Here is a 144,179-nt window from a genome sequence, read left to right on the forward strand (position 1 = left end):
AGTAACCTTGTAAAATATTTTAGTAACACCAAGAGGTGATAAACTAGTAAATATTCAATCACTACATTTTGTACTACGCGCAATCAACAAAAAAGGAAGCACCAACAACGAAAAGACAGCACCACCAACGAAAAGGCAGCACATTTGTAAGCACCGACTACGAAAAGGCAGCACATTTGGAAGCACCGACAACGAAAAGGCAGCACATTTGGAAGCACCGACAACGAAAAGGCAGCACCGACAACGAAAAGGCAGCACCGACAACGAAAAGGCAGCACCGACAACGAAAAGGCAGCACCGACAACGAAAAGGCAGCACCGACAACGAAAAGGCAGCACATTTGGAAGCACCGACTACGAAAAGGCAGCACATTTGGAAGCACCGACAACGAAAAGGCAGCACCGACAACGAAAAGGCAGCACCGGTAACGAAAAAGGCAGCACATTTGGAAGCACCGACAACGAAAAGGCAGCAGCGACAACGAAAAGGCAGCACATTTGGAAGCACCGACAACGAAAAGGCAGCACCGACAACGAAAAGGCAGCACATTTGGAAGCACCGACTACGAAAAGGCAGCACATTTGGAAGCACCGACAACGAAAAGGCAGCACATTTGGAAGCACCGACAACGAAAAGGCAGCACCGACAACGAAAAGGCAGCACCGACAACGAAAAGGCAGCACCGACAACGAAAAGGCAGCACCGACAACGAAAAGGCAGCACATTTGGAAGCACCGACAACGAAAAGTAGCACCGACAACGAAAAGGCAGCACATTTGGAAGCACCGACAACGAAAAGGCAGCAGCGACAACGAAAAGGCAGCACATTTGGAAGCACCGACAACGAAAAGGCAGCACCGACAACGAAAAGGCAGCACATTTGGAAGCACCGACAACGAAAAGGCAGCACCGACAACGAAAAGGCAGCACATTTGGAAGCACCGACAAAGAAAAGGCAGCACCGCCAACGAAAAGGAAGCACATTTGGAAGCACCAACAAAGAAAAGGCAGCACCGCCAACGAAAAGGAAGCACATTTGGAAGCACCGACAACGAAAAGGCAGCACCGCCAAAGAAAAGGAAGCACATTTGGAAGCACCGGCAAAGAAAAGGCAGCACCGCCCACGAAAAGGAAGCACATTTGGAAGCACCGATAAAGAAAAGGCAGCACCGCCAACGAAAAGGAAGCACATTTGAAAGCACCGACAACGAAAAGGCAGCACCATCGACGAAAAGGAAGCACATTAATTTGTCATTGACTGCAATATTCATTGGTTCCAATATTCATTGGCTCCAATATTCATTGGCTCCAATATTCAATGGCTCCAATATTCATTGACTCCAATATTCATTGGCTCCATCAGTCATTGACACCTACAGTCTTTTGGTTTCAAAAGTCTTTTGGCCCCAAATATATTAGGCTAGAATTCTTCGAGTCTAAGAGACTATGAGACCACATGGCTACGAGTCTAAAATGATCTAGCTGGTTACGAGTTATACATGGCTTGCGAGGCTACAGAGCTACGAAGTTTCTAGTACACAGGTTTACATGACTGCGAGGATACAGGACTACAAGTCTGCAAGAGTACTTGACTACGAAGGTACTCGTCTACATGACTCCAGTTACCGCATCTGTCTTCGACAGAATTTTCTCTTTTGCTCCAACTGCTCCATCAGCATTATGTTATAAGATTACAAGGCCTCTTGCTTACGTAGCTTCAAGTCTACGAGCCTCCAATGCATCATGACTACGAGACTACGAGCCATGAGGTTACGAGTCTATGCTATTGCGAGTCTTCTAGGTTACGTGATCGCGAGGCTATAGGACTACGAAGCTTCCAGAACGCATGGTTACGAGACTGCGAGGCTACAATTCTACGAGGTCCCAAGACATCCTGGCTACGCGACTACGAGCCATGAGGTTACGAGACTACGTGACTACGAATCTTCAAGTTTACGAGACTGCGAGGCTACAGAGCTACGAAGCCTCTAGTACACAGGTTTACGTGACTGTGAGGATACAGGACTACCAGTCTGCATGAGTACTTGACTACGAAGCTACTCGTCTACAAGGCTACAATTACAGCATCTGTTTTCGTCAGAATTTTCTCTTTTGCTCCAACTGCACCACCAGCATTATGTTATAAGATTACAAGGCCGCTTGCTTATGTAGCTTCAAGTCTACGAGGATACTTGGATACGTAGCTTCAATTCTACGAGGTCCTAAGACTTCATGACTACGCGACTTCGAGCCATGAGGTTACGAGATTACGTGACTACGAATCTTCATGTTTACGAGACTGTGAGGCTACAGAGCTACGAAGCCTCTAGAAAACGAGTTTACGTGACTGCGTGGATACAGGAATACAAGTTTGCATGAGTTCTTGACTACGAAGCTACTCGTCTACAAGGCTCCAATTGACACATCTGTCTTCGATGGAATTTTCTCTTTTGCTACATCTACGCCATCAGCATTATGTTATAAGATTACAAAGCTACTTGCTTACGTAGCTTCAAGTCTACGAGGCTCCAATACATCATGACTAAGAGACTACGAGCCATGAGGTTACGAGACTATGCGATTGCAAGTCTTCAAGGTTACGTCATCGCGAGGCTATAGGACTACGAAGCTTCCAGAACGCATGGTTACGAGAATGCATGACTAATTGGCCGCATGGCTACGAAACTTTATGTCTCTAACTGACTACAATAGCACTATTCAGTGGTGAGAGTTAATTTATTTCATGCAAAGGTACTTGCTGCAAGCAGTTCCGCTTTTCAACATCAGATGACGTCACGTTTTGCTTGCAGGTAAAATAATATTTATTTATTTTATGCGGGATGCGGGTTGTTCACTATCGATCGCATAAGAAGAATGGCATCGATAGTCTTCAAGGAGAAGGAAGTTCGTCCTTCCTGCTAGTGCTTCTCAGATTTCTCACGGTCCGCCATATTGGATTGCGACGTCACGGCTGCCATCTTGGATGGGTGTGACTTTGACCTTTGACCGAAACCGCAGGAATGATCGCAAGCACTCGGATTAATCATCAAAATATTGATAAGAATAATCAGGAGCACACGGAGAAAACCATCATAATATTGGCAAGAATAATCAGGAGCACACAGAGAAAAACGACACACGTTTTCTTTGATATCATAAAATTACAGAAAAAAATATTTAAAAATAAAAATAAATTAATAAAAAATTTAAAATAAAAACAAAAAATACATAAACAGATTCTGCTAGCTTGTAAACTTATCATTGTTGAGCAAAGATAGAGTTCTAGTACAAGCCAGAATTTTATGTATTTTTTGTTTTTATTTTAAATTTTTTATTAATTTATTTTTATTTTTAAATATTTTTTTCTGTAATTTTATGATATCAAAGAAAACGTGTGTCGTTTTTCTCTGTGTGCTCCTGATTATTCTTGCCAATATTATGATGGTTTTCTCCGTGTGCTCCTGATTATTCTTATCAATATTTTGATGATTAATCCGAGTGCTTGCGATCATTCCTGCGGTTTCGGTCAAAGGTCAAAGTCACACCCATCCAAGATGGCAGCCGTGACGTCGCAATCCAATATGGCGGACCGTGAGAAATCTGAGAAGCACTAGCAGGAAGGACGAACTTCCTTCTCCTTGAAGACTATCGATGCCATTCTTCTTATGCGATCGATAGTGAACAACCCGCATCCCGCATAAAATAAATAAATATTATTTTACCTGCAAGCAAAACGTGACGTCATCTGATGTTGAAAAGCGGAACTGCTTGCAGCAAGTACCTTTGCATGAAATAAATTAACTCTCACCACTGAATAGTGCTATTGTAGTCAGTTAGAGACATAAAGTTTCGTAGCCATGCGGCCAATTAGTCATGCATTCTCGTAACCATGCGTTCTGGAAGCTTCGTAGTCCTATAGCCTCGCGATGACGTAACCTTGAAGACTTGCAATCGCATAGTCTCGTAACCTCATGGCTCGTAGTCTCTTAGTCATGATGTATTGGAGCCTCGTAGACTTGAAGCTACGTAAGCAAGTAGCTTTGTAATCTTATAACATAATGCTGATGGCGTAGATGTAGCAAAAGAGAAAATTCCATCGAAGATAGATGTGTCAATTGGAGCCTTGTAGACGAGTAGCTTCGTAGTCAAGAACTCATGCAAACTTGTATTCCTGTATCCACGCAGTCACGTAAACTCGTTTTCTAGAGGCTTCGTAGCTCTGTAGCCTCACAGTCTCGTAAACATGAAGATTCGTAGTCACGTAATCTCGTAACCTCATGGCTCGAAGTCGCGTAGTCATGAAGTCTTAGGACCTCGTAGAATTGAAGCTACGTATCCAAGTATCCTCGTAGACTTGAAGCTACATAAGCAAGCGGCCTTGTAATCTTATAACATAATGCTGGTGGTGCAGTTGGAGCAAAAGAGAAAATTCTGACGAAAACAGATGCTGTAATTGTAGCCTTGTAGACGAGTAGCTTCGTAGTCAAGTACTCATGCAGACTGGTAGTCCTGTATCCTCACAGTCACGTAAACCTGTGTACTAGAGGCTTCGTAGCTCTGTAGCCTCGCAGTCTCGTAAACTTGAAGATTCGTAGTCACGTAGTCTCGTAACCTCATGGCTCGTAGTCGCGTAGCCAGGATGTCTTGGGACCTCGTAGAATTGTAGCCTCGCAGTCTCGTAACCATGCGTTCTGGAAGCTTCGTAGTCCTATAGCCTCGCGATCACGTAACCTAGAAGACTCGCAATAGCATAGACTCGTAACCTCATGGCTCGTAGTCTCGTAGTCATGATGCATTGGAGGCTCGTAGACTTGAAGCTACGTAAGCAAGAGGCCTTGTAATCTTATAACATAATGCTGATGGAGCAGTTGGAGCAAAAGAGAAAATTCTGTCGAAGACAGATGCGGTAACTGGAGTCATGTAGACGAGTACCTTCGTAGTCAAGTACTCTTGCAGACTTGTAGTCCTGTATCCTCGCAGTCATGTAAACCTGTGTACTAGAAACTTCGTAGCTCTGTAGCCTCGCAAGCCATGTATAACTCGTAACCAGCTAGATCATTTTAGACTCGTAGCCATGTGGTCTCATAGTCTCTTAGACTCGAAGAATTCTAGCCTAATATATTTGGGGCCAAAAGACTTTTGAAACCAAAAGACTGTAGGTGTCAATGACTGATGGAGCCAATGAATATTGGAGTCAATGAATATTGGAGCCATTGAATATTGGAGCCAATGAATATTGGAGCCAATGAATATTGGAACCAATGAATATTGCAGTCAATGACAAATTAATGTGCTTCCTTTTCGTCGATGGTGCTGCCTTTTCGTTGTCGGTGCTTTCAAATGTGCTTCCTTTTCGTTGGCGGTGCTGCCTTTTCTTTATCGGTGCTTCCAAATGTGCTTCCTTTTCGTGGGCGGTGCTGCCTTTTCTTTGCCGGTGCTTCCAAATGTGCTTCCTTTTCTTTGGCGGTGCTGCCTTTTCGTTGTCGGTGCTTCCAAATGTGCTTCCTTTTCGTTGGCGGTGCTGCCTTTTCTTTGTTGGTGCTTCCAAATGTGCTTCCTTTTCGTTGGCGGTGCTGCCTTTTCTTTGCCGGTGCTTCCAAATGTGCTGCCTTTTCGTTGTCGGTGCTGCCTTTTCGTTGTCGGTGCTTCCAAATGTGCTGCCTTTTCGTTGTCGGTGCTGCCTTTTCGTTGTCGGTGCTTCCAAATGTGCTGCCTTTTCGTTGTCGCTGCTGCCTTTTCGTTGTCGGTGCTTCCAAATGTGCTGCCTTTTCGTTGTCGGTGCTACTTTTCGTTGTCGGTGCTTCCAAATGTGCTGCCTTTTCGTTGTCGGTGCTGCCTTTTCGTTGTCGGTGCTGCCTTTTCGTTGTCGGTGCTTCCAAATGTGCTGCCTTTTCATTGTCGGTGCTTCCAAATGTGCTGCCTTTTCGTAGTCGGTGCTTCCAAATGTGCTGCCTTTTCGCTGTCGGTGCTTCCAAATGTGCTGCCTTTTCGTTGTCGGTGCTTCCAAATTTGCTGCCTTTTCGTTGTCGGTGCTGCCAAATGTGCTGCCTTTTCGTTGTCGGTGCTTCCAAATGTGCTGCTTTTTCGTTGTCGGTGCTTCCAAATGTGCTGCCTTTTCGTTGTCGGTGCTGCCAAATGTGCTGCCTTTTCGTTGTCAGTGCTGCCAAATGTGCTGCCTTTTCGTAGTCGGTGCTTCCAAATGTGCTGCCTTTTCGTTGTCGGTGCTTCCAAATGTGCTGCCTTTTCGTTGTCGGTGCTTCCAAATGTGCTGCCTTTTCGTAGTCGGTGCTTCCTATTGTTTTTCCTTTTTTGAAGGTGCTTCCAAATGTGCTTCCTTTTTTTTATGGTGCTTCTATTTTTTTAATGTTGTTTTGACTCTATTATTTTAGTAAATTGTTCTTGATTTGACTATCGTATTATTCAAACCGGTTAATGTATATAAACGAGTCCTAGACAGCAGGACGCTCAGTTTGTTACTGTCGTCGACGGTGTACGGATCACCTAGTTTGTTTCTTCTGGTGCATAAGTCGCGTAATTGCCTGTTCTTGAGACTTCGATGGCATCTTTACCGACTTTTACGTCGTACTCGATGGAGGATGTACCATCGACTACGGGAATCATGACCTCGGCGCCGACGATGTTGGAGCAGATCCCGTTGGCAACGCCTCTGACATCACTGGAGGAGACTTCGATATGTGCTGTTCCACCATCAGCTGAAGTTTCATCAGCATTGAATACTTCAATTAATGAAGAGCGTACTTTGCATCAGTGCAAATACTGTGGTGCATCATTTACTATCACCTCAAATGCTCGCAGACATGAAAGAAGCGGTTGTTCTAATAATGTTCAAAGAATACAATTTCAGTGCAATAAGTGCAATAAACTTATTTCGCGTCTCGATAGTTTACATCGTCATTATAAAAAATGCTCCGAGACGTATAATGAATATGGTTATTGATTTGACTCATGTGTTGTACCGGCTAATAGGACTATATGTAAGTGCTATGAACTTCAGTCCGTCTCTGGCTGTGGTGATGAACGGATCGGATAGACATTTAAAGTCATGTAAAAGGCTTAGTCCGTACAATAAGAAGACTGTTTGAATCGAGGAATCCAAAAGGCTTTGGTAATTTGTCTGTGTATTTTTTTGTTCTTGTAGTAGTGTATTGAATTTATGTAATACATTTTTTTTAAAAGAACTTGTGGTGTTTTTATTTTCTCAAACTTAACACTTTTTTAGTATTTATTTTAAAATAAAGTTGTTTTGTATCGGCCAGGGATCGAACCAAGGACCTTAGTCGATCCAATCAATCATTATATGGATTACTAATTTATTTAATGAATTTTGGATTTTTTCCCGCTTTTCTAGCTACATTATTACATGATTTCAAGATGGCGGCCGAATTTTAAGATGGCGGGGGGAACCTCCATAATAAATGATTACTGCACTGTAGCGGGTTAGAATAAAATTATCCAGATGGAAATTTACTCTATAATACAAGTACACACACAATATGGCATACTCCAGCATGTGGTAGCTCCTGGTAGCATGTACTGAACATAAAATGTCGGATCCATGATGGTCGACAAGGACAAAGTCAAATTTCAAGGTCAAGGTCAAATTTCAAGGTCAAGGTTAAATTTCAAGGTCAAGGTCAAATTTCAAGGTCAAGGTCAAGTTTCAAGGTCAAGGCCAAATTTCAAGGTCAGGGTCAAATTTCAAGGTCAAGGTCAAATTTCAAAGTCAAATTTCAAGGTCAAGGTCAATGTTCAATGTCAACAGTTGTGGACAAAAGTATGGTGACCAGATATTTATACTACATGGTATCGGCAAACTCTAGCAGATGAAAAACAAGATGGTGGTCTCCAGCGGATGAAGACCAGATGGCGGACATGTCGTCATACCAGCTGACGATATATATGCTTATAAAAAAAGTGGTAGGAGTCAGTCTGCCTGCATCCACCATTGAGAAAGGAGCCTGTCGTCATTTTTAGTTTTTTTGGACTCACCGGGTTCACACCGAGGACGGTGATCGATTTAATCAATCAGAATTCGAATGAGTTAATTTTTTGATGAATTTTAGAATTTTTTTCATTAAATTCGGATAATAAATAAAGATTTTCAAGATGGCGTCCAAATGCCAAGATGGTGGACGTGACGTCATACTAGGTGACGATATATATGCTTTGAAAAAAGTGGTGGGAGTTAGTCTGCCTGCAACCACCATTGAGGAAGGAGCCTGTCACCATTTTTAATTTTTTTTGCACTCGTCGGTTTCGAACCGAGGACTCCGAGCTCCGTGTCGTAAAAGTACAATTTTTATAAATAATTTATTAAAATTTTATTATTTGAATTTTTTATAATTTTTAAAAAAAATTCATTAAAATCGGATAATAAATAAAAAAGTTAAAGATGGCGGCCGTAACGATGATTGCAACGGTGACGTCATCATCCAATATGGTGGAAACCACATCGCCAGAATTTTCTAGAACACAATGACGTCATCCAAAATGGCGGATCCAAAATGGCGGATCCAAAATGACCGTCTGGGTCAAGGTCAAGGTCAAAGGTCAAGGTCACAACCATCCAAGATGGCCGCCGTGACGTCACAATCCAAGATGGCCGTCGTGCCCACAGGCTCCACAGCCTGAAGCCTGTCCTCGGACATACATTCCTATACTACTTGATGTCAAAGGAAAATGTTAGATTTATATTCCAGGTAAAATTAATTATTTGTTTGTAATTGATAAGTTTTGACGGCCGGAGCCCCGATGAATTTCGATCTGTGTATTCTGGTAATTCTTGAAAACTATCAAAATAAACTAAGGAAAATTATAATTAACAAATAAAAAGGGTAACATGTAACAAACTTCTTATTTTTTATTTATTACTTCAAATACGATTCATTTTTACTTCCTATTGTGGGAAGAAAGTTTCCTTTCTTAATGTTTCTCCCTTGTGTACCTCTGAGTATACTGTAGTGTTTTTCGCCCACTTAAAGTAGCTCCCAGCGCTTTTACAAATAAGGGCAGTAACAGCGTCCTTCTGTTCTTCTTATCTGGTTACCTGGAGTTTCATTCAGCAACTTCTTCAATTCCCTAGGAATATCTACTTAATTGGTGGTGTTTCTGGCATAATTGCATTGTAGGGCTCCAGTAAAGCTCTCTTTGTCCTGACGCTTGTGTCTCTTGAGGCACTGCCTGCTGCCTCCAAGGCCTCCCAGCTCTTCTTGTGGCGGGCCAAACGAAGAGTTTGCTGAACCTCCACATCTCTGAGCCCGTCTATAAAAGCACTAGTAGCTAGCTGACGGAACTTAATTGGTGCTTCTGGGTAGGTGAGGTGCACAAATCGCTAAATGTCAGCTTCGAATTCTTGGAGGGTTTCCGAAGATCTCTGTTGACGTGACTTCAGGGCTGTTCTGTACACCTCGCCCATGTGTCGGTCACCATACCTCAGCTTAGGGGCCTCTACTAATACCCCATATTCTTCCTGCTCTGTAACTGGTATGGTCTGCAGCAGCTCTAGTGGAGATCCTCGCAGGGCCAAGACGAGTGCCGTAGCCTTTTTTTCCTCATCACAACCATTCACTTCAGCCGCTGCCTCAAACTGTTGCCTTTAGACATACATACGACGACTGGCCAACGAAAGTGGGTGGCTTGAATTTCGGGAGACCAGTTGCGCCTTACACCCTCATGTCTCCAGCATAACTACTCCGTGTCGTAGCAGATGTAGCTTCCTTGATCACCCGCCGGTACTCGGTTACTGCTTCTACATGCCGTGTAGCGTCCTGTTCAAGCTGAATTATCTGTGTTCTTCTTGAGCGAGATGCTGCTCCAAACACTTGACTTTACCTTCGAACCGAACTCCGGTTTGTTCGATTCTCTTCTTCGTTTCTTCTTGGTTCTTCTTCATGTCTTCAATCTCAGTCTTCAGAGCATTCTTTATTTCCTCTTGGCAGTTCTTCATTTTATTCTTCGTATATTCTTGGTAGTTTTTAATTTCATTATTCAGCTCTTCTTGCTCATTATAAATTTTATTACTCATCTATTCTTGGCTGTTCTTCATCTCTTCTTGGCCAATTCTTCATTTCATTCTTCATTTCTTCCTGGCCCCTTTTCATTTTCTCCTGGCCCCTCTTCAATTCACTCGTACCATTTTTCAACTTGGCTAGGAGTGCCATTATTTACATCTTAAGCTCTAAGCCAGCAATCTTTCTTGTCCACATACTTTTACAGTCTGTCACTATCACTACTGTCCTACGACCTACAGTATAATGACCTACGAGCTAACCTAAACTTCTACTGAAAACTAACACTAAGTTTACTACAACTACACTCAAACTAACTACAGTTCCTAACACTAAATTTAAAACCAAAATTAAAAATATGAATCCTTTTTTCCAATTCTCTATGAACTATTCTTAAATTATTTAATTAGGACTATCCCACTTCTGACTTCAAAATGTAACGACCTATGTCGGGAAAACTGGGTTCGTATGTGATAGCCCAATTAAGTTTCCAATAAAGTTATGTTACAGTTTTATTAATTACTAATATTTACATTATTAATAAATAACTGTACTTAAAAATGTCCGATCACAAATCACTGGAACTTAAAAATGTTTATTCGCAAGTGACCCAATGTCTGTCCAGTTCTACAGTTCGCACTCCTCACTGGAGCTAGGCTCGACAGTGGTTCGCCCCTCACCTCGCACCTGTCCACACACACAGTATCTCACCCTCTTCGCCGATGTAGCACTTCCCTTCAGTCTTGGAACTCGACCGGAACTCTCTCTGCACTCGATACCCCTTATACTCCCCCCTTTTATACTAGTGGATCGTCTTTCCAGAACCAACGAGAGCGGCAGTGACGAGTCGCGTCATCCCGGGCCGACCCGATGCCCGAAAAGTCCAGAAAGACGGCGCTCATTCGTGCCACTCCGCGTGGTGGCCCGCGGAATTCCCAAGGCCACTCAGCGATAGATAATAGAGAAAGGACAATGCGAGGGGAGTGAATGGGGGAGAGTGGTAGCGACGACCCTTGTAATCCGGCCAGGCGCTCGTGGCATGCCTTACATCAGTGTACGGCGCCTGATGCCTGTGGACGGTGCGGGGCCGCCAGCCAGCAACGAACCTGGCGCGTGTCGCGGTCCTGTCTGCGTTCGTAACAATACGATGAAAAATATGCTACATACAAATAACAAATTTATATGTGTGTTTATAAATTATATACTTTAGAGATTTATATTGAATACTGGTCCACAGATTTTTTTTAACTCCATAGAAAGATAAGAACAAATATAAAAGTAACAAGTATGACTTTAATTCGCTTCATTTTATATCCACACTTCCATATCTCTTTAGTGCAACTTTATTTCTTCCTGATATGCATGTCCTTTAATGTATACATATATTTATGGTATATTTGTTTACTGATATTTAATAATTTTTTATTAATTTTTCAAAAATTGTTTTCAAAATAAAACGTAGCCTATACCACTCACGGATAATGTAGCTTCCAATTAGTGGAAGAATTGTCCGAATCGTATCAGTAGTTACAGAGATTACCCCTTACATACGAACAAAAACTTCCTCTTCATAATAGTAGTGTAGATGAAACCAAAAATTGTTTAACGCTGCCATGTAAAGGTAAAGGTTCATATATATTTCTTTATTTAAGTTAGTTAATTACATTAAATTGCATATTAATTTAAATATGACTTTATCGTCAAGTTTGTTCACAGTAAATCATCATTATGCATATTGTGTATTTTTTCACAGATCCAAATTATTTTAGAAGTGGGTTTATACTTTCCCGAGTTGTGAGTCTGCTCACCCGACATAGGAAGAAAATATTTAAAAAAAAATTGCAAAATTTTCTGAATATTTAAAGGATTATTTAATATCTGCTGTTTGTTTAAGGGTCAAAAAAACTTAAAAAAAAAAAAAAAAAAAAAACTTTTCCTACTCAACAAATAAGACTTAATTTTTTTTAAAAAAAAGGAAACACTTTCAATTTCGGGAAGTAAAATTCTTTATTTACTTGTTTATTTTTTGCAAATTAATAAGGTCCTTGAAAAGAATTTGCGTGAATAAGTGTGATCAGTTTCTTAAAGCAAAACAACTATTGGTAAACGGTAAACGAGTCTCTGCATGAAGGTTTGATCAGGGCTATCGTGGGATCAAGGCTGTGGCTACGCCAGCAGCGCCAGCAAGAAGACGAGGTGAAGAGCGGCGAAGACGGCCAGCAGAAGCAAGTCCACCAGACGGACGACCTGCCCCCAGCTGACGGCTAACGGACGGGCGGGCGTCTCCACCAGCTCGCAGCTGTCCTGATCGTCGATGTCCTGAGACAAGAGCACATCAGAGCTGTGTGCCAGGCACCATCACTACCAGTCATCTTCAAATAACATTCAAACATAATGTTCGCATGCTTTCACGGCCGTTGTCTGAAGTAGCTTAGCTTCCGGGTTGTAGCCGCGTCCTCGGCGATGAATTCACCGACGTTTCGGTCGACATTACAGTCACCATCATCAGGGAGCAGTTACCTACTGAGGTTCTTACTAGTTGTCCTGCCTTTATATACTCTCGCCTGAGGGGAAGGTGCTTCCTGATTGGCTGCTGCTGTGGGCCAATCAGAGCCTTCCTTTCTTCTGGTTGGCTGTGGAGCTATGTTGTGGGGGTTTCTAAAGAGTGTGTTCCATATTTTGCTTAATTTGTAGCCAATTTGTAAGAAAAATATGGAACCCACTCTTTAGAAATTCTCAAAACATAGCTCCACATCCAACATTGAACAGATCGCCCCTGATTGGCAAAACAGCCCAGCCAACCAGAAGAAAGGAAGGCTCTGATTGGCCCACAGCAGCAGCCAATCAGGAAGCACCTTCCCCTCAGGCGAGAGTATATAAAGGCAGCACAAATGGTAAGAACCTCAGTAGGTAACTGCTGCCCGATGATGGCGACTGCAATGTCGACCGAAACATCAAGTTGTTTCGGGCCGAAGCCCGGCCAGGCCTCTCCACCTCCACCTCCTGGGGCTGAACCCGTTAGGGTATACCAGGAGCACTAACTTTTCTTCTTTTCATCCAGATGACAGCCGGTGTTTCGCTGGGCATCTGGATGTTGGCCTCAGATGTTCTATGTACCAAATTTAGAATGGTGTTCACCATTCTTTTACCTCGACCAAAAACAACTTATCCATTCTGTTCACCGCCGTGCCAGCAGCCAGAATAAAGCTTTGTCAGTATGTATAAATTTCCTTTTCCTCTTGCATCCACGCATAAGATTGTTGCACGACGGTGGTTGTTTAAAACACTGCATGTCAAGCCACGTGGGATCTCACGTATGCTCCTGCATTGGGACGGTTGCCTGTACCCAATGCAGTCACATAACGCGGGCACTGATCCCACCGCCAGTCTTGGGTTTTCGATCTTTGCCTTCTTGACTTGTCCATAATAATAAAACTCTTTCCTTCTGCCTTCCTGCTGCATCCGCAGCCTCTTTCCTTCTCCTGCTTTCTGTTTCCTTTCCTGTCGTTCTTGTTCCTTCTTCTGTTGTAAAATTCTTTATGTCATGTCTATAAAATTCCTATACAAGGTTGTTATACCTTGAATAGATCTTCTGTGGTTAAAATAGCCATAGGTTGTCATCTGACTAAAATTGTTGACTCCGGTTCGTGTTGAATTATGGCTTGTCCTGCTGAAAGACTCTCTACAACCTTTTAACAAGTTTGTAACCATTAAAAGGCCGTGTATGATCAAACACGTATCGACCATAAGTTCTTTCAGCTTGCCTTTTGAGATCTAGGAAGTCGATGTTAATTCCTAGTCTTGCGAAGTTCTCCCGCAACAGCTCCTTCAACTGATCGATCTCCAGAGGGATGTTGTTTCTTGCCAGCATATGCCTGTCTACAGCATCCATGTTGGGGAAGTTGATCTTATCCCCTCCATCCATACTGCGTAGAATGACAGCGATGGCAGCCTTTTGTATCTTGGGCTCATCGAGTCTTGACATTCGTAGGTCGTATTCAAACTTGGTATAAATCGCTGCTGGATTTAGGCTAGGTCCTTCCACCTGATGTATCTCTGGGAGTTCGTCCAGTTTAAGCACTGGTGCAACTTCAACATCATAATCCAGTAGTTCCCTTTGTCGCTTTTGATGTAGTATAACTTCTCTTTGCCTTGGATCTTTCTCATCCAGTTCAGATAAGCGTTTAGCATATTCATGGTCAGTTCTTCGTAGTTGGTCTCGGATAATCTTTTGAACAGGTTCAGCGGTTCTGCCTTCCCTGACAAAGCAAACAGGTTTCCAAGAGAAAGGCCTTATGTTGTTCATACATGTTTTACTCCCCATCTTGTTCTATGACTTGTCCTTCTGTTGCCATCCACACATCGAATTGTTCCAATCTTTTGCTGATTTCTCGCACATACTCTCGCCAGATGTTGAAGCTGTTTCTTTGCTGTAACATACTGTCTAAATTAGCCAGTCTTAGCCCTGTCAGCTCAGGGTGTCCCGCATATCTTTCCCTGATATCCCGTGTTTTGGAGCAGTCATACAGTACATGAGCCACTGTATCTGGGACTTCGCATGTTACACATTGTTGATCCTGTACCAGATTCATCGAATACAATTTATGCTTGAAGTTCCCATGTCCTGTAAGATATTGAGTGACATAATGATCTGGCTCGATCCATTTTTGTTTGAGACTTTTCCGGATATCAGGGAAGAGAATATACGTGTGTCTACCCTTACTTGACTGATCCCAGCGCTTTTGCCATGCATCTAGGGTTAACTGTCTTGCAATCCATCTGTCTTCCTGGGTGACCACCTCCCGTGCAGCAAGCAGTGCTAGTTCACCTCTCTCTTTTATCTTCAAGTCGATCGGAATTTCCCCTGCAATTACTTGAAGAGCTTCTGTAGATGTTGTCCTGTATGCCTTGGTTATAGTCAACAGTGCTGCTCTTTGTGAGCTCACTGCAACTCTTTTGCTGTGAACATTTTCTATTTCTGCATACCAGACTGCTGCCGCGTAGCAGATAATCCCCAGGAAAACTCCTGTGTACATTGTTTTTAATGTTTCGTACACTAGACCCCAATTCGCGGGTGCTACAGCTCTCAGTGCGTGAAACAGCTCCATTGCTTTGTTGCTTGCATTAGCTATGTGGCTCCTGAACCGGGCACGTGCATAAATAGTGACTCCAAGGTACTTCAGTGCTGTAACTGCCTTCACAGATCTCCCTTGGTATCGTACCACTGGTGGTCTTGCTGTACTTAGCTTTCCTTTCAACATTATTGCTTCCATCTTGTGTGGAGCTATTCGCAGTTTGCATTTGTCTGCCCATGTATTGACTGTTGCGAGGGCTTCTTCGGCTTTTTCCTCAAGCATTCTTCTAGATGTTCCAGGAATTACAAGCAATCCATCATCAGCATAACCATATATTGTGCAGCCCTCTGGAAGTTTTTGCTGCAGTAATTCATCGAATAGAACGTTCCATAGGAGTGGACCAAGGACGGATCCCTGGGGACACCCCTTGGTCAGTTGCTTCTGATGTTTTACTTGTCCTATTGTGCACATACATACTCGATCTTTGAAGAATGCACGGATACTCTTAAAAATGTTCTGTGGACACTTGAGTTCTTTCAGTCTCCAGAGTATCTGCGGCCACCAAGCGTTATCGAAGGCCCCCGCAATGTCAATAGTAACAGCCAGTACATATTGCATTCCACAGTTGTTGATATCCTTGACCACATCCAATATAGCTAGTTCAGTACTGCGTCCTTTCCGAAATCCATATTGCCTGTCACTGATGCCATGCTCGTACTCCAGGAAATCCACCAGCCTTTGCGACAGCAAACGTTCAAAGATTTTGCCAATCAATGGAAGCATCGTTAGAGGACGATACGAACTTAGAGAACCAGGATCTTTGCCGTTTCCCTTGTACAATATTTTTAAGACTCCGATTTTCCAGTCTTTGGGGAATGCACCTTGTTCCAAACATGTGTTGAATAATTCAAGCATTTGAGATCGAGTTCTGCTATAGATTCTCCAGAGGATCTCTGATGTTATGTTATCGTGCCCTGGTGCTTTCTTTGGTTTTAAATTCTTGACAATCCCATTGAGTTCATTCTCTGTGAACGGTGGAGTATTCTCCGTGTTTGGTTCAACAAAGGAAGTGTCCCTTTTTTCACTTTGCTCAAAAGTGTCCATGTGCGGATTGTCATCAGGTAGTAACCCGTCCATTATATGGACGAGGTTCTCCTGCACTGTAGTTAGCTGTATACCATTGAAAACAAGACCAGGTAGCTCGATAGGGCATTTCATCTTATTAGCGCACATTTTGTAAACCAGTCTCCAAGGGTCTTTGTTACATTTTTCGGTTACTAGTTTCCTCCATGATTCTCTTTTAGCAGACTTGATCATTTTTGTGTAACTCTTCCTTAGAGTTCTATATTCTTCGAGATGCATATTCCTCAGAACCGGGTCTCTTTGTCTTTTGAGCTGTTTTCTTTTGTCTCTCACACATTTTCTTCTGGTCTCCAGCTCGATCGTCCACCAACTGCATCCCTTCTCTCTGTTTTTAAGGACAGTCATATGCTTGTTACATGTATTAATAATGGCGATCTTCATAAGGATGGTGTCATGATCAGGGTCGTTCATCTTTTTCATATTGTACTCATCCATTTCCCTCACTAATGTATTGTCAAACTTGCACCAGTTTACATTTTTACATCCGTATCTTATGCCATTATCAACCCTATTGCATCCTGGTGTTGCTTCTGTCAGCTCAAATCTTATGAGTCTGTGATCACTAGTTATTTCATCCAGTACATTCCAGTTGCTGATGTTGTTCTGCGTTTTAATGTCTGAGAGTGTGTGACCGAAACGTCAGTGAATTATTCGCCAAAGGACACGAGTAGTATATAAATGGCGGTCCTGAAACTGGCTTATGGCTGTGGAGTGTGATTGTCGGTCCGCCATCTTGGATTGTGACGTCACGGCGGCCATCGTGGACTCAAAAATTCCTCAAAATTCCTCAAAAATGACTCAAAATGACTTAAAAATTCTCGCTGCGAGGGAAAATTTCCCGTTTTTGTCCATAAAAATAACATAGGCTGAAAATGTCCATATAGAGGCTTAAGCATCCATGTCTACAGCCTCCGATAGGCCTCTGACGTCATCATGGAATATGTCATCTTAGATTATGACATCACCGTAGCAATTTCCGTTATGGCCGCCATCTTTAACTAATTTATTTATTATCCGAATTGAATGAAAAATATAATAAAATTTTAATAAAAAATATTTAAAAAACATACATTTACGGCACAGAGCTCGGAGTTCTCGGTTCGAACCCGGTGAGGACAAAAAAAATATGTCGACCGATCCTTCCCTCACTGTGGCTGCAGGCAGACTGAACCCCACCACTTTTTACCATGCATATATATCATCAGGTAGTATGACATCATGTCCACCATCTTGAAACTTGGACGCCATCTTGAAAATCTTTATTTATTGTCCGATTTTAATGAAAAAAAATTCATAATTCATCAAAAAAATTAACTTATTAGAATACTGATTGATTAGATCGATTTCCGTCCTTGGTTCGAAACCGCTAAGAGCAAAAAATACCTCAAATCCTTCCTCCACAGAAGCCACCCACAGATTGACCTACCACCAATACCAAGGTATATATCGTCAGCTGGTATGACACCATGTCCGCCATCTTGTCTTTGTCCGCTGGAGACCGTCATCTTGTTTTCGTCTGCTAGAGTGTGCTGGCGACATGTTAGTATAATTTTCTGTTCACCATACCTTTAATCTCGTCTGTTGGCATTGAACTTTGTCATTGACATTGAACTTTGACCTTGACCTTGAACTTTGACATTGACCTTGAACTTTGACATTGACCTTGAACTTTGACCTTGACCTTGAAATTTAACCTTGACCTTGAAATTTGATCTTGACCTTGAAATTAGACCTTGACCTTGAAATTTGACCTTGACCTTGATCTTTGACTTTGACCTTGACGTCCATCATGGATCCGACATTTTATGTTCAGTACATGCTACCAGGAGCTACCACCTGCTAGTGGTCATTGCCACCATATTGTTTTCGTCTGCTGGAGGATATCATCTTGTGTGTACTCGTCTTACCATCATGCTAGTTTTATTCTCACCTGCTACAGTGCAGTAATCATTTATTATTACTGAGGTGCCCGCCATCTTGAAATTTGGGCGCCATCTGGAAATCATGTAATTATTTAGCTAGCAAGGCGGGAAAAATTCCAAAAGTCTCCGAAAAAATCAATTATTAATTTACAAATTGAATCGATGGATTCCTGTCGATGGTTCGATTCTTGACCAGTGGCAGTTGTAACTAAATATTAATCATATTTAATATTTTGTTTTCCATTGCCGTTCCTGGAGTTTATTAATCATTCACTCTACGAAAAACAACTCAAGTCAATATACCTGACCATCGAATTAATACAGTGCAGATTAGCCTATTATGAAAGTCTAATTTATCAATAATATGAATAACATATAAGCCGTTCATGTACAAATTCACACATATAGAACAATTGCCTTCAGTCCATGAGACCGAGTCATGTCAATATCAGACGTATAGGCTAGTAATTTCAGAACCGCATGACCTTTTTCGTCGTTAGCTAATTATATTCAATTAGTCCATCGTGACATTTTTTATACATACTAAAGGACCTTGAAAAATATTTTAGTAACACCAAGAGGTTTTGAACTAGTAAATATTCAGTCACTACATTTTGTACTATGCGCAATCAACAAAAAGGAAGCACCGTCAACGAAAAGGCAGCACCATCAACGAAAAGGCTACAATTGGCTCCAATATGCATTGGCTCCAATATTCGTTGGCTCCAATATTCATTGGCCCCAATATTAATTGGCTCCAATATTCATTGGCTCCAATATTCATTGGCTCCAATATTCATGGGCTCCAATATTCATTGCTCCAATTGCTCCAAATGCTCCAGGAGTCTCCAAAAGGCTCCATCAGTCTTTTGGCTCCAACAGTCTTTTGGCTCCAATACTAATTGGCTCCAATATCCTGTGGCTCCAATATTCATTGGCTCCAATATTCATTGGCTCCAATATTCATTGGCTCCAATAGTCATTGGCTCCATCAGTCTATTGTTTTCATCAATCTAGTGACTCCATCAGTCATTGGCTCCTACAGTCATTGGCTCCAACTGCCTTTTGTCTCATCAGCTCCAAATATATTTGGATAGAATTATACGAGTCTAAGAGACTATGAGGTCACAAGGCTACGAGTCTAAAAGGATCTAGCTGGTTACGAGTTATACATGGCTACGAGACAGCATGGCTAAAAGACTGCGTGGCTTCTTAACTATGTGTCTTTGAAGCTACAAGAATACAAGATCCACAGTCTCTCAAAATGTTTCCAGGAATATATTTACATTACACCAATTTAAAGAGAGAGTGTGTCAAATAACAGCTAGACCCAAGACTATTGGGAGCCAATGACTGTTGGAGCTAATGACTATTCGAGACAAAGTTCTGTTGGAGCCAATGAATGTCGGATCCATGATGGACGTAAAGGTCAAAGTCAAAGATCAAGGTCAGGTCAAATTTCAAGGTCAATGTATAATTTCAAGGTCAAGATCAAATTTCAAGGTCAAGGATAAATTTCAAGGTCAAGGTCAAAGTTCAAGATCAAAGTTCAAGGTCAAAGTCAAAGTTCAAGGTCAAGGTCAAAGTTCAAGGTCAATGACAAAGTTCAATGCCAACAGAAGAGATTAAAGGTATGGTGAACAGAAAATTATACTAACACTAGATAATGCCCGGCATGCGTTGCAATGCCTCAATCAATTTTTTTTGTAATTTTTTAAACGTATACTAAGCATCTCTCTTTATCTCTCTAATTCTCTATCTCTCTATGTATATCTCTATAACTCTCTCTATCTTTCTATTTATATCTCTATCTCTCTATATATCTTTCTAGCGGACCCGACAGACATTGTCCTGCCCAAATGTACTTTTTGTGAGATATGGATATGGCGGTAAGTATTTCTACGCTGGACATTTTGTATCTTCTCATTATACATACCCCTCCTCTTGGGCACGCCACTGCCGTTACCAAAAACCTTTCCCATGGTTACGCAGAAGGCAACAACAATGCAAAAGCCCGTTGCCATGGAGGCTAATTATCAACAATGCTTAGTTTTTTTGCTTTTAAAGCGTGTTTTTTTTAGTTTTTCTTAACTCAGAATCGAGATAAAATATCCAATTGTGAATCTAAACCATACTCGAATCCCCGTGAACTCAAACACAAAATTTCATCAAAATCGCGTACAAACAGACAGACAGTAAAAGTACTGTTTTATTATAGTAAGATAGATAGATTATTCTTACATGTTCGCATCCATGCAGTATATGAAAAATCAGCATGCATAGCCCCACACCTATAACTATACGTATCTGCTGCCCACGACTTTTTCCGCATGGAATTTTGTATTATCTTGCACCATTTAGAAATTTAAACATTATAACATAACAGTTGATACAGTTGTAGTAGTTTTCTTATGTTCAAAAATGATAATTTTTCTCACCTCTATTTCAGTCTTTGCAATAAAAATATGTTACTACCTAAATTTTGAGTAAATATGTTTCTACTTTCAAATGTAATGACGGGAAGACACTTCATAAAATGTCTTTGTAAACCACATTTACTGTTTTTTCCGTCTTGACCTAGAATGTAAAGATTGTCTGCATTACTGACCCGCGAGCAAGCTACATACATTTCAGAGAGAGAGTGCGAGAAAGACACCTATTGAATGTCTATCTAACTAATTTTTTTATGAGAGCATATTTTCATTAAATAAATCATGAAATCATTCAACGATAAAAGCTGTTTATTTAACTAAGCGGACGGGTTCGCTCCAAGGAGAAAATTGACGCGGCGAGACCTCGTGGACATAGAGAAATGACACACACTCACTATTTGTGTGGCTATGAAACATGATTTTTTTCTGCAATTTAAAATGTAATATACAAAAAGGGTATTGAAAATTGAAACAAATATGGCGACACTATAAACTGTCAGGATCTTTATTTTTTTCTTACTCTCTACTTAGTTCCTTACAATAGCAAAACTTAATGGCTTCTATTAATGCGCTGCAATTTTTGCTTTTAAAGCGTGTTTTTTTAGTTTTTCTTAACTCAGAATCGAGATAAAATATCCAATTGTGAATCTAAACCATCCTCGAATCCCCGTGAACTCACACACAAAATTTCATCAAAATCGGTCCAGCCGTCTAGGAGGAGTTCAGTGACATACACACGCACACAAGAAATATATATATAAAGACTAGATAATGCCCCGCATGCGTTGCAACGCCTCAATCAATTTTTTTTGTAATTTTTTAAACGTATACTAAGCATCTCTCTTTATCTCTCTAATTCTCTATCTCTCTATGTATATCTCTATAACTCTGTCTATCGTTCTATTTATATCTCTATCTCTCTATATATCTTTCTAGCGGACCCGACAGACATTGTCCTGCCCAAATGTACTTTTTGTGAGATATGGATATGGCGGTAAGTATTTCTACGCTGGACATTTTGTATCTTCTCATTATACATACCCCTCCTCTTGGGCACGCCACTGCAGTTACCAAAAACCTTTCCCATGGTTACGCAGAAGGCAACAACAATGCAAAAGCCCGTTGCCATGGAGGCTAATTACCAACAATGCTTAGTTTTTTTGCTTTTAAAGCGTGTATTTTAAGTTTTTCTTAACTCAGAGTCGAGATAAAATATCCAATTGTGAATCTAAACCATCCTCGAATCCCCGTGAACTCACACACAAAATCTCATCAAAATAGCGTACAAACAGACAGACAGAAAATGTACTGTTTTATTATAGTAAGATAGATAGATTATTCTTACATGTTCGCATCCATGCAGTATATGAAAAATCAGCATACATAGCCCCACACCTATAACTATACGTATCTGCTGCCCACGACTTTTTCCGCATGGAATTTTATATTATCTTGCACCATTTAGAAATTTAAACATTATAACATACCAGTTGATACAGTTGGAGTAGTTTTCTTATGTTCACAAATGATAATTTTTCTCACCTCTATTTCAGTCTTTGCAATAAAAATATGTTACTACCTAAATTTTGAGTAAATATGTTTCTACTTTCAAATGTAATGACGGGAAGACACTTCATAAAATGTCTTTGTAAACCACATTTACTGTTTTTTCCGTCTTGAGCTAGAATGTAAAGATTGTCTGCATTACTGACCCGCGAGTAAGCTACATACATTTTAGAGAGAGAGAGTGAGAGAAAGACACCTAATTTTTTTATGAGAGCATATTTTCATTAAATAAATCATGAAATCATTCAACGATAGAAGCTGTTTATTTAATTAAGCGGACGGGTTCGCTCCAAGGAGAAAATTGACGCGGCGAGACCTCGTGGACATAGAGAAATGACACACACTCACTATTTGTGTGGCTATGAAACATGATTTTTTTCTGCAATTTAAATTGTAATATACAAAAAGGGTATTGAAAATTGAAACAAATATGGCGACACTATAAACTGTCAGGATCTTTATTTTTTTCCTACTCTCTACTTAGTTCCTTACAATAGCAAAACTTAATGGCTTAAAATTAATGCGTTGCAATTTTTGCTTTTAAAGCATATTTTTTTAGTTTTTCTTAACTCAAAATCGAGATAAAATATCCAATTGTGAATCTAAACCATCCTCACTATTTGTGTGGCTATGAAACATGATTTTTTTTCTGCAATTTAAATTGTAATATACAAAAAGGGTATTGAAAATTGAAACAAATATGGCGACGCTATAAACTGACAGGATCTTTATTTTTTTCTTACTCTCTACTTAGTTCCTTACAATAGCAAAACATAATGGCTTCTATTAATGCGCTGCAATTTTTGCTTTTAAAGCGTGTTTTTTTAGTTTTTCTTAACTCAGAATCGAGATAAAATATCCAATTGTGAATCTAAACCATCCTCGAATCCCCGTAAACTCACACACAAAATTTCATCAAAATCGGTCCAGCCGTCTAGGAGGAGTTCAGTGACATACACACGCACACAAGAAATATATATATAAAGACTAGATAATGCCCGGCATGCGTTGCAATGCCTTAATCAATTTTTTTTGTAATTTTTTAAACGTATACTAAGCATCTCTCTTTATCTCTCTAATTCTCTATCTCTCTATGTATATCTCTATAACTCTCTCTATCGTTCTATTTATATCTCTATCTCTCTATATATCTTTCTAGCGGACCCGACAGACATTGTCCTGCCCAAATGTACTTTTTGTGAGATATGGATATGGCGGTAAGTATTTCTACGCTGGACATTTTGTATCTTCTCATTATACATACCCCTCCTCTTGGGCACGCCACTGCCGTTACCAAAAACCTTTCCAATGGTTACGCAGAAGGCAACAACAATGCAAAAGCCCGTTGCCATGGAGGCTAATTATCAACAATGCTTAGTTTTTTTGCTTTTAAAGCGTGCATTTTTAGTTTTTCTTAACTCAGAATCGAGATAAAATATCAAATTGTGAATCTAAACCATCCTCGAATCCCCGTGAACTCACACACAAAATTTCATCAAAATCGCGTACAAACAGACAGACAGAAAAAGTACTGTTTTATTATAGTAAGATAGATAGATTATTCTTACATGTTCGCATCCATGCAGTATATGAAAAATCAGCATGCATAGCCCTACACCTATAACTATATGTATCTGTTGCCCACGACTTTTTCCGCATGGAATTTTTTATTATCTTGCACCATTTAGAAATTTAAACATTATAACATAACAGTTGATACAGTTGTAGTAGTTTTCTTATGTTCACAAATGATAATTTTTCTCACCTCTATTTCAGTCTTTGCAATAAAAATATGTTACTACCTAAATTTTGAGTAAATATGTTTCTACTTTCAAATGTAATGACGGGAAGACACTTCATAAAATGGCTTTGTAAACCACATTTACTGTTTTTTCCGTCTTGAGCTAGAATGTAAAGATTGTCTGCATTACTGACCCGCGAGCAAGCTACATACATTTCAGAGAGAGAGTGAGAGAAAGACACCTATTGAATGTCTATCTAACTAATTTTTATGAGAGCATATTTTCATTAAATAAATCATGAAATCATTCAACGATAAAAGCTGTTTATTTAACTAAGCGGACGGGTTCGCTCCAAGGAGAAAATTGACGCGGCGAGACCTCGTGGACATAGAGAAATGACACACACTCACTATTTGTGTGGCTATGAAACATGATTTTTTTCTGCAATTTAAAATGTAATATACAAAAAGGGTATTGAAAATTGAAACAAATATGGCGACACTATAAACTGTCAGGATCTTTATTTTTTTCTTACTCTCTACTTAGTTCCTTACAATAGCAAAACTTAATGGCTTCTAATAATGCGTTGCAATTTTTGCTTTTAAAGCGTGTTTTTTTAGTTTTTCTTAACTCAGAATCGATATAAAATATCCAATTGTGAATCCAAACCATCCTCACTATTTGTGTGGCTATGAAAAATGATTTTTTTCTGCAATTTAAATTGTAATATACAAAAAGGGTATTGAAAATTGAAACAAATATGGCGACACTATAAACTGTCAGGATCTTTATTTTTTTCTTACTCTCTACTTAGTTCCTTACAATAGCAAAACATAATGGCTTCTATTAATGCGTTGCAATTTTTGCTTTCAAAGCGTGTTTTTTTAGTTTTTCTTAACTCAGAATCGAGATAAAATATCCAATTGTGAATCTAAACCATCCTCGAATCCCCGTGAACTCACACACAAAATTTCATCAAAATCGGTCCAGCCGTCTAGGAGGAGTTCAGTGACATACACACGCACACAAGAAATATATATATAAAGATGTCGCCAGCACACTCTAGCAGACGAAAACAAGATGACGGTCTCCAGCAGACAAAGACAAGATGGCGGACATGATGTCATACCAGCTGACGATATATACCTTGGTATTGGTGGTAGGTCAGTCTGTGGGTGGCTTCTGTGGAGGAAGGATTTGATGTATTTTTTGCTCTTAGCGGTTTCGAACCAAGGACGGAAATCGATCTAATCAATCAGAATTCTAATAAGTTAATTTTTTGATGAGTTCTGAATTTTTTTTTCATTAAAATCGGACAATAAATAAAGATTTTCAAGATGGCGTCCAAGTTTCAAGATGGTGGATATGACGTCATACTACCTGATGATAGAGGAAGGGAGCCAAATATGGAATACCTTTATGATTTTGATGTATAATAATTTCAGTTTTTATATATTTCTTACAAGGTAATGGTTATTCGTTGGACACACATTTTTTTATGACACAATAATATTTATAACCAAAAAGTCTTATCACATTTAAAATGGTGAATGTTTTTATTTATAGATATACTGTTAGGCCATTGGAAAAAGTGGTACCTAATATGGAATAGTGTTCATTTAGTTTACAAACTGTCATTTTGTGCCACAAATGACTTTAATTACATGTATTTTGAATTTAAGAAACTTTCAGGTAATAGGTACATATATGTAAATGCAAATTAGTATTTGCAATATTCACACACAAACATGTCGTTTTCTGCACCAGAACAGTCACAGTGGCACCACTGTTCACACTCCAAACACTGAATCCACATTTCACCTTTTCGATCCTGTGAAAACTTGCTATCACAATAAAAGCACGTAGCATCTTCGTCATTAGGTCTCATTACTCCAACCTCTTGCAAATCAGGGTCTGAAGCATCACTTATGCTGATTGTGTCTTCAACCGAAACACTGTCATGTCTCCTTTTTTCCCGTTCTTTCTTCTTACGTGAAACCAATCCGCTGCATGAAGGCTGTGTATTTTGTATTTGAATGTTAGCTTCTGGTGTAGAAGCCTTCCTAATTTTTTTGGAAGAACATTTAGTGCCCTTTTAGTGATTGGTAGCTACAGTTTTCTGACGAACTTGTTTCAGTGATTCCTCCAAATTGGCTTTATATGGCGACGATGTCAAAAGTGCCGCTTTCCCTGGTGCTCATCCTTTTTGTGGGCCTTTCCTTCTAGCCATTTGAGGGATAGGAACCATTTTCTCTGGCCCAACGACGTTGGTTTGTGATCCATCGTTGTGTATTGTTAGTGCAGGTCCAGTAACTCCAGTGGGATTTTCAATATCTTCTTGCTCAGCAGCAAGGAAATCCTTGTCTTCAAATACTCTACGATTCATCGGATAGAGTCCTGTTGTTTTAAATCCATTAACAGCAATACAACCAGTCTGGACTTTTAAATAAGCTTTGCCAAGCAATTCTGCTATATCAAAATGTGTCACTGGTCTTCCAGTTGACCTCATATGCAGGCGCAATTCCTCACTGTAATAGGCTTTTAAAGGGCCCATGAAAGTTTTATCAAGTGGCTGCATGCGATGTGTTGAATGCGGTGGTAAACACAAAATGCTTACACCATTCTCACGTGCGAGGTCAATAACATCGATATTTCGGGCATGTGTGTAGTGGCCATCTAGTATTAATAATACAGGATCCTCTTTGGACGGTTTTACTTTTGAAATGAAATGATGAAACCACTGTGTGAAAATATTGGACTGTATCCAGCCACTAGGATGACATGTGACAATGCTACCAGGCGGGGCACCTTTCTCTAGAAGAGCACTCATATTTTTCCTTGGAAATATGAGTAAGGGGGGAACAAATGTTCCTCCTGCACTCATGCATGTGACTGCCGTGACAAGTGAACCTCTTTCTGCTGATGTGAGTGACCCGACTTGCTTGCTGCCCTTTAAAGCAAGAACCGACTGTATTTTAGATTGAACAACAGAGAGGCCAGATTAGTCGACATTAAACATTCTATCTGGAGGATAGTTGTACGTTTCAAATTCACCTTCAAGTAAATCGAAAAATGCTGCCACATTTGCTTTATTAAATCCCTTAGCTCTGTTAAAGGATGTTTCTGTGGGCTTTCTGATTGTGAAGACATCTTTGTGACGCTTAATAAATAAGTCAAGCCACTTGCGACCAGCGGTCTCATGTTGTTTGGAAAATGGATTTGGTATGTCGTTAACAACTGCCAACTGGTACGCTAGCCTTTTGATATCACGCCTTGTTAGACCATAGAATTTTTTTTCCATTATTAATATATAATCTACTAACCTTTTTCCAGCTCGGGCGGAAACACTGGACGTCTGCCTAGGTTCGATTTACTTGCTTGCGCTGGTGTTTCATCATTTTTCGATGCCAGACGAAACAAAGTAGTTCGTGGAACATTAAATGCACTTGCTGCCTTTTTATAACCCATTGAACCACTTCTCACTTCTGTTATTGCTTTCTCCATGTCATCTGCATTCCACTTCTTTCGTTGTGGAGTACTGTGCATCTTTTTCCGGCCAGACATAATTCTGTAAATAAAATTAGTAATTGTCAGAACACTTAAATATACTGTATCAAATATGGAATACTATTCCATATTAGGAACACAAAAGTATTCCATAATAGGTACATTACCAGTTTTTTATATAAGTTGTGAAAATTCCAACACTACATAAATGAATAGCTTGAACTATAACAAACTATCAAAGTTTAAACCTTCCACTAGCCATCTAGTAATTAAATACTAAGTGTAAAAGGGATTAGATATTTTTAATCTGTATACAGCGCTTACCTTGCACAACTTTTTAGAGTATAAAAAACGATAAGTCGATCACCTCAGACAAACAACGCATCTATACTGAACTGTTGGCACATACAAAAGATATGGCCATGAATGAGCTCCCACTTGGATATCTGGTACAGTTCTGCCACGTTGCATTTCCTGGAAATGTAAGTATTCCATATTAGGAACGTATTCCATATTTGGCTCCCTTCCTCTATATATGCATGGTAAAAATTGGTGGGGGTCAGTCTGCCTGCAGCCACAGTGAGGGAAGGATCGGTCGACAATTTTATTTTTTTTTTTGCCCTCACCGGGTTCGAACCGAGAACTCCGAGCTCTGTGCCTTAAATGTATTTTTTTTAATTTTTTATTATTATTTTATTAATTGATTTTTTTTATAAATTTTAATTTTTTTCTTTAAAATCGGATAATAAATAAAAAAGTTAAAGATGGCGGCCGTAACGGAAATTGCAACGGGACGTCATAATCCAAGATGACATATTCTATGATGACGTCAGAGACCTATCGGAGGCTGCTGACATGGATGCTTAAGCCTCTATATGGACATTTTCAGCCTCTGGTAGTTTTATGGACTAAAACGGGAAATTTTCCCTCGCAGCGGGAATTTTTAAGTCATTTTGAGTCATTTTTGAAGAATTTTGAGGTATTTTTGAGTCCAAGATGGCCACCGTGACGTCACAATCCAAGATGGCGGACCGACAGTCACAATACACAGCCAGAAGCCAGTTTCAGGACCGCCATTTACATACTACTGACACGGCTACAACCCACAAGCCAAGCTACTTCAACATTAAAACATGTTGTAATATTTAATGTATAACGATGCGTTTTACCATTAACAACACATAAGAATGATACACTAACGTACACTTACGAGCGTGTTATGTCGTTCTTCTAAATCAGTGGGAAATAACATGCCCAGTTAGATTAGAACATTAACATTATATATTACGTATAAAACACTACTAGGTAGATAATCTTGCTGGTAGGTACATAAACAAGTGCTATTATTATAAGTAATTAAATTTATTTATTGTAAAGTTTCCTTTTTTATCTTCTTTTTTTCAATAGTTCGTGATGCCTTGGTGAAAGCTAAGAAGATATTGGTCAGGGCATAACATTATCCATCCAAAATTCACATTTTAAGGAAGAAGTTACTTTCACGAAGAAACAAACACTAATAGCGAACGAGTTTGTCTTAATTATGTGGGCCCCTGTTCAACTGCGCAATAATGAGTAGAGACATTATTTTCCTTCCCTTTATTTACGGTTTTTTTTTACCCAAGGCTGAGTTTTAATTTTCACCATGCCCGAAAAAACTTCTGCTAACGCAATTCAAACTGGTTTGTCCATAAAACAATGTGTGTCTGTCCATAAACGTGCACATGGACAAACGTATTTCATTTACTTGGGCTGGAAGTATGGTCGACTGCTACGTCATTAGAGGCGGGAATAAATATGGAGTTGCTGCAACAGAGCTATTATCTGCTTAAAAAATTTGGTTGTCTGTAAAGTTGGTTTACGGACGATAGTTTAACGTGACAAAGTCATAACAAAACATTGATGAAATAATTCCATTCTTTTATGAAAAAAATTGAATCATTTTTATTGAATTATCACTATTTTGTATGGATACAAAGAAGGAGTGAAATGAAATCTACAATTTAATTGATAAATTTACTTTTATTAGCACTCATTAATTCAAATATGTTTATTACTTTAACGAAGAGATTATTTTAACTATATCTTTTATACATGTTTGCTATTTAACTTCTTCCAATCTGTGTTATTCTGTTAAGGATAGGACGATGATAGGAAAAGTAGGAAACGAATGGGAGTGTTTCAAGTTTAATGTGCCTCGAAAAAGTCAAATCGATGGTTGTTCCAATCGAGTGGAAGAGAGATAGATGCAGCGCAAGCGTACAATGAGCGTAACGGGACACAGCGTAGTGGGACAATGTGCGTTACGGGACTCTTTTTCGTGCGTGCAGTCTGCGTTCATCAATTTATTAGACGTTGTCACGTCAAAAAACATAACCTCAACTTAACTACCTACTAAAAAATATCCAATACTCACACTCTGTACCACACAATAATGTTAAAATTTCCTTGGAAAATAAAGAAAAAATTAAAAACTTTTATCCTTCAAATATAAAAAAAATTAACACGTCACGTGACCATGTCGATGACGACTTACATGAAATTACTCCATATCCAAACCATCCAATAGAAGTTTTAACTTCAAAAATATTTTGAAAACCAAAGAACTGAATTTGGACACAAAAAAAATACTTTCTTAAGTAAATGTATCCTGGTTTGTCATTAAATATTTATTTCAGTTAAATATTTTTATTTTATCACCAATTCAGAAACTTGGATGATATTTAAAAGTATTATAAAATAGAAAATAGTAGTCAAATAAAAATTTCATTTTACATTTATTAATACCCGTTAACTTGCTTTTTCTTTGGTGGTCAAATACTTAAGTTTCCTATTTAATTACTGAAAATTTCACTATCGTAAAAGGCGCATGGACTAAGGTGTTTTACCGTTAACTCAATTTTCATCTTAAGCCACTGTTTAACTGTTTGAAAAGTAGCTGTTGCGTGATCACTAGAAACAAACTAAAGTGGTTTTCACTGGTCACGAGTATTGACGTAATATGCTTTGAATAAAAATACTTAAATGAAGGTATTTTTTATTAGTGCACATCTGATTTGGAAGGTTTTTATATTGATTTCTTTTATAATGATAGTTTTATACTTAGACTTACTGTGGAATTACATTTGTGATATTTTATTAAAATCAGACGACAAACGCCACATCAGTATGGGCAAATTGAAATCAGAATGACCGCACTGAAATTCAAAGCCAAATCCAAGCCAATGTTCTGCCGTTTCTTTGAAGTGAATATTCTTTACAAACGGAAGGTTAAGTCAAGGCTGTTGTCTCATTTTGAGCGTAACGAAAATTTCACTGCCACATTCCTCACATGTAGGAAATCGTTAGTTCAGAGACTTTTTGACGTGACAACGTCTAATAAATCGATGAACGCCGGCTGCACGAACGAAAAAGTATGACTCATTGTCCCGTTACGCACATTGTCCCGTTGCGCTTTGTCCCGTTGCGCTCATTGTACGCTTGCGCCGCATCTATTTCTCTTCCACTCGATTGGAACAACCATCGATTTGACTTTTTCGAGGCACATTAAACTTGAAACACTCCCATTCGTTTCCTACTTTTCCTATCATCGTCCTATCCTTAACAGAATAACACAGATTGGAAGAAGTTAAATAGCAAACATGTATAACATTAATAGTTAAAATAATCTCTTCGTTAAAGTAATAAACATATTTGAATTAATGAGTGCAAATAAAAGTAAATTTATCAATTAAATTGTAGATTTCATTTCACTCCTTCTTTGTATTCATACAAAATAGTGATAATTCAATAAAAAAGGTTCAATTTTATTCATAAAACTATGCAATGATTACATCAATGTTTTGTTATGACGTTGTCACGTTAAACTATCGTCTGTAAACCGACGTTACAGACAACCAATTTTTTTACTATATTTTCGTTAGGCTGGACACTAAAAAATATTTTCTCTTCAAAAAATTATTTAAAATTTATTTAGAATCATGAATATTTGTATAGTCATTCCCAATAACCTGAATGTGTTTTCAGCATGTGTTTGAAATATTTACGTACCCTCCAAATTTCCCATCTCTCTTTCTGTGAAATTTCATTTATAATGCTGGTAGCTAACACGCACACATTATTAAAAAAAAATTAATATTTTTTTTTACTTAATTAACTATTTTTCATCACTAACAACATAACCATTCCCTCTTTATTTACCTGCTAGATGAAGTCTCCGGCGTTGCGCGGGCTGAACACAGGGTGATGGGATATTATTTTTCTAAATCGGATGCAGACAGTAAATATCTTCTTATTTAGAATGTCACGTGTGCGTAATTGTGTCTAGTAGTAACATAATTCTCCTTAAAGGGATGGAGAAAGCGGATGAGCTGGTTTTTCAATAATCACGCAAACAGTTACCAACATTTATTTTTGAAATCAGTCCTATACGGTACTTTTCCTAATTTTGAACGTCAAGTTTGCAAATGTGTATTAATTAGTACCAAAATTATAATTCAAGAGTAGTATAGGAATGTATGTCCGGGCACAGGGTCCAGGGTGAGGATTGAGGAGTGGGATTGTCGGTGTCCGCCATATTGGATTGTGACGTCACGGCGGCCATCTTGGATGGTTGTGACCTTGACCTTTGACCTTGACCTTGACCCCGGCGGCCATTTTGGATCCGCCATCTTGTATCCGCCATTTTGGATGACGTCATTGTGTTTTCTCGAAAATTCCGGCGATGTGTTTTCCGCCATTTTGAATTATGACGTCACCGTTGCAATTTCCGTTACGGTCGCCATCTTTAACTTTTTTATTTATTATCCGATTTTAATGAAATTTTTTCTAAAAAATATAAAAGAAATTAAATAATAAAATTTTAATAAAAAATATTTAAAAATAGTACATTAACGACACGGAGTTTGGAGTCCTCGGTTCGAACCCGTCGAGGTCAAAAAAAATTAAAAATGGCGACAGGCTCCTTCCTCAATGGTGGGTGCTAGCAGACTGACTCCCACCACTTTTTTTCAAAGCATATATATCGTCACCTAGTATGACGTCATGTCCGCCATCTTGTCTTCGATGCTGGAGACGACCATCTTGTTTTCGGCCGCTAGAGTACGCTGACGCCATGTTAGTTTAACTCTTACCCGCTAGAGTGCAGTAATCATTTATTATTGCTGTGACACCCGCCATCTTGTCATTCGGCCGCCATTTTGAAAATCCGTGATTATTTAGCTAGAAATTCGGGAAAAGTTCCAAAATTCATTAAATAAATCACTCATTAATTTACATATTGATTCGATGGATTCCTGTCCTCGGTTCGATACCCGATCGATGCAATAATGTTTAATTTTATGAAAAAAAACAATAACTTCAATAAACCATGTTCAACATTCTTAAAGAGACTTTAAATCCTCTACTACCATCATCCTATAAGCCATCAAGACCAACATATTGGAAATTCGTTATTTTAATGCTAGAGATTCGGGAAAAAGTTCAAAATTCATTAAATAAATTTGTAATCTATATACTGACTGATTAGATCGACTAAGCTCCTTGGTTCGATCCCTGGATGACACAAAACAACTTTAATTTTAAAAAAGTACCACTAATGTGTAAGGTTTGAGAAAATAAAAACACCGCAAGTTCTATTAAAAAATACTTTTATTACATACATACTACACTACTACAAGTACAAAAAAATACACAGACAAATTACTAAAGCCTTGTGGATTTCTCGACGTCTGCATCAGCCACCCACGAATTGAAGCGAGGTGGAAAGCCCCACCACTTGACGTAGGACAGTCCATTTCTTCGTTTTATAATCTTCTCCACCAAGTACGTATCGGGATACAACGTAGGCTGAATCTCTTCGGCATAGAAGCCGCCATGGATAGGTTTGTGGTCAAAATCTTCGAGGTAGTAGGTCCTAGGCTCTGATTCACGAACATGTGTCACACGGAAAAGTTCGGGACTCCAGTTCGCAGTGAAACCTTTCTCGAAGATACCTTTCTGCTTGGAGATTCGCACAATGTCGCCGACGTTAGCTTTACGCTTTCGCGGATCTTTCTTCTTCGTGTTGGGAAAAACTGTTTGAAGCAGGCGATTATCCTTTACGTCCTTTGGCTTCATTTTCGTGGTAGAATGCACAGTGGAATTATACTCGCTTATTAGTTTCGGCAAGATGTCAAGCCACTTGTAATTTCCGTTAGCCGTGAACTGCCGCCACATCTTGGAACGCAAAGTTCTGTTAAACCTTTCGACAACGGAGGCTTTGACGTTACTAAATGTAGAGTAGTGTTTGATGCCATACTTCTTCATCAAAGCCTTGAAGGTCGCATTGTAGAATTATTTCCCGAGGTCCGTTTGCAGGTGCGACGGTACACGTCCATCACGCAAAATATTGTTCATGGCCTTGGCTACGTCAGTTGCAGTCTTTGATTTGACAGGTCTAGCCCAAGCGAACTTGCTATAAACATCGATGACTGTCAACATGTACTTGAAACCTTTATTCAATCGGGAATACGGTATCATCTCAACAAGGTCCGCCTGGAATAAATCATCAATTCCACGAACTATGACTTTGCGACGAAGGTATTTCCATCTAGCAGGAGCATGAAGTTCGCGAGCGATTCCGGTTCGGCTCATTGTATGTAGCCGGCTTCCTTCAGTTCTTCAAGTATGGAGACTATTTCGTTGATGTGCGAATAGTTTCCTACACTAAGCGATGCATGTAGAATTCTAAGGCGATCAACTAATTCATTAGGGTCGTCCCAATATACATAGTCAAATGTCTGACCACTTTCTAGCTTTTTTAAACCTTCGCCATGTATTGTTAGTTCACTGAAGAGATTAGCGAGAATGTCGATTTTTTCATGATCTACGTCTTTACATAAACCACTATCTGGATCGTTATCGCGAAAATGTGCATTGGTTAGCTCTAGCAGTTTTTTGTACTCTTGTAAGTCGTTGTGAGAATATCCTTTAGGCTCCCTGCGAAACAGCAATTCGTACAGACCCGGAGTCCCGCGCGTTTTGAACTCTGCTACGCGCACGATATTTCCTGGTAGAAAGTCTATTTCTTTAGCACCGAGGAACCATTTATTATGTTTTCTGTACACTCCGTAGGTCGTGTCATTATTCCGGCTCGTAAACGATATCAGGTATGGTCGGACCATTGCATTAACTTGATGTCCCTTTTTCGGTATTTTTTTCTTGTGCATGGACTCTGTACTTGTTAAGTCCTCTTCTTCTCGATCTGGTTCATACTTTCTCTTCTTTACAGTCGGCATTTCATCTTCAACTTCTGTCTTCACAATGAAGGCTGGTTCTTCCTTGTTTTTAAGTTCGTCGAGGCGACTAGTGATTGGTTTAAATATCTCCTCATTTTCCATCTCACGTGCAAGTCTGGTTCGTCTAGCAAGTAAATATTTTTCGCGAACAGACTGTATAGCTCGATGAAGGTCACTGGCCAGGTCCGACATTGTACTGGCTGAAAACTTATTGCAAGACCTCCTTTTATACTTTTCTATTCGTTCGCAGAAACTTCTTTCTTGTGTTTGGCCAAATCTGAATTTGTTGACGATTGAGATAGTGATGCTTTCAGACTACTTTGAAAAGTCCTCAGATCGTCCCGTCTTTGTGCATTCGAAACTTCGATCATGTCGCGAATGCGAGAATCCGAAGCTTCCACGCGCTGGTCTATGGCTACGAGGTACTCAAGTAATTCCTTTTTCACCCCGTCTATTTTTTGAGCCAGTAGCGAAATGTATTTGCGGATAACGTCGTCATGAGACTTGAGAGCAGTACGTAAGTCTCGACTGCTACGACCGAATTTCGAAATGCTATGACTCATTTTTGGTGATAAACTGATCGAAACCTCGTCTGTACCTGCCCTTATATAGAGGCCAGTCTTTGACTATGACTAGGAATCCGTGTTCTTCTTTCCAACACAAGGAGCACATATCTTTGAATTCCTGGAATGTCATGTCGGTGTTTACGTGATCATCATAAGCGTGGCGTAAATTAAGTTCGTCCATGCGAAACAAAACTATGACATTTGCGTTGTCTCGTAGGAGATGTTTTGGAATACGACTGTACGTCTGACACAGGTAAACGCAGTCTACCTTGGCGTGTCTGCCCATGGAAAAGTACTCTTGTATTATGCCTTGTTTCTCGCACATTACATCGTCGAAAACAAACACGGAATTGGCTTTTGCTTCGCTTGGAGGTACAACATCGGTATTATCGCTAAACGGAAAATACTCCAGACCATCCACAGATCGTAGAACAGTTGCTAGGCGCTGGTACTTTGGCTGTTGCAACGACTTGGAATACAAGTAAACGTTCTCGAACCGAAGACCGTTTGGCTCCTCCAGTAAACTCAGTAAAACACACGTTTTACCGCAGTTGGACGGACCCGCCATTATGCAACGTACGGCAGAAGGCAACAGTAAGCCATGTCGTGATTCACGCGCACTAAATACATCGTCTTGCGTAATGCGCACGGGCAAACAAACATCTTGCTTGACGACCTGCATTGTACTAAAGTAATTGTATAAAATCAAACACATTTATACTTTCTGGTCAGTTGTGCGTAATGACTCGAAGAGGTAAGAACAAAAAACACATCGGCGCAGGACTCGTGAACTCTCTGATAAACAATCTACCATTCGAGCTACACATTCCCGGCTACAGATTTTGCGGCCCCGGCACGAAACTAGCGAAAAGGTTAGCTCGTGGTGACGTGGGCATTAATTCTCTCGACGAAAAGTGCAAGCAGCACGATATCGCATATTCATTAAGCAAGGATCTGGAATCCAGGCACCGGGCCGACGCGATATTGGCACAGGAAGCCGAAGATATAAGTAAATCGCCGAACGCGGGACTAGGAGAGAAAATCGCAGCGTGGGGCGTATCTAAGATCATGAAGGCAAAGACGAAATTAGGACTGGGTGCTCGTCGAACCAGCTACATCAAGTCAAAGACTAACTCACGCAAGACCAAGAAGCGCAAGATCGGTGCAGGCGTGCAAAAAGCCAAGCAAAAACTACAGACTCTCGACAAGAAGATTATAGGAGGATTTCTTCCTTTGCTTTTGCCTGCATTGGGTGCTCTCGGAGGCCTTATCGGTGCAACGAGCGGTATAGTGCGGGCAGTCAACACTTCGAAGAATGAGCGCAAGCAGTTAAAAGAAGCACAGCGACACAATGCCAACATGGAAGCCATTGCCATCGGTAAAAAAAACGGCGCAGGACTGTACTTGCATCCTCACAAGACAGGACGAGGCATGAGAAAGAAACGTGTAAAGAGAAAATCCTAAGTTCCCTACCGAAACGACCGCTCACCAACGTAGATTTAATAAAGTACGCACGCAAACTGAAAATACCAAATTTCCGCGGCGTGTTTATGCGAGACACTTTGCCCAGCAAGCCAAAGACACGTGAGTGCGCCATAATTAATTTAGACACGTCGGCGGGTCGCGGCACGCACTGGGTGGCGTACATAAAGTCTGGAAAAAAAGCTACTTACTACGACAGTTTCGGTAATTTACGCCCTCCGCCCGAACTGCGACAGTACCTGGGCCGGTCCACTACATTGTTTTACAATTACGAAACGGAACAGAAGCCTAATCAAACAAACTGCGGACACTTGTGTCTTCGCTTTTTAACAAACAAAAATTAGCTGACAAATAAAAATTGCTACTTAAAGGTTGTGCAGTGATGTTAATTTATTAGTCATGTCGATAACACTTACCCTGACAGGTCACGCATCTGAGCTGCGGGCGGTTCATTTCCCGCCCCTGGATTTAGACGGAGAATGGTGTATCGGACTCGTAGATTTTCAAACGTATAATGCCATACCTAATATCGACGAAGAAAATTGCAAGATCTGCTTCCTGAAAAGTGATGGGACCGCTCATGAAATACGGTTACCTGTTGGCTCTTACGAAATTGACGACATTGCAAATTACATCAGGGATATGTTACCACAGGATGTAGACTTTCAACTGCGTGGAAATCCAAACACTCAAAAAAGCATTCTAACATGCAGTGAAAATGTCGACTTTACGAAACCTGGCACCATAGGTACGATGCTCGAATTCGAATCAAAGGTTTATGATACGGGAAGAACGTACGAATCTACACGCGCAGTAAACATTTTGCCTGTGAATGTCATAAGAATAAACTGTAATTTGGCAAGTGGAACGTATCTCAACGGAAGACTAAGCAACATGCTGCACGAGTTTTCGCCGATGGTCCCGCCAGGATATAAACTGGTCGAAGTACCGCAAAGTATCATTTACGTTCCAGTCGTCGTGAAGTGCGCACACGAATTCGTCGTCCGAATCGTTGACCAGCGAGGACGATTGGTGAATTTTCAAGACGAAGAAATTACATTACGTCTGCACTTGAAGCGATGGGCATAAAGTTCGTAACACCGAACAGTTATAAAAGAAATCGTATTGGCGTGAACAAGAACAGTTCTCTACCAGACATCGGTGCATTAACACCTGACAACATAAAGTATCTTCTCAGTATTGGACAAGTGCCGAATAAATATGGAAGACGAAATCCTCAACGTGGAAGATCCAGTCATTTTTGATGACAGCATTACGAAAATGGAATTGCACGAGTACCAGCCTTTCCTGCTCGGACCGTACGCACTACCATCGGAAGTACGCATTGCAGTACAGCACCAAGATATTTGTACTTTACCTTCGCAGTCATTTCTACGTATAAGAGGCACGCTTACAAAAGCGGATGGTACGCATCCGACAATGACGTCAATATCTTGCAATGGTATTCTTCACCTAATCGAGCGCATTACTTATGTACTCAATGGTGTCGAGGTAGACCAGACGAGAGATGTAGGCATAACATCTGCTATGAAAAATTACCTTTCGCTCACGCCAAATAAACTGTCTGCTGCAAAGATGGCCGGTTGGGCTCTCGAGGATGAATATAAGCTTCCGGTTTATGCCGAAGGGAAGTTCGAAGTTTTTGTTCCTCTGTCCATGCTTCTTGGATTCGCTGAGGACTACAAACATATAATCATTAATTCGAAACAAGAGCTCGTACTGCTTCTAGCCAACACGCACATTAATGCAATTGTCGCCGCTGCAGAAAACCCTCAAGATGTCTCGTTAACACTACAGTCTATCGAGTGGATGCTGCCCCACATCCAAGTGAGCACCGTTGAACGAGTCAAGATGTTGAAGAACATAGAAAATGGCAAGAATTTCGATGTGCCATTCCGATCCTGGAGCCTGGAAACTTATCCTGGCTTGCCTCATAGTCAGCGTATCAATTGGATAGTAAAGTCCAGCTTCGCTACGGAAAAACCAAGATACATCATCGTCGGGCTTCAGACCGAAAGACAGCTCAATGCAGGAGTAAGTCGCTCCGTATTCGATAACTGTCAAATACGTAATGTAAAAATATTTTTAAACAGCGAAAGTTATCCGTACGTTGACATGAACATGGACTTTGAAAGTGGAAGATTCCTTCTAGCATATCAAATGTATGCCAAGTTTCAGCAAGCTTACTATGGGCGGAGACAGTCACCGATACTGAGTCCCGACAGTTTCAAGAACAAGGCACCGTTAATGGTGTTTGACGTTTCCAAACAGGATGATCGAATAAATTCAAACATCATCGACTGTAGGATCGAGATAACTACTAGCGGAAATATTCCACCAAACACCTATGCTTTTTGTCTGATACTTCACGATCGGCTTGCTTCGTACAATTGTCGAGACAAACTTGTGAAAATTCTGACATAAATACGGTTTCGTTTCCGATAGTAATTTAGTTACGACCGAGCATTGCTAGCGACAAGATGTACTGCAACCTGCAAGGTTTCCAGAGTCAAAATGGATTCGTGCTCAAGGAAATTAGCGTCACCTCCGGAGACAAGACTCGAACCCGCAGCTTCCGACCTCCGTATCCGTGGAAACTACTAGACGAAAAAAGTAAACGGTCGAACGAATGGCTATGTAAATATTATCACGGACTAGAGTGGGACGAAGGAAAAATTCCGTACCACCAAGTGAAAAACACTATTGGAGATTTACTACTGCAAAACGAAATAATCTACGTCGCCGGACCCGAACAGAAGAAATGGCTACGAGAACTGTGCGACGTTGGAGCAGCTGAAGTCGTAGATATACAGACCGACTACGGCTGTCCTTCCCTGCGCAAGCTTAGTGCAATATACGACATGCAGCCATGTGACAAGTTTGAACGTGTCTCTGCCTGTACAAACTCGCAGCTAATGCAGAAATGGCACACACAATGTTAGTAGGAGCCTGCATATATAAATGGCGTACATACGTACGTGCCTTCAGTTGACGTTCGACCTGCAAGAAGATGTTTACGTTTCATCCTGCTAACGTGTACGTGAGCGCAAGACCTAGCTTCAGCAGTGTCGAGTACAGCTACTGGGATTCCGGGTATCTACGTACATATACAGAAACCTGTGATGGAGCCGCTCAGCATTGGCGGTTTGCGCACTTTCCTGTGTCCTACGAACCGACTCAGCAGCTGGTAGCTTGTTGCGAACCTGTAAACTGTGCCGTCTATCACATGAGACCACACACAATCCTTCCTGCTAGCATCGCTGAGGTAGTCGCCTCGTCTGTATGTGCAACACCAAACATGGACGTGTTGCAACCTGTTGCGACCTTTGATGCATCTACGCAGACGTCCAAACGGTGTGCGTCTCGTCATCGCAGTTCAGGCAGTGAATCTGTCCCAACTAGCACTGAGCCAAAGCCAAGGCGTAGACGTGGTCACAGACGTCATCGACCATGTCTTGTCGGAGTTGTCAACGTCACAGAAGATGACCAGCTGGAAACCTGTGTTCCTGATCCTGTGGCCTGCGAACCAGTTGGAACCGGAGTCAACGAACCAGTTGGAACCGGAGTCAACGAACCAGTTGGGACCGGAGTCGACGTGTCAGTTCGTGCGGCATTAAAGACTTTGCTTGTGAAAATGCTTGATTCCTTAACCTAATATGTATTTGTGTAATTTTTATAAATAAATGTGTAAAACTTGAACTCGTATGCTTTTTATTTCTACAATTTTTAGGTACCTAATAGGAAAAAAAAAATAATTTTAAATAGAGACATTATTTTGACTCATGAGGTATACCAGTAGACCACGGATATATAAGCGAGGTTCAGACGACTGGACCCGCAGTTCACCTCTGGTCGCGGTGTAGTACGGACGTGCTCTCTCCATTAAGTTTCGTGAGATTTAGGTATGTCGACCGGAATAGAATGTTTACCGACAGCAGCGGGGACCTCGATGGCAGCAACGATGATGGAGTCGGAGATCCCGATATCGACTGCAGAGGAGACCACGGCGGCGGTGGAGATCCCGATACCTGCTGCAGAGGAGACAACGATACGTGCTGTTCCATCATCAGCTGAAGTTTCACCATCTGCATTCCAGACTTCAATTCATGAAGAGCATACATCGCATCAATGCAAATATTGTGACGCATCATTTACTTTCACTTCAAATGCGCGCAGACATGAAAGAAGCAGCTGTCAGAATAATGCTCAAAGAATACTGTTTCAGTGCAAAAAGTGCAATAAACTAATTTCACGCCTCGATAGCTTACATCGACATTATAAGAAATGCTCCGAGACGTATAATGAACATGGTTATTGATTTGACTCATGTGTTGTACCGGCTAATGAGACTTTATAAGTGAGACCCCAGGTGATATGGACTTCAGTCCGTCTCTGGCTGCAGTGATGAACGGCTCGGATAGTTAGACTTGTATAACATAATGGACCAGTATCTATCTATTTTTGAGAACTCGATGGCATCATTACCAGTATCAACACCAACCTGGATCGAAGGTCTACCATCATCAGTGCAGAGCCCGATGACAACGATGTCTACAGCTACACCTGCTCTCTCAGCACAGCGGGAGATTTCGACGCGTGCAACATCTTCTGCAGAGCAGACCTCAACGGCTTCAGAAGTTAACATGTCAGCAGTGTTACAATGGTTGTCAACAGTTCCAGTGGCATTGATGAAGGAAGGTGCATCCAACAGTGTTCCATCATCCGGCTGCACGTACTGCGAGAAGATCAAAAACTTGAAATTACGTGATTATGTAATACACAATTGTAGTGATAACTCTGAACGCATTAAATATCAGTGCAACAGATGTTTAAGCAAGTTTGTACAATATGGAAGATTAAAACGGCACCTCAGGAATTGTGATAGACTGGCTGTACATTCATCGGAATCAAGCTGTATATTTTGTAACAAAACATTGGCAAATATTCAAAGTGCACAACGACACGAAATATATCACTGTCCTTTTAATGAAGTCGATAATTCTGCTTTGTGTGCAAATTGTGGTGTACCAATATGTTGACCTGATAAACTGAATAGACATTTAAAGTCATGTAAAGGACTTAGTCTGTATAGTAAGAAGACTGTTTCAATCGAGAAATCCACAAGGCTTTAGTAATTTGTCTGTGTATTTTTTTTGTACTTGTAGTAGTGTAGTATGTATGTAATAAAAGTATTTTTTAATAGAACTTGCGGTGTTTTTATTTTCTCAAACCTTACACATTAGTGGTACTTTTTTAAAATTAAAGTTGTTTTGTGTCATCCAGGGATCGAACCAAGGAGCTTAGTCGATCTAATCAGTCAGTATATAGATTACAAATTTATTTAATGAATTTTGAACTTTTTTCCGAATCTCTAGCATTAAAATAACGAATTTCCAATATGTTGGTCTTGATGGCTTATAGGATGATGGTAGTAGAGGATTTAAAGTCTCTTTAAGAATGTTGAACATGGTTTATTGAAGTTATTGTTTTTTTTTCATAAAATTAAACATTATTGCATCGATCGGGTATCGAACCGAGGACAGGAATCCATCGAATCAATATGTAAATTAATGAGTGGTTTATTTAATGAATTTTGGAACTTTTCCCGAATTTCTAGCTAAATAATTACGGATTTTCAAGATGGCGGCCGAATGACAAGATGGCGGGTGTCACAGCAATAATAAATGATTACTGCACTCTAGCGGGTAAGAGTTAAACTAACATGGCGTCAGCGTACTCTAGCGGCCGAAAACAAGATGGTCGTCTCCAGCATCGAAGACAAGATGGCGGACATGACGTCATACTAGGTGACGATATATATGCTTTGAAAAAAAGTGGTGGGAGTCAGTCTGCTAGCACCCACCATTGAGGAAGGAGCCTGTCGCCATTTTTAATTTTTTTTTGACCTCGACGGGTTCGAACCGAGGACTCCAAACTCCGTGTCGTTAATGTACTATTTTTAAATATTTTTTATTAAAATTTTATTATTTAATTTCTTTTATATTTTTTAGAAAAAATTTCATTAAAATCGGATAATAAATAAAAAAGTTAAAGATGGCGACCGTAACGGAAATTGCAACGGTGACGTCATAATTCAAAATGGCGGAAAACACATCGCCGGAATTTTCGAGAAAACACAATGACGTCATCCAAAATGGCGGATCCAAGATGGCGGATCCAAAATGGCCGCCGGGGTCAAGGTCAAGGTCAAAGGTCAAGGTCACAACCATCCAAGATGGCCGCCGTGACGTCACAATCCAATATGGCGGACACCGACAATCCCACTCCTCAATCCTCACCCTGGACCCTGTGCCCGGACATACATTCCTATACTACTTTCAAGATACTGGAAAGTTGTGTATTTTTGTTTTCCTTCGAAATCAAATTGAGTCAGAATCTTCTTATCTTGAACGGCTAGCGACCAAACTTTCATCAAATAGAGTCAAATTCTTATTCAAGGGATAAAAATTAAGTAAGTTTTTCGAAATCTCACGTATTGAATGAACTTTCTGTTTATAAATTTTATGTGGATAGAATATGGGGTGTTTTATTTTTCACATGAAGACAGTAATTTTCCTCTTAATTTAAATGTCAAGTTTGTACATATTTGTAGGTAGTATCTAAATTCTGCTTTAAGGGCTAAGAAAGGGTATCGGAGATTATTATTTTGGAATAAAATGTAGACCGAGTTTACCTTTTAATTTAAATGACAAGTTTGTAAATTTTCAAGTACTACCAACATTCTTTTTTAAGAGTTTCATTGAATGAACCTCTTCTGTTTTTAACGAAAAGTGTGAAAGATTTCATTGAGTAGTGACAAAATTCTGCTTATAGGGGTGGGAAATGGTGATACATGATTTTTCAAATTCAAATTTAGATAGAGGTATGGGAGTATATATACTATTTTTCTCTTCTTTTGAACGTCAAATGTGCAAACATTGTCAATTTGTAACTTGGTAGAAGGAAGTGGCGTTACTAAATCTCATGTAGATAAGTTGATGAATTTTTAAAATTATATGGAGACAGTTAATTGTTTCCTAATTTGAACAAAGAACGAAAAAAATTCATCAAGAAGTACCAAGTGCTTTAAGGGTAATAAAGGGGAATTTAGCTTTGTTGTTTGAAATCTCATGTAAACAGGGAGATGGAAGAATATTTTTTTTTAAATCGGACATAGACAGTCATATTCCTCTTAATTTTAACGATAAGTGTGCAATATTCCATAATGTTTAAGTGGTGGGAAAAATGGATAGGGTTGATTTTGAATTTTCACGTGGAGAGTTTAAGTAGTAATTTTCATCCTTTTTTAACATCAATTTTGCGAAATTAAATTTTATATGTACCAAAATAATGATTTAAGAAACGATAAATGACGATGGAAAAACAATTATCAAAACCTCATATAGTGACAATCCTGTTGTTTTGAAGGTCCAGTTTACAAATTTCCATTAATCTCGGAGTATAACTGTAAATTGGTATGAAAATATAACAAACAAACGTTTAAATCTACACACCCACAAACGGAAAACTATATATATATATATATATATATATATATATATATATATATATATATATTTATATATATATATATACATAATAAACCACCTGATGTATTTTTCTTTTGGCAGTTTAATTGTCTTGTATCAATTTATTTATCAATTATGGTATACAAATGCACACCAAAGCCTTATTCGGGACTTCAACCTAGCACCCAATTAGTTACGAGTTTTTTTTTGGGGGGGGGGAGAGGGTTGGGGGCAGTTTGTAATGATTCATTAGATGTTAAAAGGCTATATAATAAGTGACCGGAAAAATTCGCGGGTTCAATGACCTGCAGGATAAACTCCACAGTTCTGCGTACTCTCGGTCAAATGTCACCCACTCATTGGCTGCTGTCTCCCAACGTAGCAGCCTGAGATTCGATAAAGCTTTTGTCGGGTGTTTCTCATTGGCCAAGTCACCCAGGTGAGTTGTGAGCCAATAGCAAAGGTAGCATTGAGGTATAACTGTTTGTATTTTAGCCTATCGCGAGATGAATTCGCGAATTGTTCCGGTGTGTAGTGAGAGACGAGAGAGCGCACAGACCTGGTGGCCGGACAGCCGCGTGTGCGCTATCTTGAAGCTGAGGGGCGCTGGAGCGCGCAGCTGCAGCAGGGCCCGGGCGCGCACCACGGCGGCCACCAGCAGGCCAGGCGGGGCCGAGGTGTTCAGCGAGCAGCGGCGCGCGACCACCGCGACCACGAGCGACGCCAGCGCCATCAGCAGCGAGTCCCGCAGGTACAGCACTGCGACATCGACCGAGTGGCATGAAACTGTGTGTGTGTGCTGTTGAGCCTAGCTACAGTGAGGAGTGCGAACTGCGCAACTTGAAAAACATTAAGTGACTTGCGCATTAACATTTCTTAAGTGCCAGTGTTTTTCGATCGTACATTATTAAGTACAATTATTTATTAATTATTAATAAACCTGTAGTAAAACATTTTAATAAAATTATTGGATTATCCCTCACGAACCCATTTCTCCCCACATAGGTCGTAACAATATTGTTACTAAACGTGAGCAGGGCCGCGGCGCGTTCAGGTTCGGAGCCGGCTGACGACCTCGCATGGCCGCCGCAACGTGAGACGTGCCGCGCGCGCCTGGTGGATTACAAGGGTCGTGGCTTCCCCTCCACCCTCCTTCACGAAGCTCCCCGCGTGGCGCAGTTAACCTGACACCTGGCGGCTGGGGAGCACCGCGAGCCGCCGACGCGTGTCTCGAGATTTCTAGCGTCGGGTCGGCGCGGAATGACGCGACTGGCCCCAGCCGTGCTCGTGAATTCTAGAAGTGGCGCCTGGGCCTATATAACCCCAGGACGCCGCCCTCCGACAGAGTTCAGTTCCGGGGCAATAGTCTCGGCGATAGTGGGGTGGCGAGAGTGCCGCGGTTGCGGCGAGAGTCCCGAGTGAAGTTCCGAGCGGAGCCTCGGCGAAGGGAAGTGCGACGGCGGCGACGAAGGTCCACGAGGGGTGCTGCAGCGAGAGTTGCGCCAGAGGTGCGGCCCAGCGAGGCGTGCGGTGTGTAAGAACCAAGTGACTGGAGAAGAAACATATTTAAGTGTAATTAATTATTAGGCATTTTAGAAGATTATTTTTTAGTGATGTAAATATTGGCAATCAATAAAACTGTGTAGTAAAATCTTTAATTGGGCTATCCATTTACGAACCAAGTAGTTTTCCCACGACGAATTTTTGTTTTTAATAATTATTGTTAACAATATAAATAAAATTGGTGTGTTTTTAGTTATTACATTATTTGTTGATGTTTCCGAAAGAAGATCGTTAATTTAGTTTAGAGACATTCTTTAACTCTTTGGAATTCCCTCTCATTAATTATTTGCAGCAACAAAACTTCTATGTTAAGACCTCTATACCGAATAACTAGGTGAACTCGGTAACGTTTCCTTTTTTATATTTCGGAGGCACCATCACAGCATTAGACTTCATTCTCACTGCAGGACGACATTGTTAAAACAAACTTGTATGTTTACTTGGAGTGCGACAAACATGAAACTAATTTTATGAAACTAATTTAGAGAAAGTTGTTTCGTGTGATCAGTTTTCTCTACTGTGCGGCCTGCAGGAGGTGTCATGGCGACCTGGCGTGTGGCATTTGCAAATACAAAAATATATCCTTTACTTTTACCATCGATTCCTTTAAAACAAGTTGTGGATAAATAGGTTGTATTACTACAAGAAATATATTGTAATTTTGGACAACACGTGGCTATTGTTATTTTCGCATATATGAAATAAATTTTTCTAAAAGATAATACTAAGTTTTTCTTACGAAAATTGATGAGTAATTTATTTTATTTTATTTTATGTTTCATTCAAATATAATATTTTTAAATTCACAATATGGAAAAGATAATCAAATATTAAACAGATTGACTTTATTTTGTTGTATCATCCAATTAATAATGGTATTTTATTCAGGGAATTGTTTAAAAATAACGAGGAGGTGATGGGATAACACAAAATATAAATGCCCGGGTAATAATCTGACACCAGTATTATTGCGCACACTTTTTTGATGTGTTACATTTTGCTTTCATGTAAATGTACAAAATTGCAAATATCTGTACATTTACATGAACATTACTGTAAAAATTACAAAAAAACTATTGCGTGGATGACTGCAGTCCAAGCCCTAACAAGAACATGCTGAACTGTGTTGTTGCGGGCATTACCGACGCGGGGGATGCTGTCGGCGTGGTTGCCGAACACGATGGCGATGACGTAGTGCATGTAGAGCACGTGACAGAGCAGGTTCCAGCTGCACAGCGCGATGCGCTCTTCTCTCGCGGGGTCGATGCAGAAGGAGCTCAAGGCCATGAGCGCCCACACTGGAACAAACATGGCGCCGACTTGCCCTCACCGCTGCAGCTCGGTGGCGCCCTCTCTCGCGGGGTCGATGCAGAAGGAGCTCAAGGTCATGAGCGCCCACACTGGAACAAACATGGCGCCGACTTGCCCTCACCGCTGCAGCTCGGTGGCGCCCTCTCTCGCGGGGCCGATGCAGAAGGAGCTCAAGGCCATGAGCGCCCACACTGGAACAAACATGGCGCCGACTTGCCCTCACCGCTGCAGCTCGGTGGCGCCCTCTCTCGCGGGGTCGATGCAGAAGGAGCTCAAGGCCATGAGCGCCCACACTGGAACAAACATGGCGCCGACTTGCCCTCACCGCTGCAGCTCGGTGGCGCCCTCTCTCGCGGGGTCGATGCAGAAGGAGCTCAAGGCCATGAGCGCCCACACTGGAACAAACATGGCGCCGACTTGCCCTCACCGCTGCAGCTCGGTGGCGCCCTCTCTCGCGGGGCCGATGCAGAAGGAGCTCAAGGCCATGAGCGCCCACACTGGAACAAACATGGCGCCGACTTGCCCTCACCGCTGCAGCTCGGTGGCGCCCTCTCTCGCGGGGTCGATGCAGAAGGAGCTCAAGGCCATGAGCGCCCACACTGGAACAAACATGGCGCCGACTTGCCCTCACCGCTGCAGCTCGGTGGCGCCCTCTCTCGCGGGGTCGATGCAGAAGGAGCTCAAGGTCATGAGCGCCCACACTGGAACAAACATGGCGCCGACTTGCCCTCACCGCTGCAGCTCGGTGGCGCCCTCTCTCGCGGGGTCGATGCAGAAGGAGCTCAAGGTCATGAGCGCCCACACTGGAACAAACATGGCGCCGACTTGCCCTCACCGCTGCAGCTCGGTGGCGCCCTCTCTCGCGGGGTCGATGCAGAAGGAGCTCAAGGCCATGAGCGCCCACACTGGAACAAACATGGCGCCGACTTGCCCTCACCGCTGCAGCTCGGTGGCGCCCTCTCTCGCGGGGTCGATGCAGAAGGAGCTCAAGGTCATGAGCGCCCACACTGGAACAAACATGGCGCCGACTTGCCCTCACCGCTGCAGCTCGGTGGCGCCCTCTCTCGCGGGGTCGATGCAGAAGGAGCTCAAGGTCATGAGCGCCCACACTGGAACAAACATGGCGCCGACTTGCCCTCACCGCTGCAGCTCGGTGGCGCCCTCTCTCGCGGGGTCGATGCAGAAGGAGCTCAAGGTCATGAGCGCCCACACTGGAACAAACATGGCGCCGACTTGCCCTCACCGCTGCAGCTCGGTGGCGCCCTCTCTCGCGGGGTCGATGCAGAAGGAGCTCAAGGTCATGAGCGCCCACACTGGAACAAACATGGCGCCGACTTGCCCTCACCGCTGCAGCTCGGTGGCGCCCTCTCTCGCGGGGTCGATGCAGAAGGAGCTCAAGGCCATGAGCGCCCACACTGGAACAAACATGGCGCCGACTTGCCCTCACCGCTGCAGCTCGGTGGCGCCCTCTCTCGCGGGGTCGATGCAGAAGGAGCTCAAGGTCATGAGCGCCCACACTGGAACAAACATGGCGCCGACTTGCCCTCACCGCTGCAGCTCGGTGGCGCCCTCTCTCGCGGGGTCGATGCAGAAGGAGCTCAAGGTCATGAGCGCCCACACTGGAACAAACATGGCGCCGACTTGCCCTCACCGCTGCAGCTCGGTGGCGCCCTCTCTCGCGGGGTCGATGCAGAAGGAGCTCAAGGCCATGAGCGCCCACACTGGAACAAACATGGCGCCGACTTGCCCTCACCGCTGCAGCTCGGTGGCGCCCTCTCTCGCGGGGTCGATGCAGAAGGAGCTCAAGGCCATGAGCGCCCATACTGGAACAAACATGGCGCCGACTTGCCCTCACCGCTGCAGCTCGGTGGCGCCCTCTCTCGCGGGGTCGATGCAGAAGGAGCTCAAGGCCATGAGCGCCCATACTGGAACAAACATGGCGCCGACTTGCCCTCACCGCTGCAGCTCGGTGGCGCCCTCTCTCGCGGGGTCGATGCAGAAGGAGCTCAAGGTCATGAGCGCCCACACTGGAACAAACATGGCGCCGACTTGCCCTCACCGCTGCAGCTCGGTGGCGCCCTCTCTCGCGGGGTCGATGCAGAAGGAGCTCAAGGTCATGAGCGCCCATACTGGAACAAACATGGCGCCGACTTGCCCTCACCGCTGCAGCTCGGTGGCGCCCTCTCTCCGGTCTGTTGGCGTCAAACAACCTCGGAGATAATATAGTGTTTCATTTTACTATGAGCAGATTTTTACGAGGCCATAAATTACTGTTTTTTTTACAATATTGTACACATATAAAAGAAAAATCAATACTAAACACAAATTATTATTTCACAGATGAACCCTTTTACGCAGTCGATCACTATTAATAACAATCATAGGCTATTAATGATATGCTAATATCAAACAATGACAAAAAAAATTATTTTAAATGTTATAAATAAATTTGATCGCAAAAACAGTTGGAACTAGGATGGCATCTTTGAGTTATGTTAGAGAAAAAGTAAGAATAGAATATTATCGGGTGATGCCTTTGAATGAAATGTAACCAGAATATGTTACAATTACAAATCGTCATTCACAAAATTATTAAGTTGAGTCCTTATAAAAAATTTTCATAATATTTTATGGTTGTATGTAAATTGTTTGTGTTCTTTGAGTACATCTCGCAATAGAGCACAGAGAAACAAGAACAGAGCTAATAGCAGATATATTGCATTGGAAAGAGAGAGTAAATACGCAATTAAATTTACCCTGTAAAGTAAGGACGAGACACATTAAGTTGTATGAAGCGAAGCGAAGCGTGGAGAAGAGAGGAGAAGAGGCGCGACTGTTCCGCAGGGGAAATGTTACAGGTTGTCAAATGTCAAATCGCAGGCGAAGCGAACCGAAGCATGGAGAAGAGAGTAGAAGAGGCGCGCGTTTCGCGAATAGTCTGGATTCAAGCGAGCGGCGAGTCGCGCGACGCGGTCTTCTCGGCCAACTTCGGCCACTACCGGGGCTGTTCGCCCTTTGTCTGCGACACATGCCACTACGCGCATCGTTGAATGCACCCTGCATTGATCTCTGATCAAATGGTTACAACCTTTTTGTGTGTTTACTTGTATACGAGCCATTTGGTAAGTAATCAAGTGAAGTTTTTATTCACAGCAGTGGAAATATTCTAATTTTAACAGGGAACAATTTTGATGATAGCTCTTTCTTGTGGTTGGCAAGAACTGAAGTTGTGGTCAAGTGAGTAAAGGATGCATTCAGACTACTTTGGAAAGTAATCAAACCGTCGCGTCTTTGTGTATTGGATACTTCGATAATGTCGCGAATTCGAGAATTTGTGGCTTTTATGGGCTAGTCTATGGCTAGCAGATAATCTAGTATTATGTTTTTCAGACTTTATACATTTTGAGCCAGTAGTGAAGTATATTTCCGAATATCGGCGTCGTGAATCTTAGGAACAGTACAAAGTTTGGTAGTGGGACTGCTACGATTGAATTTCGAAATGCTATGACTAATGTTTGTTGATAAACTGATCGAAATCATGTCTCTACCTGCCTTTATATAGGGGCCAGTCGATGACTATAATCAAGAATCCATACTCGTTTTTCCAGCACAAGGAACACATGCCTTTGAATTCCTGAAAAGTCATGTCTAGAAGCTAATTCTTTGGCCATTGCAGAGACTTGGAATAGAAGTACACATTTTCTAACCTAAGACAATTAGGTTCTTTCAGCAAACTCAGTAGAGCGCACATTTTTCCGCATCATACAGTAGACGGCAATAACTAGCCGTGTCGCTATTCGCGTGCACTGGCTGCGTCATCTTGCATAATGCGCATGGTCAAGCAGACTTCTTGCTTGACGACTGTCATTGTACTGGCGAAATCGTATAAAAGCAAACAATTTTTTTTATTTTCGGCTCAGTTCTGCGTAATGACTTGAAGAAGTATGAACCAAAAACACATCGGCGCAGAACTTGTGAACTAGCTTATATACAATCTACCTTTCGAAATACACATTCCAGGCTACAGATTCCGTGGTCCAGGAAAAAAACTAGCAAAATACGACTAGCTCGCGGTAATGTAGGCATTAATTCACTTGGTGAAAAGTGCAAGCAACACAATATTGCCTATTCCCTCACCAAGGAACTAGAATCAAGGCACAGAGATGAGAGATATTGGAATAGGAAGCCGTAGACATAAGTAAATCTCCAGATGCAGGAGGAGGAGAATAAATCGTGGTGTTGGGTGTATGCAAATATTGAAGGCCAAGACTAAACAATAAATGGGTGCTCGTCGAGCCAACTCAAACAAGCCAAAGACTTGTGCTGCCAATAGAGAATTTTTTGGCACGATTTTAAGTTTTAATTTTGAATTATCATCATAACAGTAATTTTATAGCTTAAAAATAAACTTGTTCCTCTCACTGTACCTTCCCACTTAATTTTGGTTTGGCTAGTTCCTCGAGTCGTTTCCAGAGCAGTATCTGACATTTTGCCATCCCTTTGCGAGGCTAGCATCCAGCCTCAATTTCTTTCAGCCTCAGTGCACGCCTGGCTCCTGAAATTCTGCCTGTGGGCGTGACCAGGACTGCTTCACCCTGCAGCTTCCTAATTCAGCTCGTTTCTCAGAGCTCGCTTGAGGTGAGCAATTTCAGTCAGGCCCCAGAGTCAGTTTCCCTAACATCCCGGCACGGCCCTTAGGCCCATTTCCCACCAACGCAGCCTCCTGTCCCCTGCCCCTCTACCACTAGTCTTCTGCTGAGCTTCTAGAAACACCGGTCACATTCAATGACGGATCATAAACCCAGAGCCGGTGGACTTCCAAGCCACCACTCCAGTGCTGCTCCAAGTTACTGCAAGCGACATCCCTCAGCGACAATTTGAACTAACTTCCTAATAAATTCCCTTCACGCTCGCCAGAGAGCAACACTCGTTTTGCCCACATCCTAGTCTAGCGCCCATTCCAAGGCGCACAATCTCGTGGTAGTCAAGAGAAGCTTCTCATGATAGTGCCTCTGTCACCCGTAGGAGTGCGCCACTCGCACCTCAACCATCCTTGGTTGCCCCTGCTTGGTATGCTAACAGTGTGTCTCCAGCATAGTTTTTAATTCTTTGGTTGAAGCCCCTCCCGATCTGCCATGCTTGCCAATCAGAAGGCAGTTTCCCTTTCCCCTAGGCACCAAGTCTCTAGCACCTGATTTAATCATACTTCCCTCCGATAATCGAGAGAGTCGCCATATCTTCTTGACAGCGTGCTCATCGTCTCCCGCTGCTCGGCCGCGAAACTTGTGGTGATAAACCACTAATATCCGAGATGTTTTTCAGAAGCATTAGGGAGTGTCTTCCCTGCCAACACTTGCGATGAATTTTAGCTGAATTTAGTTTTGTCGTATGATCTTTATAGAATTTACCGCGGTGTGTGTGTCTACTCCGGCAGACCCCATGGAATGGTGTCTGGTCTTCTACCCCATTTGATAAGTGAAAATCGACTGTCTAGCGACATTAATCACCACACAGGTTTTTTTTGGTCCTTTTCTGAAAGTATCGATTAACTCGTCCACTGTGGCCTTTGTTCACAGTGGATCCAACAGCCCTACGATCGGAGTTTCATGGAACGGTGTTCCTGTGCACCTTGCCGAGCTCTTATATAGAGCCATGATAGTAGCTGGTCCCAGTGGACCACTCTAAATTAAACCATCAACCCCCCCCCCCCCTTTATCGTGGCAGCCCTTCCCTCCGACAAGGTGCAGACTATCAGGAAATTATAATGTAAGAGGATTTCAATCTGTTAAGTCACTGTATCTGCAGATTTCAATGAGGACTAACAGACCACTTCAAAATTACGAAATATAGCATTATAGACATTTTAAGCAAACATAATGTAAATTATTATTGTAATTAATGGGTCACTTGTAACAATTTGTAACTTTACTGGTGGAACTCTGTCCACAGTTCTCTTGTGTTTTGTGTCGTTCTCCTCACCCGACCGGGGTTTTTCCTTTGTAAGTACAGTTTATATTTCTTCAATTAGATTGGCATTCCCGAATTGTTGAATATTTACCTTTTGGTTGTACCTATATGAGTACTGTAATTATATTTAAAGTGTCTTCACTGCACGAATTTTCAAATAAGTGTCACCTGGAATGACCACATGAAATAAAATAAAACTAAGGTAAGCAGATAACCAACTTGCTTGTTTTTATTACTTCTTAAATTCGATCCACTAAACACCCTTAGGAGAGAGTTTAAATTTGGTCTTGTTCTCACCACATGTTCTCTTCTGAAGTGTAATATTTTATGTATATGTGTATTACAAAAAAAACTATAAAAAAATTCTAGAAATTGTATTATAAATTTGTGAGCTGCAAGCTGCCGCGTCTTATGATACTTTCAATGCATGAGACAGCTGTACAGATGTTCACTTACAATCACTATGTTCCTTCTAAGAAAATTTTGCTTTTAATTACTTACTTACTTACTTTCGCGGACCTTAAGTATAGCCTACTACGTAGTTTGGGTAAGGTAACTTGTTGTAGGTTTGGAGGTTACATCCCAAACCCCCGAAGCATTAGGGAAGTCCCTGTCTTGGATGTATGACCAATAATCATCGCGGGCTGGTTCCGTGGCTGCTGCGTGCAACAACAGGCAGTTGTTTGACCTCCCTCCCTGCTTCCCCCTGAGGCCTCGCTGCGAGATCCAGCTGAGGCTCGGATTATCAGTCACGTGCACTCACCCGCCCTCCCCCGCCGATATCGGCCCCACCCCCCCCCCCCCCCACCCGCAAGGGTTCCAGTGGCCATCAACCTCCGGCCCACTGTGACTGGAGTGAAACACATGTGTGTAGTTATACGTCTCCCGGGCTGACTTTCTGGAAAACAGAGCATGCTCATTTTGTCTGACCAGTAGTTATTAATCTGTCAACGTTTTACTAAATTCCCACAAAAGGTAACATAGATATAGTGGTCCTTTCGGACATAGTTTTGTTGTTTACCTCTCTGCGCCTATGCGCGCCGCCATATTATGCTCATGTTCAGGGACGCCAACCTGACCGCTCATTTTCCTCATTGGTTTGTTCTTGTGCCTTGTATTTGTAAATAAGGCAAGCATGTTTTCGTATCTCCACTGACTTCAGTTAGCACTTTACAAATCTTACCATTTTCAATTTTTGGGGAATATAAAATATTGTACATAAAAATAAAAGTTAAATCAAAGGGTAACTTCATCTTCATTTTTCTGAGCACCTAATATCTCAATGCTGTGTTATATGATATATATAAAGATATTTAACATTTTAAGAATAATCTCTGGATTAGCTGCACATAATTTAAATGGGGTATAGACTTTACTTTTAGAAACATACTAATTCCATATTCATAATACAATATTACACCAGTAACTTTAATATTACAACTAACATAAGCATAGGTATGTAATTTATTAGTGCCTCGTAACACTTTTAATCATTGAATCACTATCGTTAGAGCTATTATTAGTAGGTGAATATAGCCGGTATGGGGACAGGGGCTGGGGGCTGGGGATCCGGGGATTCGCAGCGGCCATCATGGATTACGTCACTTCCGGCCGCCATCTTGGATTACGTCACTTCCGGCGGCTATCTTGGATTACGTCACTTCCGGCCGCCATCTTGGGTTACGTCACTTCCTGTCGCCATCTTGGATTACGTCACTTCCGTTCGCCATATTGGATTACGTCACTTCCGGCCGCCATATTGGATTTGACTTTAACCTTTGACCCCGACGACCATTTTGTTTTCTAGAACATTCCACCTTATTATGACATCATGTCTGCCATCTTGAAAATCCTTATTTATTATCCGATTTTAACTTAAAAAAATAAAAATTAATAATTTAATTTTAATTAAATGTTACAATTATCTAGCACCACACTCCTATACATTATGTTTACATCATCGAGCGCCCCACTCTTCTACATTACGATTACATCATCGAACACCCCACTCATCCCTGTCGCAATTTTTCGTAACACCACCATCTTTAAAATAAATTTATTATAAAAAAAAAATCTAAACCATTATTGTCTGCTGGAGGCAGCCATCCTGGATTCCGCCATATTGATTTCATCCGATGATGTCATCACCATCCTAAAGCACCTTAGTGTATGTAAGGCCGACTTTCTATCCCGTACCAATGTTGTTATGATCCTTATAGACCATAAAATCCTCAGTCATTTTGTTGTTGTGACAACCATTTATTCTTAAAGGCATAATCATTTACAAGTTTTAACTAACATAAATGTTATTATTTCATTGCTGCGGATGCAATAGTTAAAGTAATTATAATTTTAAAAAATATAAATTTATTACTCCATCTTAGCGGACCAGAAATTTTTCAGAGTCCGTGTTTGCGTACTCGTGTTTAAAAGCTGCATGGAAGCAGATATTTTTAATGTCAGCCTATAATTACATTTTACCATTCTCTAAGACTTTTATAAGTATTAGTACCTTGGATGATATAGGTGTTATGTTAAAATAATAAACAATTTGACGGAAGCACATTCATAGAAAAGGACGCACAATCGGAAGCGCAATCAACAAACAGGAAGCACTTCTGGAAGCACTATCAACAAAAAAGGAAGCACATTTGGAAGCACAATCAACAAAAAGGAAGCACAACCGAACATTTTACGTTTCAACTTAATGTCTGATCACTATAGTGTATATGATGCACTTACAACACTCACCTCAGGCATTACCTACTGCCACTACGAGTTGCACTTCATATCAAATGAAAATAGTATTTTTTTAAGTCGTGGCAAGAAGTCGAAGTAAATAAAATATCAAAAAAATATTAAACACTATTTAATAAAAAAAAACACACAATCCTTCGCACCATCTTCTCCCCCTTGTTAACAGAATAGGTAACATTCAGAAGGCGTTACCGACCCTTTTCACAACACCCCGCTCCGCAGTACTTTCCATACTAGCATCAAATACTTTGCCCACACAACTATACAAGCACCACACAGCTCCAAAGTCCTCCACAGTCAGAGTGGAGGTGTTCACAGGTACATCTGCGATGTCTTCCCTGGACACTTCGTCTTCATCCATCGCAAGAGCTTCTTCCCGTCCGCTAGCCTCCTGACAGCACGCATAGAACTCATCCTCAACAATCTTCTCATAGGTGGCCCGACACATCTTACTAGCTCTGTTGATAACTACGAATGATACATCCTAAGGCTGCAATTGTTCAACTGTCCCCACCCCTCTACCCTTTCTATTCCAGTCCTGTTCGTGCGTCCCAAGCACACTCTTCACTGACGCACGGCCTTTGACGTCAGCAGACCTACCCCCTCCCCGTCACCCTGAACCATCCACGCCCCAAATAGCTGCGTCATTTACACCTGTCGCCACGCGTCCCCAGCCTCCTAATATCATTTTAAGCACCTTCGACGAACATCCCGACCTCTCGTAACTAGTGAAAAGTTTCAAACACTACATAAATAAATACATTCTTTATTTATTTTAGACTTGCATTTATTAATATAAAAATTTACAACATTTCAAAACATTAAAATTTATATGACATCAGTCGATTTTATTCAACTGATTTTCACATTTATCGAATCCCAGCCACTTCACAAACAAGGGATCATCTTTCTAATACATCAATTTTTTTACTTAATAATCGCTTGGGTACTTGGTAGGCTGAATTTCTTCCCCATAGAATCCGCCACGTATCGCCGAACCTCGTAAATCTTCCAAGTAGTAACATCTCGGATGGTAATTACGTATTTTAACAACACGGAATATTTATATCGACCATTTATAAATTCACACAAAATATTCAATTTTAGCTCTAAGTTTTATCACGCCTAGTTTATTTGCATCAAAATTAATAGTTTCCAGGAGTGAGTTATCTTTTACATTAACAGACACCATGCCAGTTTTTCTGTATTTTCTGTAACATATAAATCCACATATAACTCCCTTTTGCTGCGAACTCCCTTCACATGACTTCCTTTAGAGCAGGAATAAATCACTCATCCACCCCTCCTTTATCTCGGTGATCATAGTTGAATTATTTATTTCGAACAAGGCTAGAAGACTTCTTGGCTACAAAGCTACAAGCTACAAGGTTCCAATCGGCTACGAGTCTACAATACTACCAGGCTACAAGACCACGAGGCTACAAGGATACATCAAACACATAGAAAAAAATCTGGGTATAAAAATACTAACTCAGCAAATTTAAAGCCTACTGTAGAGCAGAAATATCCCTGAAATATGTATTTTATGCTTCCTACAAGACCAAGGGGTTTTGAACCATTACATATTCAGCCCTGGCTACAGGCTTGACAACAGACATTCAATGAAACGGGCACACATTTGCATAAAACATTCAACTCAGTAGGATACGATATCTAGGATACATTAGCTAAAATACTAAAGGAAACGATAGGATCCAGCTCCAGCCGGCTACAATGCCTCCAACCACATTTGGCTTCAAATGATTTTAGTTACAATGTAGCACGTACCTGCCACAATTGACGTCAAGACGTTATTATGACTCTCCATTTTGTTAGTCATTTATTACGAATTTTACATCTTTAAGTTAGAAGTTGTTCTACGAGAACACAACCCTAGCTAGAAATTAGATTTCAATAAATAAAACAAACTTTTTTATCCAAAGTATAATTTGGTTTTTCACTTTTATACACATGCAGACAAAACAAGTTATTGCTGTATGTAGCATACATTTCTTATTTCACGAAGTATAGAGCATATTTGTTTGGTATTGGGTAAATTTTCTTCATTTTTGCGAGGCAAGTAGAAGTCTTAACCTATCTACCAATAGGTTAGAATATTTCCATGTGGCATAATAAATATCTTCGGCTTCTAACATCTTACGTAAATTTTCATTACTAATACTTTTAAGACCTCTAAAGTTCCGTTTTTAATACCAGCCTCAAAGCCATTAAAATTGTAATCACCCCACTGACCATCATAGGCCTAACCTGAATAATTTAGTTTAATAAGTCGTTTCCATCATTTTGGTCTCAACACTTTATCACAGCATTCGATCTTGTGAGCTTCAAGTTCTTAATCATTGTTAGTTCTTGTAAGCTTCAGGTGAATCATAGCAGTCTTCGACCTTTTCAGCTTTAGGCTGTTCTATAGTGCTCTCAATTTCATGGAGGCGACTAGAACTTGGTGTAATTTTTTTTTTAATTTCCCATGAAAATGCTACTTTCTTCGTTAACTTTTAATTCCAAATAATTAACAAGACCTGGGATAGTACTATTAGAATCATCATCTTCACATTTATCGTGATCATTATAGTCGTCTAATATTTTGCTACCATTTCACTTCCTTGCTTTTATAGACACACAATTCTTAACATTAACCAGACCTCAAGGAGGGAGAGAATCATGTTACAAACGAGTGTTTCTCGGCTGTACTTAGCCTATTTAACGAATGAGTAATGGATATTTTTATTCAAGTACCACCTGATTAAAATGCGGAAATTTCTTATTTGGTGTCAGGAAATCACAATACAAACGGATATCTCTCAATATATTCCAAGACCAATACAAAAAATAAAACTCAATAAAAGATGTATGACTCTAGAAAATCTGGAAGCACATTCCATTTAATTATGTATCAACTCAGAATCATTCCTCTAAAAGAATACAGACGTGTTTTTTACTAATGTGAACACACATTTTAAACACTAATACTCATATTTCAAACACAATTCATCATATTTCAAACACATCTCAGCATATGTCAAACAATTATCCACACAATTCACAAAAACCGCATATTTCAAGACCAAGAACAGAAGATTGAAAAATGATCTTTTCTCTTCTAGAGCGACTCGTGATGTTACAATCATCTGGTTTTCGTCGATGCTATAGATGTTTATGCAGGCACGAGGATTCTGTTTCTCGAACAGAGGTATCTGGCGAAGTGGATTGGGAAACTCGTTGTTAGTGAAGTTGAACTTCCCCTCCAAGTCATTGTAGCACTGATTAACATGCTCAGATGCTCACCCGCATTTAACTTGACCAGAATTGCACACTTAAAACATATGTGCTCATCTAAGAAATTACAGATTGACCACCGCATATTTTTCTTTGATGCAGGTAGGTATTTCGATGTAGGAGCTAGCTCGAAGTGGATCAAGCTTGTGAATGTGTAGTTGTAGTCGCCATAAACAGACCATCCGGACCCCTTTCATAATTAGTATTCTTCCTCTTTACATAAATCTTAAAGATGTATTTAGTAATGACATACTCCACTTCACGAACTGCAAAGAGTGGAACATTCGTGGTTTTGAAGGCCCTATTGTCTTCACACGTACCCATTGGGTTTTCACAATTGCACTCAAGCACGATGTAATACTTGAGTGGACCATCCTCTTCAATTTCCTCTAGAAGTTGGCTTATTAGTTTAACCTTGATAGAGTCCAAGTATGTACATGTGTCCTTGACAGAACTGGTATTATTTTCTACCACACAAGTATTCAAGTTACCCCAGATTCCCACTTCTGCAATGATGAAGTCGTGGATGTTGGCCAAAAACCGCCTCTGTCACCAGCAATGTTTGGCTGGTGCTTGGCTTAGGTATGACTACAGGCTTAAGCGCGGTCATTCTCTGCTTCTTAGTTGATAGTGGATCAGGACCCTTGCACACTTTGGTATGTGCTTTCAACTTACCAGCCCTGGCGAACACTTTAGCATAGTTCCCACACGAATACATTTTATGGCTAGGGGTGAGACCGCAAGCCGTCTTCTCATGATGTGTGACATGGCTGGAGTTTTCGAAGGTTTTGAAGCAGAAGCTACACCAGGTGACTGAAGTCGTAAGGGCAGCACCAGTACATGTTGTAAGATATTACCGCAATTTATCACTGCGAGCAACCATCTTTCCACACAGATGACACTGCTTGAGGTCATGCTGCTGGTTGTCAGCACACTGACGTTCATAACGGTAGCAGTTATTAGCTGCCGTATAGGTAGCAGGGAAGAAACGTCATTTCTGAATGGTTGATGTCATCACAACAATCGGTAGTCTGTGCTCAATGCACGTAACACACGAAGGAAGCCCGATGTACGGAGAACTATAACAGAAGTCTTAAGAAAACAATGTAGCTACCCATTACATGAAAATGTTTGCATACATAACTTCAAACCTACAAACTACAGCTTCAACAAACCAATCCTTAAGTTAGCAATACCTTACCCCCCGAAAAAAATCTAAAAAATCACTAAAATGTTAAAGTACTGTATCTGACAAGTTACACAGAAGTAGTCAAAAAATATTCAAAGTCCTGGTAACTGGTAACTTTTACAAATTTTTAAGTACAGAGAAGCATTTAGCTGAAAAATATTCAAAGTCCACACAACCCCCTCTCCACACAAATGTTTAAGTACAGCGAAGCATTTAGCTGAAAATATTCAAAGCCCTATATAGTTACATTTTCAACAAAATATTAAGTACACAGAAGCATTTAGCTCAAAAATATTCAAAGTCCACACAACCCCCTCTCCACACAAATGTTTAAGTACACAGAAGCATTTAGCTCAAAAATATTCAAAGTCCGCACAACTCCCTCTCCACACAAATGTTTAAGTACAGAGAAGCATTTAGCTGAAAAATATTCTAAGTCCGCACAACTCCCTCTCCACACAAATGTTTAAGTACAGAGAAGCATTTAGCTGAAAATTATTCAAAGTCCACACAACCCCCTCTCCACACAAATGTTTAAGTACAGAGAAGCATTTAGCTGAAAATATTCAAAGCCCTATATAGTTACATTTTCAACAAAATATTAAGTACACAGAAACATTTAGCTCAAAAATATTCAAAGTCCGCACAACTCCCTCTCCACACAAATGTTTAAGTAAAGAGAAGCATTAAACTGAAAAATATTCAAAAGCCCGCACAGCTACATTTTCACACAATAGTTTTAAGTACACAGAAGAAGCTAGCAGAAAAAATTTTTCAAAGTTCTGATAGCTAACAAAATTATTTAAAAGATCATATAGATAGCTATCTAAAAAAAGGGGGGGGAAATGAATACACAGCCTCAAATCCACTCATTTACACGAAATCCTAAAAAATTAACCCACAAACTACAACTAATCATATTACCCCCCAACCAAACATAAAAATTGTTACAATTTTAGCTCAAAACGTAGCTCATGTGCAGGTTTTCATAACTCCTGATTTTCGGTAGGTATGTGATGTGTGAAGGGGTATGGGGTAAAAACATGTAGCAACCATGCAACAAGTATGATTAACCTCTATAGCTTGGACCAAGTACAACCACTTTTGGCTTTGCCAATTAGAGATGAGGTCGCGAGGTACTTTCACAATCATGACTCATCTCTCAAAAATGTCTGAGAGCCTGAGCTATCCACAACAGTCTCAAGCAATTCACAGCATCGTGGACCCATGAGCCCGTCAGCACACAACCATTATCTACACACACAGTTAAACTTCTACATGTCAATACTTGACATGGTAAATGTTATAGTTGTGAAAGTAAATAGTTAGAAAAATTGAAATCCAATACTTTTTTGGATTCAGAACATACACATACATGTGTAAAACTAAGCATGGGACTTGAGCGAAAACATTAGTTGCTCACGAAACATTTTGTGTAAATAACTTCATACCTACAATACCACATTAAATCCATAATTCATAGTGATAAAATATAAAACCAACCCACAACACCATCAAATTAATCCGCACATTAGCATATTGCAGCTACCCCCACCACCCTTTGAATTCAATCTAACATAAAAATCACTCAAATTCCACCAATGTAAAAATTACAAGTCGAAAAATTATGCATGAGTTCAAATATGGAGGTGATCTCATCCATATCAGTATAGGCTCCTACACAAAAAGAAACAATTAAATGTATCACCCCGGCCACCAAATAATTTAGACCATCCCAAGACACATATAATATTTCTTATGCTGCCATTATTCTGAAAATCACAAGATTCTTTGTTTTTAACACCAGCTATATAGTCATTATCCTCATCATCTTCTCTGATATCATCGACACAGCCATCATCATGATCAACATACTCATCCAGATTACTGTCATATTTCGTAATCCTAGGCGTCGAAGCTTCTTCTTTGTATTGAAACATTCTTTATAAGTGTCCATCAATTCTCCAAGTTCGAAGGCTCCGGAGAAATGGGCTGAAACTTATTCTCACTATTCAAAATAATGATACTTCCACCATCTTCGGTCTTCCTTAAACCTTCAACATCCTTAATTTCAAGTTCTTTGTCGAGATCAGAAGAGCTACGAACATTCATCCCAAGGAATAACATTCATCAGTGAGCATAACTTTACAAGTCTTACAGAGTCTTTTTAAGCTCTCTCTTATAACAAAATACCTGTCACACCGATCAAAACTTAACATTTTATATAGTAGGTTTTTGACATCATTCCTTCTCAATGTAAAACCCCTGTCACAATAACAACACCAGTGACCTTTTCATGACGTTAATAGCACCGATCCAGAATCCATATTAGTTTCTAAGACAAATGTCAGAAGCAACCTGAAAGTTAAACGCAAACACTAAACTTAAATAGAACATTAAAATAAACTATCAGCGAGAGTTAATTCCGAATTTTAAATAATACATAGTTAAGTAGTTCCGCTTCTCATCAACATATTTTGCAACATGCCGATTTAAAGTAATTAATTATTTATTTCTAATGAAGTAAACCTTATACAAAGTACATAATATTAGTTGCTTAAGCAAAGAGTTCACAAGCTGACTTGTGCTAGAACTCTCATGTTGCTTAAACAAAGAGTTCACAAGCTGACTTGTGCCAGAACTCTCATGTTGCTTAAGCAAAAAGGGTTACATTTGTAGACAGATGGAGAAAATTGGTTACATTTGCTGCCGAATTGACTACATTTGTGTAGTCATATGTGGGTAACATTTATGTTTACTTAACTAATATTATGTACTTTGTATAAGGTTTACTTCATTAGAAATAAATAATTAATTACTTTAAATCGGCATGTTGCAAAATATGTTGGTGAGAAGTTGAACTACTTAACTATGTATTATTTAAAATTCGGAATTAACTCTCGCTGATAGTTTATTTTAATGTTCTATTTAAGTTTAGTGTTTGCGTTTAACTTTCAGGTTGCTTCTGACATTTGTCGTAGAAACTAATATGGATTCTGGATCGGTGCTATTAACGTCATGAAAAGGTCACTGGTGTTGTTATTGTGACAGGGGTTTTACATTGAGAAGGAATGATGTCAAAAACCTACTATATAAAATGTTAAGTTTTGATCGGTGTGACAGGTATTTTGTTATAAGAGAGAGCTTAAAAAGACACTGTAAGACTTGTAAAGTTATGCTCACTGATGAATGTTATTCCTTGGGATGAATGTTCGTAGCTCTTCTGATCTCGACAAAGAACTTGAAATTAAGGATGTTGAAGGTTTAAGGAAGACCGAAGATGGTGGAAGTATCATTATTGTGAATAGTGAGAATAAGTTTCAGCCCATTTCTCCGGAGCTTTCGAACTTGGAGAATTGATGGACACTTATAAAGAATGTTTCAATACAAAGAAGAAGCTTCGACGCCTAGGATTACGAAATATGACAGTAATCTGGATGAGTATGTTGATCATGATGATGGCTGTGTCGATGATATCAGAGAAGATGATGAGGATAATGACTATATAGCTGGTGTTAAAAACAAAGAATCTTGTGATTTTCAGAATAATGGCAGCATAAGAAATATTATATGTGTCTTGGGATGGTCTAAATTATTTGGTGGCCGGGGTGATACATTTAATTGTTTCTTTTTGTGTAGGAGCCTATACTGATATGGATGAGATCACCTCCATAATTGAACTCATGCATAATTTTTCGACTTGTAATTTTTACTTTGGTGGTATTTGAGTGATTTTTATGTTAGATTGAATTCAAAGGGTGGTGGGGGTAGCTGCAATATGCTAATGTGCGGATTAATTTGATGGTGTTGTGGGTTGGTTTTATAATTTATCACTATGAATTATGGATTTAATGTGGGTTTGTAGGTATGAAGTTATTTACACAAAATGTTTCGTGAGCAACTAATGTTTTCGCTCAAGTCCCATGCTTAGTTTTACACATGTATGTGTATGTTCTGAATCCAAAAAAGTATTGGATTTCAATTTTTCTAACTATTTCCTTTCACAACTATAACAATTACCATGTCAAGTATTGACATGTAGAAGTTTAACTGTGTGTGTAGATAATGGTTGTGTGCTGACGGGCTCATGGGTCCACGATGCTGTGAATTGCTTGAGACTGTTGTGGATAGCTCAGGCTCTCAGACATTTTTGAGAGATGAGTCATGATTGTGAAAGTACCTCGCGACCTCATCTCTAATTGGCAAAGCCAAAAGTGGTTGTACTTGGTCCAAGCTATAGAGGTTAATCATACTTGTTGCATGGTTGCTACATGTTTTTACCCCATACCCCTTCACACATCACATACCTACCGAAAATCAGGAGTTTTGAAAACCTGCACATGAGCTACGTTTTGAACTAAAATTGTAACAATTTTTATGTTTGGTTGGTTTCAAGCAAGGGGCTTCTTTGTTATATTGGGGGGTAATATGATTAGTTGTAGTTTGTGGGTTAATTTTTTGGATTTCGTGTAAATGAGTGGATTTGAGGCTGTGTATTCATTTTCCCCCCCTTTTTTAGATAGCTATCTATATGATCTTTAAAATAATTTTGTTAGCTATCAGAACTTTAAAAATTTTTTTCTGCTAGCTATTTCTGTGTACTTAAAACTATTGTGTGAAAATGTAGCTGTGCGGGCTTTTGAATATTTTTCAGTTTAATGCTTCTCTTTACTTAAACATTTGTGTGGAGAGGGAGTTGTGCGGACTTTGAATATTTTTGAGCTAAATGCTTCTGTGTACTTAATATTTTGTTGAAAATGTAACTATATAGGGCTTTGAATATTTTCAGCTAAATGCTTCGCTGTACTTAAACATTTGTGTGGAGAGGGGGTTGTGTGGACTTTGAATATTTTTCAGCTAAATGCTTCTCTGTACTTAAAAATTTGTAAAAGTTACCAGTTACCAGGACTTTGAATATTTTTTGACTACTTCTGTGTAACTTGTCAGATACAGTACTTTAACATTTTAGTGATTTTTTAGATTTTTTTTCGGGGGGTAAGGTATTGCTAACTTAAGGATTGGTTTGTTGAAGCTGTAGTTTGTAGGTTTGAAGTTATGTATGCAAACATTTTCATGTAATGGGTAGCTACATTGTTTTCTTAAGACTTCTGTTATAGTTCTCCGTACATCGGGCTTCCTTCGTGTGTTACGTGCATTGAGCACAGACTACCGATTGTTGTGATGACATCAACCATTCAGAAATGACGTTTCTTCCCTGCTACCTATACGGCAGCTAATAACTGCTACCGTTATGAACGTCAGTGTGCTGACAACCAGCAACATGACCTCAAGCAGTGTCATCTGTGTGGAAAGATGGTTGCTCGCAGTGATAAATTGCGGTAATATCTTACAACATGTACTGGTGCTGCCCTTACGACTTCAGTCACCTGGTGTAGCTTCTGCTTCAAAACCTTCGAAAACTCCAGCCATGTCACACATCATGAGAAGACGGCTTGCGGTCTCACCCCTAGCCATAAAATGTATTCGTGTGGGAACTATGCTAAAGTGTTCGCCAGGGCTGGTAAGTTGAAAGCACATACCAAAGTGTGCAAGGGTCTTGATCCACTATCAACTAAGAAGCAGAGAATGACCGCGCTTAAGCCTGTAGTCATACCTAAGCCAAGCACCAGCCGAACATTGCTGGTGACAGAGGCGGTTTTTGGCCAACATCCACGACTTCATCATTGCAGAAGTGGGAATCTGGGGTAACTTGAATACTTGTGTGGTAGAAAATAATACCAGTTCTGTCAAGGACACATGTACATACTTGGACTCTATCAAGGTTAAACTAATAAGCCAACTTCTAGAGGAAATTGAAGAGGATGGTCCACTCAAGTATTACATCGTGCTTGAGCGCAATTGTGAAAACCCAGTGGGTACGTGTGAAGACAATAGGGCCTTCAAAACCACGAATGTTCCACTCTTTGCAGTTCGTGAAGTGGAGGATGTCATTACTGAATACATCTTTAAGATTTATGTAAAGAGGAAGAATACTAATTATGAAAGGGGTCCGGATGGTCTGTTTATGGCGACTACAACTACTCATTAACAAGCTTGATCCACTTCGAGCTAGCTCCTACATCGAAATACCTACCTGCATCAAAGAAAAATATGCGGTGGTCAATCTGTAATTTCTTAGATGAGCACATATGTTTTAAGTGTGCAATTCTGGTCAAGTTAAATGCGGGTGAGCATCTGAGCATGTTAATCAGTGCTACAATGACTTGGAGGGGAAGTTCAACTTCACTAACAACGAGTTTCCCAATCCACTTCGCCAGATACCTCTGTTCGAGAAACAGAATCCTCGTGCCTGCATAAACATCTATAGCATCGATGAAAACCAGATGATTGTAACATCACGAGTCGCTCTAGAAGAGAAAATATCATTTTTCAAACTTCTGTTCTTGGTCTTGAAATATGCGGTTTTTGTGAATTGTGTGGATAATTGTTTGACATATGCTGAGATGTGTTTGAAATATGAGTATTAGTGTTTAAAATGTGTGTTCACATTAGTAAAAAACACGTCTGTATTCTTTTAGAGGAATGATTCTGAGTTGATAAATTAATTTAATGGAATGTGCTTCCAGATTTTCTTGAGTCATACATCTTTTATTAAGTTTTATTTTTTGTATTGGTCTTGGAATATATTGAGAGATATCCGTTTGTATTGTGATTTCCTGACACCAAATAAGAAATTTCCGCATTTTAATCAGGTGGTACTTGAATAAAAATATCCATTACTCATTCGTTAAATAGGCTAAGTACAGCCGAGAAACACTCGTTTGTAACATGATTCTCTCCCTCCTTGAGGTCTGGTTAATGTTAAGAATTGTGTGTCTATAAAAGCAAGGAAGTGAAATGGTAGCAAAATATTAGACGACTATAATGATCACGAGAAATGTGAAGATGATGATTCTAATAGTACTATCCCAGGTCTTGTTAATTATTTGGAATTAAAAGTTAACGAAGAAAGTAGCATTTTCATGGGAAATTAAAAAAAAATTACACCAAGTTCTAGTCGCCTCCATGAAATTGAGAGCACTATAGAACAGCCTAAAGCTGAAAAGGTCGAAGACTGCTATGATTCACCTGAAGCTTACAAGAACTAACAATGATTAAGAACTTGAAGCTCACAAGATCGAATACTGTGATAAAGTGTTGAGACCAAAATGATGGAAACGACTTATTAAACTAAATTATTCAGATTAGGCCTATGATGGTCAGTGGGGTGATTACAATTTTAATGGCTTTGAGGCTGGTATTAAAAACGGAACTTTAGAGGTCTTAAAAGTATAAGTAATGAAAATTTACGTAAGATGTTAGAAGCCGAAGATATTTATTATGCCACATGGAAATATTCTAACCTATTGGTAGATATGTTAAGACTTCTACTTGCCTCGCAAAAATGAAGAAAATTTACCCAATACCAAACAAATATGCTCTATACTTCGTGAAATAAGAAATGTATGCTACATACAGCAATAACTTGTTTTGTCTGCATGTGTATAAAAGTGAAAAACCAAATTATACTTTGGATAAAAAAGTTTGTTTTATTTATTGTAATCTAATTTCTAGCTAGGGTTGTGTTCTCGTAGAACAACTTCTAACTTAAAGATGTAAAATTCGTAATAAATGACTAACAAAATGGAGAGTCATAATAACGTCTTGACGTCAATTGTGGCAGGTACGTGCTACATTGTAACTAAAATCATTTGGAGCCAAATGTGGTTGGAGGCATTGTAGCCGGCTGGAGCTGGATCCTATCGTTTCCTTTAGTATTTTAGCTAATGTATCCTAGATATCGTATCCTACTGAGTTGAATGTTTTATGCAAATGTGTGCCCGTTTCATTGAATGTCTGTTGTCAAGCCTGTAGCCAGGGCTGAATATGTAATGGTTCAAAACCCCTTGGTCTTGTAGGAAGCATAAAATACATATTTCAGGGATATTTCTGCTCTACAGTAGGCTTTAAATTTGCTGAGTTAGTATTTTTATACCCAGATTTTTTTCTATGTGTTTGATGTATCCTTGTAGCCTCGTGGTCTTGTAGCCTGGTAGTATTGTAGACTCGTAGCCGATTGGAACCTTGTAGCTTGTAGCTTTGTAGCCAAGAAGTCTTCTAGCCTTGTTCGAAATAAATAATTCAACTATGATCACCGAGATAAAGGAGGGGTGGATGAGTGATTTATTCCTGCTCTAAAGGAAGTCATGTGAAGGGAGTTCGCAGCAAAAGGGAGTTATATGTGGATTTATATGTTACAGAAAATACAGAAAAACTTGCATGGTGTCTGTTAATGTAAAAGATAACTCTCTCCTGGAAACTATTAATTTTGATGCAAATAAACTAGGCGTTATAAAACTTAGAGCTAAAATTGAATATTTTGTGTGTATTTATAAATGGTCGATATAAATATTCTGTGTTGTTAAAATACGTAATTACCATCCGAGATGTTACTACTTGGAAGATTTACGAGGTTCGGCGATACGTGGCGGATTCTATGGGGAAGAAATTCAGCCTACCAAGTACCCAAGCGATTATTAAGTAGAAAAATTGATGTATTAGAAAAATGATCCCTTGTTTGTGAAGTGGCTAGGATTCGATAAATGTGAAAATCAGTTGAATAAAATCGACTGATGTCATATAAATTTTAATGTTTTGAAATGTTGTAAATTTTTATATTAATAAATGCAAGTCTAAAAAAATAAAAAATGTATTTATTTATGAACTGTTTGAACCTTTTCACTAGTTACGAGAGGTCGGGATGTTCGTCGAAGGTGCTTAAAATGATATTAGGAGGCTGGGGACGCGTGGCGACAGGTCTAAATGACGCAGCTATTTGGGGTGTGGATGGTTCAGGGTGACGGGGAGGGGGTAGGTCTGCTGACGTCAAAGGCCGTGCGTCAGTGAAGAGTGTGCTTGGGACGCACGAACAGGACTGGAATAGAAAGGGTAGAGGGGTGGGGACAGTTGAACAATTGCAGCCTTAGGATGTATCATTCGTAGTTATCAACAGAGCTAGTAAGATGTGTCGGGCCACCTATGAGAAGATTGTTGAGGATGAGTTCTATGCGTGCTGTCAGGAGGCTAGCGGACGGGAAGAAGCTCTTGCGATGGATGAAGACGAAGTGTCCAGGGAAGACATCGCAGATGTACCTGTGAACACCTCCACTCTGACTGTGGAGGACTTTGGAGCTGTGTGGTGCTTGTATAGTTGTGTGGGCAAAGTATTTGATGCTAGTATGGAAAGTACTGCGGAGCGGGGTGTTGTGAAAAGGGTCGGTAACGCCTTCTGAATGTTACCTATTCTGTTAACAAGGGGGAGAAGATGGTGCGAAGGATTGTGTGTTTTTTTTTATTAAATAGTGTTTAATATTTTTTTGATATTTTATTTACTTCGACTTCTTGCCACGACTTAAAAAAATACTATTTTCATTTGATATGAAGTGCAACTCGTAGTGGCAGTAGGTAATGCCTGAGGTGAGTGTTGTAAGTGCATCATATACACTATAGTGATCAGACATTAAGTTGAAACGTAAAATGTTCGGTTGTGCTTCCTTTTTGTTGATTGTGCTTCCAAATGTGCTTCCTTTTTTGTTGATAGTGCTTCCAAATGTGCTTCCTGTTTGTTGATTGCGCTTCCGATTGTGCGTCCTTTTCTATGAATGTGCTTCCGTCAAATTGTTTATTATTTTAACATAACACCTATATCATCCAAGGTACTAATACTTATAAAAGTCTTAGAGAATGGTAAAATGTAATTATAGGCTGACATTAAAAATATCTGCTTCCATGCAGCTTTTAAACACGAGTACGCAAACACGGACTCTGAAAAATTTCTGGTCCGCTAAGATGGAGTAGTAAATTTATATTTTTTAAAATTATAATTACTTTACTATCGCATCCGCAGCAATGAAATAATAACATATATGTTAGTTAAAACCTGTAAATGATTATGCCTTTAAGAATAAATGGTTGTCACAACAACAAAATGACTGAGGATTTTATGGTCTATAAGGATCATAACAACATTGGTACGGGATAGAAAGTCGGCCTTACATACACTAAGGTGCTTTAGGATGGTGATGACATCATCGGATGAAATCAATATGGCGGAATCCAGGATGGCTGCCTCCAGCAGACAATAATGGTTTAGATTATTGTTTTTATAATAAATTTATTTTAAAGATGGTGGTGTTACGAAAAATTGCGACAGGGATGAGTGGGGTGTTCGATGATGTAATCGTAATGTAGAAGAGTGGGGCGCTCGATGATGTAAACGTAATGTATAGGAGTGTGGTGCTAGATAATTGTAACATTTAATTAAAATTAAATTATTAATTTTTATTTTTTTAAGTTAAAATCGGATAATAAATAAGGATTTTCAAGATGGCAGACATGATGTCATAATAAGGTGGAATGTTCTAGAAAACAAAATGGTCGTCGGGGTCAAAGGTTAAAGTCAAATCCAATATGGCGGCCGGAAGTGACGTAATCCAATATGGCGAACGGAAATGACATAATCCAAGATGGCGACAGGAAGTGACGTAACCCAAGATGGCGGCCGGAAGTGACGTAATCCAAGATGGCCGCCGGAAGTGACGTAATCCCAGATGGCGGCCGGAAGTGACGTAATCCAAGATGGCCGCTGCGGATCCCCGGATCCCCAGCCCCCAGCCCCTGTCCCCATACCGGCTATATTCACCTACTATTATTTTGGTAGATTATTGTGATAACTCCCAGAGAGGTGTAGTAATTCTGGCCTTCAAAGAAAGGTTTCATAAATTAAATTGTCAATGTGTAGATTGAATCGATCACACAGTTTCCAAGCTAGAACTGAGATCATGATATTTGAATATCAAATACATTTATACACTATGACTGTTTTATCAGCAACCAGCTGTAAATTAAAGTTTTTAAACCTTATCGACAATTAAGTTTTTACTAATCGTTTAAAATCATTTTAATAAGACACTTTCTATACAGATTTTTTTTAAATTTCCTTACAACATTATTTTTTATAAAAGTAATGTACAGCTACGTACACAGAATTTGAGCACAGTAGCTGGTAAATCGGTGCATCTAGATATTGCGAGTTTTTTTTAAATTCTCTTAATTGTCTCTCTCACTCAACCTAAAATCAGTAGCTATTTTAATTCTATATGATGTTATTTTTTATCATTGTTTTGTAATTGTGACTTCCAAGGTGGCATTAAGGTTTAATTATTGTGTATTTCTAAAATCAAGCTAGGTCACACTAGATAATGATCAGCACTAAAGTAATGATCCTTTGAGCAAATGAGCCAAGACCAGGTCTTACGGGTGAAATATTCCATGACCACAGATTGTTATCTAGGTTCGATCCCCAGCACTCACCATTTGGACGGACTATGTTCAAACTCCCTCTCAAGCACTGTGAACTTTCGTGCCTGCCATGGAAGATCTGACTGCGAACTTAAAATTAATTTAAAGTTAGTTATGTTTATTAGAATAATAATATCAGGTGCTATGGTTTTTTATATGAGTGAGCCATTATTAATTTAGACTTATTTAAGGGTCATGGAACGAAATAAGTAGCGTACAAAATGTCTGAAAAAAGGGCTGAGTACTACGACAGTTTTGGAACTATAAGCCCTCCGCCAGAACCTAGACAATGCCTTGGCCGGACTACTAAATTGTTCTATAATTAAGAAACCAAACAGATGCATAACCAAATAAATTAACTGTCAATTGTGCATTCGCTTTTTAACAAAAAAAAATGTTTGGTAACAAAAAAAATGTTTAGCTTATAAAACATCTGTACAAAAAATGAAAACAAAATTGTCATTTCAATAACACTTAGATTTACAGGTCACGCAACTAAGCTACAATCAGTCCATTTCCTTCCGTATTTAAATGGTTAATGGTGTATTGGACTCGTAGATTTTCAAACGTATAATGCCATACCGAATATTAATGAATAAAATTGCAAGATCTGCTTCCTGAAAAGTGATGGGATCACTCAATAAATACAGTTAATTGTTGGGTTTTACGAAATTGAGGACATTACAAATTACATAAGGGAAAAGTTACCACATGATGTAGGATTTCAATTGCATGGGAATCCAAACTCTCAAAAAATCATTTTAACATTCAGTGAAAATGTCTTCTTTAAGAAACCTTGGACCATAGGTATGATCCTCGAATTCGAACCAAAGGTTTATGATGCAGAAATAACGTACGAATCCAAACATGCAGTAAATATATTGCCCGTGAATGTCATAAGAATAAGTTGTAATTTGGCAAGTGAAACGTATATCGTATCTCGACGGAAGACTAAGCAACATGCTGCAAGAGTTTTCGCCAATGGTCTCGCCAGGATATATACTGATCGAAGTGCCACAAAGGATCATTTATGTTCCAGTTGTCGTGAAGTGTGCACATTAAGTCGTCAAAATCGTTGATCAGCGAGGAATTTTAGTGTATTTTCAAGACGAATAAATTACATTACGTCTGCACTTGAAGGGATGGACAAACATTTTGTGACACCGAAAATTTATAAATTAAAACGTATTGCCTGACAGCGTAAAGTTACTTTTTAGTGTTGCACAAGTGCCGAATATATATAGAAGATGAAATCCTAAAAATTGAAGACTCAGTCATTTTTGATGACCACATTACGAAAATACAAACTCCACAAGTACCAGATTTTCCTGCTCGGGCCGTACACACTACCTTCAAAAGTATGCATTACTGTTCAGCACCAGGATATCTGTATTTTACCTTCGCTTTTATTTCTATGTATAAGAGGCACCCTGGCAAAAACAGATGGCATGCATCCAACAACGACGACAATATCCTGCACTTGTATTCTGTATCTAATCGAGCGTATTACAAGAGATATCAGCATAACATCTGCTATAAAAAATTACTTTTCGCTCACGACAAACGAAAGTCTGCTGCAAAGTTGGTTGGCTGGGCTCTCGAGAATGAATATAAGCTTCCTGTTTATGCCGATGGGAAGTTCGAATTTGGAATTCCTCTTTTCATGCTTCTTGGATTCTCTGAAGACTGGAAGCATATAATCATTAATTCGAAACAAGAGCTCGTACGTCTTCTAGCCAACATGCGCATTAATAAAACTGTCGCTGCTGCAGAAAACCTACAGGATGTCTCGCTAACACTACAGTGGATACTGCCTCACATACAAGTGATAACAGTTGAACTAATAAAGATGCTTAAGAACGTAGAAAATGGCAAGAACATTGAAGCACCATTCCGATTTCGGAGCCTGGAAACTTATTCTGGCATAACAGTTAGATATCAGCGTATCAAATTGATACAAAAGTCCAGCCTTGCTACGGAAAATCCATGATACATCATCGTCAGACTTCATACCAGAAGACAACTCTATGCAGTAGTGAGCCACTCCACATCCGATAACTATCAAATATGTAATGTAAATATAGTTTTAAACAGCGACATATACCCATATGTTGATATGAAAATAAACTTGGAAAACAGCAGATTTCTTCTCACATATCAAATGTATGCCATGTTTCAGCAAGCATCCTATGGACGCAGACAGTCGCCGATACTGAATCCCGATAGTTTCAAAACCAAGGCTCCGTTAATGATGGTTGACTTTCCCAAACAGGAAAACACTCCTTCCGGCCTCTGTAACACTGGAAATTATTGGACGAAAAATGTAAATGCTTAAACGAATGGCTATGCAAATACTACCATGGCCTGGAGTGGAACGAAGGTAAAATTCTACACCATCAAGTGAAATACACTCTAGACTATTTGCTACTGCATGCTATCATTTATGTCGTAGGACCTGAGCAGAATAAATGTCTGAGCCAATTGTGTGAAGCACCAGTTGAAATGCATGCAGACAGAACTACGGATTTCCTTACCTTCCCAAAGCTTAGTGCAATGTGAAGCTACACGACAAGTTTGAACGCGTATGTGCCTGTACAAACTCGCAGCTAATGCGGAATCTAGCAGTGTAAGTAGGAGCCTTCGTGTATAAAAACGTGCAACCGGTTGTGCCTTCAGTTTTCGTTCGACCTGCAAGAAGATGTTTTCTTTTCATCCTGCCAACGTGTATGTGAGCGGAAGACCTATCTTCAGCAGTATCGAGTTCAGCATCTGAAAAGCTGGATATCTGCACACATATACGAAAACCTGTGATGGAGGCGCTCAGCACTGTCGGTTTTCGCACTTTTCTGTGTCCTACGAACCGACCCAGCAGCTACTATATTGCTGCGAACCTGAAAACTTTGCTATCTATCACATAAGACAACACAGAATCCTACATGCCAGCATCAATAAGGTAGTCACCTCGCCAGCACGTGCAACACCAAAAATGGACGTGTTGCGACATGTTGCGACCTGCGATGCATCTTAACAGATTCCCAAACCACGTGCATCTCATCGTAGTTCAGGCAGTGAACCTGTCCCAACTAACACCGAGGCAAAGCCAATTCGCAGCCGTGGTCACAGACGTCGTCGTCCATGTCTCTTCGAAACAGTCGTTGCCGAAGAAGATGTCCAGTCGGAAACCTGTGTTCCTGAGCCCGTGACCTGCGAACCAGTTGGAACAGCCCCCACAGTTGACATGGCAGTCCGTACAACATTAAAGACTTTGCTGACGAAAATGCTTAATGCCTTAACCTTATATGTATTGGTGCATTCTTTTAATAAATTCTTAACATTTGAAGCTCTGTGTTTCTTTTTATAGATTTTTAAGGTACCTTCATTTCAACCTAGTAAAAAATTAATTTAAAAAAGTCTTTGTTTTGGCTCAAGTAGTATAAAAGTAAGCCTTGGGTAAATAAGCGAAGTCCAGTCGACAGGACCCTCAGTCCACCTCTGGCCGCGGTGAAGTACGGATCAGCTCTCTTCAGTAAGTTACGTGAGATTTAGTTACTGTTCCAATGTCGATCTTGATGGACAGTTTATTATCTGCGGCGGAGACCACGATGGTAGCGACGTTATGGAGTCGGAGATCCCGATACCGGCTGCAGAGGACACAACAAGAGGTGCTGTTCCATCAGCGGAAGTTTCGCCAGCAACTTTGTGGACTTCAACGGACGACGAACGTTCATCGCACCACTGCCAATACTGTAATGCTTTATTCACAAAAACTTACAATGATCGTCGGCATGAGAGAAGTGGATGTTCGAATGATGCTCCAAGAATACTGTTTCGGTGCATAAAATGTAATAAACTAATTATACGTCTTGATAACCTAAATCGACACTATGAAATCTGCTCCGGGAAAATAATACAATCATAAGGACCTGCACCTCTCGCTGCAGTGCTGTGCGGATCGGATGGTTAGACTTTTCTAACACAATAGTCCAGTGTCTGGCTATTGTTGAGATTTCGAAGGTATCATTACCACTATTGACGTCGATCTTGATGAAAGGTCTACCATCAACAGCGCATAGCCCGATCGCAACGGCGTCAACAGTTACACCTACTTCCCAGCACTTCTGGAGATTTCGATATGTGCAATATCTTCCGCACAGCAGACCTTGAAGACTTCCGAGGTTTACATTTAACAGTTACAGTGGTTGTCAACAGTGCCAGTGACATCGATAAAGGAAGCAGCATCTGACAGTGTTCCATCACCCAACTGTGCGTATTGTGACATCAAAAACTGGCAAATTCGTGATTATGTAATACACAATTGTAATAATAATTCTGACCGAATTAAATATCAGTTCAACAGGTGTTGTCAGATTATACACTATGGAATATTGAATCATTTCTTGCAAAAGACTGGTTAAACATTCATCCGAATCAAAATGTATATTCTGTGGCAAAACATAAGCAAATATTCCAAGTGCAAAAAGTCATGAAATATACCACTTTCCTTTTAATAAAAACCGATCATTCTTCTCTGTGTGAAAACTGTGGTGTACCAATGAGTTAAGGGGCGCAACTACTAAATTTCCAAAGGTGGGGCAATATACCTTTTTATAAAGAATCATCGATCTCCCCCTCTTGAAGTGGGGGGTCCGGGGTCTTTCCCCGGGAAAATTTTGTTTCAAGGTGGAAAATGGTGCCATTTAAGCAGTTTTATTATATAAAAATTAATCACACAGCACTTTCTTTGCCCCCGTTTGCCCCCAATTCAAGGTTTCAGAGGGGGGGCAAAATACCCTTGCTGTTGTTGCGCCCCTTAATGAGTTGACCTGATAAACTAAAAATACATATAAAGACTTGTCAAAGAATTGATTTAATTCGTGGGCAGCATATGCAGAAATTAAGAAACACTCAAGACTTTAGTAATTTCCTTGTTTTTTTTTGTACTTGTAATAGTGTAGAATTAATGTAATAAAATTTTTGTTTTGTAAAATAACTGTGGGGTTTTGTTCCTCGAAACTGTCACATTTTTGCATTGACCAAGGATAGAATCAAGGACAGTAATCCATCTATTTTGATTATTTTTGGACTTTTTCCGAAGTTCTAGGTTAATTACTAAGAATTTTCAAGATGGCGGTCAATATGTCATCATCGGCTTAGTAGAGGCTGGTAGTAAGAGAATTGAAGCTTATTTTAGAACTTCCCACCATTTATATTGTAATTATTATTTTTTATCAATCAAGTATCGAACAAAGGACAGGAATCGATTGAATCAATCAGTATATTGATTGCAGATTTTTTATGACTTAAGGAATTAGTCCCGAATTTATAGCTAAATAATTACGAAATTTTAAGATGGCATCCAATTTTTAAGATGGTGTGTGCCACAGTAATAATAAATGATTACTGTGCTTTAGTGGGTACCAAATTTTACTAACATGGCGGCAGTGCACTCCAGCAAACTAAAACAATATGGCTGCCTCCAGCAGACGAAAACAATATGGCGGACATGACATCATACTAGCTGGCGATATATATACCTTGTAATTACTGGTGGGAGGTCAATCAGACAGCTGGGTTCGAACCGAGGACTTCGAGTTCCATGATGTAGGTGTATGATTTAAATAATATTTTAATTATTTAAATTTTTATAATTTTTTTCACGAAAATTGCAACGATGATGCCATAATTCAAAATGGCGGAAAGTCTTTAAAACAAAATGGTGGAAAAACAAAATGGCGGTTTCAAGATGGTGGATCGAAGATGGCCAGCGTGAAGTCACAAACCATGATAGCGGACCTGCACCAGGCACCACGGGATGAAGCATTGGCCAAAAAATTGATTTCTATATTAGTCATATTTATTGGAGGAAAAAAAATACAATCCGATGATATCTCCTTAAAAATTATGATCCTTGAGTAGCTATACAGCGGTTCCAGAGATTTTTTCTACTCTTCATAAGCAATGGGCGAAATAATTTCTGTATATTTGCGGAGAGCGCCTGTCAGTTTCTGAAGTGAAAACACTGTAACAATTGTTTGTACTTTTTACAAGGAAAATCCATGTAACCCTACTGCCAACGATATCACTAGTAAAACACAAGGTAGAGCTTTTTAAAATTGCATATATTACTAAGCCTTGTCTTCAAATTTTACAAGTAATATCATTGGCAACTGGGTTTCCAAGGACTATCTAAAATGATAGTCCTTAGAAACCCATTACACATTTTTTTATAGTGTAGGACGAGCCAAAAATCATGCAATTATATGCAGACCTAACTTCTGACGAGAATGATTTAGCCAAGGCTCAAATATCGTATCCAAAAAAAAATTTGCCAGAGAATATTTGTAATATTTCGGTATTGCGGAAAGTACAATCTTACATGACTCGTGGGAAACCATGTAAATAAGGGAAGGAGAAACTTCGTCAGACTAGTCAGTGATCCTCACTCGGACTCACATGCAGCTGCTGGCCAGTTGGAGGAGACAGATCCGACAGGACAATAGCTGGCAGGTGGAGGTGACAGATCTGAGGGTAAAGCTGCTGGCCAGTAGGAGGTGACAGATCCGACGGGACAATAGCTGGCAGTTGGAGGTGACAGATCTGAGGGTAAAGCTGCTGGCCAGAAGGAGGTGACAGATCCGACGGGACAATAGCTGGCTGTTGGAGGTGACAGATCTGAGGGTAAAGCTGCTGGCCAGTAGGAGGTGACAGATCCGACGGGACAATAGCTGGCAGTTGGAGGTGACAGATCTGAGGGTAAAGCTGCTGGCCAGTAGGAGGTGACAGATCCGACAGGACAATAGCTGGCAGGTGGAGGTGACAGATCTGAGGGTAAAGCTGCTGGCCAGTAGGAGGTGACAGATCCGACGGGACAATAGCTGGCAGTTGGAGGTGACAGATCTGAGGGTAAAGCTGCTGGCCAGTAGGAGGTGACAGATCCGACAGGACAATAGCTGGCAGGTGGAGGTGACAGATCTGAGGGTAAAGCTGCTGGCCAGTAGGAGGTGACAGATCCGACAGGACAATAGCTGGCAGGTGGAGGTGACAGATCTGAGGGTAAAGCTGCTGGCCAGTAGGAGGTGACAGATCCGACGGGACAATAGCTGGCAGTTGGAGGTGACAGATCTGAGGGTAAAGCTGCTGGCCAGTAGGAGGTGACAGATCCGACGGGACAATAGCTGGCAGGTGGAGGTGACAGATCTGAGGGTAAAGCTGCTGGCCAGTAGGAGGTGACAGATCCGACGGGACAATAGCTGGCAGTTGGAGGTGACAGATCTGAGGGTAAAGCTGCTGGCCAGTTGGAGGAGACAGATCCGACAGGACAATAGCTGGCAGGTGGAGGTGACAGATCTGAGGGTAAAGCTGCTGGCCAGTAGGAGGTGACAGATCCGACGGGACAATAGCTGGCAGTTGGAGGTGACAGATCTGAGGGTAAAGCTGCTGGCCAGTAGGAGGTGACAGATCCGACAGGACAATAGCTGGCAGTTGGAGGTGACAGATCTGAGGGTAAAGCTGCTGGCCAGTAGGAGGTGACAGATCCGACGGGACAATAGCTGGCAGGTGGAGGTGACAGATCTGAGGGTAAAGCTGCTGGCCAGTAGGAGGTGACAGATCCGACGGGACAATAGCTGGCAGTTGGAGGTGACTGATCTGAGGGTAAAGCTGCTGGCCAGTTGGAGGAGACAGATCCGACAGGACAATAGCTGGCAGGTGGAGGTGACAGATCTGAGGGTGAAGCTGCTGGCCAGTAGGAGGTGACAGATCCGACGGGACAATAGCTGGCAGTTGGAGGTGACAGATCTGAGGGTAAAGCTGCTGGCCAGTTGGAGGAGACAGATCCGACAGGACAATAGCTGGCAGGTGGAGGTGACAGATCTGAGGGTAAAGCTGCTGGCCAGTAGGAGGTGACAGATCCGACGGGACAATAGCTGGCAGTTGGAGGTGACAGATCTGAGGGTAAAGCTGCTGGCCAGTTGGAGGAGACAGATCCGACAGGACAATAGCTGGCAGGTGGAGGTGACAGATCTGAGGGTAAAGCTGCTGGCCAGTAGGAGGTGACAGATCCGACGGGAGAATAGCTGGCAGTTGGAGGTGACATATCTGAGGGTAAAGCTGCTGGCCAGTAGGAGGTGACAGCTCCGACGGGACAGCTGCTGGCAATCGGAGGTGACAGCTCCGACGGGACAGCTGCTGGCAGTCGGAGGTGACAGCTCCAACGAGACAGCTGCTGGCCAGTCGGAGGTGACAGCTCCAACGGGACATTAGCTGGCAGTTGGAGGTGACAGATCTGAGGGGAAAGCTGCTGGCCAGTCGGAGGTGACAGCTCCGACAGGACAATAGCTGGCAGTTGGAGGTGACAGATCTGAGGGGACAGCTGCTGGCCAGTTGGAGGTGACAGCTTCAACGGGACAGCTGCTGGAAGTCAGAGGTGACAGCTTCGACGGGACAGCTGCTGGGTGTAAGAGGTGACAGCTCCGACGGGACAACTGCTGACAGTTGGAGGTGACAGCTCTGACAGGACAGTTGCTGGATATCAGAGGTGACAGCTCCGACAAGACAGCTGCTGGCCAGTCGGAGGTGACAGCTCCGACGGGACAGCTGCCGGCAGTCGGAGGTGAATGCTCCGACAGGACAGCTGCTGGCAGTAGGAGGTGACAAATCTGACGGGATAGCTGCTGGCAGTAGGTGACAGATCCGACGGGACAGCTGCTGGCAGTAGGAGGTGACAGATCCGACGGGACAGCTGCTGGCAGTAGGAGGTGACAAATCTGACGGGACAGCTGCTGGCAGTAGGAGGTGACAGATCCGACGGGACAGCTGCTGGCAGTAGGAGGTGACAGATCTGATGGGACAGCTGCTGGCCAGTAGGAGGTGACAGATCCGACGGGACAGCTGCTGGCTGTTGGAAGTGACAGATCTGACGGGACAGCTGCTGGGTGTCAGAGGTGACAGCTCTGACGGGACAGCTGCTGGCCAGTCGGAGGTGACAGCTCCGACGGGACAGCTGCTGGCAGTCGGAGGTGAATGCTCCGACAGGACAGTTGCTGGCAGTAGGAGGTGACAAATCTGACGGGACAGCTGCTGGCAGAAGGTGACAGATCCGACGGGACAGCTGCTGGCAGTAGGAGGTGACAGATCCGACGGGACAGCTGCTGGCAGTAGGAGGTGACAAATCTGACGGGACAGCTGCTGGCAGTAGGTGACAGATCCGACGGGACAGCTGCTGGCAGTAGGAGGTGACAGATCCGACGGGACAGCTGCTGGCAGTAGGAGGTGACAGATCCGACGGGACAGCTGCTGGCAGTAGGAGGTGACAAATCTGACGGGACAGCTGCTGGCAGTAGGTGACAGATCCGACGGGACAGCTGCTGGCAGTAGGAGGTGACAAATCTGACGGGACAGCTGCTGGCAGTAGGTGACAGATCCGACGGGACAGCGGCTGGCAGTAGGAGGTGACAAATCTGACGGGACAGCTGCTGGCAGTAGGTGACAGATCCGACGGGACAGCTGCTGGCCAGTAGGAGGTGACAGATCTGACGGTACAGCTACTGGCAGTCGGAGGTGACAGATCCGTCGGGACAGCTGCTGGCCAGTAGGAGGTGACAGCTCCGACGGGACAGCTGCCGGCAGGCGGAGCAGCCAGAACTCACCCACGATGGGGCCCGAGACCAGGGCCAGGTGCTGGGCCGGTTGTCTCTGGATGGACAGCTCGATCACTGCCAGCGAGTGGCTGTCGTTCGCGCAGCGCGAGGAGCGGTACGTGTCTAGGTGCGCCGCCATGTTGGTCACAGCCCACGCTGGCTTGCTACTGCTGCTGTCCGTGTAGTCGACCTGTGGGAGACACAGCGCTCAGGTGCGCCCGCACACAACAACAAGCATGGCGAACTGCAAACATTCCAACAAACCACTGACCGTTCGCAGGCTTTCACGGCCATTGTCTGATGTAGCTTGGCTTCTGGGGTGCAGCCGTGTCCTTGGCAAATAATTATTCACCGACCTTTCGGGTCGACATTGCAGTCGCCATCATCAGGGTGCAGTTACCTACCCAGAAGCCAAGCTACTTCAAAGGACTGACCGTTTATACTATTAGTAGAGACCGGAAAAATTCGCGAATTATTTTCGCGATAGGCTAAAATACAAATAGTTATACCTCAGTGCTGCCTCTGCTATTGGCTCACAACTCACTTGGATGACTCTGGGCCAATGAGAAACACCCGACCAAAGCTTTATCGAATCTCAGGCTGCTACGTTGGGACGTCTCACAAGACAGCAGCCAATGAGTGGGTGACATTTGACCGAGAGTACGTAGAACTGTCGAGTTTATCCTGCAGGTCATTCAACCCGCGAATTTTTCCTGTCCCTAACTTTTAGTTATTCCTTATTCTCCTGTCCTGAATGTTTCACTTTAAATTACGCTGTGATCCAATATCTCCGTCTTACGCTATCAGCTGTAAATAAGTTTTCATTAAAAAATTATAAAGCGGCCCGTGGTGAAAGCTCTGAGAAGAATGTGCAGGTAAAAGATTATAGAATCCTTCTGGATAGGATTAACAAAATAGCAGTTACCAAGCCTCTGTACCATCCGGGAGTTTAATTAATTTTCTGCATTGTGTAAACTGTTTAGACGGACTATTGGTTTGGGTAAGTGGCTGTTTTAAGCTGTGCAATAATTTTTTTTTTTTCATTATAATGGTTCTTGATGTGTTTTGTACTGCCCTGACATGATGCTTTGTCTCTTATCTTATTTAGCGCAGAAGTCACTCACTACAGTCACTTGTCAAAGCGAAGCAAATCAAAAGTTATATATTCCTACTGGTGAATGAGAAGTGGCAAACCTGTACACTCATGCATTTTACTTGAGTACGAAAGTAAAAAAATAATAATAAAGTGAACACGAATTTACACTTGTAGCGGACATTGAAGAAAAGGTTGTGATGAATAATTCATATACTATTTTAACAACACGTTTATAGCTTCAAATTGTCATATTTTGCTTGCATTTGTAACAAATTTATATATCTATGAAAAATCTTTTAAATTCAATATTAGTTCAAACAGTGATTTAACGATACAAGTATAAAGACAGCAATTTAAAATACGCTATAATGAATCTACTTTTGAAAACAAATTCCAAAAATTTCCCTTGATGATATTATGAATATTTTTTGTATGATTACAATGGGCTTGACAAAGAAAGATAGTGGCTAGTAGAACTGTTATATGACGTACATCTTGTATTTATTAGTTAGCACTATCGGTGATCGTTCACACGACAAAGTTTAAATAATTCGCGAACTGATGTAATTATTATGACAAATGTAGTGCCCGCGTGACGATATGTCATTTACTTCAAACGGGTATTCATTCACGTCGGCCCCTAGATAAAAAATTATATTGTACCATGGTAAAAAAGCTTTACCATATGTGTTAATTTCTTGTTACGCCTAAAGTTAAAATAAACTACTGAATAATGACAATTTACTATTATATAAAAAATACTACATTTTATAAAGATGTATAGATTAGGCTACTATAAATGTACTAGCCCCTTTCTTGGCTTCGGGAAACCAGTGTTTTTGCTCATAATTTTAAATACTTTTAAATATAAATATCGTAAATTATCTAAGGAATATTTTCTTTTAATATTATAAATATTTTCGGCGGTAATTGGAAACAAAAAGACAGTTGATATTTCAACCCTTGCATTAAATTATTGTAGTTATCGCGTGGTATAAAGTTTTGAATGTATGCAGCCTTCATCGTTAAAATCTTAATTTTTGGCTTATTTGTTCGCAAGAAAATAAAATCAGAATTTCCCAATAAAAAAACCTTAGATATCTGATTTGTTCGTAGTTTTGGGACGGGCAAATTTTTACTCATTTGTTAGGAATGTTCTAAACGAAAAGTTGTATAGGATAAAAGTTACATACAGGCATAAAATACTTGTTTGAATTATAAAATACCTGTTTGCCAATTATTGAGGTTGTATGTGTTTGAATGACATGATGAACAACACGAGGTAGTAATGTTCGCAGGCTTTCACGGCCATTGTCCGAAGCAGCTTGGCTTCTGGGTTGTAGCCGCGTCCTTGGCGAATAATTCACCGACGTTTCAGTCGACATTGCAGTCGCCATCATCAGGGAGCAGTTATCTACTGTAGGTAGGATGATGGCAACTGCAATGTGTCGGTGAATTATTCGTAGAGACCTGAAAAATTCGCGGGTTCATTTCGCGATAGGCTAGCCTTTCTTGCTGCTTCAGTGATTGGACCACAGTTTATCTGAAGGACTCTGGACCAATGGGAAACGTTCGACAGAAGAAGTATCGAATCACAAGCTTCCCAGTCAACACGTGTCACGAGTTAGTAGAGGATCATGGAGCCTATCCTAGAGGTTTATTCGCCAAGGACTCGGCCACAGCCCAGAGTGGGGGGAGGCGGGAGGCGGGAGGCACCATCTCGGAGACGCTGAACACGAGGTCCCTCGCTGACAGCCGCAGCGAGCCCAGCTGCAGGCGGCAGGTCTGCAGGTCCCAGGGCCAGCTCCGGAGGTCGCCCGGGCAGAGAGCGGAGAACCGGCCGGCGTACGAGCAGAACAGGTCTCCGCTGGACCGCAGGCGACACCTGCTGAGCCGCTGCGGCCCGTGGCCCGACTCGGAGGCGCTGTCGCACAGACCACACACCACAGCCTCGCACGATCCTGGGACCACGATCTGGTGGTACTGGGCCACGTTAACACGGGTCCGCGTGATCGGGAACTCTCGGCCATGCTCGGCCACTTCCGTCTTCTAGTCCGCATTCCCGCCTGACAGGTGCTGACTGGCGGCGGAGTGAGTGGTCAGTGCAACCACTCACCACCAGGGGCGCTTGCGTCCATGGTCACTAAGTCCAGTACTGGACAAACAGCAAAGCGGACCACGAGTCCAAGTGCCCAACCCCCGCATGGGAGACTCTTTTCTACTCTGTCCAACACTTCATCCAGACCATTCTCTGTCTCCTGTCAATTCCTACACGTAATGCATGCCAATTTGCATCCCGCATGAATGTGCCCAGGGTTTTCCCTGTGTCTATGCAGGTTTTACCTGGGCCCAACCTATCTCTAGTTATAGTCTAGATTTAAGAGTGAGGGGAGTTAGTCATGGCGCCAATCGTTGCCATGGCTGGCCAATCCCCTCCTAGCACATGATGCATGTGACCCTCTCCTTGCATGGCTAATCCCAGCATGACTAGGCGTATAGGCTTCGGCCTGAGACGCACCTAGGTCCCTCCCTAACCCGGACCCCTCCAAAATACACTTAGTTTTAGTTAGGTTAGGGAAAAAAAAAATCCGCCTGACAGTTCATGTACCAGTTGTGTTAGTTAGTGTCTCCTGCAAGGCATGCTGTCACTGTGCTGTGTACAGCAATATGTTGTTTTGTTTTTTTGACGTGATAACGTCTTATAAATCGATGAACACCGGCTGCACGCACGAAAAAGCATGACTCATTTGTCACGTTCCGCCTGAGCCGAGCGTGAAAGAACCGGCCAACCACCGGGTGAGGAAAAAATCTTCTATGATATCAAACAGGTTAAGGCGGGCTTTTTAAAAGCAGCAATTTAAAAAAAATTGATTAATTTGTCCAATTTTGTCATTTCAATTTAACATATTTATTGACATTGATTTGATTTCAGTTTATTTCTATAACTAATTGTTTGTGATTATATTTAAACAAATTATTTAAAATTAAATTTGCAAAAACTGTAAATAATATTTGAAAATTGAAAAGTATGCAATTTTTCATCAATGTTTTCTTATGACGTTATCCCGTAAAATTATCGTCCGTAAACCGACTTTACAGACAACCCCTTTTTTAAGTGAAAACTTATATAGGATGGTTGGTATAGGGAGTAAATTCACGTATGTCGTCATCGACATGGTCACGTGATGTGTTAACGATACCATTATATCCGTTCCTATTAATGTTCAAATTGTGTTTTTTTTTTATATTTTTAATATTTTATATTTTACTGTGCAGTAAGAAGTGAGTATAAAATATAATAAATATTCTCATATGAATATATAGTTTGAATAACGAAGAAAACGGAGTCTTTGTAGCAATATAACCTAAAAATTAAGAACATTTTTATTATTTTTTTTAATACCTACAATTACTATGCAATGCGTATTTTATAGTAATTTAGGAGTCGTTTTACTAACGTGATAAAACAAATTTGTTGTGTGATAATATTTTTTTTGTAAAAATTGCAATAACAGTCTAATTTTTATCAAAATATATTTTCTTATGTTACACAATTATATTTTACAAAGTAACTATTTCTTATTACAAATTATATTTGTATTTTCTTAATTCTATTATTAATATTACTAATAGTTACTTTGATTAACAAGTTTTAGTTTGAGATCAAACAATTAATTTGGATGTCCAAAAATAACAACAGTTTGTTTATAGTTTTAAGTTTTCACTTCTGTCAGCAGTCCTCATGACTGCTTTGAAATTTTTTTTTTTTTTTTTTCATTTGTTGCTGTGTGCCATGTTATCTCTCGGAGTGCGGCATGTGGTTGGAGTAATTTCGTGAATGGTACGGAAGTTAAGGAACGGAAATGTGAAACAACTACGGTGCTGCCATCTGTGGCGGATGGGGCGAACCAAAGTTCACAAAGACAAAGGGAAAACTTTATATTATGAAATGTTTAATTAAGTTTAACAAGATGGGCAGTTAATAATGTTCGCAGGCTTTCACGGTCATTGTCTGAAATAGCTTGGCTTCTGAGGTTCTAGTCGTGTCCTTGGCAAATAATTCACCGACGTTTCGGTCGACATCATAGTCGCCTTCATCAGGGAGCAGTAGGTAACTGTTCCCTGATGATGCCGACTGCGATGTTGACCGAAACGTCGGCGAATTATTCGCCAAGGTCACGGCTACAACCCAGAAGCCAAGCTTCTTAAGATGGGCAGTATTTTAATAAAATTATTTTTCCAAAATCAGGTCTAAAGTCGAGGTTTGGTATGTTTTTCAAGTGCCTGCAACCGCAGCGAATTCAAGCGGCGGGTGCGGAAACTACGCGTGATTCACGACAATAAATTTAGTTGAAAACACAATTTGCGTATATTTATCACGCTTGGCATTGTTTTAAAAATTCTACGTTAAATTTATTGTTCCAGTTTCGTATCATAAATGGATTTGCAACAAGAGTACACATGAATTTGCTCGTTACCCAGGTCAGATGTTATACATCACTGGTTAGCACTGAAAGAATCACTCACATTTTTTGTCTAATACTATCATAAAAATTTCTTTATGTTAGTGCTTTTGAGGACTCATTAAAATTATTGAACTACTTTAAAATTACTGATAAATGTGAGAATTTGAATCCACAACGCTCTTTTTACAATAAATATGCTTATGACTGTGCGGTCACATTCAGTCAGTTGATTTCTGAAAGCAACAGTACATTTATATTATCAAGTATGAGCGTATGTCTATGTGGAAATAATTATTAAGAAAAATAAGGGTTCACATATGTATATGAACTCTAAAAAGCATTTAGAAAGAGAAAACATATATATAAATACATAGTTTTTATTTAGCACAAAGGCATCTACCGCTGTATATATTTTACTTTATATAATGGCCAAATTATTATTGCAAATACTTCTGGTAGTAAAATATATTATGGCCAAATTATTATTGCAAATACTTCAGGTAGTAAAATCATTAATTATTTAATGCATAAATAACAAAGTTAGCTCTACTAGTACATTATATGTGTTGCGGGTGTGGCCTAGAGGGTAGGGTGTTTACACGTGCATAATAAGTGCAAATTTTTCCATTTGTTTCCACACAGGTATTTCCTCTCAATCTGACCTGCATGTCTTCCTCTCCTTGCCTTGGGGGAGGGGGGGGGGTCACGTGATAGTTTATAGACACTCCCCCCCCCCACCCACCTTGCCCTGTTGCGTGTAACGTTGCCAAGTTTCCAGTGGTTAATATAATATTCGGTGAATAAAACACTATGGGCTCTCGTTTAAAAAAAATCTTACTATAAATATGTCACTATCATTTTATTACTGGCCAGTACAAATGACATCATACGAATGATACTTTAAGTTTTAATGAACAGTAATGACTATAACTGGTAAGAGAAAGCATAATTTATAATTGTTGTGAATGAGCCTTGATAAGAACCAACATAAAGCAATGTTTTACGATATAGTAGCAAATCACGAAAAAAAATATTTGTCTACTTATTAGCATTAGAAGTTATACTTACTTGGCATAGTAAAAGAACTAACTAACTTGAAATTCAAACACTCATAATCATGCATTGAAAGTTGATTGTTATTACTGTTGGCTCATGTCTCCGATGGATTCCAAGAATAAATCAATGGTTTGTAAATAGAAAATATTATTAATTACCCAATTGTAAACGTCTATATATACGATCACAATTGTACTTTCAACACCAGATCCAACCATAGATTTGAAAGTTTAGAGTTGCAAATTACAAGTTTCGAAATTATGTGAGAGTAGGCAAAAGTTTGCAAAAGTATGAGACAGTAGGTAAATGTTTTTTACAAATGTATTTGAAAGTATATGAAATCATAGGCTGTTGCAGGCATCAGTAACCTGGTGCCATCGGCAGGGCTGAATTTTATCTCCTTGGAAAGGGTACTCTTCTTACTTTTGGTGACGGTAGTGTAGCTGGGTAGAAACTGGTAAGGTACCCTTTCCGATTTCTTAAAATGCATATTATTTTCTGCTTTAAAATCCTGAAAGTTATCCCCATGGAAAGGTTTGAGACATGGTTGAGCTCGCTCATAAAATCCTGAAAGATATCCCCTCTGGAAACATATCCCAAAATGGCTGCCAGACACGTGATGTATCGATACAGGCCAGGTGAAATAATGGCATGAAGTAAACACATCAGTAAAAAGACCTTATTTAAAATTTTACATTTGATAAATGTTAATTTATTAGCTCCCTATAACGTTTAATAGAGGTTAGGTTATGTTAGGTTAGGTTAGATTAGGTTAGGTAAGGTAAGGTAAGGTATTCTGTGGACAATCCCTACCAGCGCTACCTAGTATGAAACTGAGGAACTAGGTTCTTGTATCGATACATTACTTGTCTGGCAGCCATTTTGGCATATGTTTCCAGAGGGGATAACTTTCGGATTTTAAAGCAAAAAATAATATGCATTTCAATAAATTAGAAAGGGTACCTTTCCAGTTAATTTTCTGCTGTGTCATTGTACAGAAAATCCTGAAAGGTACCCTTTGCGAGGGGATACCTTTCCAGTGCATATTTACATTAAAACTGAAACATTTTAATAAATCGGAATGGGTACCTTTCCAGTTTATACCCAGCTACACTACCGCCACGAAAAGTACCTATGAAAAGTACCTTTCCAAGGGGATACAATTCTATCGTCCCACGCCATCGAGCTATATTCGTGTATGGCGCCACTGAGCAATCACTAGGGACCGGAAAAATTCGCGGGTTCAATGACCTCCAGGATGAACTCCATAGTTCTACGTACACTCGGTCAAATAGCACCCACTCATTGGCTGCTGTCTTTTGAGACGTCCCAACTTAGCAGCCTGAGATTCAATAAAGTTTTGGTCGGGTGTTCCTCATTGGCCCAGAGTCATCCAGGTGAGTTGTGAGCCAATAGCAGAGGCAGCACTGAGGTATAACTATTTGTATTTTAGCCTATCGCAAAATGATTTCGCGAATTTTTCCGGTCTCTAGCAATCACTCACCGGCTATTTCTGTCAATCTTTCTTTTCCTCCTCCAGGCCAGCGTTATAAAGTAACGTAAATGTGCCTCTCAGTGTTCACACGCCACTCACAATAACAGCTCACGTTCCTGTGGAGAAGAGGGTTTAGTTCCAGTGTCTACTCACGCGTTCAGCAGATAGATGTCCGGAGTCCAGACCGAGTCGGTGTTGACGAGCAGGGTCTCGGGTTCATGCCCGGTGGTGTTCCACATCAAGCGCTCATCACGCCACCGCTGCAACACACCACACAGCTCGGCTCGTGTGCGTGCTGTCCTGCGCTTCTTAGTGTGCCTCGAATGATTACACGCTTAGTGTATATCTGTTAAAATATGCATATGCATGAACATATATGTGTGCTAGGCATAATTTTATTTTTAATATGCAAACATACGTCTTCATTTTTTTACAGAGCTGGAGTCTCGATACTTCAGGTGTATTTCTCTGTGTGCTCCTGGTTATTTTTACATTATTTTGCCTTGGACTTGTGTGACGTTATATTCAAAGCATACGGAATGTTTTTTATTAAAAAAAATTGTTATAATTTCTATTTATTAATTTTAAATTTTTCCCAAAACATTTGATGAATATTACAGATTTTCAAGAAGTCAGTCATAACGAATATAACATCGAAGAAATCACAATTCAAATTGGCGAAAAGTTCTATAAACCAAGATGGCGGGAAGTAAAAAGGCTGATGTGACATAATTCAAAATTTCAAAATCAAAGATGGCGGAATCCAGGATGCCGCCATGTTCAAGATCAAATGCAAAGGTCAAAGGTCAAAGGTCATCTAAAATGACCGCTGTGACGTCAAAATCCAATATGACTGTAACGCCATAGGCGTACCCAGGATTTTGTTTCGGGGGGGGGGGGGGGGTTCTTCCAGATATTTCTCGGGCGGAAGGGGGGGGGGGGTTGGGGAAGGGGGCTTCTGTTTTTTTAAGAAAAACTCCATAAACACCAAAAAATAATTGTTTATAATAAACTTTTTTAAGACTCCAAACGTTTTACAGAAGAATTCTTCTATTATTATTATTATTATTATTATTATTTTTGGCAAATTCCGTAACCACATTCTCCGGGTCGATGTGGATGTTGTAGTGGACATTCAGTAAGGCCAATCCATTCAGTCTGTCCTGAGATATGGTGTTCCGCAGATAGGATTTTAATCTTCTTAAGCAAGAAAATGTCCTCTCCAGAGTTGCAGTTGAGACGGGAATGGTCGTCAAGTCTTTTCGGGGGGGGGGGGGGGTTTCAACCCCCAAACCCCCCCCCCCCTGGGTACGCCTATGCTGTAACCTCCTTGCCTCCTCACCCTGAAAATTGATATACTACATATACCTACAGCTACGGGACTACCTAGATGAAGGAAGACTTGAACCATTCGATTTACATTCGGTAGAGACCTGAAAAATTCGCGGGATCATTTCGCGATAGGCTAGAATCCAAATACATTTGCCTTCCTTGCTGCTTCAGTCATTGGGCCACAGTTTATCTGAAAGACTCTGGACCAATGGAAAACGTTCGACAGAAGAAGTATCGAATCACAAGCTTCCCAGCTAACACGTGTCACGAGTTAGTAGCCAATCAGCAGGTGTAATCTGCACAAGTACATAGATGATCATGGAGTCTATCCTAGAGGTCATTGAAGACGCTAATATTTCCGGTCCCTAACACTCGGTGCTCAGAGGTTTGGTCTGAACCAAGCTCATTTATTTGTGTGCTCTGGAAAAGAACACATTGCATCCAGTCTAACAACCGACAATAGTGTTTAATTTATTTTAAATAATTAATTCAATTCCCGGTTAAACTTACCAAAAAAACGTAGCTTCTCACATTTAGCACGCCATCGTTCTCGAACTGCAACAAACAAACAAGAAGTAAACATAAAGAACTGCTTTCATTCGAGCTTTTAGAACTTTGAGTTCGTTGACAGGACTTAAAAATATTTTAATACAATGCAGATATACCTAATAGTTTATAAGTTATAACTATACAAGAAAGTAGTTGAAATTATACATTGGGCACTGACTCTGTTCTCATTTCAACCACTCCGAGCGCCTGGGTTTGACCTTAGATCTGTTACAGAAGAGAGACGGGTACAGGGAAAATACATCTCGGTTTCAAAGAATTTAGGCGCAACCAATTGTCTAATTTTGAATATTGAAATTTTTTAAGTGGGTGGTATACTAAATTATTTTTCTTCTAATATTTCGAGTTTTCCACAAGATTTTATATAAATTTATAATATAGACATGTTTAATTGTATATAAATTTTATAACCATGCAAGTATTTATTTTATTGTTTCTATTAACTTAAAAGCAAATTGTTATGTCAATCGTAGCATGAACTAAAAGGTGGTATAGGCTACATTTTTGGAGTGAAAGGGTTTATGCCCCCTTATCTTGAATTTTCTAATTGTTATAATCATAGTTTTGAAATATCTATCCCAGATTTTGTCATGTCAAGGCATAAACCTTCTTCACCCCGTTGCAAACAAATATTTAATAAAAGGCTTGGGTAAGTAAAAACCGCGAGGATAGAACTTATTTTGCTCGGGCGGATACAACTATTATAATAATCAACACCAGTTCACAAGTGTTGACTTCAGCAAGTAGCCAAAGCTTAGTAATATGCCATGTCAAACCAAACCTTTAGCGCTTAAACTTTCTTCAAGAAATATCATAATATTTGTAATTGCAAGTTGGAAAGGCCCCTCTTAACCGATCGTATGTAGTCTTCGTATTCAAATCTTTTTTTTTTGACATGACAACGTCTAATAAATCGATGAAGGCTGGCTGCACGCACGAAATTGTCCCACTACGGATGTCCCACTACGGATGTCCCACTACGGATGTGTTTACGCATGCGTGGCATCTCTCTGGTATGTTGCGGACGGTACAGAGAACTCGGCCGGCACGTGGCGGCGTACTGGTTCGAGGTTATTGTTGTGCACCGCGCCACGGGAGTATATTCGCAAGGAAATGGCGTTCTTACAAGTAAGTATTATTTTAATTACTAGTGTAAATCAGTATATTTAAACAGTGTTGTATGAGTATTGTTTTAGCTGTTTAACTAAATATTTATTGCTGCTATGATACTTTTCACGCTTTAGTTTGACATTGGTAATTATTTGTCGTGAGTTATTATTTGATCAACTAAATCACACACCGTATTATAGTTATGAGCCCACGATCGTGTAAATATTTCGAGTCCAACAGAGAATATGCTAGTTAAAAGAAATTCAAACTAATATCGTGCGTTGAATGTTATTAATTTATACCATCTGAAACGATCATTCTCAAAATGGACTCGTGGTCATGTGGTTAGCGTGGATGACTGCTATTCCAAAGGTTATCGGTTTGAATCTCGGCAGCTGCGAATTTTTTTGTACTTGTAAAAATAAATACGTCGCACGCAACATTTCAAAAGTAATAAATATATTTGAATTAATGAATGCAAATAAAAGTAAATTTATTAATTAAATTGTACATTTCATTTCACTCCTATGTATCCATACTAAATAGTGATAATTCAATAAAATTTATTCAATTTTATTCATAAAATTATGCAGAGGTAGATTTTATCATAAAAAACATAGAAAAATTTTAAAAAAAATCTTCCTCAAAGTATATAATATTTTTAATGCCTAAATGTTTTGCTTGAAAAAACCTATTACGGCTGTCTCAGGCCGAATATGACATTTCCTTTTCTTCTGGATCAATCATTTCATCAATGTTTTGTTATGACGTTATCACGTTAAACTATCATCCGTAAACCGACTTTACAGACAACCAATATTTTGACGTGACAACGTCTAATAAATAGATGAACGCCGGCTTCACGCACGAAAGATTCCCGTTACGTACATTTTCCCGTTACGCTGTGTCCCGTTACGATCATTGTACGCTTGCGCCGCATCTATCTCTCTTCCACTCGATTGGAACAACCATCGATTTGACTTTTTTGAGGCACAATAAAACTTGAAACACTCCCATTCGTTTCCTACTTTTCCTATCATCGTCCAATTCTTAACAGAATAACACAGATTGGAAGAAGTAAAAAAGCAAACATGTATAAAATTTATGGTTAAAATAATCCCTTCGTTAAAGTAATAAACATATTTGAATTGAGTGCAAATAAAAGAAAATTTATCAATTCAATTGTAGATTTCATTTCACTTCTTCTTTGTATCCATACGAAATAGTGATAATTCAATAAAAATAATTCAATTATGCAATCATTTCATCAATGTTTTGTTATGAATTTGTCATGTTAAATTATCGTCCGTAAACCGACTTTACAGACAACCAATTTTTTTTTATCATTTATAATTAACAGAAAAAAAAAGGGTTTAAATAAAATATATAAACCTTAGTTTTACAGAGTTTTTGAAAAACGTAATTTTTATTTATTAATGATATGCTAAATATGAAAACAAAAATTCGCTTTAAGTTCAAAAAACATTAAATAAAGACTTATTGAGTAGAAAAAAACCCTTTTATAGACGATTAAATATATTTTTCCTTAAAATGAAATTTTAAGTCAAGGCCAAAAAAATGAAATATGAGAGAAAATAATTTATGTCACTACCCTCTTAAAGCATATTCCACATTCAATGTCGTTCTGAGAAATGTTTTACTAATGAAAAGAGTCAAACCTAAGATCTATCCGGATACCTGTGCCACTTTTAGGTAATTTCATGGCACGTTTTAAATTTTTTAATTTACTTAAGATATTTAAGTTTTATTTTATATTTATTGAAGGGTGTTTTTATATCAATATATTTATATAGTTTTCCCTCGCCTTTTGGCTCGACATCTAAAACATCATGTAGCATCTTGCAGTCGTCATTTTTTTTTTTTGGGCCTCATGACTGCGCGGCCGGGAACTCTTAGTAGGCTCAGAGTTTACGGTACTGTTAATATTCTACAGGGTCACAGTGCACTATTCGAAATTTCACTTTTCGCATGCCGTCGAATCTGTATCGCCGCTCAAGAGTCCGGCAAAATCACTCGTCCGGCATGGTCGTTGTCCTGCGTGCCGGACTATAGTCCCTTCACTGCACAAGCTGTGGCCAAGGGCTACCTTGAGATCGCTGACAGTAGCTACAGTATTACCTAATGAGCAAAGATTACAATTCATAAGCCCACACACATATTCAATAAGCTATTGCAATCGACACCTTATTGCAGTCATCACACCAGGCACAAAAACAGATAAATATTTTCAGCACATACCCTGCAAGACTATCAAACTGTGGGTGGTATAACTGCTAAAAATTAAGTCCCAACGAAAATTACATTGAGAGTATTTAACCAGAAGTGCAATGGAAATGTAATCTAGGTCAAACATTGCAATGTAATTACACTAATTAAAAAAAAAATGGCATTGCTTTCCAATAGTAATAAAAATATATTTAATTTTGTACGATAAAAATGTGATATGTGTATCAAAGTAACATATTTTTTGAAAATTTGACCTTTGGCCTGGCTTTACGTAGCAAGCAGGAAGCTACATATATAAATTTATATATTCAAATATATAAAAGGAAAACACCACTCTGTGACTCACTGACTCACTGATTCACTGACTCACACATGCAAATTCTCCGAAACTACTGCACCAACAGACTTGAAATTTAGCTCGTACATTCCTTTATATATTTTGCTACATGGACAACAGTTGTGAACGGATAACAACGAAACTCAGCTACCGAATGAGGTTGCAGGGCGCTAAAAATAAAATAGGCTAACGCATTATTTCGAAAAAAAAATCTACAAACTTTAAAGCTGTTGCTTCCTTCGTCTCCATGGCATTCTAGTGTATGCAAATGCTTACTTGGCTAAGAGAAGCCTCCTCCCGTGGCTTGGACGCGCCACGCTAGCAGGTAACTAGTGTTGAGGAGACGTGAGGGTCAGGGGATGAAAGGGGTTAAGAGCGGGTGGAGGGCTCACTCACGTAGTGGACGGCGGTGACCTCCATCATGATAATGTTACAGCGCTGCTGTAACAGTGGATCTTTTAGTTTCACAAGGACATGAGGAATGAACTGAAACAAGGTGTGATTCCGTCGGAATATAATTACTCCATATTTATTTAAATGTTGAAACTTATAACAGTAGAATGAGAGACAAGGGTATAAGAGGTTAAAGTATAATTCCAATTACATAATTAAAAGAGCTCTCGCATATGTTAAAAATACGGGCCGGCCCTAAATTAATTATTAAAGGTTTCACTTAATATAAATAAACAAACTCAATTAAATTTTTAAAAAATACAAAGCGGCATAAACAGTCCCAATTAAAATGGTGAAAGTCCAGAACGAAAGTTGATATAGTTCTTATTTCTTTGAACGTAGTAATATAAATGTTATTCCAAAAGGTTCATAAATACTGTAGGACCGGAGGTCTGATGCTCGCTGGCCGGAGTCCAGCAGTAACATGGCGTCAGGGCGCCTGTTTGTTGGAGAGGGAGTGTGCGAAATGCGGCTAGGTCCGCACCCGGCACTTGGACCTGTCTGTGAACAGTCAGAATCAAACATGATCAGAACTGGTACACAGACAGTTAGCAAAATGGGCAGAAAATGCCCGCAAAAAGATAAGGGGAGGTCGGGGAATAAAGCTGATAGTAACTCACCAGTTAGGGAAGTTGGCTTCTAGGGTCTGAAGCGTAGCACGTCCGGATATGAAGATCGCGGAAACGTGGGAGTCGCAGGCATGTCCATAATTTCTAAAATATATATTTAAAAAAAAACTACTATGTTGTGTACTGTACAGACGGACTAAACTACTTAAAGAATTTATAGGGATAGCATCCCTTGTATAATTGACTACATCATCGGTTATGGCCGGACAGAAGTCTTGTTGTGCGTCTCGCCGATCCGCCGATAACCTAAAACAGTCCGTCTGGAAATGCTACGCGAAGTATGCCCGGAGAGGCCGGGTCTCGTAATTAAAAGGAATAACTCAATCAAAAGGTGAGGGAGGGGGGACTTGTGCGTCCGGACCGAAAGGTTCCGAAGTTCTCCGAGTGGGAATCACAAAAAACTCTGACTTCGATATCTCGAAGTTGGTAGCACTGGCCGAATTTAGCACTACCTGTTGAGGGGTGTCTGAAACAAATAGGGATCGACTCGCCCGAGACGTCTGCTACAGACTGGGGTTAATGGCGCAGTCGGTGCTACTCTCTGGCGGCCTACAGGGGAAAGAAAGAGGAAGTTTAGCAATGTCGTCACCAGGTGTCGCGGGCGTTAGCTCCACTAGCTGGCGACAAGAGAAGAAGTTACTATTTCTGCCGCTAGATGTCGTGTGTGGTCCATATTTTCACTTTTTTTTCTGTGGCAAATCGTCCTTGAAGTAGGCCACTGCCTGGCGAGTTCACGTCAGGGCAATGATCCTGGGCTAAATTCTGAAACCAAAGGGGGGGACTGGGGTGTGAGGGTGGACAAAAAATGCAATGAGGCTGGGAAAACGCATCCTAACGTGACTTTCTATGAGTGAACCTAAGACGTATGCGTGACGGGAAGAGCTGTTCTAAGCTCGTTTCTGAGAAATGGTAACAACTCGTCCAGAGCTGTTGTTTGCAAATTTAGTCATGCAGGGTAATAATGTTACAGGCCCCGAGCGTGACTGCAAGCGGGAGAAATGTCATCCGGGCTGCTAACGTCGTCTTAGACTTGCAAAAGATCAGATTGGCCCCTGAGAAAAGGTGCCTCGGGCCACTGCAGCAAAGTTTAACTAAGTAGAGTACACCAGCCTAACAAAGTGTAAATTAACCTTTTGTAACCAAATTATATAGAAAATAAAATTTCCAAAAAAAATTTTAAAAATTTAATGAAAATTAAAAAAAAAGTGCCCAAATATCTAAGTTCCGGCACAATAAGGACCTTGGTGGCTTGGCCGGGCCAGGCTAGCAGGTAACTAGTGTCCGATGAGACGTGAGGGTCGGGTGGTGAAAGGGGGGTGCGTAGAGGGGGCGGAGAGCTCACTTACGTAGTGTACGGCGGTGACCTCCATCATGATGTGGACCTTGGTGGCTTGGACGGGCCAGGCTAGCAGGTAACTAGTGTCCGAGGAGACGTGAGGGTCGGGGGATGAAAGGGGGGTGCGTAGAGGGGGCATAGGGCTCACTTACGTAGTGTACGGCGGTGACCTCCATCATGATATGGACCTTGATGGCTTGGCCGGGCCAGGCTAGCAGATAACTAGTGTCTGAGGAGACTAGGGGGTCGGGGGATTAAAGGGGGGTGCGTAGAGGGGGCGGAGGGCTCACTTACGTAGTGTACGGCGGTGACCTCCATCATGATGTGGACCTTGGTGGCTTGGCCGGGCCAGGCTAGCAGGTAACTAGTGTCCGAGGAGACGTGAGGGTCGGGGGATGAAAGGGGGGTGCGTAGAGGGGACATAGGGCTCACTTACGTAGTGTACGACGGTGACCTCCATCATGATATGGACCTTGATGGCTTGGCCGGGCCAGGCTAGCAGGTAACTAGTGTCTGAGGAGACTAGGGGGTCGGGGGATTAAAGGGGGGTGCGTAGAGGGAGCATAGGGCTCACTTACGTAGTGTAGGGCGGTGACCTCCATCATGATGTGGACCTTGATGGCTTGGCTGGGCCAGGCTAGCAGGTAACTAGTGTCCGATGAGACGTGAGGGTCGTGAGGTGAAAGGGGGGTGCGTAGAGGGGGCGGAGGGCTCACTTACGTAGTGTACGGCAGTGACCTCCATCATGATGTGGACCTTGGTGGCTTGGCCGGGCCAGGCAAGCAGGTAACTAGTGTCCGATGAGACGTGTAGGTCGGGGGGTGAAAGGAGGGTGCGTAGAGGGGGCGGAGGGCTCACTTACGTAGTGTTCGGCGGTGACCTCAATCATGATGTGGACCTTGATGGCTTGGCCGGGCCAGGCTAGCAGGTAACTAGTGTCCGAGGAGACGTGATGGTCAGGGGATGAAGGGGGGTGTGTAGATGGGGGCATAGGGCTCACTTACGTAGTGTACGGCGGTGACCTCCATCATGATGTGGACCTTGGTGGCTTGGCCAGGCCAGGCTAGCAGGTAACTAGTGTCCGAGGAGACGTGAGGGTCGGGGGATGAAAGGGGGTGTGTAGAGGGGGCATAGGGCTCACTTACGTAGTGTACGGCGGTGACCTCCATCATGATGTGGACCTTGGTGGCTTGGCTGGGCCAGGCTAGCAGGTAACTAGTGTCCAAGGAGACGTGAGGGTCGGGGGATGAAAGGGTGGTGCGTAGAGGGGGCGGAGGGCTCACTTACGTAGTGTACAGCGGTGACCTCCATCATGATGTGGACCTTGGTGGCTTGGCCGGGCCAGGCTAGCAGGTAACTAGTGTCCGAGGAGACGTGAGGGTCGGGGGATGAAAGGGGGTGTGTAGAGGGGGCAGAGAGCTCACTTACGTAGTGTACAGCGGTGACCTCCATCATGATGTGGATCTTGGTGGCTTGGCCGGGCCAGGCTAGCAGGTAACTAGTGTCCGAGGAGACGTGAGGGTCGGGGGATGAAAGGGGGTGTGTAGAGGGGGCAGAGAGCTCACTTACGTAGTGTACAGCGGTGACCTCCATCATGATGTGGACCTTGGTGGCTTGGCCGGGCCAGGCTAGCAGGTAACTAGTGTCCGAGGAGACGTGAGGGTCGGGGGGTGAAAGGAGGGTGCGTAGAGGGGGCAGAGAGCTCACTTACGTAGTGTACGGCGGTGACCTCCATCATGATGTGGACCTTGGTGGCTTGGCCGGGCCAGGCTAGCATGTAACTAGTGTCCGAGGAGACGTGAGGGTCGGGGGGTGAAAGGAGGGTGCGTAGAGGGGGCGGAGAGCTCACTTACGTAGTGTACGGCGGTGACCTCCATCATGATGTGGACCTTGGTGGCTTGGCCTGGCCAGGCTAGCAGGTAACTAGTGTCCGAGGAGACGTGAGGGTCGGGGGGTGAAAGGGGGTTGCGTATAGGGGGCATAGGGCTCACTTACGTAGTGTACGGCGGTGACCTCAATCATGATGTGGACCTTGATGGCTCGGCCGGGCGGCATCGGCGGCTTCACGCTCGTGTCGTAGCAGCTGAAGATCCCCTCCTCGAGACGGTCTGAGGCCGAGTGGTCGCACGCCGGGGTCGAGGCTGTACACAGCACTGCCTGCCCTGGGGACAGGCGCCAGCTCTCGCCTCGCTTCCCTCGGGACCGCCGAGTGCTCGTCGCGACGGCCACGCAGCTGACACAGCTGTCATGGCTGACACGTCTGACACAGCTGACACAGCTGACACTGCTGACACTGCTGACACTGCTGACACGTCTGACACAGCTGTCATGGCTGACACGTCTGACACAGCTGACACTGCTGACACAGCTGACTCGTCCTGCGAGCTCACTTACATAACGAAACCTCACATACAAAAATAAAATGATTATATGTGGTATTCATGGAGTATAAATAAAGTAATTTATTTTTGATTTCGGTAGCCTTTTTTTAGTCACATTCATAAATGGTAATTTTTGTTGATGTGCGAAATTGTAACGTCCCTTAAAAATTACTGATATGAAAGATAATACATAAGTAACGATACATATTATCGTAATGATAAACTTAATATAAGCTCCCAATTGTTGATGATGATAATGATGATGGTGATGATAATGGTAAAATCGTAAAAAAAATAATCTGCGACTGTTATTAGCCCTAGTTATCACCACAGGGAGACAATCTTGGTGTAACTTTGCGAAATAGGAGAGATGATTCTGTGATGGCTCACTATTATTGTCTTCCGCAACGTGGAGGTGAAAGGACAATAACAACCTGTCCAAAAAAACCGAGAAGAATGTCTTCCATAAGCGGAAAACCCCAAACCTGGTTGGGAGTTTAGCTCGGTACCTCTGTTTCAACATCCAGGATGTCTAATTGATAATTGATACAGTGGTGACATAATTCAAAATGTCCGGTATGGCATAAGATGTTTTTATTACTTTTTATTAAGAATTTTCTAAATATATTAATACGTTACTGGCTTAGTGTCATCGGGAATCGAACTGAGGACCAAAATAGTTTAAGTAACTAAACATTTGAAATAGGCAATTTTTTAAATATTTTTTGGAATTTCTAGCATTAAAATTACGGATTTTCAAGATCGTGGCTGTAACGAAACATGCAACATTTATACAATCCATTATGGTGGGCGTAACGAAAAATGTAACGATGACAACATACTCAACCAAGATGGCGGGCGTAAAGAAACATGCAACATTTATATAATCCAAGATGGCGACCGTTACGATATGTGTAACCTTGGTTTTTAAGTAATATTTTATTAAATTTTAATTAATTATTTTTTTCATTTAATACATTTGGTTACATATCACTGATTTTCAAAATGGCGGATATGACATAATACTAGCTGACGAGATATATATCTTGGCATAAGTGGTGGGAGGTCAGTCTGCCGGTGGTTTCTGTGGAGGAAGGACCTGATGTCATTTTTTTTTGCCTTCGCTGGGTTTGAACCGAGGACTCCGAGCTCTATGGCGTAAGTGTACATTTTTTTTATAAATAATTTTTAAAAATGTTTAATTTTTTATTAAATTCAACCGATTAAATTGTTTATGAATTTTGAAATTTTTCCCTATTTTTTAAGGTAAAAATTACGGATTTTCAAGATGCTGGCCGTAACGGAAATTGCAACGGTGACGTCAAGATCCAAAATGGTTGAAAAAAAAATGGTGAATCAAAAATGGTGGTGTCCAAGATGGCCGCCAAGGTCCAGGTCAAAGGTAAAGGTCAAAGGTAAAAGTCAAGGTCATACAAGATGGCCGCCGTGATGTTAGAATCTAAGATAGCGGTTCATCATTTCGCACCTCACCCTTAACCCTGCGCCCGGTCATACTTTTCTATACTACTGGTGGCGTATGTGTGCCAGTAATCTATGTCCCACAAAATAATCCTTATTAGCTCTGCTAAGGCCTGAGTCAAAATCTAACCATACAAAAAAAACATTCAGACCCGTAATGCTTTTCAAATTAAGTAATCATAATCATAGTCCCAAACAAATTATTTTTATAAAATCATATAGTGGTTGTTTAGACTGTTCATTTTCAGGTAGTAGTATAGGAATGACGGGCCGAGCGCAGGGTCCAGGGTGAGGAGCGAGGAGCTGACCAAGCTCTGACGTCACGACCATCTCTGACGTCACGGCGGCCATCTTGTATGAGTGTAACGGGACACAGCGTAACGGGACATAACCTAACAGGACAAGTAGATCACGGCAGCCATTTTGGATCCGCCATCTTGGATCCGCCATTTTGGATGACGTCATTGTGTTCTCGAAAATTCCTGTGATGTGTTTTCCGCCATATTGGATAATTACGTCACCTTTGCAATTTTCGTTACGGCCGCCATCTTTAAAATCTTTATTTATTATCCGATTTTAACGGAAATTTTTTTAAAAATTATAAAAAAATTCACTTAATAAATTTATAATAATTTTTTTATAAAAAACAAACATTAACGACCCGGAGTTCGGAGTCCTCGGTTCGAACCCGGTGAGGGCAAAAAAAAAATTAAAAATGGCGACCGATCCTCCCCCCGTGGTGACTTTTGGCAGACTGACTCCCACCACTTTTCTTAAAGCATATATATATCGTCACCTAGTATGACGTCATGTCCGCCATCTTGTCTTCGTTGCTGGAGACCACCATCTTGTTTTCGTCGGCGAGAGTGCGCTGACGCCATGTTAGTTTAGTTCTTATCCGCTAGAGTGCAGTAATCATTTATTACTGTGACACCCGCCATCTTTAAATTTGGCCGCCATCTTGAAAATCCGTAATTATTTAGCTAGAAATTCGGGAAAAATTCCAAAATTCATTAAATAAATCACCCATTAATTTACATATTGATTCGATGTATTCCCGTCTTTGGTTCGATACCCGATCGATGCAATAATGTTTAATTTTATGTAAAAAATAATAATTGCAATAAACCATGTTCAACATATTTAAAGAGACTCTAAATCCTCTACTATCATCATCCTATCAGACATCAAGACCACCATATTGGAAATTCGTAATTTTAATGCTAGAGATTCGGGAAAAAGTTCAAAATTCATTAAATAAATTTGTAATCTATATAATGATTGATTAGATCGAATAAGGTCCTTGGTTCGATCCCTGGCCGATACAAAACAACTTTAATTTTAAAAAATACCACAAAAGCGACAGGTTTGAGAAAATAAAAACACCACAAGTTCTTTTAAAAAAATTTATTACATAAATTCAATACACTACTACAAGTACAAAAAAAAACACTGACAAATTACCAAAGCCATTTGGATTCCTCGTTTCAAACAGTCTTCTTATTGTACGGACTAAGCCTTTTACATGACTTTAAATGTCTATCCGATCCGTTCATTACCGCAGCCAGAGACGGACTGAAGTCCATATCACCAGGGTCTCACTTATATAGACTCATCAGTCGGTACAACACATGAGTCAAAACAAGAACCATGTTCATTATACGTCTCGGAGCATTTTTTATAATGAAGATGTAAGCTATCAAGACGTGAAATTAGTTTTTTGCACTTATTGCACTGAAATTGTATTCTTTTAACATTATTAGAACAACTGCTTCTTTCATGTCTGCGAGCATTTGAGGTGATAGTAAATGATGCGTCACAGTATTTGCACTGACGCAATGTACGCTCTTCATTAGTTGAAGAATCCATTGCTGACGATGAAACTTCGGATGATGGTGGTATCACGTCTGTTGAAATCTCCAATGTTGACATCGTCGTTGCACACGGGATCTGCTCCTTCTCCGCCGTAGCTGTCGTCAAGGTTCCCGTAGTCGATGGTACAACCTCCGAGTTCAACGTTAAAGACGGTAAAGATGCCATCGAGGTCTCAAGAACAGCTACTTGACACGACTTATGCACCAGAAGAAACAAACTAGGTGATCCTTACACCGCCGTCGTCAGAAACAAACTGAGCGTCCTGCTGTCTAGGACTCGCTTATATACATGCACCGTATGGAATAATACGCTAGTCAAATCAAGAACCATGTACAATAATACTAGAGTCAAATCCACAAATTAAAAAAGAGGATCATTTGATCAAAAAAAATTCGATCTCTCCAATATACGCCAGGCTCCAAGAGCTACAATTCACGTCACCAGATCCATCTACATTTTGCTCCTATGCTTAAATTGACCATTAGCTGCAAGTGCTCCAACAGCTCCATCAGCTCCAACACGTAATGTACGCAATGTACGCGCAATACATACAATTTACACACAATAAATGTAATGATTACACAGTACACACAGGAAACGGAACGTACACACAGTACACACAGGAAACGGAACCTCACAAGCCACATCATCGAACACAAACGGAACGTACACACAGTACACACAGGAAACTGAACGTACACACAGGAAACTGAACGTACACACAGTACACACAGGAAACGGAACGTACACACAGTACACACAGGAAACGGAACGTACACACAGTACACACAGGAAACGGAACGTACACACAGTACACACAGGAAACGGAACGTACACACAGTACACACAGGAAACGAAACGTACACACAGTACACACAGGAAACGAAACGTACACACAGTACACACAGGAAACGGAACGTATACACACAGTACACACAGGAAACGGAACGTACACACAGTACACACAGGAAAAGGAACGTACACACAGTACACACAGGAAACGGAACGTACACACAGTACACACACAGGAAACGGAACGTATACACACAGTACACACAGGAAACGGAACGTACACACAGTACACACAGGAAACAGAACGTACACACAGGAAACGAAACGTACACACAGTACACACAGGAAAGGAAACTTATACACACAGGAAACGGAATGATCACACATACATTAGCGGAAACACACAGGCTTAGTTGGAAATCAGAATACAAGAAATAAAAACATTAAATTTTTACTTTCAATATTTAATTACTTCTCAACATTACACAAATACAAGTAAAATAAGCCATTATTGTATGTAGCCAGCTTTCCTCAGTTCTTTGAGTATGAAGGATATTTCTTTGATGCACGAATAGTTTCCTGCACAAAGCGAGCCATGTAGAAGTCTTAGCCGGTCAACCAATATGTTTGGATCTTCCCATGATGTGTAATCATTCTCTTCTACCACCATCTTACTTGCTTGTTTATTATAAATACTGTTAATATCACAATCGTCCCAGTGATCATAATAAGCATTATCAGATTTATTTATTATAACATGACGTTTCCATCGTTTCGGTCTCAGGACATCGCCACATTCTTCGATCTTGTCAGCTCTATGTGCTTCATCACAGTCTATGCCTTTGTCAACAGCCTCAGAGTCACTGTAACAATCACTGTAGAAGACATCCTCTTCACCCAGATGACCGTATGAATTCGCTATCGATGATGTTGAAGTGTCTTCATCGTCTTCATGCTTCCTTTTTAGGAGTCCATCATTTTTACAAAGAATGGAGGATCTACTAAATATAGGCTTGAATGTATTCTCACTTTTCACGGTGTTGTTACTGCCATTAGTTTCAGTCTCCCCGAAGCCATTAGCATCCTTCAATTTATGTTCTTCCTCACGATCGGGTGAGCTGATACCATCACGCTCAGGACAAGGAAAATTATTGTCGTAATGCAGATCACTCTTCTTTAGTCTAGTGGATCCATCGGTGTCCTCTATGCCGTAAGTAGTCTTGACTTTACATGTTCTACCATGTCTTTTTAAGCTGTCAATTCGTGTTAACAACCTGCTACAACGATTACAGCTTAACATGTTGCGTAGTGGGTTTCTAGCACAATCATTCTTCTCATGACGTCTAGCATTCCTCCTCATGGCAAAATTCTTGCCACAGTATCTACAGCGGCTTCCTTCCGATTCAGCTGCAGATAAAAAACCACGATCCATGGTAGCTTCTGTGACTAATGTTAGATACAAACTGTCAGTTTTCTCCAATTGGAACCATTTCTTAAATAGAGTTTTTGAAATATTTCATCAGCGAGAGTTAAGTTATCTAATGCAAAGCAAATTGATGCAAGTAGTTCTGGCTGTCGTCAACAGATGGTGCCACGTGTTGCTTGCAGGTAAAATAATATATATTTCATTAATGTGGGATGCGGAACGCTCACTATCGATCGCAAAGGGAGGTTGGCTTCGATAGTATCCAAGGAGAAAAAAGATCGTCCTTCCTGCTAGTGCTTCTCAGATTTCTCACGGTCCACCATCTTGGATTGCAACGTCACGGCGACCATCTTGGATGGGTGTGACCTTGACCTTTGACCGTAACCGCAGGAATGATCGCAAGCACACGGATTAACCATCAAAATATTGATAAGAATAACCAGGAGCACACGGAGAAAACCATCATAATATTGGCAAGAATAATCAGGAGCACACGGAGAAAACCGCCACAAGTTTTCTTTGATATCATAAAAATACAAAAAAAAATTAATAAAAAATTAAAAATAAAAACAAAAAAAAATTCAAACATTCTGCTAGCTTGTGAACTTCTCATTGATGAGCAAAGATAGAGTTCTTGTACAAGCCAGAGTCTATATAAGTGAGACCCTGGTGATATGGACTTCAGTCCGTCTCTGGCTGCGGTAATGAACGGATCGGATAGACATTTAAAGTCATGTAAAAGGCTTAGTCCGTACAATAAGAAGACTTTTTGAAACGAGGAATCCAAATGGCTTTGGTAATTTGTCAGTGTTTTTTTTGTACTTGTAGTAGTGTATTGAATTTATGTAATAAATTTTTTTAAAAGAACTTGTGGTGTTTTTATTTTCTCAAACCTGTCGCTTTTGTGGTATTTTTTAAAATTAAAGTTGTTTTGTATCGGCCAGGGATCGAACCAAGGACCTTATGCGATCTAATCAATCATTATATAGATTACAAATTTATTTAATGAATTTTGAACTTTTTCCCGAATCTCTAGCATTAAAATTACGAATTTCCAATATGGTGGTCTTGATGTCTGATAGGATGATGATAGTAGAGGATTTAGAGTCTCTTTAAATATGTTGAACATGGTTTATTGCAATTATTATTTTTTACATAAAATTAAACATTATTGCATCGATCGGGTATCGAACCAAAGACGGGAATACATCGAATCAATATGTAAATTAATGGGTGATTTATTTAATGAATTTTGGAATTTTTCCCGAATTTCTAGCTAAATAATTACGGATTTTCAAGATGGCGGCCAAATTTAAAGATGGCGGGTGTCACAGTAATAAATGATTACTGCACTCTAGCGGATAAGAACTAAACTAACATGGCGTCAGCGCACTCTCGCCGACGAAAACAAGATGGTGGTCTCCAGCAACGAAGACAAGATGGCGGACATGACGTCATACTAGGTGACGATATATATATGCTTTAAGAAAAGTGGTGGGAGTCAGTCTGCCAAAAGTCACCACGGGGGGAGGATCGGTCGCCATTTTTAATTTTTTTTTTTGCCCTCACCGGGTTCGAACCGAGGACTCCGAACTCCGGGTCGTTAATGTTTGTTTTTTATAAAAAAATTATTATAAATTTATTAAGTGAATTTTTTTATAATTTTTAAAAAAATTTCCGTTAAAATCGGATAATAAATAAAGATTTTAAAGATGGCGGCCGTAACGAAAATTGCAAAGGTGACGTAATTATCCAATATGGCGGAAAACACATCACAGGAATTTTCGAGAACACAATGACGTTATCCAAAATGGCGGATCCAAGATGGCGGATACAAAATGGCTGCCGTGATCTACTTGTCCTGTTAGGTTATGTCCCGTTACGCTGTGTCCCGTTACACTCATACAAGATGGCCGCCGTGACGTCAGAGATGGTCGTGACGTCAGAGCTTGGTCAGCTCCTCGCTCCTCACCCTGGACCCTGCGCTCGGCCCGTCATTCCTATACTACTTCAGGTCGTTACCAGTCCGCAACAAAACTGTAAACATAATTTCAAAAATTCCGTCACGCAAAAAAAAATAATAATCATTGCTGGGCACACCAATTGTACAATTACCAAAATTTTCTTGACCCATTTTAACTTGAGCTGAGAGAGGGAGTTGGGAATTCCGCAGGGCAAGTTCACCAAGTGTATGTGTATGTGTGTGTGCAATTTAATTTTCAGTATTTGCTTGTAAAAGCACATTTTTACTGTTTGAATAAATTAACGGAAAAAAGGTGTCCCAAAAATTTATAAAAAGGTCATAAATCATTACTGTAGCAGTAAAAAAAATATAGAAATTGACTCCATGCATTAAAAGCTGTAATAAGAGAAAAAAGAAAATCTTGTACGAGTTTTATACCTTCTTTGCGCTTAAAATTTCAGTAGCCAGCATAATGTGTCCTAATGCTTGAACACATATTCACACACTGCTGTGAGTTTGTTCAAATTGTCAGTAGGCCTATAGCGCGTAGGACCTCAAATAAGGCCAAGTGAAGTGCACATGGCTCTTGGCCAACTGACAGCTTGCAAGTGGCTCAAGCTAGCCCACGCTCCAGTCGGTAGCAGCTCACGATGATAGCTATAGACACACGGACATTTTACGGATTCGTTTGGTGCCAGGCTAAACTTCACAGGCCTATGTATATTCCACTCACATTTCTTAATGAAGATTTTCGCCTTCTTTTGAGTAGATAGATGTGATTCGGCCACTCTGCTGCTGGTTCGAAGTTGACTGATATATTGATGTAGAGAGAAAGGGGGGTTATAGAACTGTGATACCATTATCAAAGTAATTCAAAGGTATACATGTTTGTAGTCTTCCTTACGACCAAAGGAATACGCGAAATTTCCGTGTCTCTAATGATAACTCAAGTGCATAAGAGGGCAACCCGATTTTCTGCCGGCATCGTAGGAAGCTATTCAGAGACTTTTATTAGATAATCTTCTTGTCATTGGTTTTTTTTTTTTTTAGTATTATCCGTAGAAAAAAATAAATACAAAAATATTACTTTAACAATTACCGATTACAGTATTACTAGAGACCGGAAAAATTCGCGGGTACAATAATCTCCAGGATGGACTCCAATATCCTCTACACACTCGGGTAAATGCCAACTGTTCATTGGCTGCTGACTTGTGAGTTGTCTCGACCGGGTGGCCTGTGATTCGACACTTCTATGAGTGAGGGTCTCTAATTGGCCCTCAGTCCTCCAGATTAACAGTGAACCAATGGCAGAAGCAGCACTAAGGTATAGTTATTTGAATTTTAGCATAACACGAAATGAACACGCGAATTGTACAGGTCTCTAGCGACGGAGTGGGTTTCCTGCACAGGTGTTCCACGTGCCCTGATTGTTCCAGTCGACAGAGAGGTGGCGGCGGCTAACGGCACTCACCCAACAGCACAGCGACCACGCCCCAGGCCACCGCGCGCGGCATGGTCCTATCAGCGTCTGGCTGTGCGCGCGAGGGGCCTATCAGCGTGCTATCGCCTCGAGGGGCGGCTCTGTCCCATGCCACGTGACCTCGCCACGTGGCGACGGCCATTTTTTGAAGTGGAAACTTCTTCAGCCGCGTTCAGCGAATTTCGGTAGGGACAAAACTTATGGGTAGGGACCGGAAACATTCGCGTTTTCAATTATCTCTAGGATAGACTCCATGATCCTCTGTGTACTTGTGCAGATTACACCTGCTGATTGGCTACTAACTCGTGACACGTGTTAACTGGGAACCTTGTGATTCGATACTTCTTCTGTCGAACTTTTCCCATTGGTCCAGAGTCCTTCAGATAAACTGTGCCCCCAATAACCGAAGCAGCAAGGAAAGCAAATTATTTCGATTCCAGCCTATTGCGAAATGAACCCGCGAATTTTTCAGGTCTCTACTTATGGGTTCGCGTCACCGACATGCTAGTGACGTGTTGCGCCAGACTGGCGAATCGCAGCGGCCAGTGTACATGTACACGCATATATACTCCAATACATTGTACATACTCGACTGTATCATGTGCGTGTTGGACTCTTTTTTGGATGGGTAGAATCTTGTGAGTTCACATCACCGACATTCTGTAGTAGCAGTAAGTGAATTTAAACTGACCACAAGAATACATGACCTAGGTCTGACATCTCTGGTAAGACATAGCTAGGTAATGAATTTTTACGTAATTTTTTACACACCACTGACATCTGTTGTGACTAAAAAATTATGTAAGGATAGGCTAAATTTTAAGTATCATGCTGACATCGTACTGATACAATACCAAAATTATTTTCTTACGTACATTTGACGTAGAAATGATGTCATATTACTAGAGACCGGAAAAATTCGCGAATTTATTTCGCGATAGTCTAAAATACAAATAGGTATACCTCAGTTCTGCCTCTACTATTGGCTCACAACTCACCTGGATGACTCTGGGCCAACCAAAGCTTTATCGAATCACAGGCTGCTACGTTGGGACGTCTCACAAGACAGCAGCCAATGAGTGGGTGACATTTGACCGAGTGTACGTAGAACTGTGGAGTTCATCCTGCAGGTCATTGAACCCACGAATTTTTCCGGTCCCTACATATTACACATTTAAAAACAAAGTTTTTAGTTTTCAGTTCTGTTGACAGTCCCCATGACTGGCTATTTTTTTTTTTTGTTCAGATATTTGTACATTGCCCGTTCACACGAGAACAACTGAGTTGGCGGTAACACTCGGCCCCGGTACAGCCATCAGTTAAAGTTGTTAGTTAGCCGTTTCCTGATTATCTCTTCAGTTTTAACAGGTATATTATTGAGCATGTAAAACCAAATAATGTTTAAGTATTGAACTTTGATTATCTTTAAGAAAATATGCTTGGATGAAAAATCACGAAAAAATTTAAAATTATGTGCCAATTTTCCCAATTAGTACTCAGTATTGTGTAGAGAAATGTATAAATGATTGGAGGTTAAAAAGTTAATTTCTGGAATCTTTTTTCCAGGGTATTTTTTAAACCACGCAATTAATGTGCACTTAAAATTTTTTGCGCGCTGTCAAATCATAAATTTAAAGAATCGCCACTAGAACTGTGAATCGAACCAAGGATTGGAATGGATTGAGTCAATCAATATTTTAATTATTAATTTTTGATGATTTTTGGAATTTTTCCCGAATTATTTGCGAATACGAATTTCCAAGATGGCTGCAAGATGGCATCGGTAGTTTTTTGACGGCTGGTAGGTGAGGAACTAAAGCTACTTCTAAGATTTTTCATAATGTTTTATTAAATAAATGATTTTTACATAATTTTTTTTTTTGCATTTGTCAAGGATTGAACCAAGGAAAAGAATCGATCGAAACAATTGGAGGCTGATAAATGATGAATCTATAGGTACCTCTTTTATGTATTTTTTACCATATTTTACTGAATAAATTTTTTACTTGAAATTTTAATTTTTGCATCGAACAAGGATCGAACCAAGGACATTAATTGATCAAATCAATATTAATTTTAATAAGCGAATTTATGATGACTTTTACAATTGTTTTCCTAATTTTTGGTCAAAAATTAAAGAATTTCAAGTTTACGGTCAAGGTAAAGGCCACACTGGCTTATAGCGTCTCGATTTTAGGACTCTTAAGCCCATTATAGGAATTTGGGTTCGTTCAAAGGCAAAAGTCTTTTTCAGTATTCTGAATTTTGAAGTTTTGAGGAATATAATGGAAAATGTTCCCTCAAAACGGGAGTTTTCCCTCGAAATAGATACATTTCTAGAAATCTTGAGACAATTTTAGGGAATTTGGAGGAATTTTTAGGAATTTTGAGTCCAAGATGGTTTATTCCTGATTATTTCCAAGCCACCACAAGAATACTCCAAAAAATCGTAGTCCCATAAGAAAAACATTGTGCCCAAACTCTCTGTTTCTCTCTACTTACACAAACATGAAATATTTGCCTCTCTTACTCGGAGTCAATGAATAAAAGTAAGTTTCCCAGCGTGTTACACGGGCTGTCTCAGCGAGTAATAGAGGACCACAAGCGAACGAGACCATCTTCCTGACGAGAGGTTGGCAACAATGGCCACTATGGAGGTAAGAATTAAGGGAGTTTGCATGTGTAACCTTTGCCACGTTAACACTTGAAGTCACAAACCCCCATATTCCTTTTCTAACTGGATAGCAGGATATATATTTCTTGGCTATAGTGAAGTTTAAAGCTGATTATTTTTACTTGTGTTGCTGTCATGTTAGTTTGATAACACTCGCTGCATAGTGGCAATTTTATGATTAGAGACCGGAAAAATTCGTGGATTCCTTTAGAGACAGGCTGGAATCCAAACTCGTTTAGCTTAATGTGCGTCAGTGATTGGACCGCAATTCACCTGAAGGACTCTGAGCCAATGGCAAACACTCAACAAAAGAAGTATTGAACCATAATAATTGCAGTAAACAGGTGTCCCGAGTCGGTATCCGATGACCAGATGATAGTTGCCCGAGTACATAGAGAATCGTGGAGTTTATCCTAGTGGTCATTGAAACCACGAATTTTTTCCATTCCCTATTTATGATTGTTCCTAGCGAGTTCCTTCCAAGCTCTTAAACAGACTTCTGTCGTGTTAGCTCCGATTTGCTTTGCTATCTAACAGTTAAACTCTTGACTTCAGCTTGAGAATAGACACCATTTCCTCTGACTATCACTTCCATGATGGGCACAGACCACCCAAGAGACTCCAGAATCACTCACACTCTTGGAGTCCAGACGGTAATTGAGTGACTCGGAGCCCAGTGTCGTCTGAAAACATTACAATGAACAACAAGGAAGAGGATAGAAGGACATCGTGTATCAGTCAGACTAAACGCTGGATAATTGGTGATATATGTATATATATATATATATTTATTTATTTATTTATTTATTTATTTATTTATTTATATATATATATATGTGTGTGTGTGTATATATATATATATAGTGTTAAATATTTTGACAGCTGAATTTTCAAAAAAAAAAATTGTACGTGTAATAATTACTATATTTTCATTGTTCACTATGATATATGAAAAATTGTGTTAAATGTTTGCTTACTTTCAAGTTATGTTTTTTTTTTATAGTTAAATATATAGTTAGTAGTGTACAATAGTATGTCCGAGAACAGGCTTCGGCCGGAGGAGCCAGAGGAGCCGACCGCCATCTTGGATTGTGACGTCACGGCGGACATCTTTGATAACCTTGCCCTTGACCTAGACCTAGACCTTGACCATCAAACTTTGCCAAAAAAAAGACCAAAATGTTGCCAAAGTTTGCCAAAATTCCAGTTTTTTTTAACTCCATCCAATAAACTCATAAAATTCTCTACATCGAGGAATAAAATTACCGTTTGGAGGGAAAATTTCCCATTTTAGTCCTCAAAAATGCAAAAGGTTTGAAAAGTCTATAATTAGACTTAAGAATCCATATCTACGGCCTCCCTAAACCTCCGAGGTCATAACCTTGAAAATTAGGATCCATGACCGCCATCTTGTATTAAGACAAAACTGTTGCAATTTTCGTTACGGCTGCTATCTTTATAATCAGTCATTTTCGTGCTATAAAATCGATAAAAAAAATTAAATTTATAAAAAAATTAATAACTTAAATTTTAATAAAATATATTTTAAAAAACACCTTAGCAAATATCAAAACGGTCGCCATTTGAGATTCTAGAAATGTTGCATGTGTCGTTAAGCCTGCCATCCTGGATGTGTATGATATCATCGTGCACTTTTCGCTACGCCCGCCATCTTGGATTTAGAAAATTGCAATTATCATTACAGTTGCCATCTTGGTTTCTAGATTGTAGCACCTTTCGTTACGCCCCACCATCTTGAAAATCCGTAATTATTATCAGATTTTATTGGGAAAATTTAAAATTCATAAAAAAAATATTAATCAAATTTAATATACATACTTACATACTTAATTCAAATACTGCGAGGGCAAAAATTAATAAAAAAATTGATGATAGATCCTTCCTCCATGGAAGCCACTGACAGACTGAACTCCCACAACTTATGCCAAGGTATATATAGCGCCAGCTAGTATGACGTTATGTCCACTATCTTGAAAATCTGTAATTATTTTACGATATAATGAAAAAATGCTAATATTTATGAAAAAAATATTAATAAAGTTTTGATAAAATATTATTTTAAAAAACTGTTGTATTTTTTGTTCCAGGGCCACGATATTGAAAATCCGTAATTACAAACATTCTGGCTTGTACTATAACTCTATCCTTGCTCAACATAGGAGAAGTTCGCAAGCTGGAAAAGCAGTTTTTGTAAATTTTTTTTTTTTTTTTTTTTTTGTGATTTTTCTGGTACTAAAGAAAACGCGCGTTAGTTTTCTCCGTATGCTCCTGATTATTTCTGTCAATATATTGGTGGTTTTCTCCGAGTGTTCCTGATTATTCCTGGCCAGTAATCTGTTGATGATCTCCGAGTACTTTTGGTTATTTGTGAGGAATATATCTCTCCACGAAATATTTTTTACTTAATTATTCATACAATTTTATTCAGAGTTACATTTAATTAATGAATTTCTGTTACTACATAAGTACTTACAATGTTTTTATCAGGTGCAAATCAAACAAAAAATATGCTTACTTAGTCCAATAATATGTCTTAAAACGGTTGAGAAGCACAATCATTCAAGACGAATTTCCTTCTCCTTGTGTCTAGCGAAGCCCTCCTTTTGCGATCGCAAGAGGGCATCACTCACCCCACACAAAAGAAATAAATTATTTTTATCTCAACACAACACGTGGCGTCATCTGTTGTTGAAAAGCAGAACTACTAGCAACAAGTTTCTTGTATGAGAGAAATAACTATCGGTGATAAAAATTAAAAACATATATATATATTTAAGTAATTGTTTCAATTGAAAACTCTCCAGTTGTATCTGGTATTATTCGCGGAAGCTAACATGTATCCATGTTCGTTATCTGTAGCTGTCTCAAAAAGACATCGCTGTAGATACTGCAGCAAAGAGTTTACTTTGATAAAAAAAATGCTGAATGGCATGAGACAAAGCGAGTGTATTTTGGGTCCTTGCCAAAAACCATTTAGTTGTATTCAGTGTCAGAAATCCTTTGGTAGAAGATATTTCTTGAATAGACATTGCAAGACCTGTACAACTAAGCGGACTAAAGATAACGAGGACTGGTCTACAACACCGAGGAAGAGGAATGAAGGAAAAATATTAGACGGCAATAATGATTACGAAGAATGTAAAAATGCTATTGCTAGAAATACTAACATAGATTACGATAATAATTTAAAATTTAAAACTAGCGAAGAAAGTAGTAACCTCATGAGAAATGAAAACCTTTTTATACCAAATTCTAGCCATGAAAATGCCAACAACAGAGTTTGTCCTGAAGCTGACAAGATCGAAGACTGTGATAAAACATCTGAAGCTGACATGATTGAAGACTATGATGACACTTCTGAGGCTGACAAGATTGAGGAATGTGTTGTCGTACCTGCAGCTCACAAGTTCGAAGACTGATGTAGCAATGAGACCAAAGATTGGAAACGAGATGTTAAAATAAATTATTCTGACCAAGCTTGTGATGATCACTTGGTCATGACGAAGGTGACCAAGAGGCTGGTGTTAAAATTGCAGACTTCAGAGATCTTAATAATATTTATTAAAAACATGCAAGGAATATGATAGCAGCAGACGAGATTGATTACGCATCATGGGATGATCCTAACATATTGATCGACAGGTTAAGACTTGTACATGCTTCGCTTTGTGCAGGAAACTATTCGCACATCAAAGAAGTATCCTTCATACTCAAAGAACTGAGGGAAGCTTGCTACATTCAATAATGACTTGAATTATATGCATGTATATAAAATTTAAAAATATATATAATATTTGGGATTTCAAAAGTGATTGTTTCATTTCTCTAAACCTGATTTCTATCTAAAGCCGAGTTTTCGTAATACAAATTCTAACTTATAAATGTAAGAAAAATCGCCACTGACAGACAAAATGGATAGTAATCATAGTCATACCAGCAATCAGGCCAAGTACGATCAAAAATGTAATTGAAATATTTTGAGCCCAATGTAGATGGAGCAGTTGGAGCACTCATTGGAGCTCATGAAGCAATAGTAGATAAGGAGCTGTTGGAACAATTGGAGCATTGGAGCACTTGGAGGTCTTGCAGCAATTGGAACATTGGAGCACTAGGAGCAATTGGAGCATTGGAGCAATTAGAGCTGTTTTAGCAATTGGAGCATTTAAGCAATTGGAACCTTGAAGCAAATGGAGCATTGAATCACTTGGAGCTGTTGGAATTTTGGAGAATTGGAGCGTTGTCTTTTAGAGCCAATGGCTGTTAGAGCTTTGAAGCTCTTGGAGCACATTAGAGCAATTGCAGCACTTGGATCATCGAACCAGTTGGAGCTGTTGACGGTGTTGGAACAATTTAAAGCTGTTAGAGCGAATTGAACAACAGTGTAAATTTGAGCATTGGAGCTTTGGATTATTTGGAGCAGTTGGAGCTTAAGACTGTTGGAGCGAAAGACAGTTGGAGGCAAAGACATCTGTAATTTTCTTGATGATGTTGTCACGTCTCACTTTTTTGGTGGGGGGGGGGGTTCTTTTCTTAAAAGTGTAGCTCAAATAAATTATAAAATAAAAATATTAACTAGTCATAGAGCTTCTCGCCACTTTTAGTAGGTTTATCCTTGTACAAGAATTGAAAAATCAGGATACTGAGAAAAATAGGATAACCCTTAAAACAATAGAACACATAACATTTATTAAGAAAAATAACTAGTGATGACAAATGAGGTGGAACCTTCCACGTCCTCTACAATCATTAAATACCCACAAATAAATAAATCCATTAATAACTGAACATTCTGATTATGATTCTATTATTTCTTACTACAAACATGTTTATTTTATTTTTATCATAATTTCTCCCAGGTCACCTAGTGATGCCAAACGTCATTAGTTATTCCGCAACTTCATTATTAAAATTATCAAGAACAATCACTAACACGAAAATAACTTTAAAAAAATTACTCATTTGAGTTCGCTAACATTTTCATAAACATGTTAGAAAAATATCTTGATACCAACAAATTACAGAGTTTATACTGGAACATACAAAGGAAACTTTAGTTCTGACCTTCTTAAAAGTTAGTAAATCATTGTTAAAAAAATATATTTGAGAGCAACTACTACACCAAACGAGAATTTTAAAATTAACTACGAAGAAACATGAATTTGCGGAAGGCTAAGACTCAGGCATCACTCAGACGCCATTTCACTCACCTAACCATTACCCCTATGACGCACGGCCGGGCAGCATAACAGCCTTCCACAGGATTACAGCCCCGAAGAAACATTTCACATCCCTTAAAAAACAAATTACTTGGCCCCAAAACCCCTTCGGGAAAAACATCCTGACGAGAAGTTTTCCTGTGTTTTCCAAACACGTAAAGTTATTAAAACAAGCCAGCCTAGCGTCCAGGCGCTGTGATGTCCACGTAGTCAGAAAACCGGCCGCTAGATTGTGACACTCGCCTGCGCACGGCGACTGCGCACAACCACGCTCTCAGCTGGCCTCAAAAGAACGGTAAACAAGCCTGTGCCGAATTTCTCCAGACTCGCAGCAAACAACGCGTCAGCTGGCCTGGCTGAAACGCGGTCACGCCTGCGTTCCCAGACAAATACGTGCAAGACTCGCACTCTCCCAGCCCCGCGGAGACCCAAATTACAACAAAGGTGTTACAACATCTGAGCTTGAGGGAAACCAAGTCTCGAACTAGAGAAAAGATTTTAATTGTGTTTCCAACAAATAAAATAATTAAATAAATTAATGATAATAATTTTTAACCACATGACATCACCCCGGGCGGCAGGAGCTTGTGTCCCACAAGCTTACAACAATGCTTGGGAATGCTACAATTCACTTCTTAAAGTTTAAAAAATGTTTCTATCAGTTCTCTAAGACATTTATGTGATCCATATACAGTCATAAATCAAAAATAGTGAATACAGTGTTTGATGCTTCCGTATAGATAGCAACTCAAAATTCTACTATAACTTATTGACAATTTCCTCTCGGAGGACAAGTGCGGTCTACATAATTTCACATGTTAGCACTGCTTAGGACAGCAAGCAGCCAGGAGGGAGACGGCGAAGAGATGCACCAACTCAGGGCAGAGACAGGAACAGACTGCGGAACTGTGAGCTGCAGAATCACACCCCACTTCAAACTCTGCCTCTCCCAGCCGGTTCATCTCGATGTCGTTCGTCCCAACTGCCCATCATCCCCGGTACACGAAACCATTCCTACACAGAATACATGAGCAGCATCAGGAGTCATACAATTACAAACAAATCATAACACAAATAAACTCTCAAATATCAAAGTAATAGTGAACAAATCAAACAATTAAATTATTATCTTCTTTAAATCAATGATGTATTTTCATTTGTTTATCATGAATTAGTCAAGAGATCAACACAACTAACCAAGGAGGGCAATACCAGGTATCAACAAAAAACTGTTAAGATCCTTAAAACAAGTAACTATTCATAAAACAAACTCGTAACTCATCAGCAACATTAAAATCTTGAAAAGCCTATCCACATTTCGTAGACGAAGGATAAGGTAAGGTACCTAAGAGAAAGATTAACAAAAACTTGAATGTGTCCGCATGTATGTTGAAAGTTTATAAGGTTCATAACAACACTGGCATTGTCTTGCTGTACACTTTGTTTTGAAAGTCAGGTCAGTAGCTCCCAACTACTGATAACTTTAGTCCTCATGACAAATACGTTGTTAGGGAGGCCACACCCTACCACGATGAGTAATCACTGTCCTTGGACATGGCCAATCCCCAACCGCTGATACTCCTGGTAATCGTTCCTCTCACCACGATTCGACTATATGGGCGCCATCCAGCAGCAATGGGTAGATGAAGGTCTTCTTCTCCAAACTAGCCCACGCAGTATCTGGCTGATCTTTAACGACGCGCCTTCTGAAAACTCGAGAAGGGACAAGTATCCTGGATGGAGCTGCACCACCGCACTCCCTTCGAAATTGCACTCCACGAGTCCTCATCAAAAGTCATTTTCTTCTACTGACGATAACTGTCAGTGTCACTTCTTCAATAACAAAAAACAGGGAGGGGGGTTAAAGTGGAAATTGGAATAAGGAAAACATCCCACCCACATTCTCAATGATTATTCAAGTCTTCATAATTCCCCTTATTAACCCTGGTATCCTCCCTCCATCGTTATTTAGTTCCTGACAACCAAGAAATCTATAAAAAAATTTTATGGAGGCATGCCCCTTCAACTCAACATTAGTCAAATTCTAATTCTCTAATCATAGATAAAGCTTTACATGGAACAAAATTCATTTACTACTTATCATCACAAACAGAGATCGTTACTTTAAATTCTTCACCAGTTTCACTGGATAACTTTGCTACACAACAGTTATCTCTGGCTAGTACTTCATTTAATTCTACCGTTCCACTGGTAGAAGGAACAGAATGTGCTACTGGAGCTGATATCTCTACAGGTCTACTGAGGGGTTTTAGATTCCTCAGATATTTTAGTAACAGAAATAATAACATTCCAAATATTACAACCATAGTAATCAAAGTTGCACTTATTTCTAGGCCAAGGGTAGTAACATTGTCCAAGGCGGCTGCTCTTGGTAACGTTCCAATACCTACTAGATACGTATTTTTGACAATAATCAGTAATAGGACACTACTTACAATGGAAAGAGCAATACTCTGCAAGTTTTTAGTAACAAATCTAGGTATGTTTTCTGATTGTCTTAAATGAATCGGGTCTAAAGGAGTTTCAAATTTGGACACAGAAAAAATTAAATGCGGTATTAAAGCTGGCCAATTTTCATTCAAACAATCCATTAAAGATGGAAAAACTGTATGCGTTGACGTACGATGAGGGAAAATTTTCAATTTGCGTAATTTCGTCCAAGCAGCGGGTATTACATGTACTAATTGAAGTTTAGATTTCGTTAAAGAATCACATGGGTACAACTCGTTAATCTTAAGTTCTTGGTTTAAATACAAACGAAAATCACAAGGTACTTCTATATCCAAAGCTCCAAGGATGTTTCCACTTCCTAAAAATAAAGATTCATTGTTATGTTTCATACACTGCAATTCTAATTTTCCTGAGGGGTTTGTTAGGAAGTAACGTTCTGGTCCCGCCTGTTATTCAATAATCCATGGAAGCTGAAATAAAAACTGTATTAGGCATCCTAGTCCAAAATTCAACAAACATAACAAACATAAAACAAAACTCAAAAAATACTTTCACCTTAGCGTGCAATGCTGTATGCAACAACCATTTGATTGGGCTCTTCGGGTGGGAACTGCAACAGCTCGAAACAACAGCAACTGGTGGTGCCATCAGGTCCTCCCTGGAATGCCACCAGCAACATCACCCACAGTACTGAAACACTACTTTACAAAACTAATAAGTACCAGGCACAAACAAAATAACTCAGAAAAAAATGTTTCCTCTGCATCACAAAACTATTTTTTTTTAATTAAAATTGTAAACAAATAAGAATAATCTACACAACATTCTCTAGGCAATACTTTAATCTGTTATCACTTGTGTCAACAAACGTATAAGGGATACTGTATTAAAACATTAATATTTATTGTTTATGACTTTAAAACAAAATATTGATATACCATAAAACCCTCTTTTTTTCATTAGGCATATTTATTTTCCCTCTTCTCAATTAAATCCTGCTTCAAATGTTAATCCTAACTTAAGACCTACCCTCTATTTATTATAAATTACATGATTTATGTTACCATAAGATTCCCATAAGTTTCTACTACTTCCTATCAAAGAAAATTCTTTCTTCACAATTAAATTACTTATGACTCATAGCTTAGCAAAATAAACAAACTTTTACACTAAACTTAACTAATTAATAATTCTTAGTTACTTAATTCCTATATGTAAACTTTAGTACTTACTTAAAAAAACTACCTATTTCTCTCTACCTCTTAATCTCTTTCCATTATTAAAATAACAATCATGTTACATTGCTTCTTAAATGTGTAATGCAAATTCCCTCTGTGGTGCCTGTACCCTTTAGGCCTACCACCTTCTTACATCATGAACACCCTTATTCCTCGGGGTCAGTTTTCACTGTCCCAAAACAAATTTCTCAAAAAAAATTTAAAAAATTTTATTATTTAAATAAAACCAAACATTAACACTGAATTTACTATGGAGCCTGGAAATCTTAATATCCCACAGCAGCTTACATGACTTAATCCCATGGAACCCCAGGTTTAGATAACCTGTGCCCAAAAAAACATACCAGGCTTTCCCTGCACTGGTTTTACAGCATCGCACAATATTTAAGGCCCCTGATCTGCCATTAGTCCCAAGGAGTTTTCCCACAACCCCTCTCTAAACAAGCGCCTGCCGCATTTCTTTCAAATGGCTTTCGGTTTTACGGCATTCTTTTAGGATCCGACCATCAAGTTAGGGCTAATAGAACACTAAACCTCCATAATTCCAAACTAATGTAAATCAATTAAACTTTTTCTCTATTTTCTTAAAATCCAAACAAATTTATTCAAACAAGCCAAAGAAACTTCCGAAAAAAAAATCTTAACCTTATCTTCAAACAATTAAAATAAAAATGGATAGCTTATTCTGCTTTCTCCTTAATAACTGTAAACAAATATCATGTCATTAATTTAACCCTGCTTACTGACTCTTAATCATAAAATCTGTCATTCTTCCTAATAGACAACCGATTTCTTAAAATCTCACTGTATCTCTCACACAGTTTAACTCCACTGGCTGAATATCTCAATTAAATTCGAAAACAATTATATAAAATCTTAGAGAAACTCCCCAATTATTCAACTTTCTTCACATTATTCAACTTTATTACTTAAAACACCTTACTCAAAAAAAATAATTATCTCCCTTCCATTATCATTTATTAACAGAATAAACTTTCTCATAAATTAATTTATTAAAATTTTATTTGATACTTAGGCAGGTACACTAACTCACTTTAGCAATGTTTCGCATTTTCCTTCTTCATAACTTAACACAATTTCTGACTTACATCCAGGGAATTTTCCTTCCGAACAACAAAAATTTCACTGTAGTGCCTATCTGCTATAGGCCCACTACACAACCTCCTAAACAAGGGTCTCTACACCCACCAACAAAATTTATTGAAGTGGAACTTTATCCCATACAGGATAACCACTTCGGTACTACACTGGGGATCTCCTGCCCCTTACCACTAACACTTCAGGGTTCTCCCGACCATTTTTCCCGTAGCCAGCCCATCTCCTATGGGTCTGCGCTACAATTATCTCGTCCCTACTCTCCCAGAGACACAACACCTCAACTTGTCCCAGCTCAGCTCCACTGTCTGGACAATAACAGAAACCCTCACATAGGGTCCATTACCCTAAAGAAAACACTTAATATGCCTCTCTGTTCCCTTGGAGTTAATTCCCTCAACAAACAAATAAACAATCCTCACACTTTTCTCGTGGCTTATCCATTTTACAGTGTACCTCCTAGTGATCCAAAACTGAAAGTTCAAAAATTAACTATCGCAAAAATGAAAAATAATTAAGACGAAAACTAAATAAATTCTGTTAAAATATTGTTCTCAACATTACTAATTTTACTTATAAAAAAACAATAGATGGTGTGGTCAATCACGCCCATAACACAAAACATTAAAAAAAATAACTATAAATTCGTATATGTCTGCGCCATTGCTGTGCCCTTGAAGTCCAGCCGGTCGGAAACTGCCGAACCGGGCCGAGCCGTGCCGACCCCAGGCCGTCCGTCGCTCGAGGTCACCGCACAGCTGATCGCCCACCACACCATGTCTGCATGACTGCGTGTCGCGCCCGTCGAACGTAGCAAGCCAGCTCCATGACACACGACTTCACTCCCACGCAACAAGCACTGTCTACAACATTTCTTAGAATTTAGAAATACAAGGTTTAACATCATTCTCGAACCAATAGCCCACACAAACTCTTAGTTCCATTACAAAAATTAATTAAATGTTAAATAAACCAGAGTTCGAATTTACTTAATTAAAAGTTAGTAAAACTTACTAGTTGACATGATCACACCTCATGACTGACTAAAAAATAAATTTATTCCTAAAATGTAAAAAACCATAGTAACCTTAATAGTATATATACGTGAAGCACAACGCAACACATCCGCCGCGTGCTCCCACTGGTTTCCTGAAATATCCTAAAATAAAACATTATCATTAAATAATTAATCCCATCAACACATATATTTTAATACACTCTGCTTCACTACATCACTGTAAGCTCTTCTTCACTAAAATAAATCAAAATGTTAGACCACACACAACACTATATCATCAACACTCTTTACCTCTTTTATTTTTCAGTATCCCAACATTCTTTATACCTACTACCCGGCGCCTCCACCATTTCGTCACATCTTACTTTCAGGGGGGGGGGGTTCTTTTCTTAAAAGTGTAGCTCAGATAAATTATAAAATAAAAATATTAACTAGTCATAGAGCTTCTCGCCACTTTTAGTAGGTTTATCCTTGTACAAGAATTGAAAAATCAGGATACTGAGAAAAATAGGATAACCCTAAAAACAATAGAACACATAACATTTATTAAGAAAAATAACTAGTGATGACAAATGAGGTGGGACCTTCCTCGTCCTCTACAATCATTAAATACCCATAAATAAAAAAATGCATAAATTACTGAACATTCTGATTATGATTCCATTATTTCTAACTACAAACATGTTTATTTTATTTTTATCATCATTTCTCCCAGGCCACCTAGTGGTGCCAAACGTCATTAGTTATTCCGCAACTTTACTTTTAAAATTATCAAGAAAAATCACTAACACGAAAAGGACTTTAAAAAAATTATTCAGTTGAGTTCACTAACATTATCATATACATGTAAGAAAAATATCGTTATACCAACAAATTACAGAGTTTATACTGGAAAATAAAAAGGAAACTTTAGTTCTGACCTACTTAAAAGTTAGTAAACCATTGTTCAAAAAAAAATATTTAAGAGAGCAACTACTACACCAAACGAGAATTTTAAAATTAACTACGAAGAAACATGAATTTGCGGAAGGCTAAGACTCAGGCATCACTCAGACGCCATTTCACTCACCTAACCATTACCCCTATGACGCACGGCCGGGCAGCATAACAGCCTTCCACAGGATTACAGCCCCGAAGAAACATTTCACATCCCTTAAAAAACAAATTACTTGGCCCCAAAACCCCTTCGGGAAAAACATCCTGACGAGAAGTTTTCCTGTGTTTTCCACACACGTAAAGTTATTAAAACAAGCCAGCCTAGCTTCCAGGCGCTGTGATGTCCACATAGTCTAAAAACCGGCCGCTAGATTGTGACACTCGCCTGCGCACGGCGACTGCGCACAACCACGCTCTCAGCTGGCCTCAAAAGAATGGTAAACAAGCCTGTGCCGAATTTCTCCAGACTCGCAGCAAACAACGCGTCAGTTGGCCTGGCTGAAACACGGTCACGCCTACGTCCCCAGACAAATACGTGCAAGACTCGCACTCTTCCAGCCCCGCGGAGACCCAAATTACAACAAAGGTGTTACAACATCTGAGCTTGAGGGAAACCAAGTCCCGAACTAGAGAAAAGATTTTAATTGTTTTTTCAACAAATAAAATAATTAAATAAATTAATGATAATAATTTTTAACCACGTGGCATCATCATGCGGAATTTTATAAATCAGCTTACTGATGAAGTCTCAACATACTATTCTTTAAAATATAACTTGTGGCTGTACTGCTTGTATGGTAAACCGTATCCGTTCGAAAACAAAATGAAAAAGTATGCATTCAAGAGAGTGAATACTCCAGTTTACAGTCTCTCAAACACAGTATCGAGTAACTCTATCAGGAAGTAAAAGACTATATAGGCAAAGGATCTGGCTGGTCTCTGTCTTCAGTAAACAAAATGGAGCTAAGAATTAGTCAATTAAAGCCGATGCAGAACTAAATGTTTTTTGAAATGCTAACTTTAGCAAGTGTTCCTATATAGTATATATATAATAAACTGTATTTGTGAAAAAAATTGTTTTATTTCTTGAACACATAACTTTAAAGATAATTTTAATTAAATTAGTATTATTTTGTTGAAATAATATTGATCTGTATAAATCATGGATAGAACCGAGGATGGACATCGTTCGAATCAATCGTTATTTTAATAGGTGTTGTTTTTTAAGAATTATGAAATTTTTCCAGAATTTTTAGGTCAATAAATACGAATTTCCAAGATGGCATCCAAAATTCAAGATGGTGAATACCGTGAGAGATAACTGTCTGTTCATAAATAATAGAATAATACTCTCGGGGTTAATAATTTAAATAACATGATGGCAGTGCACCCTAGCAGATGGTGTGTGTACTATGTGACATTAGTGTTCCTTGTATCGATTACTGAAAATAAGATGGCGGCATTGTCCTCTAGCAGAAAATATGTGTTAACTAGCGCTCTTGGTAACGAGTACTGAATACAATATGGTGGATCAAAGATAGTCACTGTGGTCAAGGTCAAAGTTCAAGTTCAATTTTCAAGGTCAAGGTCAAATGTCAAGGTCAAATTTCAAGGTCAAGGTTTAAGTCATATGTAAAGGTCAATATTTAAGGTCAAGTTAAATGTAAAAGTTCAATGGTCAAGGTTATTGTTAAAGTTCAATGTCAAGGTCATTGGTCAATGACTATAGTCAAGGTCAAAGTCAAAGGTCTAGTGAACAAAAATTAAACTAATATGGTGTTAGTGCACTCTAGCAGATAGTAGAAGATATTGGCCACCAGCATACTTAAACAAGATGGCGGACATGACGTCATACTAGTTGGTGATAAGTTAAATATACCTTGGAATAAGTGGTGGGAGGACAGTCTGTCAGTGGCTTCTGTAGAGGAAGAATCTATAGTCTTTTTTTTCCCCCTCACCGGGTTCAAACCAAAGACGTAAGTTGTATATTCTATAATATTTTATTTTATTTTGTTTATTTAATTTTTTTGTTATCATACAATTTTCCAATAAAATCTGATAATTATAACGGATTATCAAGATGGTGGGGCGTAACGAAAAGTGCAACGATCTATAATCCAAGATGGTGTTCGTAACAAAACGAGCAACGATTGTTGTACACGTCCAATATGGCGGGCGTAACAAAATGTGCAACATTTCTGGAATCTAAGATGGCCACCGTAGTAATAATTGCAATTTGCTAAATCCAAGATGGCGGGCATAACGAAAAGGGCAACGTTGACTACATACACATCCAAGATGGAAGGCTTAACGAAAAATTCAACATTTATAGACTCCAAAATGGCTCCTGTAACGATATTCGCAATGGCGGTTTTTGAAAAACATTTTATTAAAATGTTATTAATTATTTTTTTATTAATTTAAAAAAATTTCGTTTGCTAGCATGAAAGTTACTGATTTTTTAGATGGCGGCCGAAACGAAAATTGCAACAGTTACATCTTAATATAAGATGGAGGCCATGGCAATCTACTTTTCAAGGTCAGACCTTGTAGTCATAGGGAGGCCGTAGATATGGATTCTTAAGTCTCCTTATTAACTTTTCAAGCCATTGGTATTTTTTGAGGACTAAAACGGGAAATGTTTCCTCGAAAAAGGGAATTTTTCCCTCGAAAAGAGTAATTTAAATTTTTTTATATTTTTTTAGCTTTTTTGGCCCTTTTTTTTCTTCAAAAAAACTGAAAGTGTTGGCATAATTTGACGAATTTCCAACAAACTTAGGAATTTTTGGCTAAATTTGAAGGTCAAGGTGAAGGTAGAGGTCACGTCAAGTTCATCCAAGATGGCCACCGTGATGTCACAATCCAAGATGGCGGTCGGCTCCTTTGGCACTTCCTGCCGAAGTCTGTCCCCGGACGTACTATTGTACACTAATATAGTTTTCCTTAATATATGATTGGATAGAAAGTGGTCCAAAAATTATACATTTTATCACTTATTGTAAAGAAAACAGTTTTTGCGAGGAACTAATTTTTTGATAGCTTATGTTTAATGTGAAATCAACAAGAAAATTTCCCAGAAATAAACTAAATTAGTCAATAGGAAACCATCATGTAGGTCAGAAAGATATATAGACGATTGTAATTCATTGTGATAAAGGTTATTGAAAGTAGTGTACAAATAACGATTCGGGCCCAGGTTTATAGGCTAAGAATTAAGGATGGGGTCAATGCCCGTTTGCTCTGACGTCACGGCGGCCATCTTGGACTCTAAAATGACTCAGAATTCCATCAAAAGGACTCAAAAGGACTCAACATTTCTATAAAAAAAATACATATTTCAAAGGGGAAATTTCCCGTTTTAGTCCTCAAAAATGCCAACGACTTGAAATGTACATATTGATACTTAAGAATCCATATCTACAGCATCCGGTAAGCCTCCGAGGTCATGACCTTGACAATTAGTATGCCATTGTCACCATTTTGAATTATGACATAACTGTTAACATTATCGTTACTGCCGCCATCTGCAAAGCCGTAATTTTTGTGCTATAATTCAGGAAAATTTTTATAATTAATAAAAACCAATTAATTAATAATATTTTAATAAAAAATATTTCAAAAACACCATTGTACATATCATTACGCTTGCCATTTTGAATTCTAGAAACATTGCTCATTTCGTTACACCCGCCATCTTGGTCGTGTATTGCATAATCGTTGCGCATTTCCTTAGAGACACCATCTCGGATTCTGGATCGTTCCACTTTTCGTTACGCCTGCTATCTTCAAAATCCATAATTTTTATGCTAGAAAAATGAGAAATATTTTAATTATTTATAAAAAAATAATTAATCAAGTATTAATAAAATATTATTTCAAACTCGCATTTACGTCCTTGGTTCGAACCCGGCGAGAGCAAAACAAAATGACGATGGATCTTTCCCCATGGCGGCTGCTGGCAGACGGATCCCACCACCAATGCCATGGTATATTCATCGCCAGCTAGTATTATGAAATGTCTGCCATCTTGTTTACGGCTGCTGGAGGCCACCATCTTGTTTTCGTCTGCAAGAGTGCAGTATCACCATGTTAGTTTAATTTTTGTTCATTAGACCTTCGACCATGAATTTTACTGTTGGCATTGATCTTTGTCCTTGACCTTTACTGTTGGCATTGTCCTTTGACCTTGACCTTTACTGATGGCCTTGATCTTTGACCCTGATGAAGAACTTTGACCTTGAAATTGACCTTTAACCTTGACCATAGTGACCATCTTGGATCCACCATCTTGTATTCAGTACTCGCTACCAGGAGCGCTAGTTAACACACATCGCCTGCTAGAGAACATCGCAGCCAATAAATTTATGATCCGAGTTTACTGACAAAAATTCTAAAATTTATAAAAAAATTAAGTAATCAAAATTATTAAACAATATTTTAAAACATACATACACAATGGAGTATTCGGTTCTAACGTAAGTGCATGTTTTAAATAATATTTAATTAAATTATTTTTTATGAAATTTTTTTATAAATTTCTAATTTATCCGATTTTATAGCATAAAACTTAAAGATTTTCAAGATGGCGGGTAGTATGAGTAGGTAAGGAGTACTGTGACCAATGTAAACATTGAAATGTAAACATTGCGCCAGTACTCCCCGGGGGCCGCCATCTTATTTCATGGGGGCCGACATTGTTGTTGACATTAGTTACCAGGGCGCGCCACCGTCGCCGCCACTGGGGCCGCCATTTTGTTTTATGGAGGCCGCCATCTTAGTTCAGCCTTTGGTTACCGGAGCGCGCCACCGTCGCTCCGAAGGCGGGAATTGTATACAAAAAATTCTCGGTAGTGTGGGTATTCGATCCGTGGGACACAGCAACGTCGAGGTTACAAGGCAGACACCTTAACCACGAGACCACGAGACCAGTTGAGGAGAGTAGAATAAAATAAGGAAGACATGCTTAAAAGGCATCATGTTTTTTTTTTAATTTCCAACCAGCATGTTTAAATTTCGAAAAAAAAGCTTAAATAATGCAGCCATACTAGCTATGTCTATAAAACCCCACCACTCCACAATTGCCGCCATGTTTAAATTTCGAAAAAATATGCTTAAGCCACCATGTTTAATTTCCAAAAAGAAACAAAATACCGCCATGTTTAGTTTCCAAAAAGAAACAAAATGCCACTATGTTTAAATTTCGAAAAAAATATGCTTATGCAGCCATGTTTAAATTTCCAAAAAGGAACAAAATACTGCTATGCTTAAACCGCCATGTTGTATGCTTAAACCACCATATTTAATTCCCAACCGCCATGTCTAATTCCCAAAAAAATTATGCTTAAGTCACTATGTTTAATTTCCAAAAAAAAAGAAATGTTGCCATATTTTAAAATTTCCAAAAATCATTTACCGCTATACATAAACTGTCATATTGTATGCTTAAAACACCCACCCCCACCCCAAGTATGCCTAAAAGAAACCCCCACCATACTAGCTATGCCTAAATAAAATGCCACTATGCTTAAAATCCCCACCATACTAGCTATGCCTAAATCATTTGCCGCTATGCTTAAAAGTTGCCAACCCCCACTCCCAGTATGCTTAAAACACCCACCCCCAAGTATGCCTAAAACATTTACCGCTATGATTAAACTGCCATGTTGTATGCTTAAACCGCCATATGTAAGTTCCAACCACCATGTTTAAATTTCGAAAAAAAAACATTATGTCTAAGTCGCTATGTTTAATTTCCAAAAATCATTTGCCGCTATGCTTAAATAATGCCGCCATACTAGCTATGACTAAATATAAATACCTGGGAGCAACATAACCTCATAACCCCGTGCACAGAGAGTGAGATGTTGTCTGCTGAGACTCCACGCTTAAAATGCTCAATTATAATTCCCACATCATGTTATATATATATATTTAAAAGCATAATAATATCTTCAAATTTTACCAACATGTGTAGGGAACAGAAGCCCGCTCACGAATATGCTTTAGTGGTAGCACTTGTGCAACACGCCAAGTAATAAGCATAGTTAAAATTTATAATATTGTAAAGACAGAAAAAATAAGCATAGTTAAAAAATGTAGGGCCTCTAGTAATAATCATAGAAATGTATTAATCATAGTTAGGACAAAGACTATTATTTTACATCAAGTAAAATAAATATTGTACAAACGCTGTGTAGTAATTGGCTCTCTACCAGTGGCATAAGCATAATTAGGACAAAGACTATTATTTCTCTTCCACTACATCAAATAAAATAAGCATTTTACAAACGCCGTGCTGAGAGCTGGACGATCGCTTGTGCGCCGGCGACCAGGAATGTGTTTACCTGCTGTGTGACAGTGAAAGTGTTTACCACAGCGAACGCAAGGTCAGGCCATCGCTGCGTACAGAAAGGAGCAAGCACAAGGAACATACAGAGGTGGAAAAAAGAAATATTGTAGACAACACACGGGTAAAAAAGAATGTTAGTTTTATTTAATTTGGTATATATATATATATATATATATATATATATATATATAGTAGCAAACGTTGACCAATCATGATTGGCAGACAACCCCAGGGACACGACCCCGAAGACCCCGCCAACACATCAATCCCCTCGGCCGCAGCGAGCGCACGGTCGACCCATCGCTGCGGTCAACTCCAGGGTACGTCCCTGAAGATCCCGCGGTGGATGTGGGCATCCGTCCACCACCTCCTCCATGAAAAATGGCTTGGCTATCTCCGGTGGTATTTGGCTCGCCAAATCGTCGCGCGTGGACACATCAATCTTGTGGGGAGATCTGCAGAACAATACATACGCAGTAACTACAGCATAAAAATAGATAAACCAAGTGTGTAAAATAAATTACGTGTGTAAAAAATAAAATACGTTAAGATATTTTTTTTAAAGAGAAAAGAAAATACGTGTGTAAAAGAGAAAAAATAAAATATGTTAACATGAAAATACATTACATTAGCCTTTGTAATAAAAAAATTTAAATACGGTAATGTGTGTAAAAGAAAAAATAAATTACTTTAGCCTATGTAGAAGAGATAACTATTTTTTTTAAAAAAAAGATAAAATAAAATTATGTTCACATGTGTAAAATTAAATTATATATAAACATGTAGAAAATATGTAAACATTTGTAAAAATTACGTTAAAATCATTCTAGCTTTAAATTATGTTCACATGTGTAGAAAATAAACTACATGTTTAAAAGAAATTACGTTTGTAAAAAAACCTGTACAAATATACAGTGACATTTCAATAGGTTATTCTCCACGTGCAATGGTGTGTGGTTCGAGGGGTGGGAGGTTCAGAGCGCTAGGCAACCACCACTCGAGGACGACAGCATAGCTGAACGTAACATATAGGGAAATGGTTAATCATGGTCCGGGGAAAGGCGTAGGTCCTTATGTCCCCAAGGTAGAGAGCTGACACTGTCTTCAGAAAGCCAACGCTTATCATCTCCTGAAGAAAATGCTACCTTGGTCACATGCTCCGTACACACAGTGTGGCCTCGCGATCGGAAATGGTATTGGGTCGCGAGAACCCGTGAATTTTGAAGCAAGCAATCCAGGTATTGAGGAAACAGGAGTGAACGCAGTTCGCTGGTCTTGATTCCCTTACCCTTACGCGTAGAAGAACCATCCTCCATCTTAAACGCGTAAAGCTTCGGGCGAAGACCAACAAACTCCGTGATGATATTGCCAGCGGCCTCATCCTTCATCACCCCGTTACACCCTTATTGACCAAGGGGAAGCGTTGCTCATTACCTGGCGCATAATTTGAAGTGTCAAAACGGGAAGCTAAATCGGGGCGAATCGAATCGTAAATGTTGTCACACACAACGTGGTAAATTAAAGAATCTGTATCCGTGTACAAGAGATGCAGAGACTGTGGAGGGAATTTCTTTTGCATGTAATTATAATGAAAATCGTAGAGAACTAATTTTGATAAATCTAAAATGGCGACACATGTGTACAATGGTGTATCAAAGGTAATCGACCCTTTTTGCATCTCTATGAGGACTAAATTCTCATCGATGATTTGCCAAGCCTTGAATGTCGGACGACCAATCAGCTAGGCCGCCCCATAAATGGAATCGTATCATGAAGCGATGCGTATATCCTTATGCTTTCGTGAATTTTCTAAGCTCTTACCGTACACCGAATTCGACAGTAATTTAAAGAATGATTTCTCGAAGGGGTTCGCAGCCTGGGCACGACACTCAGCATTAAAGGCTATGTATTCCCTCATCCAGGCCGCCTGCTCAAACCGCAGCACGCGGTGAACATGGCCGATGACAGCCCCATACTGAACGTAGTGCCGCAGTGTTTTAGCATGGACAACATATTTAGTACGAGGCGCGAGAGTTAACAGTAATTTACTCATACGCCCGTTGGGCGGTACGCCATTCACAGGGGCCAGAGGCAGATCTGATAGGCGATCGTGACAATCATCGGGAAAGGTCAAATCTACTTCCGCGAAAAATGATGTATCACCATCGATGTCAATGGTGTTGAAATCCCAACTCGTATACACATCCCTGGGAACCCATTGGAAATTACCCATAGGAAGCTTACCCAACATTGTGTGAGCATACAGAGCGTTAACATTGAAATAGCAGATGTACGAAGACGGAAGGCTCGGGTCGTGATTGGACATGTAGACATTATTAGCTTTCGCATGACGTCGACTTACATTTGTAATACCTCCACTAACTGCAGACTCTAGGAAGAGGTATATGTCCGGGTCGGTCACAAGCTCAAGATGCACACCGGTTTTAATTAAAAGTGCAACCCATGCGAGCGAGGGAGCGGTAATGTAATGAGCGGGATCTAATGACTAATGTTGTAGGCAAACGAAATGAAAAGATTCGAATATGTCGGCCAGCAAACGAGTATCCACCTTAAGGTAACTAAGTGCGTACTCTTTCAATGTGGCACAATGGAAGACGTCCCAAGCCCTTTGAGCGTGAGTATAGTCCAGATCACTCACGTCCGTGCCACTCATTACGTTATGGAATGCTTCCTTTGGTGGTAGTGAGGCAGTCTGCAAATGTTCACTAGACTTAACAAAGTCATAGGGAAACACACCTTTACACGTAGCTAACTGAAACTGTGCGTCATCCGGAAACATTACACGGGTGAGTTTCAACTGATCAGAGTTTCCAGAGATGAATTTAAAAAGTTAAGTGATTCAATAAATCTGAGATGCACAGCGCGCATGCCTCCTTGCGCATTACCTGAGACATGTATGGATTTAGTAATACACTTGTATCTCTCTAGAGTTATGCCTAGGACTTTGACCTCGCGGGGATTCTCCACAACAAAGGAGCCGTCCGGCTGTGCAATCCGCCGCGAAACTTAATGCTTCATTAAAAAGTGGGCATCATAATTTTGTAAATTATGATAAACCACAACAAGCTGTTTCTTTTGCATCCTGAAAGCCAGGTTGCATTTCTAATGGGCATAACCACGTATTTCACCAGTCAAATGGCAGTGATCGAGCACCTTCTGCCCAGCCAATACCTTCTTACAGATATGGCAATGTGTTTGACTCGCAAGCCTTGCAGAGATGGCTGGAGTCGGCGTCTTAACAGAAATGGTCTTTGAATAAATATCACATACCCACTTTGTCATTGAAACTAATTCTGCGACCATTTCAGCAATAAAATTATCACCCTCGAATTGCACATACTTGGTCAAAGAGCTATCGTATCCACACACTAGCAAAATGCTGCATGCGTATGGTACATGTTCGTTAACCTGTGTGGTATTAAATGTCTCATCACTGGGTAAACAGGTGGATATCGGCTTAAGGTATGACTCGGTGTCACAGTACGCAATAAAGCTGAGGCGATCCTGTTTTGCAATGTTTGTAAATTGTAAATATTTGTTCTCCTCTGTAGGGAAACAGGAATGCACTGCTTGATGCTGGCTGCAGAGAACAGTGTGTGAAGTTAACCTGTCTTCACTTGAAAAGTATTGAAGACAGCGCTCGCAAATCCATTTATTACAATTACCTCGGGATATTTGTGAATGCAATTATCTGGACAAACTCTTAATAGTTCCAAAGTGTAGGTGCTCTGTCGCTTCACTAGAACGAATCGCTAAAACATTTGCATGCCTCACTCTTCGCTCAGAGGATATGCGAAGAGGCTGGATAGAGGATTCATCAACAATATTTCCCTTACTGTCTACGCATGCATAAACGTTAATGGAAATATTATTCTTCCTCTCAAATGTTTTAATCTGATGGAGAGTAGACGGGAAACTCAAACCAGACGTATTGAAAGCCACAAGTGGATCCGGATACGACCTGGCTCGTTTAACATTGCCTTCCGCCAGCATCACACCTGCCATAACGGCATACAGAAAGCAATGCTGCTCGGGACATTCAATATTGACACAAGCTTTCCTATTGGACAAAAACAATGGTAATTTCGTGTGCGGCACGCCAACAGTGAACGCTCTATAGTTTGAAACATGTACATCCATGTTAATCAATCGCTGTAGAGCCCACCCACTGCCACGAGCAGCGAAATCGCTAACATTCCTATTGATTTCCGGAATGAATACTGAATCATAGATTTCCCCTACCTCATCAGAGAGCAGTACCGCGGCTGAGTGGGTTGTAAAATGAAATGTCTCACTCTCGCCTCCCTCCATAGATTCCTTAACAAATGAAGCCGAGAGTGAAATGTAAACTTTAAAGGGGCGTACCAAGACGGAAGTTAAGGCCAAAAAGGGAACCCTACATCTCTGTAGAAACCGGTCCAAATCGGGATAAATAGACTCAACATCATTTCCGATCCGAAAGTCCACTATCCGGTTAGCAAAAGCAGAGTCCAAGATGACACTCTGCAGGGGAGGCAAGTCGCCAGCTTCATGCGGCTCCACCCCAGACGCCCGCGCGCTGTCGCGAGTGTCCGACGTGGAAGCCTCACTGGGACAGGGTAGCTTCGCCTCGGGGGGAGTAGACATGGTGAGGAGGGGATAGACGGGAAGTTACGTTCAGCGGTACAAATAATGTTCTGGAAACATAAAAAAACATCATTTGTAAATATTAAAGTAAATGGTATTGTGTATACTGAGTGAGGCCCAAGCTATGTGTACATGTAACACCGTACGCGTGACTGAGCACTAGCTATGTGAAAATGTTACTCTGCGCGCGTCGTAAACCCGACTGAGAACATTCCCCTTCGCTCCGTAGGCGGACCTTACCCCTCCCGCAGTCGGGGAGGGGAGCCTGCCATTAACTTTCCCCGCCAGCAGTCGGGGAGGGGGTAACACCCGACGTAGAGACGTGAAAATGTGTAATACAATTAACAGAAGTCTTGTAAGTAGAATCAAGCGAATGAGACTTAACTCACATAGCATGCGCGGACATCAAATGCAAGCCTTCACCTCCTGCCGGCGGTATTTATGCATGTCCAGCTAGGTCTGTCCGGGTTTGCCACACTTTCATTACACATCCGTAAACATGTACGTCACACAGATGTTTTTCTGTCTTAAGACAAAATTATGTGTGAACACATTAGTTCTTAAAAAATATTTATGCAGTGTTCAGGGTCAAGTGTGAACACATTATAAAAATATTTATGTGGTTGTCAGGGTCAAGTAGAAATAAAAAACATACATTGAGACAATTTTTTTTATTAGCCCACACCTGTTGGATTAGAGTTACAAACCAACTATTGTATTAAATGATATTTTTTAAAAACATATTATGTAACATTACTTTGAAATTAATTTTAAATATAAATACTGTAAGTTACATTACACTGAAAACAATTTTAATGTATAAAAATAAAAGTTACATTACATTGAAATTAATAAAATAAAAGTTACATTATACTGAAATCAAATTTACGTATAAAGCAATGTGACAACAATATTAAGTTTCATTACATTGAAATTAATAAAATATAAGTTACATTACACTGAAATACATTATATTTTCTTTATAAGGTCTGTAAGTAATTTGCGCAGTGCGGTTCTGGCAATGTCTAACACTCTTTCGTCCAACGCTTGGTAGTGGTTATTGCTCACAGCTGGACCTAGGTCGCCCTCATCAAGGCCCCACGCTCTGCAGGAGGAAGGGCGGCGTCGGCGTCTCGGCTCTACCGACGATGGCGGCAGTGGTGAAATCTGGCTGCAGGCGGGCAATGGCGGCTGCGTAGCTGGTAGATCGAAGTCGTGTGCGTAGACCTCTTCACTTGTTGCGGGTAGAGTTGTATCGTTGCGTAGCATACTAACGCAGCACTCGCCGAAGCCGGGGAAAGGAATCACTTCTAGAGGCAGGTCTTCCGGTCTTGGGTTGTGAATATGTTTCGAGTGGACGGTAGAGTCACATTCTTCCATAACATGTCTCAACGCGCCCTGACTCCACTCGCTATACTCTATACTGCCTACGCCAGGAGTTACATCTGGATACGTGTTCCGGGGATTAAAGCTAGCCATCTTTACACCGTCACTGTTTATGCACGACTGTTCACGCACGGACCTGCATGTCTATTTAAAACAAAATTTACCAGATGAATAATTAAATGTATTATGCAATCACAGCACACTGAACAGTTCATTGCATGAGGCGGAGTGGCATCAAATGGCAACATTTGGGTGCACGACCTGTTACTTGGGTATTTAGATATGAAGGCACTGAGAAGTTGTTTAATTTTTATTATGTAGGGTCACCCCACTGGACACAAATGGTGACTACAAGGCGTGTCATGTGTTTGTCTCTATCTTGTTGGTAATTGCATGTCATAGCGACAATGTGATTATCCGGTACACGACTCGACGTAACCAGATTCTTCAGCAGGTATTCTGGATGCTTCGAGGTCGTGATGCGTGCATGGGAAGCGTGCGTGAGGATGGCTCAAATGGACAATACAGTCTTTATCCTCACACTGAAATATGCTCACATGTCGCACAGTATGATATGGTCGTTTTGGTTCCCACCTCAATCGGAAATGCGTGTTGTCTCTGCAGTACTCGAGGTATGTGAAGGCTTTGATAATGTTTGGATTGTTTGTATCAAAGAAGCGTATTCTGTATTCTATACAATGCAAACCCACATGGGTAAGCATGTATCTTTTTTCGGTAGGGTCAAACATAGTGCATGCCTGCCTTTCACAATGTGTTGGGTCTGGCGGCAGATTCCACAGTGGGTAGAATACAGGATCATCGTGTATGTCTATAGTGTCAGGTATATAGTCTTCATCTCAGCGTCCAACATTAGGACTTGCTGCGATAGCTTCGTTCAGAGTCCGGCATGGTTTGCGGTTAAGTAGCATTTTACACAAGGGGTTTGAAGCGGTAGAGTCTACACTGTAGGAAGCTGCACGATGTATACCATCTATGATTACCATATATGGTATAGTGAATAGATCCACCACACCTCTCTTCCCAACGAACGATAGTCTCTGGCTTCGTGATGTGTGTCAGTTCACACGTTACGGAGGAATAATCGGGGACTGAGCTTATAGTTTCCGTGTCGGCTGCTGCCTTAAGTTCTTCTAGCATTGTGGGGAAAGTATTATCTGGCTGTATATGGTGTACGACACAGTCTGACAGCTTGCAGAGCGTCTCTAGGATGTCTGGGTTCTCCTCGTCGCAGTCACTCACCCAATGATGATCAAAGTTTCATACATGTAGCTGAAACTGACCGTTCGGGGTGACACACTGCACGCGGCAGAGACCCGGCGTTACCTGCAGGTAGTGTGCTGTTGGGTCGAACGTCATTCCCAACGGGTGTGGGCTACCGTTTACTGGTTAGCTCTGGACCATCGAGCTATATTTATACCGACATCTCGTCGTCCCCTGTTTTTGTTTTTTACGCTCTCGCCGCTTGCTGCGACTATGGAGCCTACCCCTCCTCCTCCTCTGACATTTCCGCTTTCTCATTGTCCCCGGCAATGTTTTCAATCATCCAGGCTCTGAGCAGCGCTGCGTTGTGGCGCGACGATACCGGTCTTGTGCCTCTGTGGTTGTTGCTGTACGATTTATCTAATATCTTTAATGATGGGCAGCCATATTCACTTTAAACATCCACTATGTGAACATGTTTGCGACAATGTTTAGCTAGCCAACGCTACTGTTCAGCCCTGGCGATCATTATAGTTCCACTCAGGTGTGCCGCCAATATGTTTGGCAGACTTGTGTAAAGAAATATTCGGTCTTCCCATTTCAGATTGTGGAAGTTGTTGGTGAGCCATGTATTTGTTCTTTGATGCTTTCTAATTAAATGTTCCCACGCAAATGGTGGTTGAAACAAGCGCGTAATCACGTTCCCTTCAGAGTCTGCAATGCTAACTTCCTTAATGATAAGCCCGTGCTGTGAGAAGAAGCCTTGAAGGTTAACATACTTCGCCATGGCAGCTGAGACACGAATGAACATACATCGTGTTTAGCTCATTATTTTAATACTTTGATCCCTTGGGTTGTACGATACTAATCAATTGTGTAGGATAATTGTGTATGCCTTTGTTAGCAGTGGTATATTGTTTGCTGCGGTAATGTCTATTTTACAATCTATGACAGTTGAGGTTAGTTTTTCGTTTTGACGTGACACGTCGAATACAAAGGGTAGGGGCTTTATCTTTAAATCCCTCCGGGTCAAGTAGAGGTGTATTTAGTCTACCGTAGTAGCTCGCTTGAAAGTCCGAGTACATATTATATGCAAGTAGGTAGTAACCATTCGTAAAGTTTATTGCTAGTGTAACACCCCTCGTGCCTCAAAATAGAATTATTAGGAATTAATTAAATGAGCCTTGGAAACAAGCTGGAAAAAAAATACGTTAAATGAAACGATTTACCAGAGGCGACACGAGGTGGGAACAAACACAATTTAGGAACTTCCAGTAACAAGCGAAGGGGAAGTTGTAGGATCGTTATAATCAATAAAATAAAAACTACACGATTAACTTGATCTATAGTTTCCCTGTTTTATTTGCCCTGATTCATTATCATGTTTCCATTATTTTAACATACACACAAAAGGTTTTAACAATTTTCAAAGATTAACAAAAGGAAAACGAAAATAGGCCGGCCTATGCTTACTGAGAAAAGTTTACATTCGTAGTTTGACATATAAATATTTGCATTATGACTTTCACACCCAAAGTTGGATGGATTCGATTATTACATTGATAATTAGTTCTATTAGTTTTACATTTACTTGAGAAAAACACTGGTCGCTGGTGAGTTGGTCGTCCGCTTAAGATAGTTCGTAGCTAGGTAAGGGGGAAATGTTGAATTTACATTACCACCCGGGGTCTTCAAACGATCACGGCGGGTGGTAGAAAGTTTCTTCTAATGTTTCTTCCCACGGAACAGGGAAGGGGGGAGGCCACGAGATGAGAGTATCAATCTCTCCCGGTCATCGAACCCTGTCTGCAACAGTCCAAATCAAAACTGATTAGAACTGGTATACAGGCAGTCTATGGGGCAGAAAATGCCCGGAAAACAAATTTAAAGGGAAAAAGGAGGGTTCGCGAATTATCACTCACCAAAACAGGGGAGTTGCCCAGCACGCTGCAGTCGTGGAGTCAGCCAGGCTCGGGAGCTCGCGAATTGCGCGGCAGGACGCGGATGATTTCTTCATAATAATAAATTTCAAAAAAAATTAAAAGCTAAAAAAATAACTATTACATTGCAGACGGACTAAACTACTTGAAGAGATTTTAGGGATAGCATCCCTCAATTAGGCGACTACATAGTCGGTTGCGGCCGGATGAAAGTTTTGCAAAGTCTCGTCGACTCGCCGATAATCAAACGATCCGTCTGCAGTCGCGGCGCGAAGTGTCCCGCGGAGAAACGCGTCTCGTAATTAAAAGTAAAACTTGAATCAAAAGTGGAGGGGAGGACTGGGAGTCCGGACCGAAAGGTCCCGAAGTTCCCCGAGTGAGGGCCATAAAAAAAACTCTGATTGAAGTCTCGAAGCTGGTAGCATTGCGTCGACCTTAGCGCTACCTGTTGGGGGCTGTCTGAAATAAAAAAGAGTCGACTCGCCCACGGCGTCCATATAACTCAAGGCAAAGCAGGTGCTGCTCCCTGGCGCCCTAGAGGGTAGGCAAGCGGAGAAGTTCGCGAATTGGCCGCTAGGAAGCGCTTGTGATCAGTTTTGGCGCACTCGTTTTGCGAAGAGACCTTGGAAACGGTCACCGGTGTCCAGGGGGTTACGACCGGTCATTGGTCTTACTTGGAACAGAGAAGGGGGGGGGGGTGAAATGCAACGTTGGTGGGAAACTACGCCCCGTCGTGGCTACCGAGGGGCGAATATAACACTACGACGTGATGAAAAAGGCGGATCTCAGCTCGTCTCTGCGAACTGGTCGCCTGCAAGCTACAGCCTTGCCTATGCAGTTAGAGTCACGAAGGGAAATGAAATTACAGGCTTGAGGCGTGACTGAAGGCGGGGGAAATGGTAAGCGGTCTGCCAGTCAGTGATTAGGCCAGCAGAATATCCGATACGCCGATGGGAAAGGGGCTTCAGTGCACTGAGACAAAGTTTAACTCAGAGGAGTACACCAGACTAACAAATTAAAATTACACTATAGTAGAGCAAATAAAATTTCCACACAAAAATTTATTATCATAATAAAAATTTAAAATATCTCGTGTCGAATTTACTAATTAACGGCACATACTTCCCCCCTGAAAGACGGAGTCAAGGTGGCCCACTTGAGCCACCAAAAACCTGGGTTCCAGAAACTTACCCTGTACCAGGATCTACTGTAGTAAACTACTTACAATGGCTAACAATTCTTAAGGCTAAAACTTACAGATAACTTATTGAATTAGGGGCGCCCCTATAAACTAGACAACGTAATGTAACACTTCTTAACCTTAATTTCTTATAAACTAGTACCATGGATTTTTTATTTTACTTATGATTATTACCTAGGTTTTTTGTTATATCAACACGTTGGTTGAGTATGGCATGCCGTAGTAGGAAAGCTGTTCCTTGTATAAAGAAACACAGTGAAGAGTGCCCTCATTTTAGGTTGGGGTGTACTTTCTTCAACTGAGAAATGTGCGCGCGCGCGCGATATTCGCCGGAACTGGGGTCGGCTAACGCGACCGTGACTGGCGTGAGGTATCACTGGATCTGCCAGGGGCCATTCCAACGATATGAAAGCTTGGCTGACCTCTTGTCGATCGCCTTGCTGAGTGTGTGTGCTCTGCACGACACTAAATCTCCTACTCTGTAGGGATTGGGATAGCGTTTCTTGTTATATTTTTGCCTGCTTGCCTCGTGGGCCAAGTTCAGGTTTTTACGAGCTCTACTCCAGACTTCCTTAATGTTCCTGGGGTCGTCTGGTAGTAACTCTTTTAACGTCCATTGATTAGAGAGTGGGGTGTTGGGCTGGTACGTAAACATGAGTTCAAACGGTGTTGTTTTGTGACTCTCATGTCTGGCGGAATTGAAAGCCATTTGCAACCACACGAGATTGGAATCCCACCTATCCTGCGAGTTTGCATGGAATGCTATCAAGGCAGACCGGAGGTTTCGGTTGAAACGCTCCGCATGCGAAGGCTGGGGGTAGTAGGGAGTCGTAGTCACGTGCTGAATGCCGTGTGAAAAACACATGTTTTTGAACTGAGTCGATTTAAAGTTTGTGGCATTATCGGAAACAATAATGGAAGGTACCCCGGATATTTTGAAAATATAATTTTGGAGGGCTCGAATGGTGATTTCGGCCGTGGCTCTTCTAACAGGGATTAGCCACACAAATTTTGAGAATGCATCTACGCATACTAGAAGCATCGAATTTCCGTCTTTTGACCTTGGGAAGGGTCCCACAAAATCTATGAAAAGCTTTTGCATGGGCCTTTCGGCCACGTCAGAACTTAAATAGCCGAACTGGGTCTGCTGCGCAGGCTTACTCAATGCACATAATTTGCACAATTTCACCCTTTGCGTTATGTCCTTGTGCATTCCGTCCCAGATAAAATTCCTGCGAATGTTTTCAATTGTTTTGAAAATTCCTAAGTGTGCGCCCAAAGGTGACGAGTGGTAATATTGAAAAACCATGTCCCTGAGATTCTGAGGTAGGGCTATTCTGAAATTTTTTGCTTGTTGTGTCCTTCGGTAAAGTATGCCTTTTGAAAGTTTGTAATATTTTGGAGGTGAGCCTGATTTTATTTGGTTAATTATGTCGGACAATTGTGGGTCAGAATTTTGATTTGATTGTATGTCGGAAAATGCTAGAGGAAAATCTGTTAACAATGCGTGGCAGGCAATAGGATTGTTTTCCTGAATCTCGGAGTTGGAAGGATTCTCGAACATTCGAGAAAGAGTATCTGCCACGATGTTCTGTGAACCACGAATATGTTGGATTTGAAATTTCAGAGAAGCTATCTTGACAATCCAGCGTCCTAATTTGCCTAATTGCTTGGGGTGAGCCAAAAGCCAAGCAAGGGCCTGATTATCGGTTTACAGCAGAAATTCTTTGTGTTCCAAATAGGGCCGGAACTTATCTATGCCGAAAACTACGGCAAGGCACTCAAGTTCCTATACCGAGGAGGCTTTCCTCTCCTGGTGTGTGAGGGTGCGGGAGGCGAAAGCTATTGGTTGCCTGCAGCCATCGAATTCTTGTGACAACACGGCCCCAATGGCCACACTGGATGCATCGGTTTGCAAAATAAAAGGTTTACTGAAATCAGCCATTCTAAGTACTGGCGGGCTAGCTATTGCATGTTTTAGAAAATCAAAAGCTTTGTCCTGTTCTGGACCCCAATTGAAAACGGAATTTTTTTTACGTAGCGCATTCAGTGGTGCTGCATGCTCAGCAAAATTGGGTATGAATTTGGCGTAAAAATTTGCCATGCCAATAAACCTGGAAATGCCCTTAGCATCTTTAGGGGGTTGGAAATCCTTTATCGCTTGTGTGCGATTAGGGTCAATGGTTACTCCTCGACTTGAAATCAGGTGTCCGAGGAAATAAATTTCCTGCACTGCAAATTTCACCTTCTTTGTATTAACAGTGAGTCCGGATTTACGTAGGCGCTTAAGGACTTCTTGCAAATGAGCCATATGCTCTTCAAAGGATTCTGAGTAAACAACGACGTCATCAAGATAATTAAAAACAAATTTGAATTTCAGGTCGCCGAAAATTTGGTCTAGAAGGCGTGTTAACACTTGGGCGCCTGTGGCTAGGCCAAAGGGTACTACCTTGTATTGATACAGATTCCACGGAACGCAGAAACTTGTGACGTGTTTTGACTCTGGTGTTAGTGGTATTTGATGATAGGCCGAATTTAGGTCACAGACGCTGAAAAATTTGGCTTTACTGAACCAGTGACATGCCGAATTTAGGTCTGGTAATGGCGTCATCTCTACTTCAATTTGCCGATTTACGCGGCGGAAATCGACCACCATGCGGTGACCTTGGCCTTGGTCCTTGGGTACTAAAAATGCCGGGGAGGCGAAACTGGAAGTGGAAGGTTCGATAACATCTTTGTCCAATAAGTTTTGTATGTGATCCCGCATTATCTGCATTTTAGGTCCTAATAATTGGTAAGGGTGACACCTAACTGGGGTTTTGTCCAAAAGCTTAATTTCATATTGGGTGAGATGGGTACGCCCTAATTTTTCACTCAAAACGTCGGGAAAGTTACTGCATAACTTCTCTATTTCTCGTTTCTGTTCAAAGTTAAGATGGGTTAATGAAATGTTATTATCACCTTTAGCCTCTGTGTGAATGGCCTTTACTTTGCTCTGACATTTTGCGTCAGGTGACACAAAAGAAACAAAAACTTGTTTGTTAAATTTAAAGTGAATTCTTCGTGCTTTCAAATCAATTATCATGCCTGTTTTTGCAATAAAATCGGAACCAAAAATTAAATCTGTGGCCAAATCATCTGCTACTAAGAATGGGAAAGACCAAGAAAACAAATCGATTTTTACTTTAACAAAAACAATACGATTTACCTTCAAAGGCTGTTCAGCAGCTGTAAAACATTTTATTTTTATTGGCTCTACCTTTTGAATCAAACGGTCTTGTTGTAATTTCCTGAATAGCTGACCTGACACGAATGATCGCACGGATCCAGTATCTATTAGGCCTGGAACTTCTTGTTTTCCAATTATTGTGTTGGCGTAGGGCAAAACTGTGGGTATATTAGCTAGAATATTATGACATGTTCTCTTGTCCGTGGTTCGCGGACAATTACATTGTCTGCACATAGGCCTAAGCGTGTTACAGTTTTCCGTTTGCTTGTCTTGGCGGGCTTTATTTTTCTAAGCTCGCCTTTGTTTCTGTTTCCTTCTTTTGTTTTTTCCTCTGTGTGGGGAAGCGGTGTTTTGTTGAAATTTTTGGTCGGGTTTGGCATTAGGTTCGGTGTGAAAGGAAAAATTTCTAACTGTTGTTTGGGCGGCTGGCTCAGAAAGAATTTTTTCTGGCCAGCGATTTACAGGGTTTTTTGAGTCACGCGAATTTTGATAGTTTGGGCGATAGTTTTTTGCGCGACACTGTTCAATGTAGTGCCCGGGTCTTTTGCAGTACCTGCAGACAGGTATCCGTTCCTCTTTATTTTGAGGCTTAGCGACTTGTTCATTGTTGTTTTTGTGTTGC

At 40.4% G+C, this 144,179-nt stretch overlaps 1 protein-coding gene across 3 annotated transcripts; it reads right to left on the reverse strand.

The window, feature by feature from the left end:
• Positions 1-11,659: 11,659 nt before the first annotated feature.
• Positions 11,660-116,999, reverse strand: LOC134540169 (acetylcholine receptor subunit beta-like). 3 transcript variants are annotated; one of them, XM_063382718.1, is made up of 9 exons: positions 108,885-108,943; positions 99,490-99,656; positions 91,326-91,370; positions 89,637-89,743; positions 84,183-84,390; positions 81,380-81,560; positions 46,993-47,148; positions 44,847-45,046; positions 11,660-12,347 (listed from the first exon to the last, which is right to left on the reverse strand). In XM_063382718.1, the coding sequence occupies exons 1-9, from the start codon at positions 108,925-108,927 to the stop codon at positions 12,195-12,197; spliced, it is 1,260 nt and encodes a 419-aa protein (XP_063238788.1). In that variant the 5' UTR covers positions 108,928-108,943; the 3' UTR covers positions 11,660-12,194. The 3 variants fall into 3 exon arrangements, with proteins under 3 accessions (XP_063238788.1, XP_063238790.1, XP_063238789.1); XM_063382719.1 differs by lacking the exon at positions 108,885-108,943 and adding an exon at positions 116,796-116,999 and having other exon boundaries at positions 12,024-12,347; XM_063382720.1 differs by lacking the exon at positions 46,993-47,148 and having other exon boundaries at positions 12,017-12,347; positions 108,885-108,937.
• Between the last annotated feature and the right edge of the window lie 27,180 nt (positions 117,000-144,179).

This window comes from Bacillus rossius, chromosome 16 (assembly GCF_032445375.1).
Source record: "Bacillus rossius redtenbacheri isolate Brsri chromosome 16, Brsri_v3, whole genome shotgun sequence".
NCBI classification, from domain to species: domain Eukaryota; kingdom Metazoa; phylum Arthropoda; class Insecta; order Phasmatodea; family Bacillidae; genus Bacillus; species Bacillus rossius.

What these genes read in the sequence shown, in the direction of transcription:
- LOC134540169 (XM_063382718.1), bottom strand. Translation starts at nt 108,927, where the DNA reads ATGCCGCGCGCGGTGGCCTGGGGCGTGGTCGCTGTGCTGTTGG. An exon ending in GACATCTATCTGCTGAACGC is followed by an intron (nt 84,391 to 89,636) that starts GTGAGTAGACAC and finishes TCTGTGCGACAG; the next exon opens with CGCCTCCGAGTCGGGCCACG. An exon ending in CGCGGCTGTCCGGCCACCAG is followed by an intron (nt 12,348 to 44,846) that starts GTCTGTGCGCTC and finishes CTCTTGTCTCAG; the next exon opens with GACATCGACGATCAGGACAG.